At 37.5% G+C, this 144,179-nt stretch overlaps 1 protein-coding gene and 1 long non-coding RNA gene across 2 annotated transcripts; one reads left to right on the plus strand and one right to left on the minus strand.

Annotated features, from left to right (window-relative positions):
* Positions 1 to 13,003: 13,003 nt before the first annotated feature.
* Positions 13,004 to 104,745, plus strand: SLC15A5 (solute carrier family 15 member 5). Its single transcript, XM_061206181.1, is given in 10 exon segments — positions 13,004 to 13,361; positions 17,407 to 17,568; positions 17,571 to 17,628; positions 29,692 to 29,861; positions 38,510 to 38,730; positions 50,364 to 50,550; positions 67,445 to 67,630; positions 76,976 to 77,107; positions 98,853 to 98,961; positions 104,598 to 104,745. Coding segments are annotated over 10 exon segments (1,731 nt in total).
* LOC133101413 (uncharacterized) lies at positions 70,952 to 78,319 on the minus strand. Its single transcript, XR_009702634.1, has 3 exons — positions 78,255 to 78,319; positions 71,121 to 71,218; positions 70,952 to 70,984 (listed from the first exon to the last, which is right to left on the minus strand). It is a non-coding gene; the product is annotated as an uncharacterized LOC133101413 (long non-coding RNA).
* Positions 104,746 to 144,179: the final 39,434 nt, after the last annotated feature.

The following is a 144,179-nucleotide window of genomic DNA, read 5'->3' on the forward strand; positions in this document are numbered from 1 at the left end:
AATCTCCTGGGCAATCCCACCCCGGCTGCCACTCCCATTTCCTTCCTACATTCCCACATAAGCAACTATTTTTCTGACTTAAATATTGAAATCCTTCTACCTGCCTTGTTCTGCCTTTGTTTTACTCTCCCCACCCTCCTTGAATGACTTCAACCACTCTTATGGTTCCTTTTAGCCTCGGTAAATACATGACTCTTAATCTGTATCTCTGGTCCAGCTTTGTCTCCTCAGCTTCAGATATGAATATTCTGGACGTCTATTTCAGTATGTCCCTTAGGGTTCTCAAAAGCAATATATCAAAACTTAGTCCATTATCTTCTTCATCCCCCCATACTCTTCCCGCTACAAAACCCTTCCACTCATCTGTGTCTCAGCAAATAGCACTGTGAAATTTCTCCAGCCAGAAACCTGGGAGTCAAGATTGATTTTCCCTCCCCTAGCACAGATATTTAAATCCATCAGAAATTTTTGTAATGTTTTCCTCCTTCATGACTCACTAATCTGTACCCTGCCTTCTACCCTCATTAAAACACCCAAAAATAGGCTGTCATCATTTATCACCTGTATTATGCCTTTACTAGCCTCTATGGCCTCCTATCCATTCTTCCCATTGCTGCTGGAAAGATGTCCCTTGTGGCTCTTTAGAATATAGTTCTGACTCCATCAACCCACAGTTGGAAATTCCGATGGCTTTCTCCTGAGTTCAGCATAAAATCTAAGCTCTATATCATGACACAAGACCCTCCACAATTTTGCCCCATCTCACTCATCTCTCACCCCTCCTTCTCTTCACACTGTGCTCTCGTACTATCAAAATATCTGCGGTTCTCAGACTCTCAATTTGGTTTCACACTGGACTGCTGTGGCCCACTCCACCCTCTTCCCAGAATGTACTTCCCTTCCTTCTTGACCTGGATCACCCTTTGTACCTCGAGATTTCACTGAGGCATTACCTCTTCCAGAAAGAACAAATCTGTACAATCTCCTTCAGGTGCACTTCACCTGTTATCCCATGATGCCCTGTGCATATTTTTACTAAAATAACTGTCACTGTTTCCTAATTGTATTTTTATTTGGTGTCTATCATCAGACTATGAATTCCTTGAATGCCAAATCTCTGTCTTTTTCTCTGCCCGCCCCCTACTTATTACAGCTTTCTAGCACACAACAGATATAAAATAAATATTTTTTGAATGAAGGAAGTAATCTTATCATAGTTATATGTATATATATAAAGCATATCTAAAATACATAATATACTTACTGGAGGAAATTGAAAATTAAAGATGACTTTATTCACCTTTGACTCCCTAGCATCCTAGCAGAGTGCCTGACACACAACATGTGCCTAATAAGTGTTGAATTTTTATTGGTCCTAAATGGCCTAGATGGATTGATTTTGGTGCCTCAGTGCATTGGAAAATCATGCCAACTCTCTGCTCTCTTTTCCTATGTACACTACTGAGTAGGTTAGTTGTCAGTCTGTCATTTGAGGACGTATATTGGGCAAAGCACTGTGAAAAGCTTCAAAGGTTTGGTCTTTGTTCTCTTGAGATTTTTACAATCTAAATACATACATAGATGCATATATAAGCTTAATATCAGATTCTATCACATGGACAAGATAGACAGGATCTTACTAGCCCTATAAAATATTTCACCACAGCCCCTGTGCTCCATGGATTCAGAGATAACATCGTTCCCATTTGTATATGCTGCTTTGCAATTCAAAAACTTTCTAAACTCCAATATCAAGAGCTAGGAAAAAGAGTCAGAAAAAGACATCTCACTCTATGAGATAACTCGCTCTAATTTCCTCATTAGTGAAAACGACATCATCATAAAGAATATCTGCCAACAATCTGATATAAAAATGTACATGCATCATGAAAAATAATTGCTGTTCAATTACTACTGAATTATAAAGCCGTCATACAGGTGCAATAATGCAAGAGCTTTGAAAGTATGAACAACTGCTTAGCTTAGGTAATTACATGTGTTTGAATAAAGTCCCCAGAATAAAATTTGCAGAGTTTGAAGAAACAATGAAATCAGAATCAAAGTGCCATTTATAACTATATATTTTTAAATTTTCTGGTTTTTCTCCTGCATAAATTTTGAAAGGACAGGGATAATTTTTTAACTCTTGGGTCCAGGGAGTGAGAGAGAGATAAGTAGCTCTTCGTTTGCTTTTTACCTTCCCACCTCTCAAATTGGATCCACAGGGACAGTATTACCAAGATAGAAATCTAGCCATAACCATGGTAATTGCATCTTTTATAATAGTTAAATCTTACTTATGCCCTGTGCAGAGCTTACATATATGAAAAGTAAAATTTATAGAAAGGCAATTCTATTACTACTGTGAAAAGGATATATTTCTTGTAAATTTCCAGGGTCTTTAGCAAGGGAAATTAGAATCAGAAAACTAGAAAGCTCCTTAAATATCATGTAATCCAAAGCCGTTGGTCACCATATAAGAAAACTGAGGTCCTGAGAAGTTAAGTTCATTGTACAAATGTGTGTAGTTAATAGGAGAACTGGGTCTAAAAGCATTTCTACAATATTATGGACTTGATTAAGCATAAACTTAACAGGTCCAGGTCAATTTCTAATTTTCAAGATACTCAACCTTCAGAGCTCTACGACAGATTTTTTACCCAACTACAATGCTATAGAAATAAAGTTGGACTGGCAACAAAGGGGCATGAATTTTATTGCAGGACAGGCTGTTAATTAGTTAAGTTAGCTTAGGCAAATCACTTCACCTCTCAGACCTTCAGTTGTAAAACACTGTAAAACAAGGACCTTGGCCAAAATGCCCTCTTCCAGATTTAAAATTGTATAATTTTGACATTAGGTGCTAGTTGATCTAAAATGATGAATTTTAAAAATTAGAGGCCACCAGTCCTACCCCTGTACCCACATCTCCAATCCTCCTTCACCCTATGGTAAGATACCTTCCTTAAGCAAGCCATCATTCTTTCAAAACACATCTGTAAGTTTATGACCAAGCTCATATTCTAAGGGAATGCTTGGTTTAAAAGTGGGTGCTTTAACATTCATCAACATTTTAAGTTTTCAAGGCCAGTACTATAGAGGTTAATGATTTCCTTCTACGTATCTTCCCTAAAATTGGTGCAGGCAAAACCCAAAACTGAGGTGAATGACAAGAAATTCGTTTTACCTCACACTGATTAACATAGTATGTGATTCATCTGCTTACTTTTTTCTTTTAGTGAAGATATAATCTAGTGTTAAAAATAACAGCCAAATTGTTTAGTTTACTCCACGAAATAAAAAAAGAAGTGATTCAAAACATTAAAATTAAAATCAAAATACATGGATGGACCTAGAGACTGTCATACAGAGTGAAGTAAGTCAGAAAGAGAAAAACAAATATCGTATGTTAATGCATATATGTGGAATCTAAAAAAATGGTATAGATGATCTTATTTGCAAAGCAGGAATAGAGACACAGATGTAGAGAACAAATGTATGGATACCAAGGAGGAAAGCAGTGGGGTGGGATAAATTGGGAGATGAGGATTGACATATATACACTATTGATACTATGTATAAAATAGATAACTAATGAGAACTTACTGTAAAGCACAAGGAACTCTATTTAATGCTCTGTGGTGACCTAAATGGGAAGGAAATCCAAAAAAGAGGAGATATATGTATACGTATAGTTGATTCACATTTCTGTACAGTAGAAATTAATACAACATTGTAAAACAACTATACTCCAATAAAAATTTTAAAAAGTAAAATAAAATAAAAGGATATGGAGCGAGTGGAACAAATACAAAAATAAAATAACATAAAGGCCATTCAGCTATTTTAAAAAATCAAAATAGATTACTGTTCTGTGATTAATTTCAAAACAACTAAAACAAATCCATTTTGCTACCTTAATAAAAACTTTAAGCTTTTCTGAAGGTTATTGTTCTGGGGTATGTTTAGCAGAGACTATGGTCTCCTATAGTCTTCTCTAGGTGCTTTTCAAAGGTATTACATAGTGCCCCATAAATTCTCACAAAATCCACATGGTATTCAGTGGAGGCGATTAAATAGTAACATTCTAAGATGATTTTGCCTTGGAACGTTTAACATCGTTACAGAAGGTGTCATTGGGGTTATGTTTCACTTCCACTCAAAGCAGGAAGTAACTCTTCCCACGTACACTCAAAGGGTATTTGATTCACCTCTTTCATCACCGATTGGATATTCCACAGGTGCCTCAAATTCAATATGTCAAATGATAAAGATGACTTGACCCCAGCTCTGTTCCTTGGTGTTGAATAGCACCTCTATCCACTGCAATGTCTATTCTAGGTCCTATTCATCATCCTTGATACTCTTACTTCCTCATACCACACATCCAATTAGTCCTAAAGACTCTGCCTCCAATTTTCTAGCAAATCCTAGCATTTATTTTTCCCATTCATTCTTGCCTAGATTACTACACTAGTACTTTGGGTAGTGGTGGTAGTAAAAGAAGTAGCTAGGAATTATTGAGTCTTGTCAATACCTCTTAACTTGTGCCCATACTTCTGATCATGAGCGGGAAAAAAATGATTTGGTATGAAAGACTTTAGTCCTTTATACCCTGCTTTATTGTAGAAATTTGTTCTATTTGACAGGCCCAACATATAAAAGAGGAATGACTTCAGGACTCAGTTAAATTCCCATCTTATAAAGCCATTTATGATCTAGGTTTTTTCTTATCTCTTTAGCTTCCTCACTCTTTTCTCCCACACCACTGGAGCTCCCCAACCCAGGCCTCTTGAATCTGCTTCTGCCTTGAACCATTAAAAACAACTTCTTTTGGTCCTTAAAGAGTAAAGTGCTCTATATTATGGAGAGCATGTCCTCTGTTAGGAAGAAGCCTCACCTTATACATTTTCCCAAGGCTGAATTCTGTCCCTCTAAGGGATCCAAGCATGGGTATTGCTTCCATGGAAATCTTTCTGTAGACTTTTTGAGGTTGGGAAACAGGCACTGCTATAAGTTCTGCTGCACTTTCTTCTTCCTCCACCATAGCATGTAACTCACTGTACTGTAGTTCTTGCTTAAGTGTTGCTTAATTGTTGCTATTTCTCACTATGTGGTAAGCCCCATCCAGCCAAGGTTGCTATTTTGTCATCATGGGCTCCCCAGGGCCTGGCTGCTACTAGGTGCTCAATAAATACTGTTAGTAGCCAGATGATAGGGTCCACTTGGTGCATAACAATGCTGTTGTTTCCTTCACAATATTCCTGAGAACATCTAATCCTAAACTAATCTTTCATTTATTCACTCAAGAAGTCAATTAGTCATTTATTCATTCAAAATGTTTTCCTATATAGGCATCAAGTGGCTTCTACCCAAGTATTAGAGTCAAGATCCTGGTAGGAGATTAAAAAAAAAAAAAAAAACTAAATGAGCAACACTTCTTGTAGAACTCTGTGTGAGTGAATGTTATTTGCGTCTGGGTGTATCACAGTCACTCTCAGCCACTAGACACAAACTGAAATAACATTCCAGGCACTGTTCTAGGCAGTGGGGTATAAAGATAAACGTGAAACTGCCCCTACTCTCAACACATGGTCAGTGAAGAAATGCAAACTAATTGAAAACTACATATTAAGAGAGATGTACACAATGTCTTAAGAACACAGAGAAGACTATCTTTGAGAATCAAAAGAACTTTGAAAAATTTGTTTTTATTGAAGTACAGTTGATTCACAATGTTGTGTCAGTTTCTGGTATACAGCAAACTGATTCAGTTATACATACAAATATTCTTTTTCATATTCTTTTCCATTATGGTTTATTACAGGATATTGAATGTAGTTCCCTGTGCTATACAGTAGGACTTTGTTGTTTATCTATTTTATATATAGTAGTTTGTGTTTGTTAATCTCAAACTCCTAATTTATCCCTCCCCCTTTTCCCTTTGGTAACCATAAATTTGTTTTCTATGTCTATGCGTCTGTTTCTGTTTTGTAAATAAATTTATTTGTATCATATTTTAGATTCCACATATGAGTGATATCATATGGTATTTGTCTTTCTCTTTCTGACTTAACTTCACTTAGTATGATAATCTCTAGGTCCATCCGTGTTGCTGCAAATGGCATTATTACATTCCTTTTTATGGCTGAGTAGTATTCCATTGTATATATATACCACATCTTTATTCATTTGTCTGTCAATGGACATTTAGTTTACTTCCATATCTTGGCTACTGTAAACAGTGCTGCTATGAACATTGGGGTGCATGTATCTTTTCATATTAGAATTTTGTCTGGATACGTATTTTGTCTGCCCAGGAGTGGGATTGCTGGATCATATGGTAGTTCTATTTTTAGTTTTTTAAGAAACCTCCATACTGTTCTCCACAGTGGCTGCACTAATTTACATTCCCACCAGCAGTGTAGGAGGGTTCCCTTTTCTCCACACCCTCTCCAGAATTTGTTATTTGTAGACATTTTAATGATGGCCAGAGAATCAAAAGTACTTTTACTGAGAGTGTGATACTTATGCTGGGGTTTAAAAAAATGAAGAGGTTCCCTGAGTGAATGGAAAATGAAAGTATTCCAGGCAGAAGAAATAGCATGTGAAAAAGCATGAAGAGATAAAAGAGCACGCCATAGTTGTGCAACTGTGAGTATGTGATCCAGCTCTGTGGCAGAACTGCAAGGGGAGATTCTTGTTACAAGTCAGGAACTTGATCATAAAGGGCTCTATGTGCCAGCAAAGAATTTGTAATGTGATTCCATAGTCTAAAGGAGTTGTTCTCAAACCTTAAGCAGAAGATCAAATTGATCAAATTCAGATTAAAAAAAATCTCCGGGGCCTTTATGGAGATTTAAATACAGGAGTGTTTTCCAATATCTTGGAATTGGAAATGATTTTAGGTGATATGTGGATTGAGCATTAAATAACATGGAATCCTGTGAAAAGTGGTTGCTTATGCATTATCTTCCAATCTTTTTTATCACATAAAAGAAAAATCATCTTATGACTGTAGACTCTGGAGTCAGGTCACATAGGTTCAAGTCCCTGCTCTCCTATATATTAATTATCTTGAATAAGTTATTTACCTTCTGTACCTTAGTTTCCATTACTATAATAGAGGTTTCATAAAAATAGTATTTACCACCTAAGACAGTTTCAAAGATAAGTGAATGAATGCTTAGAACAGAGCATGACCCAAAAAGCACTTAATAAATGTTAACTGTTATTTTTAATTAGCATTATAATATTTATTTTTACCTTCTATTTATGGCAAGTGATTCCATTTATGGTAATCATTTTAAATTTCCTTGTTAAATAGGCTTACTTTATTTTTGAAAGTAAATCATTTTAAATGACTAGTAAGTAATTAGTATCAATATGGCAAAACTCAGGACAGTCAGAGGGGCAAGAGAGTACACAAATTGATGACAGTGATGCACAAATGACTGAGGTTTGACGTAGAAGAAGGCAATGTTGGAGCAGTGGTGCAAGGAGAAAGGTTAAGAGCTCAAGCTAAGATAAAGCAGAAATGGTGAAGGAAAAAGATGGATTTGTGAAATATTTAACAGGTTGGATTGACAGCACTCCCTGCGCCCAAAGTCGAGGATAGTTCCTGGCACATGGTAGGTACTCAATAAAAACTTTCTGGACAAAGGTAGATATAATAGATAAGGAAGAAATAAAGAGTCAAAGACATAGTCTAGTTTGAATATTTGAGTCATGAACTAGAAAATAGAGCAAGAGACGAAGGATCTGGAAAGAAGATAATGAGTTAAGCTTAGAATGTGATGAGTTTGTCTTTTCAGTAGAAATCTAAATGGAGAGGTCCACCCATTTACCAGGAACCCAAGAGAGATGTCTCAGTTAAACATACAGAAGTGAGAGCTATCAATTCCCTATTCTTAAGCTTGTCTTTCTCTTTCGTTCTTGATCAAAGCAGGAAGAAAAATAGGGGCACTATGGGTGGTGTCTGTAGAAGTCAGGATTCTCCAGAGAAACAGAACCAATAGGAAGTGCAAATATATAGTAAGAGTTTCATTTTAAGGAATTGGCTCACATGATTATGGAGATTTGTTGAGTCTAAAATCTGATCGAGGGGGCTGGCAGGCTGGAGACTCAGAAAAGATTTAGAGTTCGAGTTCATAGGTAGTCTGCTGGAAAATCTGGAAGAGCCAATGCTGCAGGTGAAGTTCAAAGGCAATCTGCTAGAGAATTCTTCTTCTTCTGGGGGAATTAGCCTTTTGCTCTACTCAGGTCTTCAGTTGATTGGATGAAGCAAGCTGCTTTACTCAAAGTTACTGATAGAAATGTATTAATAAATCGCATCTAAAAACATCTTCACACAAACATCCAGAATAATGTTTGACCAAATATCTGGGTATAGTGGCTCAGCCAAGTTGACACAGAAGATTAACTATTACAATGTACATGCGATAACTCATTCCCATCTTACTTACTTTATACAAATATACCTTCTATGTAAACTTCAATGCAACAGCAAGATTCATAATAATCATTGCACAGTAGAGGAAAAACCCCTTAGGAGTGCAATGGCCTTCACTCTTAGTTATCCTCAGAGAAAGGAGAATGATGGTACATGTTCTATGTTCTTGGGACTGTATGAGCTATGATCTGTGGGGGGGAGGGGGTGGAAGTAAATCTCCTTCACACTTGACAGAAGGATCGAGGTATAGATATTATACAACTGCTGGAGCCTCTTTATAATAGAGGAGTAGGGGTTAACACAGAGAATGTCTTTTTCCCAAAACGAATCCATAGCCCAATGTGTACATTTCCAGTTCCACTTTACAACCTGACGATGAAGCACAAATTGCCCTCCAACAAGTCTTTGATGCACAGTTTTTAATAGTTAAATTATAGTAAGACCAATCCCCATGTTCTTGACATTGTTTTCAAATAAGCTACGAAACCTCAGAGTCAATGGAATTAAATGGAATCGATAGGACTAAAAGAACAAATATCTTCCACTGACCTTTGTGCATACCATTTACGGAGAATTACTGAGCTAGAAAAATCTTCCCTTAAAAACACTTATTAAGGGACTTCCCTGGTGGCGCAGTGGTTAAGAATCCGCCTGCCAATGCAGGGACACGGGTTTGAGCCCTTGTCCAGGATCCCACATGCCGCAGAGCAACTAAGCCCATGTACCACAACTAATGAGCCTGCGCTCTAGAGCCCACGAGCCACAACTACTGAGCCTGCGAGCCACAACTGCTGAAGCCCGTGTCCCTAGAGCCCGTGCTCCGCCACAAGAGAAGCCACCGCAATGAGAAGCCCGCACACCGCAACGAAGAGTAGCCACCGGTCACTGCAACTAGAGAGAAAGCCCATGCACAGCAGCGAAGACCCAATGCAGCCAAAATAAATAAATTTATTTGAAAAAAATTGTCTAAAAAAAAAAAACACTTATTAAGTGTTTAGAGGACCTATGAAAAGTTATCGTGTAAGTACACATAAAACTTGAAAGTATTACAGCAACACGCTGTAAAATCATTTTGGAAGACACTACAGTTTTCTCAAAATTCATAATCAACTTGGAGATATTTTATAGAAACGCTTTTTCATCCTGCATTGTTAAAAATAGCCTCCTTAAAAGCAGGGCTTACATTTCTGGTATGTTCCCAATGCAACCCTTATGGGATCGGATGCATTCAGGTTCTGGGTGCTCAGTAAAAATCATGGGTAGCCATTAGGTCATCAAATAAGCTTCTGACTAATTTTTTCTAATAAATAAGATACATATTTCAATATCTACAAGTATGGTCAACATTATTACCCCACATGTTGACATGACTTTTGTCTTTGCAATGAAAAATTCTAGTGATAAGTATAGTTTTTACATTCCAAAAATAATACAGGTTTTTAATTTTAAAAAATGTCTGAAATTTGCATTGTAATTTGACATTATATATCAAGATGCCTAAAAACTTTCCCACACTTTAACCCAGTTATATTGTTTCTGAAAAACTAGCCTAAAGATATAATCTGGGAATGGGAAGCTTTAAGCACAAATATTCATTAAAGTATTGCTGATAAAGTTGTCTTTTCTTTTAAATGTGGTTTCATGGTCCAAAGTTAAAGAAAGACTGACTTATAACTGATCTGAGACAAATGTAACTAACCCAAAATGGAGGAATAGTTAAGTGAGCCATGTATCTATCTATAAACGCAACCATAAAAATTCATGTTTACAAAAAGTTCACAATGGCATGTTAAAGTGCTTATAACATTACTTACAAAAGGGGTAGAAAACATATTATACAGTAATTTTATACAATTATACAATTTAAATATTTAAAGCCTACTAATAAAAACTAGCCATGAGGGGACAACATCAAAAGAAATGCTTCAAAAACATTCACTGTTGGGCTTCCCTGGTGGCGCAGTGGTTGAGAATCTGCCTGCCAATGCAGGGGACACAGGTTCGAGCCCTGGTCTGGGAAGATCCCACATGCCGCGGAGCAACTGGGCCCGTGAGCCACAATTACTGAGCCTGCGCGTCTGGAGCCTGTGCTCCGCAACAAGAGAGGCCGCGATAGTGAGAGGCCCGCACACCGCGATGAAGAGTGGCCCCCACTTGCCGCAACTAGAGAAAGTCCTCGCACAGAAACGAAGACCCAACACAGCCATAAATAAATAAATAAATAAATAAATAAAGAGGATGCATTTCAAATTGTCCAAATGTAACCTAAAAAAAACACTGTTTGGTTTTTTTTTCTATTTTTAGACATTTTCCAAATTGTATCTAATGTGCATACCTGTTTCTATAATAGAGGGAAAATGTCACTTTATTAAGGGTGGCACGGAGGGGGAGGGGCAGAGAACAAGCCCGAGGGTGTTGGGGGTAGGATAGGGTTGCATAAAGCTAAAGTATGCCTAAGTTCCCACTTAAGGGCTCAAGTGTGTTGATAAAGATGGTATGCAGTATATCCTGCCAAGTGTTATTCTCAAGTGAAGCTGGAACTTGTCCTTTAAGCTCATTCTGAGCTTGGTATTGAGAAATACCAATAAGAAAGAGGTGCTTTGCTATTGTTTCAACACCACTCAGCAAATACTGCTGCTGTCCCTGAATAACCACCCTCACACGACAGGTCCCCACCACGTGTGTCATGTTCTTGGGCAAGGATGCACAGAGGAACCAAGAATTCAAACATAATCATCATCAGGCCCCAGGAAGAGGCAGTGCTACCCTGCTTGGGAAATCACACTGCAGGAGACCTTTGTCAGATACTGGCTAAATATATCAGCCAGTGTCTGGGGACCAACTTTCCCTTCCATTTGCAGCAAATAAAAACAAAGTATCACTGAGGACTCTTTGTAAGTCACAGAAACCTAATGGGGCTAAGTTAAACCAAAATTGATTGGAAATTGAGTCCTTTATAGAAGGAAAAACTAATCATGTCTCCTTAAAGGATAAGGACCGTGGTGGCACTGAGTTCTCCATCAGGGCCACGTGGGCAATCCCTTTTTGGTAAGGCCATCTGACTCAGCTTCTACTACCATGTCTAATCTTGTCATTCCACTTATGATTAAAATTCCTGTGGAAAAACAGCAAAAGTACTATCTTAGACCGTGTGCTGATCCCCTTTGCCAGTAGAAAGTCCCACCAGGATCTCAAGTATAGACGCATGTCATTCCCCAAAGGTAGGATGACTACAGGTTGGGGTTTGCCCTAGACAATCCCAGTGTGTATCTGTTTTTTAGGAATAACTGTAAGTAGCATCACTTTCACTCACAAACGTGTCCAAGTTTGGATAATAAATTGCATGATCACTCTATACAAAGGAAAAACAGGGCATTGTTACCAAAGGGGGGAGAAGTGATGCTGAGTGGATGAAAATAGCCGCCATTACAATGAGACTCTTAGAAGAGCTCAACACAAAGTGTTTTGCACCCAAGCTCTCAGGTTAAAGATAAGAATCAGAGTCAAAAGCTTTCATCAGTCTTTTGCTTTTGACTCCAACATGAAAATAACATTCCTGTACTCACCCCCTATGTTTTGAATTATTATGACTTTGACCCAATAATTCCATTCGCTTGTCCTCCTATGTCCTTGCTGCTAAACCCCTAACTGTTAAAATGTTCCCTTTTACGGCTGCTTTTTTAGCTTAATTTGTGCTCTTCTGCTTTCCGAAACAGAATGTTAACATCCATTCACCAGCTGAAGGGTCAGGGTGATACCAGATCCGATATTCCCCAAAGCATGTGTAGGATAGTTGCTGTACCCCTGTTGCTGACTAATAATGAGTCAAATAGTGCCTTTGGTTCTGATTTCCTCCGAGAGGCTGTTCTACAAGCCTGGGGTCAACTTAAAGGAAGACGGGTTTTGTTTAATATTTTCTCTTTTCATTAGCACACTTAAATTACTTTCTTGCAAACTCTGCTTGTTACCTAAATGTACTAGCACTTTCGTTACCTAATTAGCTTTCTTATCAGAATTCCAACCAAAAATAACAAGAAATGTAATAATGATAAGATATTCTGCCCCCTCAAAACAGATTTCCTTTCGCGCTTTATCTCTTGGTACTGTTCTGGCTTGTTTAATTAAAGTATCAGAAATTATTAGACTCAAATTATTTCTTGATCTAGTGCTCAAATTCTCCTGAAAAACTGCTTCTTCTGCCTCCGTATTTAAACTTTATCAGTGTGAGGCAGATGAGTTTCCACACGTATGCAACTGGATTCATGTAATTCAATATAATTTTGGAGAAAGAGCCTAATTTAGCCTCTAAGTAATTAGACGAACAAATCAGATTTGGCTACACTGAGCTACCATGGTTTAAATACTCATGTCTCTTCTCTTGTGCTCTTGGATCATCAAAATGAACATTAATGTGCAAAAAAACCATATGAAACTTAGCATGGAGTTGTGAAATTCAAAGCAAAGATCTTATTTATTTTTTCATTAGAGGAGTGGGAGCAAAAATCACCAAGTTCAAACCACTAGCATAAGTAGTCTTCAAGAAGGGTAGTCATGTCTGTTACAGGCTTTAAAAACACCGATGAGAAAGTACCCTTAAATCACAGCATTGAGGAGAAAACCATAAGACATATTGGTTATTTGTCTTCATCACACTCTGTGAAAAAAATTCAAGTTGGAATCTGTTTGCTTCTGGTGGAGCTGTGTGAGAGGTTCACTTTCTTTGAAGTCGTCTGCAATATGATCCCCTTTTGCATGGTCAAGCTTGGCTATCACAATTACCAGGCTGCCATTTTGAACTTGTGTTTTATTGGAACGTCGATCCTTACCCTGGTGTTTGCAGGATGGCTTGCTGATGTACGTCTAGGAAGAAACAAACTGGTACAGGTTTGCTTATTTCTTCATTTTCTAGGTGAGTGTCCACTTCTGACTGGATTGTTTTACAACTTATTTTAGTGGAGTTTTATTAGAATGTTTGACTTATGCTATACCCACTTTGTTTTTAGCATAAGATGTAATAAATGAGCTAAGAATGTTGTTTCAATTTAGTTTATTCTCTGTATTATTTGAGGGAGACTTCTAAGTGTGTGTGTGTGTGTGTGTGTGTGTGTGTTAGAGGATGTTTTGATACTTTTTTCATTGCACTGATTATATTTTATAATAATTATCTCTTTAAATGTCTGTTTTCTGTACTGTGCAGAATGCCCTCCTTTCCCCCCTTCCTACCACAAGCCAAAATTTGTGACAAATTCTATGTGAAATATGAAGTTCATTTGCTTCACAACTAAAGTGAAATGTGCTAAAAAGTTGTTCTGAAGTTCATGTAGAATAATTGAGAAACGTTTTCATCGAAAGGTGGTCTTTTAATTAGTCATATAATTAAGATTGCACTTGAAGACATGATTTCCGTATTATGAAGTATGGCTACATGCTAAAAAATGAATGAATTTAACGTTACACTGTGCTTCTTTACATAACAAAAAAGAAGTAGATCTACAAAAGTTTGGGAGTGACGTGATTGCAAGCAATGTTGGGGAAATATCAAATTTGTTTGATATGGCATAGAGATCAAGTTGATGAACAGTCTAGAAATTTAGGCTGGAAAGTTCAGGTTGCTCTTCTAGACAAGAAGGAGTTACTGAAGATATTATGAACACATTTGTGAAATGCTTCAATAAACAGGATTGACAATCACAGTGAAAGGTTAGAGAGAGAACAGAAAATCTCAGGATGTTGGTCTAGGTGATGGAGAAGTGTCAATCCAGGAACGTAAAACCATAAAAACTCGTCAACTATGTAAGGGCACAAATATGATGGAAGGACAGAAATTAACTCCAAGTTCTGAGCTGAGAAACTTAGGTAGGCAGTTCATCAAAACTGACCAGTGCAGCAGAAATGCAGTTTTGGGGGACAGGGGAGGTGAATGAGGAAGTGACGGGTATCAGGTACTCAACCTACGTACAATTCCAATCAGATGGTAAAGTACCACTCACTGAATCGATCAGAGCGTGATTCAAACTTGTAAACTTCTTCACTGTTTCAGTTCCATGAAATAAAAACTAAGTCACTGCATGGCAAATATTTGTTCACCATTCCATAAGTGTTTCTCATTGACTACTCTGTGCTAGACGTTGTTCCAGGATCTGGAACGCAACAGAGAAGAAAGCAGTCTCTTTTCTTATGAAGTTGACTTTCTGATGTGGGGAGAGAGAAAATCAAGTAATAAATAGCTATTATGTTGGGTGGTCATGTGTGATGATGAAAAAAAAGCTGGGGAAGGGGACAGAATGGACTCGAGAGTGACAAGGTGGCTCTTCTGTGTCAGGGAATGTTTTCTGATGAGGAGACATTTAAGCATGATTTACTCTTCTTCACTTGGTAACAGGCCATGCCAGTAGCATTAGGTAACTTCTTGTTTAACATGGTGATTCCCATCAGTCTAAATTCCTGTGTAAGTCATCAGACTAGGACTGAAGTCTCAACTTAGAATTTGGCAAACAAAAGGCAAGTCGATTCCACGACCATTCAGTTTCCTACTCAAAGTTGTTTCCTGGTGTCCCCCACTCATGGTTGTCATAAAATTCCAACCAGTCACTAAGTATCAGAGGTTCTATCAAAAATGTGTCTTCTGTCTGCATGGCTACAACCTTAGCTCAAAAATGCAGCCTTCATCTTCTTGACCATTACAATGGCCTGCTTACTGGCTGTCAGTCATCAGTGTGACCCCAATGCTGTTTCTACCAAAAAACACTGACTTCCTAAAAGAATAAATCTATACATTGGCTCTATTATCTAAAATGTAAAAGCCAATTTAGTTTATAAGAACCTTTAGAACCTGTCCCAAATTTACCTCTCCAGACTTCTGTCTCAGTACACGACCCCAATCAGGCGGAACTTCTCCTCGCGGGCTTCCCTACTTTTCTAATGTTACATCTGCTCTTTTCTCTGCCTGAAATTGTCATCTTCCTTTATCTTTCCATCCCATATCCGAGACATGAAAACTCCTGGCCCTTCCTTCAAGATTCATGTAGTGTTCGTTGCTAGCTCCTCCTTGCTCAGCCATCAATCACTCTGATCATACCCAAGTGATTGCATTTGCCCCATTATAATTGTCCACCAGCATGTGTGCCTTCTCCGATGGATGCATTAGCTCCTGATGGGAAGAACCAGCAGACCCCCACCACCTAGCAAGGGATATGACACATCATGGTGCTTTATACAGAGCTACCAAGTACGGGTGTGCGGACCGTGCACTGCACAATAGCACACATCAACAAGGAATCTTTTTATCTTATATGTCAATGACTTGTATTTTTATTACACCAATTTTACAGCAGATAGAAATAAAGTTTTGACCTATTGCAATCAGTGTATTATGACGTTTTTCAAAAGATGGAAGTAAAGTGCCTTTCAAATTTACACAAAGGTACCACTAAAAGAATTTGTCTTTAAATAGATGGCTGCTGCAAGAAGCAGTTCTTCTGTCCATCCTCTTTGGATAACCCTTAGCCTAGCCAGGCCTCACGTGACACTTCCAGAGATGAAGACTGAGTGGCAGAGAGAGAGAGGTTACCTGCACATCTGGCTCACCTTAACAGGAAACATTTCAAACTCAGTAAAGGGCCCACTCTCATGGTAAATCAATCTGTTACCAAACAACTATTAAGGGCATGCATTCTTCACATTGCAAAAGCCACTGTATGGGAGATGGAAACATTAGACCCAATTTTTGCCTTTAATACCCTTATAGTCTAATTGAGAAAACTAACCACATAAAATGACTATATAAAAATTTATACCAAAAAGTGTGAATGCCAAGTTAATAAAACGGAGGTGAAAACTAACATGGAGAAGCCATTTTTCCCTAATCGAATTGACCCCCCCAAAAAAATTGATGATTTGATCATGTGATAACAGGAATTTCAAGAAGAGGGAGATTACAACTGGGTTACTCCGTAACATTGGGTAAGTCACTTAGCCTCAACAAACATGTTTCTTTTTCTTTTTCTTTTTCTTTTTGAAATATCAGAATTAAAAAAAAAAATCTATCCTCTGACATCACAAAGTTTTTCCAAGGTCAACCAATGTAGTATGCAAAAATGTTTTGCAAACTATAAATAGCTTTGCAAAAGTATGGAATTGAGTGGTAATTATTAGACAAGGAAAGTCTTCAAGTTTGGTCCCTGCAAGATGGAAGTGAGAAGGCGGCTCAACCCTCTTTTTGTTGGTTTGTTTTTGTTTTTGATTGAAGTCTGGTTGATTTACAATGTCGTGTTAGTTTCAGGTGTACAGCAAAGTGATTTCAACCTTCGTCACCCTCTCCTCCCTCCTTCCCACTTGTACTGCATTACTCACCTCACACCCGTCTCCAGCCTTCTCACCTATGTGTGTGGCAAAGGAGGCTCCACGCCACTGCAGGAGAAATGAGAGAAATAAAAGGGATTTAAAAGGAAAAAACAAAGTAGAAAAGGAAAAGAGAGGCTATGTTCTCCTCTAACTACAATAACGTTCTTCTTAAAACGTTTTCTTTAACAGGCTTCCGAGATGTCTGAGATCATCGCGGTTTCTCTCACTCTGTTGATTAAGAACAAATAACCCTTGTGAACGGTGGTTTTTCTCTGGGGGTGGGGCTGCAAACACCTTTAGTGTCTCACATCAGGTATTTCTGAATTGTTTTAACTTTGTTAAAATGGACGCGATTTGCTTGTACGTTCTCTGAGAGATAGTTCAAGTCTGAGGGGAAAAAAACTAGGACTTTGGATTCATTAAAAAACATATATTGAGGGAAATATTTACATTTAGGAAAATCGTATTACCTCCAGAATTGCCATGATTAATATTTTAATAAGACAATTGCATAACGAGGCTACGTTCAGAGGAAAAACCTTATTTCTGATGTGGTTTGGTGAGTCAGTAGTCTATACATATTTATTCCTTTTTTTTTTCTCTATCTATAGGCTCTGCTTTGTTATCTGTGGCTGCTTTTCCCTTGGAGGGTTTCTACATAGGCACTCACCATATGATTAACAACATACCAAAAAAGGAACAGACCAGGCTGTTTCACGTAGCACTGGTGGCCATCTGCCTCGGCACAGGAGGAATAAGGGCCATCGTCTGTCCACTGGCACTTACAGCCTTCAGGAGTATGGATCCCAGAAACAAATGTCCTTTTTTAACTGGTAAGTAGCACTGGCTAGGAGAGAAAACAGGCATTCTCAGGAACAGACATTCCTCCCCCTTTGGGCATTTCTCATTGTTCGCTCTCTGGTCCCGTTTTGATGATGGTTGTTCAGCCTTTGTCATTGATTGGGCTGGGTGACAATGGGACAATACCTTTGACAATGATTCAGCTAGTAGTCTGGGAGCCTATGAGTCAGGTATAGACCAACACAGTTTACCAGCACCTTCTTGAAACACACTGATGACTTTATCCTCCAAGTAAACAAGTGTGAGATGGCATGTCATATTGAATAGAATGTGGCTTTGGAGCCAAACAGGCCTTGGTGGAAATCTCAATTCTACTTCACACAGTTGCCTGACCTTGGTCAAGTCATTTCTTCTTTATGAGTTTAACCATTTCTGAAGGGTTATAATAATACCTCTTCCTGGGTTTTATTAGAGGTAATAATATGTGTATTACTGGCAGAGAATGTGGCACATAGTGGTAATCAATAAGCAGTAGATATCATTAGTTATGTCTACATTGTAATAGACAAACACTGCCGAGATTATAAATTCAGAGAGAAGATGAAAAGGATGGAAGAAGTATTTTACAATTCGTTAAAACATCAACCAGCATCTCTATTTCACATCCACTTCACCCCCAGCACCTGAAAGAATTTGTATTCCATGGAAATCAAACTACATTTCTATACATCTTTGTCTCTCTTAGCAAGTTCTTATACAGTTTTATGTGTTTTCAAGGAACCAATTTTTATTATCGAATGCAAATTCAAGGAAAAATTGAGATTTTGATCTTAAGATAGAGTATTTCAGCATTTAGTAGAGAATTCTCTTGTTGTTATTGGCATTCACCAGTTGATGTCAAATATATTGGAGATATATTGTCTTTTGCTTCCTCTTCTCTGTGAAATGGGTTAGCATCATTTTTCTAAAATATTCTGCCATTCCATCAATGTTAGCAATGGATAAAAGCAATGCACAGACAGCATCAGACAAAATGTTTAAAGAAAATTCATATTAAAAGTATTAAATGAAAAAAAATTAGAATAAATATTATCTAGGTACATAGAGCTATCTAAGACAGTTCCTTTTTCTTTCCGTCTTTCTTTCTTTTCTTCTTTCTTTTTTTTCCTTCTTTCTTTCCTTCTTCCCCCCATCCCCCGATTATATTAATATTACAAAGCACTCAGGCCTATTTTGGATTAAGTCCAAACGTCAGAGAATAATGCAGTTTTACCAAAGGTGGAAGGGACTTTTTACTTCCTTACAGCAAATTCTGCCTCCTTGACCTGCCCAAAGGAGAAAGAAAAATCCTTCTTTTTTATTCTATTCGGAGGTTTTAATCCTTAATTAGCAACATCATTTTGATTAAATAAGACTCTGGAGGATTAAGACTAAAGAGCGATCAGTTGTTCTGAAAGATAGCTCTGGAGAATTTATTGTACTGTGGTCTTAGTCATTCAGAGTCGTGTTTAATCAAAGTGACATTTCTCAGTGTTGATTACAAAGGAGACATTATATGAATGAAATATTTCCTTGGGGAAACGGAGGGGACACCCAATGGGTTCGTGCTTTAGGACATTGGAAAGGCGGGGATGAGGAATGGGGTGAAAATGAATTTCTGTAGCCAGGCCAAATTTAGGATGAACACATTTCGATTTGCTTACTTATTATTTCCTGATTTCATTAAAATCTCTGATAAAGGAATCATGCAACATGTTTTAAAGTTAAGCACCGAGAAATGTGTATAAAGGACCAGGGTGTTATTCTTTAATGTGATAAGAGACTGTGGAAATAATAAGCTCCTTGAAGGCTGAATATGGCTGGTTTTTTTCTCAGTTCAAATACTAAACTTTTATGAACAGCTGCTTGTTGCACTTTATAGAAATGACTGTTCATTCTATTCTTGTACATACCGCAGGGGTTGGTGGCAAGATGGACAGAGCCCCTGCTGGGCAGCCAGATAGCGGGCAGGATCCTGGCTCTGTCACTTAGGAGTCTTACGGTTTTCGGCAAGTTCCTTCACCTCTCAAAGCACAGAATGGGGATACCTTGGAGGGCTGTTGTGGAGTTTTTACACAAAGTATCCTAGCACATTATAGGCATTCAAATCAGGGTAACTATGACTGTTATTATTAAATGACGAATAAGTCATCAGCTAAAATCATTGTCCAACTTCTGGGAAAGAGGAAGGCCATTTAGGAGAAGGCCATCTTTAAAATGAGCAGCCCATTGATTTATAATCTATTTCTCCAAGTCAAAAATGCCTCTAGAAATTACAAGCTTGGTTAATATAATGAATTTCATCAGTGTCTTTAAAAAAACAACACAGCACTTGAACCTATAACCACTTGAAGGCTGCATCCAGTTCTGTTTTCAGCACAGATGTCAGATGTTCATAGTTATGGGACCCGTAATGAGATGTGTCATTGCATCTCTACCACCTAAAGCTTCCCAATGATCATGTGAAATAGTATAGACTGGCAGTCTAAAGCACTGAAAGCACCACTTCCGAGTAGAGCTGCCAAATGTAGGTGAGAAAACCCCTCCCAGCCAACATCACCATCTGGTACTGGATCTTCCTCAACTATGTACCTAACTGAAAGAATAAAGCTAAGCTCCCTGAAATCAAGAGGCATAATAATCTGCCAACATCTCTTTGTGCCATCGTCCAGATCGGAACCTGGCTCTTTCAGCATTTTCCAAAATCTGATGTGTACAATAAGAGTTACCATACTGGAGATCATCTAGGTAAATACACCTGTGCAGAATCTTTTCCGGAAACAAAATGAATGGTGAATAATTAAGTCTGTTCATGACCATAATTTTAAATCCTACCACAATTAACCTTAAATCTTGCTTCCTCATGTTTCTACTTATTTCACCTGATAATTTGCATCCCATCTGCATATCATAGTCTGTCGCTAACCAGTTACCAGAGTGAATTATGCATGATTTAAAGGCTCAAATAGTAGATTGGTAAATTTCTTGAAAAAGTCTAGAGACTGACTTATTCCATCCCAGAAATTTTGAATATCTGGTACTCAGTTTGACTCTACATAATATCTTTCTCATACTAAAGTGTTCTGATTTTAAAATACTCAAATTTAATATCTTTTATCTTGGGAAAACACTAGAAGTAAAAAAATTATTATCCCACAGCCTTTTTTCCAAAGCTGTTTTAATATTTACTTGAGTGTTGTTTGAGAGCAGTGATTCTCAATCCTAGATGTCCAAGAAAGCCACCTGAGGACCCTTAAAAAATACTGATGCCTGGGCCCTACCACCAGAAGTTCTGATTATGTTGATTTGACGTAGGTACCAGAGACTAGGATTTTTTTTTAAGCTGCCTAAGTAGTCAGGTTTGAGAACCACTGCTCTCAAGCAGCATTGCATGATTTTAAGAATCACTTGAGGGCTTTGTTAAAAAACGTTTCCCATGCCCTACCCCCAACCCCCTAGATCAGAATTTCCTGGGAGCATAGCTGCGGAACAAACGTGCATTTTTAGCAAGTGCTTCAGAATTTTGAAAACAGTTCCAGAGACATAAGGAAAGTGGATTCCAAACGTGGTCTAGAAATATTCTTGGAAAGAAATGGAGCTAAACATTGAGGGAAGCACCTATTTTGTACCAGGATGCTTGAGAAAGTTTTGATGATTCCTCACAATTTTTTACCACACTTAGAAATCTACCTGTTGGAGAAATTCTACCTAATCCTTGAGAAGAGAAACAAAATATGAATTTACATAATTCTGCAATAGTAAAATCATAATTTCAGCTAACAAAATCAAAACAGTTCATGGAATAGTCTTATTAGTACTCATTAATACAGGCATATCTCGTTTTATTGCTTTGCTTTATTGTGCTTCACAGTGATAAAACTTTTTAATTTTATAAATTTTTATAAATTTTAAATTTTGTAAAATTTACAGAAAGTTTGTGGCAACTCCATGTCCAGCAAGTCTATCAGTGCCATTTTTCCAAAAGCATTTGCTCACTTCGTGTCTCTGTGAAGCATTTGGTAGTTCTCACACTATGCAAACATCATTATTATTATATTTATCATGGTGATCTGTGATCAGTGATCTTTGATGTTACTACCACCATGCGCTGAAGGCTCAGATGATGGTTAGCATTTTTTGCAATAAAGTATTTTTAATTAAGACATGCATGTTATCTTTTTAGACATAATGCTATTGCACATTTAGTACATTACAATAGAGTGTAAACATAACTTTTATATATACTGGGAAACCAAAAACTTTGTGCAACCTGTTATATCTCGGTGGTCTAGAACCGGACCCGTAGTATCTCTGAGGTATGCTTGCACTCAGAATATCCTCTAAGTTGCGTACTGAGGAAGAGCTTGTAAGTAGCTTTCTAAAAAATCACTAGACCTTCCAAAATTCTATTTTCATGGGCTCTAGCCCAGTTTAACAAATGCTACCCACTCACCCCAATGACAACAGGCACCTCCTTCATTATCTTGGCCAGAATTGTAAACTTTCAGAAAATACACTCAGAATACCTCTCCAACATATAACCATGTAAACTAAAAAGTATTGAGGAAAGAAAAAAAAAAAAGAAATTTCGTACATTTCTTACTGATGCTGCAGCCTGCTGCTTTTTTTTAAGCCCTGCTTCGTCGCTTTTAAGCTTGGTAGGTGCATCAGCAGGGACTTATTTTTATCAATAAACACGCAGTGCTTCAAAGATCTTAAACTCAGGAAATAAGAAAATGATACACATTGTTAAAAAAACAAAATTCAATGGCAGAAATTTGAAGACCTAATGGGCTTTGTTAGGCGATTCATGAATTGGACAGCATCCCATCCAACAAATACAAGGGTGATCTGAGTGGTTGTACAAAATGGAAGGTTTTTATAGGAAGAAGGGTAGGGCAAGGGAGCTATTCGCAAAAGAAAAGGAAGCATTATTTTTAGGCCAGGGTATCTTCTTTTTGGGGAGATGGGGTTGGGAGGGAATGGCAAGGGTTTTACCACGTAGATTGCCTCTTCTTCTGGGGGATGGAGAGGGCCCACATGATAGATGACCTCATTGATGCTGACCAGAAAATTCCAGACTGGTTGATTAAGATTACATTTCTGGAGAAGCTCGAAACTGCAATTAAGTCCTGTATCTAAGTCTAGGTTTGGTATCATGGGCTTTAGCACAAGTGATGCCATTTGGGGCCTGTGGTTTTCTCTTCAACAACATAAACAACTGTCAAAATTGGGATTTGGCAGAAGACAGGGGAACAAAGACAGAAAGGAAATGAGAGCAAGTTAAAAGAGTGAGAGAGGCAGGGAGGGCAGGAGAAAGACAGTGAAGCATTCCCCCCCAATTTCTTAATTAAAAGTAAACCTTTTACTTTAATCGTGCTGTCGATTCATCAAAATCAATGATCTTCCTTTATTAAGCCATCTTTTCTTTAATAGCATTGTTGAAAAATATTTATAGATAAAAAGTAGGAAAAAATGATATAAATGAACTGATTTACAAAACGGAAACAGACTCACAGATTTTGAAAACAAACTTATGGTTGCCAAAGGGGAAATGTGGAGGGAGGGATAAATTAGGAGCTTGGGATTAACATACACACACTACTATATATAAAATCATCAACAAGGGCCTACTGTATAGCACAGGGAACTCTACTCAATACTCTGTAATAACCTATATGGGAAAAGACTCTCAAAAGGAATGAGTATATGCATATGTATAACTGAATCACTATGCTGTGCACCTGAAACTAACGCAATCATTATACTCCAATAAAATTTTTTTTAAAAAGTAGGAAATGCAAAATTTCCTTCTGGTCCTTCTTTCTCCAAATTCATGTCAGCTAGAATATTCTTTGAAGTACTTCAGTGGGCCAGTGGTTATGCTAAAAGAAGCAATGATTGACAACAGCCATCCACCATGAAATCAGCGGCCCAGTGTTTTATTGACTCTTCTAAACAGTTCAATTTTAGCCCATTGAAGAACCACAAATCCCTTGGTGAATTATCTCAATATTGTTCAAGGCAGAATAAAATATTCTGTCTGAACTCTTAAAATTGTCCACTAAGGCTATGAAGACCCAGAAGTTTTTCTCCCCTCTTCAATACCTTCTCAAGTAGGTTAGAAAGCCCATTTCAAACTATTTCTCTTATAATCACTTAAAATAAGTCTGAAGCATGTCAAAATTGGTCAGTCTAAGAAGTGACAGAATATTTGAGTGACTTTAAAAACTATTACTAAATAAATTAAGGTGAATGTTTAAAATAAATAATCTCAAAAGGTTTTCTGAATTTTGCAGCAATAGGGGTTTTACCCCCTTATTTGTATTCAACACCATAGAATCATGAAGACCAAAAAAAAAAAAAATTACCACTTATATATACCCCCAATTATTTGCAGTTCCCAGTCCGTATTTAAAAGTAGACTAAAGAAACATATTTTTACTGCTGCTTTCAATTTTCCTTAATCACTGGTATTTGTTTTGCTTTAGTGCTTTGCTCTCTGACTTTCTGTGTGAGAGGTGCTTTATATATTCAATTTGCTGGTGAGCTATGAGATGAAAGGAGTCTTAATGGTGAGTTTGAAGACTGTGGATTTTTATTTCTTTTATTTTTTTACAGTTGATACATATACAGTTTCACCCTTAATTATCTATGGCTTGTCCTGTCCATGGATCAACAAAGATTATATAAAACATGATTGTACTAGGTAATTCTTTCAGAAAATTACGCAATCAAATAGGTTGGGTGGCATTTGTTAAAACACATTTAGTACTTTATGTGAAATCTCTCCCGATACAGAGATATTCAGCACTATAATTCTTTGGTTTATAACTATATTTCACAAGATGTAAGTCTTGGAAGAATTGTAATTTTCCTTGACCCTCTTTAGAGCAATTCCGTTTACATCCCCCTGTGGTGTACTGAAGAGTCACACAGTGTCCTCTTGGATTTTTTCTCAGCAATACTTAGCATTTGAAAAAAGGGTTTCTTAAAGATGGAAAGGACCGTAACATTGCTCTGCAGTTCCAGCCTCTCTTGGTTGTTACAGCCACAGTTCAAGTGTGCAGCTTGCAACTGCACGAAGGGATGACCTGAGGCAGAGCCTAGGGACTCTACCCCATTGTCCTAGAAAATTCTAACTTTGTACACCCCCTGCACTGTGATAAATAAATTGCTATCAGTGGATTACAGTCAATCAGCTTGCTCAGCATGGCCATGTTTGACATTTGATTACTTTTCTAGGTCAGTTATGGAGAGTGGATGTTCATGATTTTGAAAGGGGTGATCATTTATTGGGTGCATACATATTCAAAACTTAAATTGCACATTTTAAGCACATGCAGTCTATAGTATCTCACTTATATCTCAGTAAAATTGTTTTAAAAAACAACAGAAAAAGCAACAGTAATAAAGATAGTATGGTTTTGGCATAAGGATAGATTAGTAGAACAGAATTGAAATTCAGAAAAAAGAACCACGTTTATAAGGTCAACTGATTTTCAACAAAGGTGCCAAAAAATTCAATGGGGAAAGGATCATCTTTTCAATAAATTGTGCTAGAATAACTGGATATCAAATAGAAAAAGTTACTCATGACACCTGACTAAAAAATTAATTCAAAGCTGATCATTGACCTAACATAGAGATCTAAAGGCATAAAACTGCTTTTTAAAAAAGGAGAAAATACTTGTGACCTACATTTAGGAAGTATTCTTTACATAGGACACAAGAAGCATGAACCAATTAAAAACACTGATGAAGTTTATTAAAATTAAAAACAGTTGCTGTTATCAAAAGATTTAACTAAGAAAATGACGAGGCAAACCACAGATTGGGAGAAAACATTTGTAGAACATATATCTGACAAAAGACATGCAGCCTGAACATATAAAGAACTTTTACAAATCAATAATAGGAAGATAAACTACCCAGTTGAAAAATCATAGTGGGATTCCAGGACGGGCCATGACAGTAGCCCCATTCTTTCCAGGTCCTCCTTTTTTTACATCTAAAAAGCCCTGGACATAACACAACAAACAAACATAGGAAGATTCTGAAAGGTGGAAAGAAGACAGACTCTAGCTAGAGATCTTGGAACTTGAGAGAGGAGAGCAATGAGTTTTCTGGGTTTTCTTTTTGCCAACAGTGGAGAAGCCTGGAACTGTCCACAGGCATGGTGGGGAGAGGGCAGCTCCAAGAAAAGCCTGCTGCCCTCAGGTAAAGTACCAGGGAAAGGGTAGCCTAACATAAAATATCTTTTTGATAATACCTGCCCTACTTCAGGCAAACACTGTGGAAAAACTGCCCCACCCTCCTACCCTGGCTCCATAGTTTCAGCAGGAAAGAGGAATCTAATGTACGTACACACACACACACACACACACACACACACACACACACACACAAAGCAGGCAGGGACACTCTGATTCCCCAGCTTGGGTGGTATGTTGGTGGGACCAAGTAAGGAACTGGTCTTCAATCCTCTGCCCAGCAGAAGCAGGTAGTGCACCAATCCACCCTCCTGGGTAATGTCAGCTGAGCACAGCTGGGAGCCAAACCCCATCGTAAATCAGCAAGTGGAATTAGTAGAGTCAGGAGGCTGGTCTTCAATTAACAATCTAATTCCACATCCACAATTCCTCTCTCTCTTTCCCCACACTTTGCAGTACCTTCCTGAGGAATGAAGGAAGCAATCCTGGTTAAAATTCAACCCTTTACTTGTTCTATTACTGTACTCACAGAGCCAAACAGGTCTGGAGAAAAATGTAAAATCATGCTATGCTCGCACTAAATACATGGCCAACCTCAAGTGAACCCTTACCATCACCCTTCAGGTGTACAGTACGCAATCATTCTCTCTCCTGCTCCTTCATATGACTGTTTCTAACCTTTTCCTTTCTTCTCAAACCTTCAATATCCTCTTCTCATAGCCAGTCTTACCTGTTCACTCTGCTTCTTTTACTTAAAGGAAGAAAGAAAAAGAGAGAGAGAGAGAAAGAAAGAAAGAAAGAAAGAAAGAAAGAAAGAAAGAAAGAAAGAAAGAAAGAAAGAAAGAAAGAAAGAAAGAAAGAAAGAAAGGAGGGAGGGAGGGAGGGAGGGGGGAGGGAGGGAGGGAGGGAAGGAAGGAAGGAAGGAAGGAAGGGAGAGAGGGAGGGATGGAGGGAGACAGACGTATGGGAAATGCCATAGGATGACCCCCAGTGGGTCACACTCTTGGCAGATCCATGTCCCTGAGTATGGGAACAACCTGTGACCTGACTCTACCGAATAGAACATGGCAAAGATGATAGGATATATCACCCCCTCCTTATGTTATACGGCAAAGGTGAATGGATTTTGCAATGTAATTAAGTTCTCTAATCAGTTGCTTTTGAGTTAATCAGATGGGAGATTATCCTGGTATCCTGGGTGGGCCTGATCTAATTAGGTAAGCCCTTCATATTTTAGTGATAATATAAGTGTTCTAATGTAGATCTGTTAGTGTTTGCACAACTAAAATATTGACCAAAACTCATAAAACCATATCTTAAAAATTTTTATTTGTTTTTAATTTTTATTTTACATTGAAGCATAGTTGAGTAACAGTGTTGTGTTAGTTTCAGGTGTACAGCAAAGTGATTCAGTTATACATATATATGTATCTATTCTTTTTCAAATTCTTTTCCCATTTAGGTTATCACAGAATATTGAGCAGAATTCCCTGTGCTATGCAGGAGGTCCTTGTTGGTTATCTATTTTAAATATAGTAGTCCATAAAACCATATTTTTAAATGGGTAAATTTTATTATATTCAATATTACTTCAATAATTTTTTAAGCTAATGTTAATGAAATGGAGTAGGACCCTTTGGTCCTTGCCCCCCATGTCCTTAGCCTGCCCTTTGTCCGTGGAAAAACTTTAGCCAAAGAATGAATTTAATCAGAGAAGTAAGAAAATGCAGAAGCAAAGAAAATCAGTCAAACAGGACAAAACAATAATCGTTTAGTCACTAAGCAAAGTCAAGGACCTTTAGTTCCTTCTCAAGGGCTGTAGATAATATTCTGAGCCACATCCTGTGAGCTGTCTTGTAGATACTGAAACCCCGCACCAGGTGGAAGAAGTTAACTACATGATGACCAGACTGTAGTCGTGACATAAGCTGCCACAATTCCAAGAATTGGCCTCAAGGAAATGGGAACAAACTGACCCCGGAACTGAAGATTAACTGTACTTAACACAATCAGGATGATGCTCGTCAGACCACCATATGACTAATTTCAAGATGACTGTCAGAACTAACTGTACTGTTTCTACACGTAGTCCCCTCCCTCCGCCAATAAGAGCTCTTGCCCACTGGTTGTCAGTGGAGGGGAGTAAGCCTTTGGACGGGAGTCCGCCCTCCCCTGCCCCAGTTGCAGGCATCCAAAATAAAGCAAACTTTCCTTTCCACCAAACTTGCCTCTTTATTGGCTTTGGAGTGGTGAGCAGCCAGACCCCACTTTCAGTAGCTGTAAGACACCCCCTTTGCAATGGGATTCCAGCAGCAGAATTTAGACCCAATGAAAGGTTGAGAGGTAGAGATTATTTCCCCAGAACTTGCAAACCGTACTACTGGTACTTAGGTACTTAGGTACTACTTAGGTACTTATTTTTAATATTGTTTATTAGGAGGAGACACTGGAAGTTTTATTCAAATGACACTAATTTCTTTGGTTTTACCCATGCCATGGTCTAGGTATAACCTGAGTATTCCTGAGTTTTCGCATACTTTGAAAAGTGGAATAAATAAGTTTCAACTCTTTAACCGTGTAATCTTTTCCAGGTTCATTAGGCATAGTCAATGAGGTATTATTTATGGCTTCTCTAGAGTCACAACAGAGTTGACTTGTTGCTGTAGAGACCATATGATTTGCAAAGCCTAAAATATTTATTATCAGACGCTTTACAGAAAAGTTTGTCAACTTCTGCTTTAGAGAAAAGAGAACACATTCTTCCTACATCTATTCTAAATAGAAAGGAAACATAGATAATGAAACTGATAAGACATAGCTGATGTGTATGCGCTTATTACGAAAGCTAAAAACAGAAATGTAGATGGCCAACAGGCATATGAAAAGATGCTCAACATCGCTAATCATCAAGGAAATGCAAATCAAAACCACAATGAGATATCACCTCACACCTGTCAGAATGGCTATCATCAAACAGAACACAAATAAATGTTGGTGAGGGTGTGGAGAAAAGGGAACCCCTGTGCACTGCAGGTGGGAATGTAAATTGGTGCAGCCACTGTGGAAAACAGTATGGAGGTTTCTCAAAAAACTAAAAATAGAACTACCATATGACCCAGCAATCCCACTCCTGAGTATATATCTGAAAAAAAAAAAAAACCCACTAATTTGAAAAGATTCATGTACCCCAATATTCATAGCAGCATTATTTACAGTTGCCAAGATATGGAAACAACCTAAGTGTCCATCAACAGAGGAATGAATAAAGGAGATGTGAGAGATATATATATACACACACACATATACACAATGGACTACTACTCAGCCATAAAAAAGAAGGAAACTTTGCCATTTGCAGCAACATGGATGGACTTGGAGGGTATTTTGTCAAGTGAAATAAGTCAGATACAGGAACACAAATACTGTATGATATCACTTATATGTAGAATCTAAAAAATACAACAAACTAATGAATATGACAAAAAAGAAGCAGACTGACAGATATAGAGAACAAACTAGTGCTTGTGGGGTTGGGGGAATATAGGGGTAGGGGAGTGGGAGGTATAAACTACTGAGTGTAAGATAGGCTCAAGGATGTATTGTACAACATGGGGAACATAGCCAATATTTTGTAATAACTATAAATGGAGAGTAACCTTTAAAAATTGTATAAAAAATTTTTTAATGAAATTAAAAAAAAGAAAGCTGATAAACAACATTTGCAAAATCTAGTTCAGCTAACATGCTGCTAAGTTGTAGCTTATATTTATTAAAATCATTAAAATTAGCAATTGTTATACTAAGTAACTCAATGGTAATTTTATTTTTGTTTTGGTACCCCAGGCTTTATTGGATCATGAGCCTAATTGCAACTGTTGTCTTTCTGGGACTGTCTTATATCCAGCACTCAGTGGCCTGGGCCCTGGTCTTACTTACTCCTTTTATGTCTACACTTATGGCTCTGATAACCCTTCATATGATGCACTATAACCTGATTTATCAGCGAGAAAAATGTAAGCAAATCACACTTTACATTGATTTTTTTGGTTCTTATGGTTTTCTCAACACATCTTCTTCCTCTCGGATTCCCTATAACTTGTCTTTCAACTCAGAGAATTTGTAGAGTCTGTCAGTTATTATACTTGAGAGCAACAGATTCTTCAAGAATATCAATAATCTCTATCTTCTTTGATCAAATTGTTCCATGTTTGGGCAGTGATGTACTCTTCATGTTGGGCCTGAGTCCTTCAGACAAGCCTGTGTTGTCTTTGAATGCTTCCTTGCTTTCTGGTATGCCAAGATATTCTATGGTCATCATTCTCTTCCCTGAACTTTGAATCATCTCTTTCTTAAAGAACTGTTTCCTTTTCTTTTATATATAATGGTATTTAGAGACTACAGTCTTGGTGATGGAGATGCTCATCGCTACTTAGTCCATCACGGTTTCTAGGTCTTTTCAATGCACAGACCTAGAAAATGTCCTTTTTTTTTCTCTAAGATAACATACATTTTGGACTATACGAATATCCTAATCAAAACTGGAACTACAGGATTTTTACTTAACCTTATCAAACTCAAGTCTTTTTCTACTTCTTCCCATGCCAAAATCCCAGTTCACAATGATTATTGACAGTCTCAAAATTCTTCTTATAGTTTTTTTCTTTATGTTATAATCCCTGGGAATGTACACTAAGATGATTATGTTTTAAAGTCACTTGGTATAGTTCCTCTCTGTTTGGTTATGCCACTAACTTTAAATACAATCAAGCGCATTTGTTCCATTTGTGAGGTTAGTTTTTTTTTTAGTTGTTGATAGAGTGTAATATGATTCTTATTTTGTGTTAAGCACTTTACATCCTGTATCTCATTTAATACCATATCAACAATAGGAAATAGTGTTAAAATTCACTTTTTGCATGTAAAGATTTAGACAATAGTTACTAAAATCTGGACCCAGACCATTCCTAATAAATTGGGAAAAAAGCACAGAATCTTAGTAGCTCTGAACCCACAAGTCTCCTATCCAAAGTATTTCTATATTATATTATACTCAGTCTAGCCCACTCAAAGCTAAATGTGAAAACTGTTAAATAGCTCATATAACCCTGTCATAGGCACATATTGTTTAACATCCAGCACTGATCCCCCTTAAATCACAGTAACAATACTTCCTATATCTTTGAAGGACCCACAGGTCTTTGGAGACCTTATTGAGCTACACTGTGAAGACTTGCATGTTGGACTTTTCAATTACATATCTGCATAAATCAGGTTTTTCCTTCTTCCAGTTTTAGTGAGATATAATTGGCATACAGCACTATATAAATTTAAAGTGTACAACATAATGATTTGACTTCCATACGTTATGAAGTGATCACCACAATTTTAGGGATGATACATCATCTCGTATAGACACAAATTACAGAAAAAAATTAAAAAATGTTTTCCTTGTGATAAGAACTCTTAGGATTGACTCTCTTAACAACTTTCATCTATAACATACAGTTGTGTTCATTATATTACTCATGTTGTACATTACATCCCTTGTACTTAGTTATCTTATAACTGGAAGTTTATACCCTTTGACCACTTTTGTCACCATACAAAGATATTACATTGCTATTGACTACATTGTCCACACTGTATATTTCATCCCTGTGACTCATTTATTTTGTAACTGGAAGTTTATACCTCTTAATTTCCTTCATCTATTTCATTCATCCTTTAAAAATCCTGAGGTATTTTTAAAATTTGAAAATTTTAAATACCTGGAAGCATTTTAAAAATTTAATTTTGTTTTAAATCATAAATAATTTAATGGATCTAAAATTAATGCACAAACAAGGTCTACTTATATTCCTATATCCCCTCTATTCCTTTAGGTGTCCATTTACATATTTTTAAGGAATCATCCTTCCATTTTTTAAGTAAAGGAAAATACTAAAATTGTATATATGTGTATGTATCTCTATGTATATGTATGTATTTCCCCCCTTCTCCTATAAACAGTAGCATTTTATTCACACTTTTCTCACCTGCTTTTTTCATTTAATATAACCTAGGAATTGCTTCATAACTGTATATAACAATATTCCTCATTGTATAGAGGAAGTATAGACTTTTTTCTAGCTGGATAGTACTCCATTGTTTATTTTACCAGTCTTATATTGATGGATGTTTGGTTCGTTTCTTTACTTCTGCCACATTAAATAGGTTCTAAAGAATAGCTTGGTGCATACCTCTCTTAGCATTTTTTCCCCAGCAGATCTTGAGGATAGAGTCCTACAAATTGGATTACTAAATCAAAAAGTAAATCCACAGATAATTTTGCTATATATCACCAAATTCCCTTCTATAGTAGTTATACCATACTGTATTTCCACCAAAAATGTATGACAATGACTATTTCCCTACAGTCTCTCCAATTTTTTTCAATTTCTAGATTTCTATACACTGAAGATATTCTTTGTTTACAATAAAAGTTGCGAATATTATTCCCCATTTGTCATATATCTTTTAATTTTGCTTCTTGTGTTGTTATCCATGCACAACACTTATTGTTTGTTTATTTGTTTTGTCTTTTGTGTGGTTTTTGTTTGTAATCAAATTTATCAGTCTTCTCCCTTATTGCTTCTAGATTTTGATTCATGGTGAAAAAGTTTTCCTCATTCCCAGATTATAAAGGAATTCATTCATATTTTCTTTTGGTATATATATTTACCTTTACATCTGTGACCCATTTGGAAATTATATTAGAATAAGTTTTATGAGTGAACTCAATTTTATCTTTTTCCCATATGACTGTCACATTATCCAACCTCACTTATTAAAAAGTTTGTATTTTCCCCACTAATTTGAGATGCCACCTTCCTTGTATATTGCCACTTGCATTTCTAGAGTTTCTGTTCTGTTCCTTTGGTTAGTCAGTCTACCTGTATTCATATTCATCTATCTTGTTTAACTCTGACCTTTATTTCTAAATAACACATTTTACTTTTAGTAGTACTTTGACTGCTACCACTGTTTCTACCACTTACCTATACAACTACCACTAATAGCAATGCAATAAGTTATATTTTTAAATATTCACTGTTGTTACTTATTTCTCCACGTACCAGTGAGGTAGGCAAGAAGGGCCCCATATTTCCTTTTACAGACTAGACTCCATGTCCTATGCCTCTGCTCCTGTATCATCCTGAGCTATCTTTACCATTTCACCTACCATGTTGTGTTGAAATGATCTATTTCTGAATATAGTTAGAAATTCCTGTGTTGTGTACATACTTGGAATATGGTAAATGCTCAGTGTTTGTTATTGTTAAACTGAGTACAGAAAATGAGACATACTTGAATTAAATGACTTGCCCAACATGTCACAGGCAGTGGCTGAAGTGGAACCAGAACCCAGGCTTACCTTTTCTCAGGCTAGAGCTTGTTTTATTACACCACATACTGAAGCAGTGAAACAGGGAAAACATCATCCCCAGAAGCCTCTGCCTTGTTTCTCAGAGCTCTGTGTTCTGTGGATCACAGCTAGGCAGTACACAGCCTCCTGTACACAGCCTCCCGGTAGTCTGTGGAATGGGTTCATTATGCAAAAAGGGTCTGAGAGATCCTCTCTGTTTGCCCCAAAAAAGGCAAAAAAGAGGAAAATGTAAAGGAAGTATAAACTTTTATCAAAGTTTATCAAACTTTTATCAAAGTTTTGACGTATTCTAAAGTGTGTAATTATCAAATAATTCTGATTTTTTTGTGACTAATTATGTATACATAATTTTCATATTCAAATTTTCTGAATAACTATTTGGCATCCAACCATTTGCTTCCTAATCTCCTATTTGAAAATATATTCATCTGAATAAAGAATTACAATTCTTCAAGTAATACAAATCTATCTGATCACCTCTGTTTACTGCCAGCCTACTCTAGCCCATATGTTACATATTTTAACATGTGATAAGGTAATCTTCCTTTGGACATTTACAAGAAAGAAACTGTATTAGCTGCAAGTAAAATTATAATATAAAATGTTCATCAGTGGTTTACTTTACACAATACTATATCAAATGAATATTTTGGAGTTGTTTTGCTTTGTTTTGTTTTCTATTTCCAAGTTATACGATCACGCAATTATGATGAAGTAAAACTCTGTCTTGCCTCTAGAAAAGTATATAATCCTTAATTTTGGCTTCTTCCTCTCTGATGACTAAATTGGAAATTCCTCAAAGCTGTAATTCAAAGCCATAGGTGACCTTAAAGAAATGATTTTTTATATGTTACCTTTTATTTTAAGGTAACTTTTCCAATGTGGACCATGCATTCCATTATGTTTAGCTGTCAAGCATGGTCTTCATTTGCATTTCTTCCCACTGCTATAATTTTGAGAACTGGCAGGTGACCAAAGAAGAAAAAAATGTGCATCTACCATCTAGAGTGCAATGTAGGCTTTTTTTATTATAATTAGGTAGCATAGATATTCATGATTAGATCAAGGTCAGAGGAGCAGAACATCAGAGCTAGGAACTTAAAGCTACAAAGAATAGAAAAATTACTTTCTAAAGTTTTTTTTAAAAATAGTAATGGCTACAATCTTTAAGTTTTTCAATAAAGCATTTAAAATAGCTCATCTGTTTTATTTTAAAATGTGCATGCCTGGTGTGTTTGCCACGCATGTTTAAACTGGAGCTTGAAGTTTCGGTTGCATTTTCACTTCAGGTTTTTTTTCAACTTTCCGTTTCTGCTCCTGGTGCAGAAAACCAATTCGGGGATTATAATGACAATGGATTTTTCTTTTTAAGCCTGAGTCTACAAGACACACAAAATTATTTGTACAGAAGGCATGAGTTTTCTATTAAGTCTAATAGATTAATCCAGAAAGGTGGTGTGATGTTTAGATGCAGATGTTTTCACGGGGACATCCCTCCTAACTCTCGGGATAACTACCTTTGGATGGGACAATGGGCGCTCCCTTTGGGTAGACAGATTACCCTATAGCTCCTTTTCCTGACCGCTCTAACTTACTGGCTCCCTCTCAGTCCAGCTGATCAATTTAGGTTTATTACTTCCTCTTCTCTCTGACTTACAACCCATGTAGTTCATTGTCCACTCTTGGGTACCTTTTCTCCTCTCACAGTCTCCTAATGGGGAGCCCTCCGATTTATTCTAGGGACCCCACTCTTCTCACCCTCTTTCATTAAGTACCCTCTAGTCCCACAGCTTTTAATGCCAACTATACACCAAACGCTCAATTTCATTTGACCTCTCTCCTCACCTTGAAACTCATATATCCGACTTCCTATTCAACATTTTGATTTTGTTATCTAGCGGTCCTCTTAAATTTAACCTGACCAAAACTCAACTCTTGATTCACCCAACCGCAAACGGATTCCATTCTTGTCTTCTCCATCTTCATGTAAGTCACTGAAACCCAGTGGTTTAAGGGGAAGGAAAGTAGCATCCTCAAATCTTCTCATTTCTTCAACTTCTCCCCACACTGGAAGATCCTATTGATTCTCTAACAACACATCCCATTCTGTTCACTTCTCTTCTTGCTGTTTTATGTCCAAGTCACCACGACTTCTTACCTGTATTCCAGCTCCCTCTCTTGTTCCTTAAAATCCATTATGCACACAACTACCAGAGTTCCAGAGTAACTTTTTAAAAATATACATCATATGTCCACTCTGCGTAAAATTTCTTAATGGTTTCCCATAACATGGAGAATAAACTCCAAGCGCCTTACTTTTGGTCTGTAAAGTCTGACCCTGACCAAATCTTAGACCTCATCTCCTTCCAACATTCTACCTGAGCTACTGCCTCATTGGCCTTTCCTGTTCCTGAGCTTCTCCCTGCTCATTTCTACTTCATGACATGCCTGATATATGCTTCCTCCAGGTCTTTTTGCCTATTTCCAGTCTATTCAATCCTCAGTTCAAATTTCAACTCTTTAGGTGTCCTCTATACCCCACCCACAATCAGTCTCTATCTTATCACCTAATTTTGTTTTCATCATTGAACTCACCTAGTATTTCCCTGATTGTTTAGTGTCTTCTCAGGGATCTCTAGATCTTGTTCACTACTATATTGTTAAGGCCTAGAAAAGTCCCCGACACATAGTAAGTACATAATAAATATGTTAAATGAATGAATGATTGCATTCACATTTGTTTGGTATCAATTATGCACACTTGGAGGGCTAAAATTTTAGACCTCATTCATACCTAATCATTTCTTGTTCTTAACCATTTTGTTTTTGTTGCTTCATATCACCATATCAGATACAATTTTACTTGTTTAAATAAATTAATTTTTCAAAGTGTGTATTCAAGGCAGTGCTACTCAAATCTTGGTCCATGGGGTAGTGCTGTTTGTTACTGGTGTGCAACATAGAAAATAAAGACAGTGAGAGAAAACATGTAGAACTATTATGGGAAGTTACATCATATATCTGTTGAATCTAATAATCAAAAGATCAGGTTTTATATTTTGTATCTTTGTTTTTATTTTATTTTTTAGGTATTCCATTTTATCGTATTTCACAAATGTATTGACCATGATAGTTGAGAAATTTTTTCTAAAAACTTATCTTTTAACACAGCTAGTTTCAGAAGCGCTAATCCGAACTACCTTTCTTTAGAAATAATATGATAGTGGTATTTAACTACTTAATAAGACTGGAGGTATCAATTTATCATGCATAAAAGCAGATCCAAATTTATCTTGGGACAAATAGTGATTTGTTTATACGGAAAAGAACTAGTGAGTTTAAAACATATTACATTCAATAAAGTCCTGAATTTAAAACATAGGAAGGAAATTGGGGAGAATACCTCTTGAAATAACCCTTCATCCTGCAAATAGTTATCGTTTAATAATAAAGTCTATTTGAAAGCACAGAGTAAGTTGGATCAATGCCAGTAATGACCCTCCTGTCTACATGGTACTGTTTCACAAGAGTTGAGCAGAGAACAGGTTGATGAGCAACAGAGATAAGATGAGAAGGAAATGTCGGGAAGTTAAGCCTCCTAGCCCAGACCTGTTCAAATTCAGTCTCTAGACTGTTCATCAAGACATTCTCAGTTTTCATCTTACCAAAATCTTAAGTAAACTAATTGAAATAGCTAGGAATAGTCTCCTAATAGAGAAGTTCTTTCTCCAGTAGTAAAGAGATGTCCCAATTACTTCCTTATTAAGAGACACAGACCTTGGTCACTCACAGGTGCTTCTGTTCCCTTGGCCTTCTCAGTTCCGGGTCTGGCCACAGTGACTAAGAGGCAGTAGTGACTGTAGATATGAGCCTATCTTCTGCCAGCAATTATCCCGACATACTTCCACTTGACCTCAACACACTTCACAGAGGCCTCTGCTGTAATCACTCTTGGTCACTACCAATTTGGGCTGGATTGGATTCAGTGACTTAGAGGTGAAAGGCTCCATATTCAATTACCAGACTCCCAGCTTCCTCAATTAATCAAAGACTGACATAATAGGTCTATTACAACTCTTAAAGAAAAGACCAGATCAAATCACTATCATCACTCTATAACCATAAAAAGAAATATTAATAAATATCCTTTATTTAAATATAAAAACCAATACTCTGTGGCGTTTAAATGAACTTGGTTAGAAGGCATTTCACCTAGCATTTTACTATAGGAAACTTGAACATAATTAAAATGATGATCAAACTATTATCTGAGTTTCTACAGCAGCTTTCTTTGGAGAAACTCAAACATTTTTATATTTATTTTATCGTTTATCCTGCAACCATGGTTTGGTGTCTTGGTAATTTGTGAAAGGGTTTATCTGGTCAAAAGGAGTGCTATGAAAAGTTGTATCATGGTGGCACAGCTGAACTGCTAACCAAGCCGGGATCTCTTATCTGTCATTGTATCAGGAAGTCCTAATGGAGTCAAAGAAAAGGTGAAATCTGAAACATCATAAAAGAAGCAACAATGAGATTGCAAATCACTAGCAGTAAGTGACTGCAAACGTCTAAAGCAATAAAATACTTCTGATGCTAAAGCAACAGCCATATAAACCCAGAGGAAACTACTGGAAAAGTCAAAAGCCAACTAATCTAATCTGAACTTTTAGTGACACTATCAACATACATAAAGTCATTTGAAGAGTTCAAAGTTTAACCTTATGTCTGAAATTCAAGGATAAAGTCAAAGCAGAGAAAATATTTCCTTTCATCTACATGTCAAAATAAGAAACCGCCTTCTACCTAACAAGGAAAGTGAGGATTTATATGGCAATTTATATTAAAAAATATACCAGTTCTTTGTGTTAAGGCTGTAAATGAAACTTCAGGTTGTCTTATTCATTAATGTGTTCAAGTTAGAGGCTTCTGAGAGATTCTGAAATCTTTTACTTTGGTGCTTTATTTTGTCACCTTTCTTCCCTTTTTAATATGCTTCCACTGATCTTAGCTTTTTCATTTTTTATATCACCTGTCAGGCACCACCTTGGGCTGGTCACCAGGATGCCAGAACCCTTGTCAGAAGCTTACGCCTTTGAATTCAACCCCTTGGGTGCTAAAATCTTCTCAATCACTTTACTGCCTTTCATCCTTACAATTGTCATCTTTCTGATTGACATTTTGGAAACTTGAAGAACAGTTCCTTCAGTAATATGTAATATTTCCAATTGCTTGCAGGTTGCTCCCTCCTGACAACCTTTGGGGTGTTTGTTAATGCACTAAAAACATGCTGTCTGCAGTACTGCCACCTTGGCGGAGGTGTGACAAGCTGGTTAGACCATGCCAAGGAAAAAAATGGCGGCCGCTACAGTGCGCTCCATGTGGAAGACACAAAATTTTTCTTCACCCTTCTCCCTCTCTTCATTTTTCAGCTCCTCTACAGAATGTGCATTATGCAGGTGAGGAAAGGTAATTAATACTACCCCTACCAACAACCAAATGATTGCATGTTAACATAACAAGTAAACGTTTCTTTTCACCCCAACAAGTGCTTCCCATATACTTCATAGGCTGTTATCATATAAATACATTACAGGCTCTAATTTTAAGAGCTAAGTGGGGTCAGACAGAGGCATACCTGAGGAGGACCTGGGTGTAATGTTTCCCCTATAGAACTATGAATGTCTGTCAGTAGGTGCAGACAATACTTCAGAGAATTTGTCATAAGGCCTAAGAGTAATGCACAAAAATATGAGATCTATGGATAATTACCCAACTACTCCCTTCCAAAGGTTTTGCCTTCCTCCTTGACCAAGCCTTTAAAAACTGGTACTAACAAGTAGCTAAACTGGCTGATTTGAGTACCACCCCCCCACTGTACTCTTAAGTATAAATACTAATCAGCAAACGATTCTTTCCCTACCAATTCTTAGTTCCCTTGGCGAATCAGTCCCTATGCTATGAGGAAATCAGGGGGAAAATACTAAGTCCAAAGTACTGTTTATAAATATATGTGATTTTAATACAATTTTAATGTAGTAATGGTCAAAGATTCACTTACTTATGAAGAAATATAAATGATTATAAGAAATTGAAGAAATTTGGGACTCTTCATTACTAACCTCTACCTTGGAATTAGATGGCTAATGAGTGAGTTATATTCTTAAATCATAGAATAATAGAGCTGGGAAAAACTTAGAGATTAACTTATTCAACTACTTCATTTGTTGAAGAGGAAACTGAGACTCAGAAAAATTAAGTGATTTTGAAGGGGATAAGGAGGTCATACAGTGAATAATAGTGAAGGAAAAGCAGAATCTACCTTCTTATTCTTAGTACAATGCTTGCTTCTCTAAACCAGGGGTCAGCAAATTATTACCGGCAGGCCAAATCAGCCCACTGCCTTTTTCATATGTCCTGCAAGGTAAGAAGATTTTTACATTTTTCTATGGTTTAAAAAACTCAAAAGAAGAAAAATGTTTTGTAGCAAAAGACAATTACATGAAATTCAAAATTCAGTGTCCGTACCCACAGACATAGAAAACAAATTTATGATTACCAAAGGGGAAGGGGGGGTGGGGAGGATAAATTAGGAGTTTGGGATTAACATATACACACTACTATGTATAAAATAGGTAACCAACAAGGACCTACTGTATAGCACAAGGAACTATACTCAATATTTTGTAATAGCTTTAAGGGAAAAGAATCTGAAAAAGAATATATATATATACGAATATATGAATCACTTTGCGGCACACCTGAAACTAACACAACAATGTAAATCAACTATACTTCAATTAAAAAAAAGAAAGTAGCCCGTGCACAGCAACAAAGACCCAGTGCAGCCAAAAACAAATAAAATTAAATTCAAGAAAAAAAGGAAGAAAGTACAATTGTTAGAAAAGGATAAGTATAGAACTTCTGTTTAGTTAGAAGGATCCTGTCCTTCTAACCAAACAGAATAAAAACTTCTTCTTTAAAAGAAAAAAAATTCAGTATCCATAAATAAAGTTTTATTGGAACACAACCACTCCTGTTTGTTTGTCATAGTATGTCTGCTTATGCATGAAAACAGCAGAGCTGAGTAGTTGCAACAGAATCCACACGTGGAAATATTGTCTATCTGGCCTTTTACACAAAAGTTTGCTGACCCTTGTTCTAAACAATGCATGAAAGCTAGGCTGATTTAGCAGATTCAACCTCTCTCTTGACTCCACAATAGTAGATGGAACAAAAACACAAAATTACTACCTGTATATATGTCATTAATAGCATGAAAACACACTCCCTCTTGCGAGGGCACCAGAATCACAACTAACTGCTGAATAATCATCAACAGGAAGACACTGGGACTCACCAAAAAAGATACCCCACATCCAAAGACAAAGGAGAAGTCTCAGTGAGATGGTAGGAGGGGCGCAATCACAATAAAATCAAATCCCATAACCACTGGGTGGGTGACTCACAAACTGGAGAACACTGATACCACAGAAGTCCACCCACTGGAGTGAAGGTTCTGAGCCCCACCTCAGGCTTCCCAACCTGGGGGTCTGGCAACAGGAGGAAGAATTCCCAGAGAATCAGACTTTGAAGGCTAGTGGGATTTGATTGCAGGACTTCCACAGGACTAGGGGAAACAGAGGTTCCACTCTTGGATGGCACACACAAAATAGTGTGTACATCAGGACCCAGGGGGAAGGAGCAGTGACCCCATAGGAGACTGAACCAGACCTACCTGCTAGTGTTGGAGGGTCTCCTGAAGAGGTGGGGGGTGACTGTGACTCACTGAGGGGACAGGGACACTGGCAGCAGAAGTTCTGGGAAGTACTCCTTGGCGTGAGCCCTCCCAGAGTCTGCCATTAGCCCCACCAAAGAAACTGTAGGCCCGAGTGCTGGGTTGCCTCAGGCCAAACAACCAACATGGAGGGAACTCAGCCCCACCCATCAGCAGAGAAGTGGATTAAAGTTTTACTGAGCTCTGCCCACCAGAGCAACAGCCAGCTCTACCCACCACGAGTCCCTCCAATCACGAAGCTTGCACAAGCCTCTTAGATAGCCTCATCCACCAGAGGGCAGACAGCAGAAGCAAGAAAAACTACAATCCTGCAACCTGTGGAACAAAAACCACATTCACAGAAAGATAGACAAAATGAAAAGGCAGAGGACTATGTACAAGATGAAGGAACACAATAAAACCTCAGAAAAATAACTAAATGAAGTGGAGACAGGCAAACTTTCAGAAAAAGAATTCAGAATAATTACAGTGAAGATGATCCAGGACTTCGGAAAAAGAATGGAGGCAAAGATCGAGAAGATGCAAGAAATGTTTAACAAAGACCTAGAAGAATTCAAGAACAAACATCTAGAAGAATTCAAGAACAAACAAACAGAAATGAACAATACAATAACTGAATTGAAAAATACACTAGAAGGAATCAATAGCAGAATAACTGAGGCAGAAGAACAGATAGGTGACTTGGAAGACAGAATGGTAGAATTCACTGCTGCAGAACAGAATAAAGAAAAAAGAATGAAAAGAAATGAAGACAGCCTAAGAGACCTCTGGGACAACATTAAACGCACCAACATTTGCATTATAGGGGTCCCAGAAGGAGAAGGGCAAGAGAAAAAACCCAAGAAAATATTTGAAGAGATTATAGTCAAAAATTTCCCTAACATGGGAAAGGAAATAGCCACCCAAGTCCAGGAAGTGCAGAGAGTCCCAGGCAGGATAAACCCAAGGAGAAACACGCCGAAACACATACTAATCAAATTGACAAAAATTAAAGACAAAGAAAAATTATTAAAAGAAACAAGGGAAAAACGACAAATACAAGGGAACTCCCATAAGGTTAAGAGCTGATTCCTCAGCAGAAACTCTACAAGCCAGAAGGGAGTCACACGATATACTTAAAGTGATGAAAGGGAAGAACCTACAACCAAGATTACTCTACCCTGCAAGGATCTCATTCAGATTCCACTGAGAAATCAAAAACTTTACAGACAAGCAAAAGCTAAGAAAATTCAGCACCACCAAACCCGCTCTACAACAAATGCTAAAGGAATGTCTCTAAATGGGAAACACAAGAGAAGAAAAGGACCTACAAAAACAAACCCAAAACAATTAAGAAAATGGTAATAAGAACATAAATATCAATAATTACCTTAAATGTGAATGGATTAAGTGCTCCAACCAAAAGACACAGGCTCGCTGAATGGATACAAAAACAAGACCCATATGTATGCTGTCTACAAGAGATGAACTTTAGACCTAGGGACACATACAGACTGAAAGTGAGGGGATGGAAAAAGATATTCCATGCAAATGGAAATCAAAAGCTAGAGTAGCAATACTCATATCAGATAAAATAGACTTTAAAATAAAGAATGTTACAAGAGGAAGCAAGGACACTACATAATGATCAAGGGATCAATCCAAGAAGAAGATATACCAATTATAAATATATATGCACCCAATGTAGGAGCACCTCAATACATAAGGCAAATGCTAACAGCTCTAAAAGAGGAAATCAACAGTAACACAATAATAGTGGGGGACTTTAACACCTCACTTACACCAATGGACAGATCATCCAAACAGAAAATTAATAAGGAAACACAAGCGTTAACTGACACAATAGACCAGATAGATTTAATTGATATTTATAGGACATTCCATCCAAAAACAGCAGATTACACTTTCTTCTCAAGTGCCCGTGGAAGATTCTCCAGGATAGATCACATCTTGGGTTACAAATCAAGCCTCAGTAAATTTAAGAAAACTGAAATCATATCAAGCATCTTTTCTGACCACAAGGCTATGAGATTAGAAAGCAATTACAGGGGAAAAAACGTAAAAAATACAAAAACATGTAGGCTAAACAATGTGTTACTAAATAACCAAGATATCACTGAAGAAATCAAAGAAGAAATCAGAAAATACCTAGAGACAAATGACAATGAAAACATGATGATCCAAAACCTATGGGATGCAGCAAAAGCAGTTCTAAGAGGGAAGTTTACAGCAATACAATCCTACCTCGAGAAACAAGAAAAATCTCAAATAAACAATCTAACCTTACACCTAAAGGAACTAGAGAAAGAAAAACAAAGAAAACCCAAAGTCAGTAGAAGGTAAGAAATCATAAAGATCAGAGCAGAAATAAATGAAATAGAAATGAAGAAAACAATAGCAAAGATCAATAAAACTAAAAGTTTGTTCTTTGAGAAGATAAACAAAATTGATAAACCTTTAGCCAGACTCCTCAAGAAAAAGAGGAAGAGGACTCAAATCAATAAAATTAGAAATGAAAAAGAAGTTACAATGGACACCGCAGAAATATAAAGCATCATGAGAGACTACTATAAGCAACTCTGTGCTAATAAAATGGACAACCTGGAATGGACACAGTCTTAGAAAGGTATAATCTTCCAAGACTGAACCAAGAAGAAACAGAAAATATAACAGACCAATCACAAGTAATGAATTTGAAACTGTGATTAAAAATCTTCCAACAAACAAAAGTCCAGGACCTGATGGCTTCACAGGTGAATTCTATCAAACATTTAGAGAAGAGCTAGCACCCATCCTTCTCAAACTCTTCTAAAAAATTGCAGAGGAAGGAACACTCCCAAACTCATTCTAGGAGGCCGCCACCACCCTGATAACAAAATCAGACAAAGATACTACAAAAAAAGAAAATTACAGACCTATATCACTGATGAATATAGATGCAAAAATCCTCAACAAAATACTAGCAAACAGAATCCAACAACACATTAAAAGGATCACACACCATGATCAAGTGTGATCTATCCCAGGGATGCAAGGATTCTTCAATATACGCAAATCAATCAATGTGATACACCATATTAACAAACTGAAGAATAAAAACCATATGCTCATCTCAATAGATGCAGAAAAAGCTTCTGACAAAATTCAACACCCATTTATGATAAAGACTCTCCAGAAAGTGGGCATAGAGGGAACCTACCTCAACATAATAAACATATATGACAAACCATAAAAGACAAACCCACAGCAAACATCATTCTCAATGGTGAAAAACTGAAAGCATTCCCTCTAAGATCAAGAACAAGACAAGGATGTCCACTATTGCCACTATTATTCAACACAGTTTTGGAAGTCCTAGCCATGGCAATCAGAGAAGAAAAGGAAATAAAAGGAATACAAATTGGAAAAGAAGTAAAACTGTCACTGTTTGCAGATGACATGATACTATACATAGATAAGCCTAAAGATGCCAGCAGAAAATTACTAGAGGTAATCAATGAATTTGGTAAAGTTGCAGGATACAAAATTAATGCACAGAAATCTCTTGCATTCCTATCCACTAACAATGAAAGATCAGAAAGAGAAATTAAGGAAACAATCCCATTCACCATTGCAACAAAAAGAATAAAATACCTAGGAATAAACATACCTTAGGAGGTAAAATACCTGTACTCAGAAAAACTGTAAGACACTGATGAAAGAAATCAAAGATGACACAAACAGATGGAGAGATATACCATGTTCTTGGATTGGAAGAATCAATATTGTGAAAATGACTATACTACCCAAAACAATCTACAGATTCAGTGCAATCCCTAGCAAATTACCAGTGACATTTTTTACAGAACTAGAACAAACAATCTTAAAATTTGTATGGAGACACAAAAGACCCCAAATAGCCAAAGCAATCTTGAGGGAAAAAATGGAGCTGGAGGAATCAGACTCCCTGACTTCAGATTATACTATAAAGCTACAGTAATCAAGACAATATGGTACTGGCACAAAAACCGAAATATAAATCAATGGAACAGGATAGAAAGCCCAGAGATTAACCCACGCACCTATGGTCAACTAGTCTATGACAAAGGAGGCAAGGATATACAGTGGAGAAAAGACAGTCTCTTCAATAAGTGGTGCTGGGAAAACTGGACAGCTACATGTAAAAGAATGAAATTAGAACACTCCCTAACACCATACACAAAAATAAACTCAAAATGGATTAAAGACCTAAATGTAAGACTGGACACTATAAAATTCTTCGAGGAAAACATAGGAAGAACACTCTTTGACATAAATCACAGCAAGATCTTTTTTGACCCACCTCCTAGAGTAATGGAAATAAAAACAAAAATAAACAAATGGGCCTAATGAAACTTAAAAGTTTTTGCACAGCAAAGGCAACTGTATACAAGATGAAAAGACAACCCTCAGTATAGGAGAAAATATTTGCAAAGGAATGAATGGACAAAGGATTAATCTCCAAATCTATAAACAGCTCATGCAGCTCAATATTAAAACAAACAACCCAATCAAAAAATGGGCAGAAGACCTAAATAGACATTTCTCCAAAGAAGACATACAAATGGCCAAGAGGCACATGAAAAGCTGCTCAACATCACTTATTATTAGAGAAATACAAATCAAAACTACAATGAGGTATCACCTCACACCAGTTAGAATGTGCATCATCAGAAAATCTACAAACAACAAATGCTGGAGAGGGTGTGGAGAAAAGGGAACCCTCTTGTACTGTTGGTGGGAATTGATACAGCCACTATGGAGAACAGTATGGAAGTTCCTTAAAAAACTAAAAATAGAATTACCATAGGACCCAGCAATCCTACTACTAGGCATATACCCAGAGAAAACCATAATTCAAAAAGACACATGTACCCCAATGTTCATTGCAGCACTATTTACAATAGCCAGGTCATGGAAGCAACCTAAATGCCCATCGACAGACAAATGGATAAAGAAGAAGTGGTACATATATACAATGGAATATTACTCGGCCGTAAAAAGGAACAAAATTGGGTCATTTGTAGAGACGTGGATGGATCTAGAGACTGTCATACAGAGTGAGGTAAGTCAGAAAGAGAAAAACAAATATTGTATATTAATGCATATATGTGGAATCTAGAAAAATGGTACAGATGAACCAGTTTGCAAGGTAGAAATAGAGACACAGATGTAGAGAACAAACGTATGGACACCAAGGGGGGAAGCGGCGGGGGGGTGGGGGTGGTGGTGTGATAAATTGGGAGATTGGGATTGACATGTAGACACTGATGTGTATAAAATTGATGACTAATAAGAACCTGCTGTATAAAAAAAAATAAAAATCTAGAGGGGCTACTACATCCAAGATTCTGAAAGAAGCTGGGGATGTGCTCCTCTGACTTCTTCCAAGTAAGCAGTCTGACTCACGTGCTGGAGACTGGTTTGTTACCCATGCTAGAAACCAACATCCATCCTCTACTACTAAGTGGGTTTTCAGATTCTTAAAGAAAAAGGCTGCAGAAAATATTACATTATATTCACACAGAAAATATAAGTAAAGCCAAGCCGAATGAATCAGCTTTTTCTAAAACCTCAACTCCAAAAACTCTTTCTTCACAGGAGTTAATATTTCACTTCATGTTGCCAAACAAAACAAACTTTCAGCAATGGTATCAGAGAAACTTGGTGTTGGGAAATACTTTCACTGAGGCTGAAGTCTGATCTGGTAGCCTCTATTCTCATGTTAACTTCCCCCTTCCATTCCAAGAAACTCATTTAAACATATTTATCACTACAGGGTAGAAACAGTTTGTAAATCCAGGTTAGCTGTTTCTAACATATGCCAGGAGTATTCAAACACAGCGATTTCAGATGATAGAGTAACTGCTTGGAAATTATTTGGATTATTTTAACATAACTGAACTAAGAGAATCCACATTAAACTTTGGGTGTTTGTTCCTGCAATAAGTAAATGTAACAACTGCTATTTATTAGCTGCTACATAATGCTGGAGTTGTGATGGGCTTCCCTAACTTTTAATCATAAGAGCCCTCAACCAGCTAAGGTCTTTTGCTAACTGTTGATGGTTAGACTTCAAGCTTTGGTAGTGGGTGTATTCTTTTAACCTCAGAAGGGGAGGAGAAAGATGGTAGTTTTGTAAGCTTGGATAGACACTCTAAGCCACAGCTTTGACACACAAGTAAAAGCATGATGCCTATTTAGTTCTAGGGTAGTGTAGGTGAGCAGATAAGGTGTGCATATCTACAGGTGAACTTTTAAAACATATCACCATTTGCATCCCACACACTTTAATCACTGTCTCCCATATTGTTCTAGAACTGTACTGTTCAATATGGTAGCCACTTGTTGCTCTTGAGCATTTGGAATGTGCCTTGTCCAAAATGAAACATACTATACGTGTAAAATACCAGATTTTGAAGACTCGATATGAAAAAAAATGTAAATATCTGATTAATAATTTTTATATTGATCATGCTAAAATATTTTTACTTTATTGGGTAAATAAATGTATTAAAATTTTTTAAAATATCATGAAAACATCTTAGAATGGAGAAATTAATCATGAGTACAAAATTACTAATGGTTCCATGGGACGCCTCAAACCTTCTGTGCAAATAGCACAAATTACTGATTCTTACCTTCATAATGTAGTGACACCTGATTTTTTTTTTTACTAAGTTCGAGTCTTCTCTGCAAACTGTTACATATTTTTTAATTTAACATAAATTAGAATAAATTTTGATAAGCTAATTTTTAAGCATATCACCAAATCTAGATGCCTAGTTTATTGCAAAGAACAAATACTAATACTTATTGACCACCTATATGTGTCAGAGCCTCTAAAAGATGACTTCACAGTGTCTAATTTAACCCCCAAAGCAAGCCTAGAGGGCAGATTTTATTATTCTAAATTTGAGTCTCAGAGACATTAAGTGACTTGCAATTTGTTCTTGGTTACCCTACTAGCATATGGCAGAGTGGCTATCCCTACCCCAGGCTGGTATCAATGCCCACACTTTGCTGTTACCCACTATGCCTCTCTTGCAGCTGGGTTAAAAATCCCTGGTACAGACTATACAGGCTCCAAAATCATATACAGTAATGTTATACCAGAAACTTCAAAGAAAATGGTTAGAATGTACTTCTCAAGGGAGGCAGAGGAAACTTCCATTGGGATAGGCTGGAATAAGATTTTTGCCTCCAGATGAAATAATCACCAGTATAAAGGCGATCAAAATACCAAGAATAAATCATCATCGAATTCCATATTTTAAATTCAGTAGCCATTATTGACCTTCAGTTCCAAGACACACATTTAAAATATGTTGATATTAAGGCCAATGATGTTGCCATTTGACATTACTGGCCATTCAAAGGTGAAAATGAATCTTTATTGACAGGAGTTATTCCTGAATTCTCAGAGGCTTGTATGAAATTAAAGTATTTAAAATTTTAAAAGGAGATGATTTCAGAACTTGAGGCAGAAGCAGAAATGATTTCAAGCTTTCAAGACATCAGGGCCTTTTTTTAGATTATGCAATATATTAATATTGCTTCACTAAAGATTAATAGTACATTTGCCACATTATTAAGTTAACAGGTTTCTGTGTCTGTGATTCATGCCGATAATAACTTTATTCCTGTTAACAATAATTCTCGCTTGAAATCAGTAACAGAAACTTCCAAGTTGTGCTGAGATCCTTTCAGTCTTACAGTAGTTCTGCTGCCAGCACTATTTTAAAAACCATCCTTCATTTTCCTCTGACTGGGGATACATGCTTAATATTTTGATTGAACTAGGGCAGAACTAGCTAATACTCCCTTCCCTCTTGCCATCTGTACCCAGCCAAAACAATCCTGTTTACAATCCCAAGGGTCAAATGAAAGATCGGAAGATAAATTATCACCAGGACCTATTTTATACAGATAGAAAGAATCTCAGTGAAAATGTGGTCCTTTCCTGGGTTTAGGCAGTTAACATAGCAATAGGCTCATTTTACAACTGGCGGGCTGGTTAGCAGCTGTACTGACTTATGACTCTGCTTCTCCTTATACCTTCTCGAATTGCACAATTGATAATAGAGAAGGAGTTAGTGAAGGTTTCAAAGAAGAAGCTGACATCTGGATGTTTGAGCCGGGTTGCTCTCCCAGGATGGAGGTAAGGCAGGAATCCTAATGTAGTTCACACACTGTAAGAAAAAAATGGAGAATCCATTCCTCAAGGACAAGACTTGGGTTGACTTTCTCGCCAAGCCACTCAGTAGCTTTGTGTGCCCCTGGGAATTAAAGAAATACTCTGTGCTACTAATGATAATGACAAAGATGTGATTATTGCAACACAGCTCAGGAACTAGAAAAGTGAGGAGATGCCCCTTTTCCTGTGACACTGTGCTTTAGTTCTGACGTCGTGACCTAATGAGAGGTTAGGAATACTTGAAGAGACTCCAAGTTAATGTTAGAGTTTTAGTTAGTATTAGGGTTTTTTTAAAAATGAAGAAATTCTAACACTACCTTGAGGGTTTCCAGTGAGGTAGAGGTGTTGTTGGTGTTTTGTTTTTGGTTTTTTTTTTTTCATTTCTGCTACTTTATTGTGCAACTTTTTTCATGGAGTTCCCTTTTTGGTCCTCTAGTGCCACACAATTAGTTTAAAAGGAGAGTATAGACACAAGTATGTTTTCTCTCCCTTTTCTCGTTTTACTTGGCTTATGTTAAAAACAAGGCCAATCCAGGGAGCCTATAAAGACAGCCTACAACAAGTAATGTGTTTCCTCACTGGGTCCCCTCGTCTTAGGGAAAAATCATTCTTACCTATTTTGCCATCAAACTCGATGCTATTTAAAGGATCTAGTCTAGCCCCAAACTATTTTTTAATCCAGGTGAAAATAAAAGTCTTAATACTTTCTACTGGCTTTTGCTTTATTGTTGGGAAAAACAAAAAGCTTATTTGCTTATATGCAAAATTTGTTACTTGCTTTCTTATGTGTCATCCCAAGCACAAAATTAGGGTCACTTGTACTTTTCCAAGGAAAATTAAGAAGATAGACTAGATGACAAAATATTCGTCCATAAAGAATCAGTAGAATTGTCAATATACTAAACACAGTTCCTACTCTCCTTTGTCAGTTCATAATCATGACCTTGAAGACCCGGGGAACATCCAGCTCATCTGTCACAGAGTACTGGCAAGGGACAAGGCATCTGCCACAGGACACTTCCTCCAAAGTTACTTTAACCACTGTCTTACTGAATGGCTCTTTCCCCCTTCAAATACAGATTCCTTCAGGATATTATCTGCAGACCATGAATTCCAACCTGAATTTGGGTGGATTTCTTCTGCCAGTTGCAGTAATGAATGTCGTCAGCATCCTACCACTACTAATTCTAGCTCCTTTCATGGAGTATTTCAGCACCTGCCTATTTCCCTCTAAGAGAGATGGCCCATTTCTGTTGGCATGCATTAGTAAGTACAACTTACCATTTCAAGTGAATGGTTTACAACTTTGAAAATAAAAAAACACTGTACTAGGATCTAAGCTAGCTATATGCTCTGGAGTAGAGTCTGATTTTGACAAATTGGGAAGAAGGTGAATTTGAGAGTGATTATGTCCAGCTTCTCAAATCTCTACCTAGACATCAGTGTCCCATTTTCTTCTCATCCTTTTATGCTTCCTCAGAAGACACACATAAAGACTTGGTGCAACTTCCAGTGCCACCAAATGGCCTCTTCTTCCTCAAGTAAAGCAGTCTCTACTCCTAAGTCGATGCTGAGAATGTTCTTAAAAATTAACACAGGTAATGGACCTAAAAAATAATGCTGGGCTATACTTGGGAGGCTTTAACTTCTGAACCAGCAGAAAAATTTATTAAAAGTTACTTGTATTCACAGCTTTAATATAGTACTTCTTCCAATAGTAAAGTGTATACCAATAATTTTCAAACATTTTTTCCAGCTTTATTGAGATATAATTGACACACTGTATAAGTTTAAGGTGCACAGTGTCATGAATTGATGCAAGTCTATATTGCAAAATATTTATCACAATAAGGTTAGTTAACACATCCTTTACCTCACATAATTACAGCTTTGTTGTTATGGTCTACTCCTATTTTTTTAAATTAATTTATTTTATTTTATTTATTTTTGGCTGCATTGGGTCTTCATTGCTGCTTGTGGGCTTTCTCTAGTTGCAGCGAGCGGGGGCTACTCTTCGTTGCAGTGCGCGGGCTTCTCATTGCGGTGGCCTCTCTCGTTGTGGAGCACGGGCTCTAGAAGCGCGGGCTTCAATAGTTGTGGCACGTGGGATCTAGAGCGCAGGCTCAGTAGTTGTGGCACATGGGCTTAGTTGCTCCGCAGCACGCAGGATCTTCCTGGACCAGGGATCAAACCTGTGTCGCCTGCATTGGCAGGCGGATTCTTTGGTCTACTCCCATTTTTTAAAGTGAAAAAAAAATGTAGGACTTCTTACTCAGAACACAATCAATAGACTGTAAAATAAAATTTCTGCCAGTGAAATGGGAGAGGAGGAGCATTCTGGTCACACTCTCTTCTGCCTTGCTGTGGTCCCTCGGGTGCTGCCGTGGAACAAGAGGACAAACGATGGTACAGGAAAACCAGGCTCAATCTAACGCACAGAGCTGGGGGGTCTCAGCCCCTGCTCTGCTACTGAGCTGCTCCTGGGTGAATTGGAAAAGCCACTTAACCTTTCTTGTCTTCTAGTTCACTTATTTTTTTTATTGAGGGGAATGCCCAAGATAAATTTTGGGTTCCTTTGTTCTGTAAGACTTTTGAAATAATTCAGGGTGACATCAGTACCTGGAGCCCAGTTGGGACACAGAGTGGAAGCTCTATAAATGTTAACTAATATTGAGTCATCATTTGCAAGGGGGAGTTCTCATTGTTTGGTGAGTATAAACACAAAACAAAGGGAGTTTGAAACGCTTAAGAAATAGCACGCAATGGCAACTTTATGTCTTATCGTCTACTTGAGAAATAATTTCATTGAAATAGCCAAGGTCAAGCAACTGAAAGATTCTTTTCTCTTGTAGAGATCTCTCTCTTTGTAGAGATCTGTGAAGACCAAGCAGTCTTCTAGTAACCCATTATTATATATTTTGCTGTTTCTCTGTTTATAAGTTACATTTTCGGGTATGTGCTTCCTATTTACCAAAGCCATCAACAAGATCACTCCGGATCACATCACAAAGTAGATTTGTTTTTGGAAAGAACTCAAAGTGACTAAACTCTCCCTAGTTTATTTTGTTATCTTCAACTGTAGAGGTCTTTAGTGCATATTCTGTTTTGATTTATTCCATAAGCCAGTAACCCTGACATTCTTTATTTTCATAGGTTTAGGCAAACTGTAAATCTTAATAGGTTTTGACAGTCCTTAAATCTTAAAAAATGATTTTTTTGTCTGCCGGTGAAATCCAAAACAGTATTAGTGAATGCTGGCACTATTTGAGGATACAAAAGAAAAGTAAGACGTCGTACCTACCCACAGCAAGTGTACTATTAATATATTGAATGCAGAAAAAAATGGGGGTAAATTTACATTGCAAAATACCAGAAACTTTGGCAGTCCTGTCCAGAATCATGAAAATTCAGTCTAAGCTTCCAAATTATGCTTTAGTACTAAAAAATTTTTTTAATTGGGCTACTTTAGAGAAATATGGTATACAACATGGCTGAAAGAACTACTTTAAAAATCCTTCCTGGGAATTACCTGGCAGTTCAGTGGTTAGGACTCCACACTTTCACTGTTGACCAGGTGAGGGCTCAGGTTCAATCCCTGGTTGGAGAACTAAGATCCCGAAAGCCATGCTGTGCAGCCAAAAAAAAAAAAAAAAAAATCCTGAGAATAAGAAATCTTAAATTCACTTGAAATATGAGCAACTTTCTCTTGGACAGTTCTCCACTCTTGCATATTTGAAATCGTGTCTATTCTTAAAGAAGTGTGTGTGCTTTTCTGGATAGAGGAAAGTTAGACAGAGTTATCTAACATACTGTTTGATGTTAGTGAACTAAATATTCCCTATGAAGATTGGTAACAGACTTATTGGGCAGGAAAAAGAAAAAATCTAGATTCATCTAAAAAAACTGAGCTATATTCTTCTGCATACAGAATACTGAATTCAGTTGTTTCTAAGCCAGACTCCATTCATTTGTTCATTTACATACTTGTTCACTTATTTGCATAATATTTTGCTATGGGAATATAAAGAGGTGTGCATCTTTTTAACTAAATGTTTGCTTAAGTTTTCCATATTCTGCTTGTGATTACAGAAGATTAATAAGTTTTATCAGGACATATAAACATAAACCTAGGGTACTTTTTGATAGTAATTTACAGAACTGAATTAATCTAACATTAAAATTTACTTTCACTTTGAACCCAAGTGCCTTGAAAATGTGAGTGAAGTATATAAGTATATAAATTATGAACATACAAATATTTATGAATTCCTAATTGGAACCTAGGCACCTTCATATACATACCCCACTTAACTTCATGATAATTCATCATTTACTAGGTCAAGGGTCTCAAAGATAATGTCTTATTTGAATTCAGACCTTCTAATTCTAAGCCCATTGCATCATCATCATAATCATTATCATTATTCCACTTACCAGCCATGCATAGTTCTTAGATTATAGAAGTTATCAGTGTTAATTTGGAATCCTGACTGCTATTTCCAATTAAGGCTATGAAGTGAATGAAAAATTCTTTTGTCATCACAATGAGTAGTTGCTCCTGGAGTCCCCCACTCCCTTTCACATTCAGTCGTTCCCCATAATGTTTAAGGAGGCAGATGGTATAGACAATGATGATGCCTAGTGTTTGACATGGATAATCACAGCCCAGGCCAAGAGTGAGGGATAGAGAAATCTCATTCAGTTGGTCAAACTAGAAATTTAATAAAGGGAAAAAAATGAGCTCACTTTCCTTCATCTAGCTCATAAACAATGCAACGAAAGAGGAGTTTCTTATTCAAGATAGGACATTCTTGAGTTTATCAGCTAAAGAAATCAACAAGTGTACCAAAGTACCAACAATAAAAAATCTCCAAACCTTCCAGAACTGTGAAAGGCAAAGGTTTGATACGCTCAGAGTGTTTCATCAAGACTGTATTTTCCTAATGTTACATGTGACAGATTTGTCTGTTTAAAAGTCAACCTTAATATACTAAAAATCTAGAATCAGTGATATTGTGATTTATCCTCTGTCATCATTGGATATCCTTTGTTTTAGCCTTTTTCAGTTCAAAAATGTTTACACCATGAGTATTTCCTTTCCTTGTCATTAATTAAAGTCCTGGAGTATGTGGCATTTAGTAGCTAGTGCTGACACACAAGTATTAATCTGACTAAAATTAGCCTAATTAAGATTGTTATTAAGCCTTATACAAAGCAGAAGTGTACAACACAGTAGGTAGCAATTATCTTGGCTTTTAAGTAGCACTGATATTGAAATGCAGATGAAGTATATTCAAATATCTGCCAGAACTTCCTCTTTAAAATAAAACTTGAAAATTCAAATTCTAACTTAAAGTCTTTTATGATATAGGTACAGCCAAGGTGTTGGTTCCTTTTTATATAACCATTAACTTCTACTAGTTCTAATAATTGGCAGTGATATAAAATTTCTTTTTGGTTGGAATCAAAATGCTTGATAAATTAAAAACCAAGTCAGAGATCCAGTCACCTTCATTGAAAGTAGGATTATTTCATCAAAACTACTTTTTCTCTATTATAGTTTTTAGAACTGTGACATTTTCCCAAGAAACATCAGTGTATACCCATCGCAAAATACCTGGCAAGAGGAAGTGTATAAACACTAAAAGAAGTAACATGCAAATATCTAGCCTGAATAACTCGTTCATTTGGTTGTTCACTTGTTTAATAAAAGCACGTTAATGTTCTCAGGTTCTTACTTTTAAAGTTGACATGAACACTGGAATTAAATTTGAGGTGAAGTAGACCATCTAGTAAGCCATCTGAAGCAATAATTTATGCCTTACAGATACATTTGTATAACTGATCTCCATGTACATGAGTTACCTGTTCCAGATTCAGAAGTTAAAACATAAACTGAAGCTGAATCTCCTGAAATGAGTTCCCAGTGGTCTAAAGAGAAACGAAAGACAGAATATGGATAGCTCAATTCAAATACAGGAACATACCACTAGTAGGAGAAACAATAAAGCAAAAAACATATGCCATTCTAATAGTGGGTGAGAAAGATCTTCCACAAAGGCAGCAGATACGTATGATGATAAAATCACAGCTGTCTCTATAAGAGTGTTTTATGGACACCAGTATATTCTTACATTAGCTAATTTCATATTCTCAGAATTTTCCAAAATCATGGATCCAAGGGCAATTTCTCAAGGACTCAATAGAATTCCATACTTACTGTTGTGTTACATATCAGAGACTCATACATCAAACTGCACATAAAAAACCCATAGTTTTCTCAGTGAGGTAAATTTAGCCAATAATGGAAGAATCTTAACATATCTATATTGTAGTATTAGGTTCTGCTTCAATAGGAAATGGCAAGTACAACCGAAATGTTTGAATAAATTCTGACTTTTAAAAATTTCATTGTGGTCTAGTTTGGAAAATTATTACATGGTGGGATAATAGAATAAACTATAAGAGCTTTAAGACTTTTATAGACCTGTCTACAATCACACAGCCAATATTAAAACATACATTATTTATCTGAATATAATATCTCCTTTGGAACCATGTGCTTTATCTTGTAAATAGAGATCTGCTAGAGGTGTAAAATGTGTACATTCTGATAAACTGCACTCTGCTTTGGACGAGTTATGATCTAATAGAAGTTAGGAATAAATATGGAGCAGATTAAATTTAGGTTGGAATCCAACTTTGTTATGAATTTTTAAAAAGCCATTTTTCACTTGCACCAGAGTGCAGTAGCAAATAAAAAGCAAATGTAGTTACCTAGATGCTTCAGGTGAAATACACTTTGCCCTAAAATATCTAGGTAAATGAGTTAAATATTTGTGCTTTGCTTGAAATTGTCTGGAGAACTATCTTTCATTGGATTTTCCTAGACCAGGTCTCATAGTGCTCTATGCTAGAGAAGTTTAATGTGTGTAGAAATCTTCTTGGATCTTGTTGAATGCAGATCTGATTCAGTCCTTCTAGGATGAAGCTTGAGATTCTGTATGTCTAGCAAGCTCCCAGGTGATCCCTAAGCTGTTGATCAGGGACTGTACTTTGAGTTTCAAGGACAGAGCAAGAGGGCAAGAGACTTCTCTCTCACATTCCATGCCTATGTACAGGAAACAGAGGGCCAGGTAAAAATGCCACAATTCCCCATCGTCAGAGCTAAAATTCATCAGTAGGCAATAAAAACTGATGATTAAACCAAGGTTTGGCCAACCACTACACTCATGGGCCAAATCTGGCCCACGATTTGCTTTTGCACTGTTTGCAAACTACGAATTGTTTTCACAGATGAACATTTGCAATTGATTTGATAAGAAATGATAACTTTGAATACCAATGAAGTGAAATTGCATCCCCCCCAAAAAGAATTATTTTGAATTTCATCAATAAAAAAATTTGTAGAAATTTATTCTATCTCTTGTAACATAAGTACCTACATATCTTCAAAATGTTGCCTTTTGTCCCACAAAAACTAAAATATTTATTACTGGCCTTTTATAAAATGTGCTTATCTCTTGTCTAAACTATTGTCTCTAATGCTATAAACATTCCTGGATAAAATATCACTATAAGCCTTTTTACATAGGACAGGTGATGACCAAAAAAAAAGGGGGGGGGGTGGACATGATATTTTTTATCTAGATTTACACTAAATTAGTTAGAATGAGAGGTATCATAGAAGATACTCATAGAATTCAAATTCTGAAACAAGAAAGCCAAGAAATTTTGAAAACTTATTTCTATCTACCTTAACACCTTCTTTATAGTTCATGGGACTATCCTACAATTTAATTGCACAATTTGAACAATTTAATTTGTATGTAATATCTGAACATATCTGTGATCAGTTTGCTAGTGCTATCAGAACAAGATACCATAAACTAGGTGGCTTTCACAACAGAAATTTATTTCTTACAGTTCTGGAGGCTAGAAGTCCAAGATTAAGGTGTTGGCAGGTTTAATTTCTCCTGAGGCCTCTCTCCTTGGCTTGCAGATGGCCTGCCTTCTTGCCGTGTTGTCAGCCTTCCTTTCCTCTGTGTATGCACAGACTTGGTATCTTTTCCTCTGCTTACAAAGATACCAGTCATATTGGCTTAGGGCCCCACCCTTATGACCTCATTTAACCTTAATTACCTCTTTAAAGGCTCTGTCTCCAAATAATCACTTTGGGGGTTAGGGCTTCAACATATGAATTTTGAAGGAACACAATTCAATCAATTGTGTGTGTGTGTGTGTGTGTGTGTGTGTATGAAATTGGGTTGCATATTATGCTAGATTGGCAGCATTTTTTCCTTTTTCAGTGGTACATAAGAACGTTTACTCATATGGTTAAATTAATCTGAGATTCAGGGAAGTGTGGTAGGTCAGAAAACAAATAGTACTGAAAGTTTTTTAACAATAAGTTAAAAGTGTCTGGCCCCTGCTTTCTCTACATCCAGTCATAATTTCCAGAGGTAAATCATTTTTAAATTTTAGGTGTTATTTGTCTAAGTTAATATTGCTAAAGAATATGATTATAAAATATTTTTAAACAATAATCATATATATATCATTACAAAACCAAAGAAAGAATTTATTTTTCTGCACTTAATAAGTAGGTGATTTTCCCCAATTTTTTTTTTTTTTTGACCTCACCACACAGCTTGTGAGATCTTAGTTCCCTGACCAGGGATTGAACCTGGGCCCTTGGCAGTGAGAGCATGAAGTCCTAACCATTGAACTGCCAGGAAATTCCCACCAGTTATTTAATTTAAAAGTTTCCTTAAATTTGCAAACTGCTCTACCAGTTACCACTAGCTTTTTCCCAGTACTAACACATACAGGGTAATGTACTAATGGCCCCTTTTCTTCCGGAAATCTTGCAGACTTCCACGTCTTTGTTCTCTATCTCGACTCTAGATCTGCCGCGCGGTGCTTGCCTCTGTTAGGTCTCTTGCTTACCTCTCTTCCACTTTCTTGGTTTACTCCCTCTTTTATTACCCTTTATCTCTAAGCAGCTTTCTAAGAAAGGGTATGTGGAGGTAAAATTTCCAAGTACTTATGTGACTACAAAGTCTCCTTTACCCTCCCTCATACTTGATTAATTGGTTGTACATAGAATTCTAAGTTGAAATCACTTTTCTTCAGAATTTTAAAACCATCGCTCTATCGTCATCAGGGACTTGAATGACTATTGAGAAGCCCAGTGCCCTTCTGATGTTCATTCCTATGTTTATGACCTCTTTTCCTAACTGGAACACTCTTCTCCCTACCTATGATATTCCAAAATGTCATATTATTGTGCCCTGGTGAAGGTCTTTTCAACCACTGTACTGTTCACCAGGTGGACTCTTTCATTCAGAGAAATGTTCTGTTATTTTTAAAAAATAATTTCCTCTCCTTCATTTTCTCTGTATTTCATTTGTCAATTCCTATTGATCAGCTGTTGAACCCTCCTAAAATAATCCAATAAGTCTCTTTAAAAAACAACAACAATAAACCTTTATCGAGGTATGATTGACCTACAAATAGTTTATAATTTTTTGTGTGTGATAAGAACACAACATAGGGCTTCCCTGGTGGTGCAGGGGTTAAGAATCTGCCTGCCAGTGCAGGGGACATGGGTTCAAGCCTTGGCCCAGGAAGATCCCACATGCTGTGGAGCAACTAAGCCCGTGCACCACAACTACTGAGCCTGTGCTCTAGAGCCCGCAAACCACAACTACTGAACCTGTGTGCTGCAACTACTGAAGTCTGCATGCCTAGAGCCCGTGCTCTGCAACAAGAGAAGCCACCGCAGTGAGAAGCCCGCGCACTGCAATGAAAGAGTATCCCCCGCTCACTGCAACTAGAGAAAGTCCGTGTGCAAGCAACAAAGACCCAACGCAGCCAAAAATAAATAAATTTATTTTAAAAAAAGAACACAACATAAGATCTACCCACTCAGCAAATTTTTTAAGTATATAATAGAATATTATTAACTATAGGTACTGTGTTGTACGGTAGATCTCTAGGACTTATTCATCTAGTATAACGGAAACTTTGTATACTTTGATGAATACCTCCTCATTTCTCCCTCCTCCTGCCCCTGGCAACTACCATTCTACTCTCTGTTTCAATGAGCTTGATTATTTTATATTCCATATAAAAGTGATATCATGTAGTATTTGTCCTTCCATGTCTGGCTTACTCCACTTAGCAAAATGTTCTCCAAGTTCATCCATGTTGTCACAAATCGCTTGATTTCTTTCTGTTTTAAGGCTGAATAATACTCCATTGTGTGTATACACCACATTTTTCTTTATCTATTTATCCATTGATGGACATTATGTTGTTTGCATGTCTTGGCTATTGTAACTAATGCTACAATGAACATGTAAATGGAGATATTTCTTCAAAATTCTGATTTCAGTTCCTTTAGATACATACCCAGATTGCTGGATCATATAATAGTTCTATTTTTAATTTTTTGAGGGAACTTCCATACTGTTTTCCATAATGGCTCACCATTTTATATTCCCACCAGGAGTGTATAAGAGTTCTTCACTCCACATCCTTACCACCTTATTATCTCTTGTCTTTTTGATAATAGCCATTCTGACAGGAGTGAGGTGATATCTCATTGTGGTTTTGATTAGCATTTCCGTGATTATTATTGAGTTTTTAAAAATTTTTATTTATTTTTGGCTCCGTTGGGTCTTCGTTGCTGCACGCGGGCTTTCTCTAGTTGCGGCAAGTGGGGGCTACTCTTCGTTGCAGTGTGCGGGCTTCTCATTGCAGTGGCTTCTCTTGTTGTGGAGCACGGGCTTTAGGTGTGAGGGCTTCAGTAGTTGCAGCACGTGGGCTCAGTAATTGCAGCATGTGGGCCCTAGAGCATGCAGGCTTCAGTAGTTGCGTGTGTGCTCTAGAGCGCAGGCTCAGTAGTTGTGGTGCATGGACTTAGTTGCTTCATGGCATGTGGGATCTTCCCGGACCAGGGGTCGAACCTGTGTCCCCTGCCTTGTCTGGTGGATTCTTAACCACTGCACCACTAGGGAAGTCCATGATTAGTGATGTTGAACACCTTTTCACATACCTGTTGACCATCTGTATGTCTTCTTTGGAGAAGTGTCTATTTAGTTCCTTTGCTCATTTTTAATCAGATTATTTTGTTTGTTTGTTTTGGCTACTGAGTTGTAGGAGTTCTCTTTATCAGATATATGGCCTGCAAACATTTGCACCTATTCTGTGGGTTTCCTTTACATTTTATTGATTATTTCCTTTGTGTGCAGAAGCTTTTTAGTTTGATGTCACACTTGTCTATTTTTGCTTTTGTTGCTTCTGCTTTTGCTGTCATATCCAAGAAAGCATTGCCAAGACCAAAGCTTTTACCCTATGTTTTCTTCTAGGAGTTTTGCAGTTGCAGGTCTTAACAATTGAATCTTTGATCCATTTTTGGTTAATTTTTGTGAATGGCATGAGATAGTGATCTAATTTCATTCTCTTGCATAAGGATAGCCAATTTACCCAACATTACTTTTTGAAGATATTATCCTTCCCCATTGTATTTTTGACACCTTTGTCAAAGATCAGTTGATAATAAACGTGTGAGTTTATTTCTGGGCTCTCTATTCTGTTTCATTGGTCTTTATGTCTGCCTTTATGCAGTATCATACTGTTTTAATTACTGTACCTTTGTAATATATTTTGAAATTAGGAAGTATGATGCCTTCAGCTCTGTTCTTCTTGCTCAAAATTGTTTTGGCTCTCAGGGTCTTCCATGACTCTATGTGAATTTTACGATTATTTTTTTCTGTCTGTAAAAAGTGCCATTGGGGGTTTAATAGAGATTGCATTGAATCTATACACCACTTTAAATAATATGGACATTTTAACAATATTAGTTTTTCCAATCCATGAGTATGTCATGTCTATTTATTTATATATGCTTTAATTTCTTCAATCAGTGTTTTAGAACTTTCAGTGTACAAGTCTTTCACCATCTTGGTCCACTTCATTCCTAAGTATTTATTCTTTTTGTTGCTATTGTAAATGGGATTATATTCTTAATTTCTTTTTCAGATAGTATAGCGTTAGTGAATAGAAACACAGTGATTTTTGTATGTTAGTTTTGAATCCTGAAACCTTTCTGAATTCATTTATTAGTTCTAATAAATTTTTGGGGTGAATTCTTTAGGATTTTCTACATATATGGTCATGTCATCTGCATGATTTTACTTCTCTCCTTCCACTTTGGATGTCTTTTATTTCTTCTTCTTGAATAATTGTTCTGGCTAGGGCTTCCAGCAATATGTTGAATATAAGTGGCCAGAGTGGGTATCCTTGCTTTGTTCCAAATCTTAGAAAAAAAGCTTTCAGTTTTTCACCATTGAGTATTATGTTAGCAGTGGGCTTTTCTTATATGGTCTTTATCATATTGAGGTAAAATCCTTCCATACCTATTTTGTTGATAGTTTTTATCGTAAAAGGCGTGGAATTTTGTCAAATGCCTTTTCTGCATCTTTCGAGATGATCATGTGATTTTTATTTTTCTGTTAATGTGGTGTATCACATTTATTTATTTATGGATGTTGAACTATCCTTGCATCCCAGGGATAAATTCTATTTAATCACAATGTATGATCCTTTTAATGTGCTATTGAATTTGGTTTGTTAACGTTTTGTTGAGGGGTTTTTCATCCATATTCATCAGGGATATTGGCCTGCAGTTTTTCTTGTAGTGTCTTCATCTGGCTTTGGTACTGTGGTGATACTAGACTCATAAAATGAGTTTGGGAGTAACCCTCCCTCTTCTATTTTTTGTAAGAGTTTAAGAAGGATTTAAATGTTTGGTAGCATTTACCAGTGAAATCATCTGGTCCTGGGCTTCTCTTTGTTGGGAGGTTTCTTATTACCTTACTCCTTACTAATATTGGTCTATTCAGGCCTTCTATTTCTTCTTTATTTTTAATCTATAGTTTTCTAATTTATTTATAATAAAGTATTGCATTTTATTAAAAAACAAGTTTTGCTTTTAAAAATGATGACAATTTAAATGTGATGAAGAAGATAAATATACACTCTCCGACAGTATTGACAGGATATCAAAATGGTATAATCCTTCCTAGAGCAATTTAGCAATATGCATCAAAAGAATTAATAAGCCTGGATGTCTATTTAGAAGTAGGGGCAAAGAACGCTTTTTTTTTTTTTTTTTGAATTTTATTTTATTTTTTTTATACAGCAGGTTCTTATTAGTCATCTATTTTATACGTTAGTGTATATATGTCAATCCCAATCTCCCAATTCATCGCACCACCCCCGCTTTCCCCCCTTGGTGTCCATACGTTTGTTCTCTACATCTGTGTCTCTATTTCTGCCTTGCAAACTGGTTCATCTGTAAGGCCTTCTATTTCTTCTTGAGTCAGTCTTGGTAAGTTGTTATTATCTAGAAATGTATTCATTTCGTCTAGGTTGTCCACTTTGTTGGAGTATAATTGTTCATAATAGTGCCTTATGATCATTTATATTTCTGTGATATCAGTTGTAACATCTCCTCTTTCATATCTGATTTGATTTAATTGAGTCTTTTCTCTTATTTTCTTGGTTGGTCTAGCTAAGGGTTTTTCAATTTTGTTTATCTTTTCAAAAGAAAAAAACAACTCAGTTTTATCAATCTGTTCTATTGAATATTCTATTCTCCATTTTATTTATTTCTGCTGTAATCTTTATTATTTCTCTCTTCTGCTAACTTTAGGCTTAGTTTACTCTTCTTTTTCTAGCTCCTTGAGAGGTAAAATTTAAGAAGGTTGAAATCATTCTAAGTATCTTTTTTACCACAATGGAATAAAACTAGAAAGAATAACACAAGGAAAATGGGAAAACTCACAAATATATGAAAATTAACACACTCTTGGAAAACCAGTGGGTCAAAGAAGAAATCAAAGGGGAATTTTAAGTGTCTCAAGACAAATGAAAAGGAAAACACAACATGCTAAAACTTGTGGGGCACAGTAAAAGCAGTAGCAAGAGGGAAGTTTATAGTGATAAACACCTACATTAAAAAGAAAAAAGATCAAATAACCTAAGCTTACATCTCAAAAAAGGCTCACTAATATAAGCTGCAAATCACAACCACCAACTTTAATTTTAAGGCCATAGACATTCCATCTTCAGCTAAATCCATCAACAGTGGTTGTTGAAAACATTTCCCCTCTATTCCCTCAACTTCATCCTCATCCACTTACTCTTAGCAAGTGATTGGCCCCTCTAAGTTGCAATCTTAAGGTCATATGGTACATATATATCCTTGAATTCACCTTTCTAGTTCTTAACATTCTGTGTATTCTAAATATTCTATACATTTTCTCTTTTCTTTTAAAGGATGATTCTTTTTTCTCCTTGCTATGAAACTTTTTGGTCCCATGATCCTTTTTTCCTCTCTCATTTACTTCAGGACATTTTTATATTATTTATTTCTTGCTTTTATAGCTTTAATTTTTCCCACCCCCAGTGGCTCCTTCCCTCTGCATACAAACATGGTCAAGCCTTCCATGTCTTATGAAACAGCTCCCTGTGATCCTGCTAACTTCTCCAGCAACTTATTTAGCTTTCTCCTTTCTTGCACACCAAACTTCCTAAAAGAATGGATGACACCATTTACACATATTTACTACCCATTGATTCTTCAAGTCCTTGCTTTCTGATTCCATCATAGGAGTTCTGTTGAATTAAAAGATAACCAATAATCCATTTAGAAATACAGTTGACTTGCCACATGTTTTATTATCCTCTATATCTCAACATATTTAACAGTATGGTCATTTATTTATTCACATGTGCATCCGTATGTATCTGTGTGTGAATGTATATATGTATGTTACTTACTGTGAATCAGGGCACTTTTCTTGGTAGCAAGAAATTGGTAAGAAAAACAAACTTGGTTCTTAGTTTCATGAAGCTTCCAGTAAAGTCACTGAAAAAATCATGGTACAAATGGACACACCAAAATTATTTAAATTCAGATTGTGGTAAGTGTGGTGAATTAAATGGGTATTATAGAGAGATTAACAGGCAGGGTCTAATTTAGATTATGAAATGCACACCTGAAGGATAAATAGGCAGGTGAAGAGTAGGGGAAAATGTTTCAGAGAGAAGAACAAAGCAAGGGCTCTAAGTTGAGAAAGTTTAAGGTGGTCAAGAAAAACAAAGAAGATGGATGTGGTTGAAATGTGATCAGAGATGAGAAAGCAGCAAGCAGTTAAAGTGCAGGGATGAGCACAGGCAAGAACATACAAGCCATGTTAAGGATTTTGGATTTCATCCTAAGGGCATGGAAATCTATAGAAGGAAATCAAGCAGAAGAGTAACATTGAATTTGCATTTATCTAAGATCACCGACTGTTAGGTGCTTAGTAGGTTACAGATGGGCAAAAGTGGGAACAGAAAGACCAGCTAATATGGTATTGCATACAGTCTGGTTAAAAAGGTTAATAACCTAGGTTAGAATGATAGCAGTGGCTATGGAGAGAAGCAGGTTGATTCACAATATATTCTGGAAATAATTTTCGGAGAACTTAATTATATATTTAGAGGCTGGGGGAAAGAGAAGGGACCCCAGATTTCTGCTCTGAGTACATGAAGGTACTGGAGGAGTTGAAGAAGAATGAAGGAGAGGAATTAGGGGAAAAAATAAAAAGGTCAGTTTTGAGTATCCTCTTTGAAACCTTCCCTTAGATGTGAACTATCTTTCTTTTTTTGTGATTAAAAAAAATTTTTTTTTTCATTGAAGTATAGTTGATTTACAATGTTGTGTTTGTTTCAAAGTGTAGTGACCTATCTTTCTGACTTTTCTTTCAGTGGTTTTACTTCTCTTTCTTGCCCCCAAATGCAAATATGAAGACATTGCTTAGATGTTCTCTTCTTTCTCTCCCCAATTATCTTTCAGTTTCACTTGACCCTAAATTCCAACTCTGTGTAGATGGTTTCATAAATCTTCCTCTCTTGACTCAACCAATGTGACCTATAACTCACATTTTTGGTTGTTTTCTGACCACTTCTCTTTAGATTATCTCTTTGCACCTCTCTCTCAACCCAAAATCAAATTTATTTTCTCCATATCTACTGTGAGTCTTATATTTATTATTGTTACTAGCATCTCTCCAGTCCCCTAGACTCAGAGTCAACATTGACATCTGCTTCCTCCTTGATCCCTGCTTCAGTTGCTATGGTTTTTATCAGTGGAATCTATTGCATCTTATGTTTCTGCCATCTATATTTCCTAGAAGTGGGACCCCTGATTGTAACTCAAAACTCCTTTATACTTTATTAGGATTACTTTTTAATTCCTTATCTTCCTACCTTCAATATCACTCCCATTCTGTCAACCAGCACACACGGTCTTTAGCGTAATCACCCTAAATTCCAATTCTAATCATTTCACTTGTGTCTAATATCTTCCATGGTTCCATTATCTTCAGAGTAATTTCCAAATTCCTAAAAAATATATTAAATGCCTCTTATGATCTGACCCCAATCTATCTTCTCCCCTGATTCCCAAATAACTTGAGTTTCTCACCATTCTGAAAATTTTTCTGACACCCTCACAACTCTGTGCTTTTGCTCAGGCCATTTGTACTACCTTCACCTCCTATTGAAACCTTTCTTTCTTTCAAGCATGAAATGATTTATCTCCCTTCTCCAGCTAGAAGTAAATTCTTCTTATAGAATTGAATATGAGTCTGCAATGACTGAGAACAAATATTTTTTATCTTACACCCCCCAACTGCCCTAGCAAACTCCTTTACATATAGCAGTAACAGAGTAAATATTAAATTGAATTGACATTTTAGGTCTCTTTCTGGTGAGTCTTAATGTGCCAAGTAATCTAGATAAATCCTGTGATGAATTTTATCTTAAAGGTAGATAATATTAAAATTCCTTTTTTAAATATGAACTGTGAACAGAACCAAAATCTCTACTTCATTATGAATGGGCCTTCATGGAACCTAATTTAAAGTAATAATAAATTTTTAAATTCCTCAAATTTTCTGTTATTCAGATTTCCTCCTTTTTTACACCTTCTATTTCTGGAGGTCTCAGTAAAGAGCAGATTTTATGGATACATTTAAATGCTGAGATACAATCAAAAAATTTACCTACCAGTTTCTCTATCAACCAAAACAAACACTAAGCTATTTAAACATCAGATTGATTTTTCTGAATTGAAAGCTTTGCCTTATCTGAAATTTTATGCAAGTTAGCAAAAGGTGACTATCTCTAAATTTCAAGTAAATTCCATCAAGCTAAAGTTTGCCTCTGCTCTAACAATGGGATTAAGTCCAGTAATATGAATGATAAATTGAGAAATGGAATGGTTGCAGTAGATATAAACTGTAACAAAATTGTAACAAAATCTCTACTCATTTTCAACAAAAATTTCCCAGATAATTCCTTCAAAGTAAAAGAGAAAAGTTGAACCACTATCTGAATAATTGCTTCCATTTATATTTGTTTCCTAGTTAATTCACCTTTAATATTTTTTTCCTAAGCAAAAGTTTCTAGTCTTTAATTCTGTAATAGCTGCTTTACTTTTTCTGAGAAGATTAGAGAAATGTCAGAAAACTGAGGACTGATAATGCTTACAGGTTATTTCAAAACTGTTTCAATAATAATTAAAATCTTATAAAGAGATCATTTTATTTAAAATTTTCCCAAATCATTTTTGATTCAGATATATCTAAAAAAGTTATCAGAATAATATAACTTATCTGAGGATAAAAGTTCAAAACCATTGCTTTAGCTTCAATAATAATTGCTACTAATTGCTACCAGGAACCATTACAATAATAACTGTACATTGTCTTTAAATCTCATAGCCATCCTACAAAGTAAGTGTCTTTAACCCCATCTTAGAGCTGAGGAAAGAGATAATGAGGTTAAATAACTGAGGCCATGTAACCAGTAAGTCAGGAAATAGGGAACTAATGTAGCCATTTCTGAGAGACCAGAGCCGGAGCACAGGAAAATCACACAACACAGTTAGCTGGCATCTGGATATCCCCAGAACAACAGCAAAAACAACAGATGTTGAGGATACATCCTCTACTGTCCATGTGTAAGAAATGCTATAGCGTATTACACTGATTTGGGGGCTCTTTTAAATTTTTTTTTCTTTTTCATTCTTTGTCTTTAGTTGCTGGCAATCTTTCTGCTGCATTGTCTGTGATGGTGGCTGGCTTCTTTGAAATACACAGAAAGCACTTCCATCCAGTCGAGCAGCCTCTTTCAGGCAAAGTTGTCACCGTTTCCTCCATGCCCTGTTTCCACCTGGTTCAATACGTTTTACTTGGAGTGGGTGAAACTCTGGTCAACCCAGCCTGTGAGTAACAATTTTTTCACCACCTGTTAGAACATGCTGAGTCTTCACACAGAACACATCACCTCAAGCAGCTGGAGATCTAGTCCCACCCTGGAGATTTCCCGCAATGCTTCAGAACAAGTCTATGCATCACCCTCATTTTTAAAAAATGTATAATTACTCTTCCTTCCTTTACTACATATAGACTATGATTAATTCTACCTGAATATAGATAGAATGGAACAGAAGATTTACTAACCTGGTTAAAGGCAGTAATCATTTGGTCAGATACGCGACAGGAGGAAAAAACTTTGCTAAAATCTAGAAGACACAGCTGATATATGCAGATGCAAACTCTCCTCTTCTCCCTTCCCTCTTCCCACCCCGCTCCCTCTCATTCATAGATAAACTCACATATATACTCCTTCCAAAAATGACATTTCTAATGTACTTTGAGGATATATAAGCATGCAAATGCAATGAAAATTTGAGTCAATTTTCCGGACAACTCAATGTCTTTAAATTAAATTACACTAAATTAAGTGGGACCACTAGTGTTTCATAAGACAGGTTCAAAGTAACTTTATTAAAATCAAGCATTTTCTGGCATATCTAGATGGCTGATATTAATTAAACTAGGCACTTTAAAATTCATCAAAATATTTCTGTGACTTCTTGCACAGAAATATGTGTGTGTGTGTATTTATCAGTGTGATCTATTGCATCCTATATTTCTATCTTCCTTATAGTTCCCTGTATGGGGAATCCTGATTGTAACTCAAGCACCAATTATACTTTACCAAGATTATTTTTATAACTTCCTAACTCTTCCTACCTTTAACATCTCTCCCGTTCTAGCTACTCAATTCACAACCTTTTGAGTAATTATCCTAAATGACAATTCTAACCATTTCACTTGTTTAAAATCTTCAATGATTCTATTATCTTCAGTTATTCTTAAATTCCTTAAAGAAATATATATTTTATATATATACATGCACACATACACATACATATATATGATACTGAGGCAGTTCTTTGAAAAAAGTCAAAACAAAATTGTGTCATTACAGTCATATATATGTTAGACTTCTTTTTTATACTTTTAAATCATTTCATTCCACATGAAATAAAAGGTTTTATGAGATTCTAAAATGTGGCTATCACTGTTTAACACTACAAGGAATAAAAAAGAAGTATAAAAGAATGCCACCACACAAATATTTGTGACTTTCCTGATGTTTCCAGAAAATTGTTGGAAGTAGTCAGCCAGAATTTTATAGGCTAGATGTGAAGAAAGGTAATGTATGAAGGTCATGAGTGAATACAGTCAGGAAATCCCCAACCAGCTAAGCAACTGTGGTTCAACACACAAAAGCCAGAGAGGCACTTACAACCATAGACTTAAAAAGGCAGATCATATAGTATAAATCATTTAGTCCACCCATCCCTGATTTACCCATCTGGAAACTGAGGTCAAACTAAGTCAACTGACTTATCCTCTATAGAGCTCATGGGGTAGGGACCAGAAGACTTTGTTTTGATTTACAGCTTTGTCACTTACTACATATGTGACCTTAAAAATTCATTTAACCACTAAGCTTCACCTTTTAGATCTTTAAAATGGAAATAATTATAATTCTTCCTTATATCACAGCATCAGTGTAACAGTCAATGGGAATGAAGCCTACTTCTTGAGAATTAAATGACATAAAATGTGAAAGGGTGTTTTGAACTGTAAAATCAAGAATCACTCTTCTGGAAGGCAGTACAGCATAAGTGTTAATATCTACGGTCTTAAAGTCAGGCAGATCTGAATTCAAACCCACTTCAGCCACTGACTGGTTGTGTGACCTTGACAAAATTATTCTGCATTTCTGAGCCTTTCTCATCATCTATAAAATGGGGAAGGGATATTGTAAGGACCAAGTGAAATATTTCACGTAGAGGAAAAAAGCAGAGTGTCGAATATATAGACAGCACTCAGTATTAGCAGCAGTAACGTGTACTGTTATTATTGTTACTACCTTTCACATAAATTAATAGTCCAAGACTCAGGGCTCGAGCACAGATGTCTGGCTCATAACTCTTTCTACCACACCTTCCACAATGTGAGCACCAGGAGACCTGGGAAAGTGAGCAGAATCGTGTCTTTCTCACCAGTCATCCTAGGTCCCTTTCTTCTCCTTACTTCTCACCTCCAATCCAACAGCAAGTCTTTGTCTTTACTCTGAAATATAATCTAAATCTGGCCCTGTCTCCAAATGAATTGATCTATGAAACACAAACAGACTCAGAGACCTAGAGAACAGATTTGTGGTTGCCGGGGGGAGGGGGTGGGGGAGGGACGGACTGGAAGTTTGGGGTTAGCAGATGCAAATTATTACATACAGGATGGATAATCAACAAGGTCCTACTGTATAGCACAGGCAACTATATTCAATATCCTGAGATAAACCATAATGGGAAAAAAACCATTAAAAAATGTCTTTATATGTATAACTGAATAAACTTTGCTGTACGGCAGAAATTAATACAACATTGTAAATCAACTGTACTTCACTAAAAATAAAATTTTAAAAAATGAAAAAATGACAAATAAATCTGGCTCTGTCTCACTATCTCCTTTGCTATCCACCTGGTCTCTAATCCCAATTCCTTTTTTTTTGGCCACGCTACGAGGCATGCAAGTTCTTCCCCAACCAGGGATTGAACCCTTCCCCCCTGCATTGGGAGCATGGAGTCTTAACCACTGGACCGCCAGGGAAGTCCTCTAATCCCAATTCTTTCTGAGCCTCCTAACTTGTCTCCCTGCTTCCTCTCCTGCCCGAGCCCATTCTCTTAACAGCTATCCTGCTCTTTCTAAAACATCAGTCCTATCGTTCCCCTGCTTAAAATTCCACAATAGGAATTTGGAGATAAATTCCTTAAATGGTGAGTAAGACTCCACATGATTCAGCCTCCGTGTACTGCTCCAACCACATTCTATAACATTCTTTCCCCTGACCGCTTCACTAGAAATTTAATGATCTTCATTCTGTGTTTCTAAGGTGTCAAACTTACTTTTGCCCCAAGGCCTTTGAACTTCTTCTCTCTGTCTAGAATCTCTTTTCTTTCCTCTTCAAGCAGCTGGCTTCTCCTCATTATTGAGTTTTCTCAAAGATCATCTCGTCAGAGAGGATTCCCTGGTCATCCCATCATTTTCCAGTCCATTACCCTGTTCCATTTTTTAAAAATAACACTTGTGAGAATCAAAAATTTTCTTATTTATAAGTGTATGTTTATTGCCTGCCTCTCACCATGAGAATGTACAGTCTTGAAGTACATTTTCTGATCTTTCTTGTTCATCTATGTATTCTTCTGTGTTCTTCCCTCCTGAAAAGTACACATACATGGTAGGTGATAAATAAGTATATATTGATTGAATAAACTAATGAATGAATGAACTCTATAGCCATTTCTATTTGAGTATAATAAAAATATATTATTCAAATTACTGACAGTGCCTTACATTGTTAGCACTGAGAAAGCAAGCACAGTGGATCACTTCCCAAATTTCAGTGGACATTTTTTACCCCGCTAAAAGTCATGTTGAACATTGAAGATGATCTGCAAGAAAAAAAAAAATAGAAAACACTTCAAATTATGTCTTAATCATGGCAGTGTATACCCCAGCTATCTCATAACTTGTTTTTGTTTATTCAAATAATACTGTGTGGGTGTCTACAATATGCCCGACACTGCTCTAGGAACTTAAGACACATCAGCTTAAAAAAAAGAAAGAAAGAAAATATTTCTGCCATTGTAGAACTTATATTCTACCAAGGGGAGAAAGGTAATACACAATAAATGTAATAAATAAATCATAGAGCATGTTAGAAGTTGATGAGTGCTAAAGAAGAAAAGATAGAAAAGGAAAAGGGGGATCAGAAATGCCAAGTAGGGAGGGAGCAGGTTGCAGCATTAAGAGATTGGTCAGGATAGACCCCAGTGAGAAGTGACATTTGAGCAGAGACTTGAAAGAGTTGAGGGAGTCATCCACATGGATATATGTAAAGAACATCATTGCTGGAAAAGCAGTCAGTAAATGCAAAGATGGGAGGTGTGTCTGGCAAGAAAGTGCAAGGGGTCTCATGCAATCGGAGGAGTGAGGAAGAGAGAAACTGGTCAGAGATGAGTCAAAGTGGCCATTGTAAAGACTACAACTTGGGCTCTGAGTGACAGGGGAAAAGGAGTGACATGATATTACTCACACTTACTTAAAAAAAAAAAAACCCCTCTCTCTGCTGTAGAGAATATACTATAGTGAGGGAAAGGATAGATGCATGGAGGTAATAATCTAAGGAAGACAAATGAGTGTCTCAGAACAGGAAGAAGTAGTATAGGTAGTGAGAAATAGTCAAAGTTCAGTCATATTTGAAGACAGACCACTAGAGTGAGAGAGAAAGAGGGGAGTCAGCGATGACATCAAAGTTGTTGACCCGAGCAATTGGAAGGATGGAGTTGACATCTATAGAGAGATAACAGGCTACCGGTGGAGTGAGCTTTGAGGAGAAGATCACGAGTTTCATGTTGGACATGTTGAGGATGAGCTTTCAAACAGAGATATCAAATAGGGCATTGGATATCCAAGCCTACGATTTGGTACTGAAGTAGGGGACAGATGCAATTTGACAGTCATAAGCATTTCAGTGGTATTTAAAGTAATGGGACTAGTTGAGATCACCAAGGGAGTCAGGGTACATAGGAAGTCAGTGTAGACAGAGAAGAGGATTCAAGAACTGAGAGCCCTGAGGCACTCCATTATGAAGACATTCAGGAGAAGATGAGAAATTTGCAAAGGAGATAGAAAAGAACCTGAGAAAAGAAGAAAACCAAGAATGCAACATCTTAGAAGTCAAGTGAAGAAAAGGTATCCAGGAGGAGGGAATGATCAACTGTGTCAAATGCTGCTGATGGATGAAACAAGCTGAGGACTGAGAATTGACTATTGGATTAAACAATCTGTGGGTTATGGGTGATTTTGGCAAGAGCTTTTTGTATGCCCAGAATGGGAACGTTCAAAAGCCTGACCAGAATAAGTTTAAGGGATAACGGGACAAGAGGAATTGGAGACGATTCATTTGAAAAACTTTGCTACAAAGGGAAACAGAGAAATGAAATAGTAGCTGACAAAGGAATAGGGTTAAGAAAGGGTTTTTTATTTGTATTGCTTTTAAGGAAGAAAAATGATGGCATCACAGATTATTCTGGTGGGAATGATTCAACAGAGAGGGAAAGTTGATGGTGTCAGGAAAATACAAGTTGAGAATTTGGCTTAGATAGTAGCAAGCATAGTTCATCAATGGGGACAGATTGGAAGGCCGAGCGTGTAGATGCAGAAACTCACAGGTATGTAAATATGGTGTGGAGATTCTACGGGAATTCTCTTCCAGCTGATTCGATATCTTTAGTGAAGTAGGATGCCAAGCCATGAGCTGAGGATGAAGGAGGACATCTTGGGGGTTGGAAGAGAGGGGAAAGGCATGTAGTCGTTGTCTAGAACAATGGGGAGTGAAGGAACCAGGGAGATAATATAGAAGTTACCACGGAGCATAAGGAGGCCATTTGAGGTTTGTGGGCAGGAATTTAAAATGGGTTGGTCAATGGGGTTATAAGGTTTTCTCCAGCCACATTAGACTGCATGGATATAGGAGCAGAGGTAGCAGATAAAGAATTGTTTTGCCAGTCAATTTCCAGAAAGCAAGAGACAGGTAAAGAAATGAGGGAATGTGGAAGAATATGACTCTGACAGTTGAACTTAACTCATCCAGTGGAACTTAACTTGACTAAAAAGAGTAGTGAGAACATGAAGGGCATGAAAGAGGTGAAAATAATAAAAGGACTAATGGAGTGGAGGCCCTGAAGGAGGACAAGCGTTCTGGTGGTTGAGTAGTCAAGAGTAAGCTGGGAAGATGGAAGGTGGTAGTCAGAGGGGAAGGCACAAAGTTGAGATTATGGAGTGGTGACAAGTATTACTCTGGGGCATGGGTTGGCAAACTTTTTCTTAAAAGTGTCAGATAGTAAATGGTTAGGTTTTACACTCTACTCTCTGTTACAACTACTCAACTCTGTCATTGTGGTGTATAAGCAATCGGAGACAATATACAGTGAATGGGTGCGGCTATGTTCCAATAAAACTTTATTTATAAATAGGTGGCAGGCTGGACCTTACCTGACTGTAGTTCAGCAACCCTGGTCTGGGGTGCAAGATTCAGGGTGTGACCATGGGTGTGAGTGGCTGATCTCAAGTGGAGGACAAGGACATTGGAAAGGAGGTTAAGGAACTGGGAAACCAAGAGATGGCAGGATGGAAGGTTGGGAGGATGATCTATATGTATGTGCGTGTTAAAATTGCCGAGAATTAAGGCAGAAGTGGAACTGGAGAGCGTGACCATTAGAGGGGAGCTGATGACTTTGAAGAATAGAGGAAAACGTCTTAGAGATTGGTGGCTGACAGCACAGAAGAGAAATATTAGGTGATGTAACTGGGTAACATGAGATTCAAAGCTGAAGCTTTTTAGGGATGAGGAAGGAAAAATGACCTGAAAATGGAAATAGTATAAAGTTCCATTTTCTAGTTCTGTGGTGCTTCTCCACATGTTCAAAATAACCCCTCACCAAATGCAATAAACACATTTTAACTGTTTAAGAACAACTGGAGTAAAAGAAATTTCCAGCAACGAGTCCCTAGTACCAGGTGCCTCAGGAAGGCAGTTCTGGCCCTAGAGTTTGTAGATTCCACGTATGCTGTGATGGGGCATCTTTGCAAAACACTAATCACCCTCCACCTGGAGACACATTTCAGCTCTCTTTGGCAAGAAGACCAGCTTTCCCGTACACTGAATATTTTTTACAGTGTCTTCACAGTAAAATGAGAATTTTAGAATAGTGGCAGACTTGTTGATCATATCTATACTACAACATGCCAAAAGAAGTATCATGGAGCCTAAAAAATCAAGCTGATGACCACCAAAGTCGAAAAAGATCAGAACATGCAAGTAGACGCCTGGAATTGGAGATCGGAGGACTTGAAGTGCTAAGTCCTATAAAAGGGAACCGGAGGCTTTCAAAACGATGAAAATGACACCAAAGAGAGATTCACCAGCAGGCAGAGAGCTGGCAAAGTGTGTTCATGAATTATATACCGCACCAGAAGTTCTAGCAAGAGAAAAGCACAGGATTAATAATTAACTAGCAAAGTAATAATGGGCTTGTAGAGTTTCTGCTTTTTCTCAGTGAAAGAAATCAGCCTACTTCGTCTTTCTGCCCATTGTTTGTCTCCTCATATTTATAAAGAGGAAAGTTCATAAGCCACATCCTTTTTATAACCATGAATCATTTCTTCCCAAAGCCTCTTCAGCATTTCCCTCGTACTCTGGATCTTCCTGAACAAACCTTGAGAGCTTGGCCTCGGGCTCCTGCTGGTGGTTTGCACTGCACAAGAGAGCTCTGGTACCCACGGCCTCCTGGTGCTGATCTTTGAAGCCCTTCTTCACAATATTTTATTTCTCACTATCATTACCTTCATCTCCAGTAACTATTTGTGGTATTAAGTGCCCAGTTAGCACCGCCCTTAGTATTGTGCATATCTCTGCTTTCTGCCCTCCCAGAGCTTAAAATCCAGGAAAGATGTACTGATGCTTTTTCCCACCCTCAGCCCCAGCACTCAGCACATCTGGAGCACAGAGCCTCCTTTAAATGTTTATCAAATGATAAATAAAAACACATGAAGAACACACAGAAAGCAAAACAGAAATGTTAAATGAATACAGGAAGGAACATGAATACATTGACATTAGGTGTTAGTAAGTTCATTTAAAAGTGCTGGACAAATGCAGAGTTTTACTGGGGTAAAAGTACAGAGAAACCAGGGGTGAAGTCTTCCTGAGAGGGAAGGGAGAAGGTAATAAAATCTCATTCTTCTTAGAGAGAGGGAAACTAAAAGTTTAGTGTTTACGGTATATCGGTTTTCTATCACCACATTTCTTTTTTAAAAGAGCTTTAGTGTTTATTTACTAGCTCTCATGGTAGAAAAATTTGCAAAGTTCAAAAGAGTAAAAATCCAATAATTCAGCCAGTCAAAGCTAAAACTGTTCATGTTATTTAATGTGTTTACTTACAATATTTTGCCACTCATACACAAAAGAGAGAGATGAGTACAATAAACTCCCATGTATTCATGTTCCAGCTTCAATAATCTTCCACACATGGCCAAACTTGTCTCATTTGTACCTTCATTCACATACTTTCTTCCTCTTTGTGGTATAATTATGAAGCAAATCGCAGATATCATATCATAATAAATACTATAAATATTTTAGCTTATCCCTTAGATTGCCATGCATATTTTAACATAGTTATGTTGATATGGAATGTACAAAATTATATATACTTATTTCATTTATTTCTGATATTGAAAAAATTATTTTTAAGCGAAAATTTAAAAAAACTTTGCTCCGTGATTTTCGTTCAACCTCTTACCACCATCATTACTATTACTCCAACGATGACTTGGGGGGAAAAAGATAACCATTTTGGAGACCCGATGCTTAAGCTATTGTCTCTCCTTAAATGGGATAATTTAAGTGCATATAAAGGGCTTTGCACAGTGCCTTACACAAGTAGTTAGGGGCTATTTGATTTGGTAAAATTAATACTGTTAAAAATAGCTAACCTTATTCGGCATTGTAATAAGCACTTTACATATATTATAGCAAGTAACAGTCACAGCACCCCAGCAAGTGAGTAATGGTCTTACTCTCATTTTATAGAGCAGAACACTGAGGCTTGGGAAGTTTAAGTAACATACCTAAAATCACAGAGGTAGTAAACAGTTGACCCGGGATTTTAGTATAAGCTTATCTAACTCCAGAGCCCATGCTGTTAACCTCCATGCTAGTTTTCTATGATAAATTCAAGATTTCTATAGGGAACCTAATGATGTATATAGAAGTACAGAATCATAGACCTTATTGATAGATTGTCATGATACTATCCAGTACAAGCCTTAGCTCAATCCAAAATTCATAAGAAATATTCAAATTGAGGTGAAATTTGGGTGAATATATTGGGACACTCAACCACCAGTAATCAAATTTTCCTTGTACCATTACAGCAATATATTTTGCCATTTTTTATTCCTTGTAGACATCTGTAAATTGTAACATCATAATATAGCTTACTATAGTAACTTTAACAAAGTCCAACAGAAATTTTGCCTGTTTTGGTAAACTTTCTTTGAGGTATGATCACTACTAATTTGAAGAATATCTATGAAAGTATTTTAAAGAGAATGTTCTAAATTCTGACCTTTTTCCTTCTCAGTCTCTATAATATCACACAGATTTGTTCCAAGTACCATCAGAGGAAACTTTATGAATTGTTTGACACTGTTCAATGGATTTGGTTGTTTCATGGGGGCACTGATGGTGGAGCTGGTCTACCTCATCTCAGAAGGTAAAAACAGTTTCATGGTATGCTTATATATATATTGATTTGATGACTAGAGAACTGAGAGACAAAACCTTAAGAGAGGGGCTTTGCTAGTGTAGTCTTTTTTTTAATTGATCCACTTTTGCAATTAAGATAGAATTAAGATAGGAAATAGACTCTTGCTGTATTCATTAATTTCTAGGAATTGTTTTTCTTTTGATAGGGGGAGGTAATTACAGAATGTCACTTCTCATGAGACCCTGTCTGCTGTCTTTCTTTCGTGTATTTTAAAACAAACTGGTCCTTATATTCTTACTAGGTCTTTCAACAGGGCTGTATTCCATAATGTGTCATAGCTGGCATAGGTAACCCTCAGAAAAGGTAAAAGTCCTGTGTAAATATAAGAGGACAGGGTATCTGGATGATCCTTTATCCAGAAATAGTGTCTGTGCAACCAAAGAGAAATTGTGAGTTGAATGACAACTGATCTTGGAAAATTTTCCCTATAGATATTTTGGTAAGGAGAAACAATCAATCTGAAAAATTCACATGCAACATAAAAAGTACTACTCTTATATGGGCTGGTAGAAGAATCAAACAGGATAACATTAAAGATTAGCTGTCACAGTGAAATGTCTTTGGCTGTTTTTTAAATCTACAGACTTTTTCTTTTATTTGTTCTGAGAGGTTAATACAGCTTAAAATTTATTAAATTTGCTTGTGTTTATTTTATGGGAAATACTGCATGCCTATTCTCTGCTTTCAAAAATACTTATTGTTATACTTTTAAAATAATGTAAAGAAATATTCATTTGTATTCTCTACAAATAAATTTTACTTACCTACGTTCACACTATGGAAAACATAAATTCTATGAATGAGAAACTCCTTGTAACACTAGGGTATCCATTCAAAAAATATTTATGGAGGATCCACTCTGTTCCAATTACCATATTGGGCACTAGAAATACCATGGCAAGCAAAATAAACTTCCAAACCATCACAAAACTTCCAGGGGTGTAGGGAAGCAATAAAATTGAGTGATGAATTAAATGATAGGTATAGTAGAGTTCTAGGGAACAAATCTACAATCCTTGATTGTTAAGATCAAACCCTGTTCTTTTCTTAGTTGACTGAGAAAGTTAAGCCAAAGTATATATTGAATACTTACCATGTGCCAGGCCCTGTGCTACATGGAATTATGTGAGATATGGTTCCAGTTTTCAAAGGGCTCAAATCCAAACTGTCACAATTAAGTGTGAACTACAGGAGTTGTTGACATCTCTGATGATTAGATTCTTTAAATGCAAACAAAGAACAAAGCACTGGTATTAGGATTTTATAAGATAACTTGGAAAATTCTTACCTATATCTCTACCTCAACATCTTAGTTGTTGAACATGTTTATTTTCTTCAACATTACTCAATGAAGATGTTTCTGAAAATTTGCTTAAAAAAAAGGTCTATAATCAAATTACATTTGACATATTCTAGAAAGACTGCAAAGTCAAACATTACTATCAGTTTACCTTTTATATAAGTCTAAATTTTTCATATACGTGCTTAAGCAAATGACCCAGAGTCTGTCCAAACTTCAAGTTAAGTTCTCCACAAGGCAGTTCTCACTTTAGTCATCAGCCACAAGTTTGGAGGTCCCCAGGGCTGCCATCACTTCTGATAAGCTGGCTATAAATATGGAGATTCCCCACAGACTCCCCCTCACTGTGCTAGAAAGCACAATACTTATTGTGCTAGAAAGCACAATACTTAGGATTACAGCTTTATTATAGCAAAAGAATACAAATGGGAATGTGATAAATGGAGAGAGGCATAAAACAAGGTCTGGGAGGGTTCCCAAAGTGAAGCTTCTTTCACCCTCAGAGATGTGGTACCCAACTGGCACATCAGTGTGTGACAATACGCAGAGTATTATCACCCAGGTAAGCTTACCTGAGCTTTGGTGTGCAGACTTTTTATTGAGGCTTTATTAGGTAGGCAGATTGACTGAAACATTGGCCATTGTAGTTGAACTCAATCTCCAGCCTCTTTTCTCTCTGAAGAGATCGGGCTGATATACTGTGGCTCAAAACCCCAACCCTCTAATCATATGGTTGGTCTTCCTGGCTGGCCAGCTCCCATTCTGAGTCATGCCATTAACATAAACCATCAGGTGGGGCTTAAGAGGCCAACCATGAATAGCAAACATACTTCAATCACTTAGGAAATTCAATGGTTTTAGAGTTTATCTCCCAGGAACCAGGAAGAAAGACCAGGCAATTTCTTTATCACGCACAACTATTCTTGCAAATACATTTCACTGAAAACCTAAATTTTTATTGAGAATCTGCATAGTGTGGTAGGACCTGTTATATACATTACTGGGTTTATTACAGCAATCTTATAAAGTTGATATTACTATCCTCATTTTTGAAATTTAATAATTAAGACAGAAATAAGAAAATGAAGTGCTCCAGTCACCACCACTAGTATCTGACAGAGCTCTGACCCTCCCAGCATTCTGAAACCAGTGCCAATGTTTTTCTTCAATATTTATCTACTTATTTAATTTTATTTTGGCTATGCCGGGTCTCAGTTGTGACACATGGGATCTTTGTTGCAGCATGTAGGATCTTTATTTGCAGCCAATGTTGATTTTAATACATCAAACAGCTACTAAGAGTCACACAGTGTAAGGGCTTTTTACTTCTGCAATACAATCTCCTTGGATGGAGGTCTGCATATAGGATATTATTGATAATATTCTAGACATAGTAAGAGATAGATTTTTTAAAGTTTATATAATTTTGGCAGAGTTTGGTGCCCATGAAAGGAGATTTACCAAGAACACATGGTGAGGACATCTTAGCAACATGGGATGTGCAGGGGAGATTCTCTAAACTTATGTTCAAAAGAACACCATTTAAATTACTGATGATTGATTTGATTTACTTCTGAAAATTTTTTTTTCTGTTCATAGTAATACCGTGTTACATCAAATCACATCCCAATAAATTAGAATCTTACAGTTGGATGTCACCTTAGAGGTAATCTAGTCTAACATTGTACCAAAAACTAGAAGATGTACCATCATCTTCCAGTGCCCAGAAAAATTCTCTACTTTGAGAAGTAACCTGAGTCTACCCATCTGTTGATAACTGTATTCCATAGGATAAGCTTAGCTTTCTATCCACATAGCAACTCTTCAAACATTTGATAAATATTTGGAGAAGTAATGTGGTACAATGTTTAAAAGAGTAGGTCCTGTAGTCAAACTATATTAATTCCAATCCAGGTAGTCTAGCTGTGTGTCCTCAGTTTTCATGCCAGAAACAACAACAATAAATAATTCATCATGTTGCTGAGAGGATTAAGTAATTAATATGCACAATAAGTGCTCAATAAAGACAGCTATTATGATCCCCTTCTATTTTATAGACAAACCACTCCAGTTTTTTTCATGTTACATGATTCCCTGATTTTTCACTATCAAAACCCCTCCATCCGTTAAACAAATAACAACTTGTCAGTATCTTTCTTAAAATATGGTTTCCAGAATCAATCGCAATACTCAAAATGGGTACATCAAGATAGATGTTACTTTTATCAACCTTCTCTCTCTCTTTCTTTCTCTCTCTTTCTTAATGCCAACAGAGACTGTGGTGACTTTTTCAGTAGTTGCATCACACCTATGGTAAATTAAAACCCGAGGCTTTTTTTTTATTTTTGGCAGTTTCTCTCAATTCAGTTCCAGTCATCTTATCACAGTTTCTTTTCCTAATTAAATGGGGGACTTTATCTCTATCCTTAATAAATGTCAACCCATCATTCTAAATAACAGACATTTTAAAAACTTGATTCTGTCATCCAGTGAATTACTAATCTTTACTTCTTTACCAGCTTTGTGCCATCTGCAAATTTAGTAAGCAAGTTCCTAGACTTCTTCCAGGTAATTGATAAAATTGTTGAGCTGGACAGGACCAAAACCAAAGCCTTGTGGAAAATTCCTAGAGATCTCACTGCAAGTTAATGACAATCAACTAATCCTCCCCTTTTGGATATAATCATCTCCCACTTCACCTAATTACTATCGTTCAGCCCACACACTTCTCCATCATTCCCAGAATGACATCACAGGAGACTTTTGTCACATGTTTTTCTAGGAATAGGATATATCTGAGTTTGTGACAGTCCCTTTAACCATCAGATTAGCATTCGTCAAGAAAGGAAATGAAGTTCATTTAGATGATTTGGTTTTAGTGACCCTAAACTGGCGTATGGTGACTAATTAGGGCCCCTAAGAGAGGGTGATCCTTTGACTTTTTGCATGACTTTGGGTAGGTCATCATCACTCTAAGACTGTTTCCTCTTACGTAAAAAAAGAGAATGCTGCACTTCAGTTTTCTCAGAGATGATGGGAGGATAAAATTAAGTAATGTATTTAAAATTTTAATGCCAGAGATTATTTTAAATATAAAATAAAGCCATAGTGGCACATTTGGTTAGAAATAAGGTGGGTCTATTTAATCAAACAACCAGACCAATTTCTTTGACAGAACCGACCATAGTGAAAAGAACATTATAGCTCTATGCTTAAGCATCCCACAAGCCTCCACATTCCATTTAGCATATAGGATATTTTAAACCTTTAAGGATTCATGTCAGCAGAGCATGTGTGTATGTGAGTGCGTGTGTGAGTGTTAGCGTATGATTGGAAAAGATGATCAGCTATCACAGTCTCCAAGCTGCATTAGTCATTTTTAGCACCATGATGGAGAATGGTGTGAATGCGGTAAATTCAAAAGATTTCTCAAAACTTGACTGTGCAGACAGATAACTGTTAGAATGACATTTTCAGTACAAGTGAGAAAACTGATCCTTCTGGGATCTCTAACTCTGAGTGCTTTAAAGAAGATACAAGACTAAACCCATCCTCCTACACTAATCATTTCAGGAATAGTTTATCTAAAAGTAGCAATGCTAATAAAAGGGAGTGAAGAAGTCAGTCAAACTGCTTATTTCGACTCTATGCCATTAGCAACCAGATCAATTTTCTCACACACATGAGCGCGAGCTTACCTTTTGACGGAAATAACAAAATAGAATTCAGTGAAAAGTGACATCTTAGTTATGGATGTGTAGGTGATTGAAAGATCCAAAGCAAAATGTCTCAGAGAAACTGGATAATTGGGCAGAATCGAGAGGTCAAGGTATACATCTTCTTGCCCCTGTTAGTCCTTCCTCTTCAGAGTTCAGGAAAGAAGCAGAGAATTTAGCTGTTTAATTCCCACCAAGAGCATTTTAAATTAGAATAGTGATCTTTTAAAATTCTCATTTAAATATCTATGATTATTGAGACCACTGACAGCCATCTCAGCATGAATCAAGGAGTCGTTCTTGAAACAGGAATTTGCAGTTGCAGTAAACTTGAAAGAAGAAAGTATTTATGCATCTGGAAGGCTATTCACAGGTCCGTGCCTATTTTCTTAGAGATGTGTTTCTTCAAATTCACATCAATGCCTCAGGTCTAACTACAAATGGGTTTCGAGATGACAGATTTTTAGACCCAGAAGGGAAAAGAAGTGGCCTGCTACCCCGTAATTCACCTTTAGCCAGGCCATATTCTACTTGACCGTCAACTGGTTTCGTGCCACTCTTCCCGTGGCTAACATGGCATGCCCCCAGTGCTCCACGGGCAAAGCTGCTCTTGATCCTCTGTCAGAATCAGGTGCAGAGTCCCCCTTGTCCAATGTTCTTTCTACCAGAAATTCTTCACTCTTATGCTCACCAAGCCAAATACCACTCATCTTTCTAGTGTCAACTTCAACACCGTTTGCAGGCACTCTTAGCACGAACATGGATGTGAATCTAACTCTATCTAGACATGTAAGATATATTCCAGAAACAACTCATTCTACACCCTCAACCTTTGGCTCCAGAGAGACCCTCAGAGCTGCTCGGAGGCCTTAGGGTTCATACCAGTATCAGGGCAAGCCCAAAATACTTTTCAGATGTGGACAGGAGCATCCATTGCTGTTGGCTCATGAGAGGTAGAAATGGAGGAACTTGGAGTCAGACCAACCTGAGTTCAAACTCAACTCAGCCCTTGATAAACTGTGAGGTCTTGAGCACTAGGGGTTCAGAACAGCCCTCCCCAAGATGTGCCAGTTTGGCCTATTATTTATTTGAGCTAAAGTTTGCATTATTTTGAGCTAAAGTCAGTGGAGACTTTACTGCCCCTCCCTTAACTTCCTAGAAAAATTTAAACTGGGAATTTTTCCCGGAAAAAGAGTTTTCACCAGAGATAAATTTTACCGAAGTGGCCCCATCTCTATGGCAGGGCAAACATCTAATTACCAAACATCTGCTCTTTTTCTTATTATCCTGTGAATTACCCTCTTTCTTTGGAAGCTCCAGGCCCCTATCCCATTTCTTACATCAGGATGGCATATATACCTCATTTTATCTTTCTTTTTTTGAACCTCTCATGTATGTGGGGTTCCCCGTAAGTACAAAATTAAATTTGATTTTCTCCTGTCAATCTGTCTCATGTCAATTTCATTCTTAGACCAGCCAGAAGAACCTAGAAGGACAGAAGAAAGTTTTTTTCACCCCTGACTGCACATTACTTAACCTGTCTGAGTCTCAGTTTCTCCTTCTCTAAAATGGTATCACTAACAATTTCCAAGATATCTGTGAGGACCAGAGGAAATAGATATAAAGCACCAGATCAGTAAAGGTGCACAAAAATAATGATTTATATTGTTATTGTAATTTGAGTGGGATCTCAACATTTTCCAAGTGGGCTAGGATTATCATGGGCATGATGTTCTGGTTTGGCATTTTTATAATTCTTCAGAAAAGAACGTGTCCCATAAATGCAGAGCTCAGGTGTCCTATCAGCTTCAATTCCAGGACCATATTGGGATGAGATGAAATAAAGCCACGTTCTGAGATTCTTCTTGGCCTCATGGACCCATGCCATTAGTGGTGCTCCCTTTGCATGGCAAACTTACATGTCTAGATGGAGTTAGATTCACATCCATGTTCATGTTAAGAATGCCTGCAAACGGTGTTGAAGTTGACACTAGAAAGATGAGTGGTATTTGGCTTGGTGAGCATAAGAGTGAAGAATTTCTGGTAGAAAGAACATATACCAAAGCCTGGAAGTAAGGAATCACCTGGTGCATCAGAGGAACTCAGAGAAGATCAGTAACCTGAAAATATTCAGGGAGTATCACATGAAGTCAGGTTGAGAAAGTAGAAGTAAAATCATGCAGGACCTTTGGCTTACAGGGATTTTTTTTTTTTAAACCTGTATGCAATAAGAAATTATAAAGGCATCAAGCAAGTGACATGAGCTATTTGTGTTTTAAGATCACTGTGGATGCAATGTAATTTGAAAAGGAAAGAAGAATGGCTTGGGAGAATCAGGAAGGGTTCAAATGAAGTAACTCAGGCAAGTCTAGTGGTGATGAACAAGTGAGGAAGTAGGCAGATGGAGAGAAATGGATAGATATAAGCTTGATTTCAGAGGTAGAATCAATAGTGCTTAGTGATGGTTTTGATAAAGTCAGGAGGTGGTAGGATGCAGAAGAGAGGAGTGGTATCAAGGAAGCATCCCAGATTCTGCCAAAAGCAACTGGGTGGGCAAAGATTCTATTTACTAAATGGAGAACATTAGAAGACAAAGAGGTTGAAAAACTTTTCAGCCATTCATTTTTTAACACATTAAGTTTGACCTGCCTGTGAGACATCCGAATGGAAATAGCTGGATCTCAGAAAAAGGATCTGGGTTAGATATGTAAATATGAGAATCTTTGGCACAAAAATAGCATTTGAGCCCATGGAAGTGAATAAAATTATCTAGTGTGAATATTAAGAACGAGGAGAAAAAGGACCCCAGGAACTAGACCTGAAAAGCCTCAATAATAGAGGTTAAATGGAGGAGAAATGGCCAGCCGGAGAAGGAAAAGGCCAGCCAGAGGGTGGAGGGAAATATATACATACATACATGTGTGTGCGTGTGGGGGTGTGTGTGTGTGTGTGTGTGTACTGAAGATAAGAGAGAGGACTGATTCAAACAGGAGATGATAAATTGTGTAAAATGCTACTGTGAGATCAAGTAGAGTGAGGAATGGAAAGCATCCATAGATTTAGCAAGAGATCATCACTGGTAACTTTAGCAAGAGTCATTTCAGCAGTGAGAAGGGAAAGAAAACCAGATTGGAGTAGGGTCAAAAATATCTAGTAAGTGAGGAAATAAAGGCATCACATCTAAACAACTCTTTTGAAGGACTTTCTCTGAAGATTTAAGAAATAAAGTGGTGGTTTGGAGGAAGCTGTGGGTAGATTCACCAGATTTAGCACTTAAAAATATAAGAAACCCAATTATGTTTGAATTTCAGGTAAACTAAATTTTTTTAGAATAAGTATGTCTCCCATGCAATATTATGGATGTACTTTGCATAAATTATACTTTACAAAATTATGTGTGTGATATTTAGGACATGCTTATTCTAAAAAATAATTCATGGTTGTTCTGAAACTCAAATTTAACTGTGAGTCCTGTGTTTTACCTGGGAAACTGAGATGTGGGTTCGAGATACATTTTTTTTAATTTTGAGAGATACTTGATCATGTTTAACTGATGAAATTATCTGGCACAAATGGAGAAGTTAAAAATGCAAGAGACAAAGGGAGGTTGACTTCTTATCAGAGGGTGGATACTTCTTTCCTGCACTGAAACAGAAGAAAGGAGAGCGTGGGTGCAGGTGCAAGCAGATGTGTAGTTCTGGTGTCAGAAATATCCTGGAGCCTTCCTTTCAAGGCTCCCAACTTTCTTTATAAAGTAGGCAGCAAACCATTCATGAAAGCAAAAGTGGCTCAGGATGAGAATAAAGAGTAGGAAAGACAGGGGGATAGGAATTTGTTATTTCGAGAGCTAGAAAAGATGATTTAGAAGAGAAATGTTAAGAAGGGTGGCAGTGTTGAGGACCCAGTTGACACTGGTGATCATGAAGGGTGATTTCAAACCACCTAAAGCATGATTTTGCCCAGTGCTATTCAGGTGCTCAAGGCAGGCATGAAACTGTCTGGTAGATTTTTAAATGGTCTAAAGACCATAAGACACAAGAAGAAAGGCACAAACTCTATTCTTGATTTTAAGTAATTTAGGGTAAATCTTATAGGCTATTTCCCTATAAATATGCAAAAAATGAGAAAAGCTTTCTTCTCAAATTTTGATATTAATAAGTCTACACCATTAGCTAATTGGAGGTGCAAATGAAAGGACAGACTGTACAAGCAAGCAGATTTGGGGCAAAAATCAGTTCCTGCTATATCCATGATGTTATTTAAATTCAATATTTCACTCTTTGAAATAGCTCCACTTAGAGCTTGACTTATTAATTCAGTCCACAAAAACACATTAGGTTCCTACTATGTGCAAGAACTGGCTAGATACTGAATTAATAATACCATGGCTGATGTTTAATTAACAAGAAGAACCTTATAGAAATATTTGACACTCAAATTAATATCAGATATATTCATTTGACTAATGCTATTACAATTACAGTTCAGAGCTAATGGCATTATCGGGCTATTATCACAAAGCATTGCCTCTCTTCTAAAACTCATTTCCATGATAATTCATTGAAATCATCATGAGAACACACTATCTTGATGGGTTTTTACCTCCCAATGCTCTTCAAGAGAATGAAATCACCCTTATAAGAAAGCTTGTTATCCCAAATATCACCCAGGCCCATTGTCCTGCAGTTCAGGTGAACAATGCATAGAGATTTCTCAACAATTTTGAAAGACACTGTGTCCCTTCCTGGAAACAGCAAGTTGATTTCATTTTTATCCACAATTCCCAAGAAGTAGAAATGCAAATTTTAGTCTCGATGCAGACATTGTTATGAGAACAAAGTATTGAACATGTGCAGATCCGGGGCCCAATCTCCAATCACCCATTCATTCAACAAATATTTATTCTGTCTCCTTTACATGACTTTAGGCAAACAGTTCAGCCTCTCTGTGCCTCTGTTTCCTTGTCTGTAATTTGAGGGTAATAATAATTTGAGTAGTTATTAGATAAATATGAAAAAGTGGTAGAAAAGCCAAAGTTAGAATATAGTTGTTAGGCATTTTTTCCTTCAGGTATCATGAAAATTAATGTGTTTTAAAAATTAACTCAGGTAGGAGAGCTATGAATCTCAAATGAAGCATTTAAATCAGGTTACTGAAAGGAAGAAGGAAAGAAATTAACATTTATTAAGTGTCAGTTATATGCAGACCTTGCTGTATGCATTTCACAAAGATATTATTTCATTAAATCTTCACAACAATTCTTTGGGGGTAGATATTTGTAGCCCCACCATGAATAAGAAGAAAATGAGCTCAGAAAACTATACAAGTTGCCCAAATCATATAGCCAAGGTGGATCCCTGATTCCAAAGCTCTTTTCACTGCACAGAGTTTATTTCCCTGGACACAGAAGCACGTCCACCCTGGAAAATGATGGTTACATCTTTTTAATTGCATACTTCTTGGTTCCCAAGCAAAAAGCACATAGTGAAGTGATAGATGTGCCTAAAATAAAGTAAGGTGTAAAACCCATTTCAGTTTTGTCTCAACAATTTTGGATGTTTGCTAGATGACCCCCATTATAAAATAACTTTTAAAAATGTCTAACAAAGTTTGAGGTAAATAATTGCTCCCTGTGTCCAACTATCATTTGAAAAATTTCTAAAGGCACATTTTAAGATTTTCAAAGTTTCAATAAAAACAAAAATAAACAAATTGTACCTAATCAAACTTAGCTTTTGCACAGCAAAGGAAACCATAAACAAAACGAAAAGACAACCTGCAGAATGGGAGAAAATATTTGCAAATGATGTGACTGACCAGCGCTTAATTTCCAAAATATACAAAGCTCATACAACTCAACAACAAAAAAACAAACAACCCAATTGAAAAATAGGCAGAAGACCTAAACAGACATTTCTCCAAAGAAGACATACAGATGGCCAATAGGCACATGAAAAGTTGATCAACATTGCTAATCATTAGAGAAATGCAAATCAAGACTACGATGAGGTACCACTTCACACCGGTCAGAATGGCCATCATTAAAAAGTCTACAAATAATAAATGCTGGAGGGGGTGTAGAGAAAAGGGAACCCTCCTACACTGTTGGTGGGAATGTAAGTTGGTGCAGCCACTGTGAAAAACAGTGTGGAGGTTCCTCAGAAAACTAAAAATAGAATTACCATATGATCCAGCAGTCCCACTCCTGGGCATGTATCCGGACAAAACTATAATTCAAAAAGATACATGCACCTCTATGTTCATAGCAGCACTATTCACAATAGCCAAGACATGGAAACAACCTAAATGTCCATCAACAGATGAATGGATAAAGAAGATGTGATACATATATACAATGGAATACTACTCAGCCATAAAAAAGAATGAAATAATGCCATTTGCAGCAACATGGATGCAACTAGAGATTATCATACTAAGTGAAGTAAGTCAGAAGGAGAAAGACAAATACCATATAACTTACATGTGGAAGCTAAAATATGACACACATGAACCTATCTATGAAACAGAAACAGAATCATGGACATTGAGAACAGACTTGTGGTTGCCAAGGGGGAGGGATGGAGTGGGAGGCTGGGGTTAGCAGATGTAGGCTTTTATATATAGAATGGATAAGCAGCAAGGTCCTACTGTAGAGCACAAGGAACTATGTTCACTATCTTATGATAAACCATAATGGAAAAGAATATAAAAAAAGAATGTATACATATGTATAACTGAATCACTTTGCTGCACAGCAGTCATTAACACAACACTGTAAATCAATTATACTTCAATAAAAAAATTTAAAAATAAAAAAATAAAGATTTCTCACAGTTCCATTACCTTCAGAATAAAACAGTAGTTAGTAAAAAGGGGAAATACTGCCTCTTCCTCCAAAAAGAGATAGCCAAAGTCTGCCTTGAATCAAAAACAATATGCTTTAGCACTTAAAATGATGCCATGTATACTTGAGGTACTGGGTAAATCTAGGATTTCAATAGAGAATACAGTGAAATGTCACTGAAGGGTTCAGAATCGACCAGTTTTTGTCACTTGGGGTATTATAATTTCCAAAATAAAATCTTAGGACAGGTTCGTAAATAGCACGTAACTTGCAGGTTACAATATTGAGGCTGTTATCCTGTACTTTGACTGCTGAAGAAGAGTTGGTTGTGATTGAAAACCAGCCAGTTCTGATCTTTTATAATAAATCAGAAATGATTTTTAGAAGTCAAATTTTTTCAAAAGTATGTTTGATGAAGTGGTTTTAAAATATTATTTTTCTGCCATAAAGGTAATATATGATGAAATAAATCCAAAGTATAAAAGAAGGGAGAAAAAAAGACTTTGAAAAGATAATAGCAATTATTATTTGGGTAAATTTTCTTCCAAATTTTTTTTTGTGTGTGTAGGTATTAAATTTATATGGGTATATATTTTAAGCAAAATTAGTGTCTGAATTAATCCTGCTGAAAGCTCAATAAATAAATTTGTATCAAGTACCCACCTTTTGTTCTTTCCTTAAAAATATTGAGAGCATATTTCCATGTCTCTACAAAAGAATAAAAGCTCACTTTTAACAATTACTTGATATATTTCATTGCCTGGATGAATATATATCTTAATTTAATTTGCCTTTCCCTTCTTGAGGAATGTTTAGGTTGTTTCCCATTTTCTAATGCTACAAATATTACTAAGGTGAGCATTTTTTATATAATATTAAAGTAGATCAACTTATTGTCTCCGTGGAATAGAATCCTGGAAATGTGATTGCTTTCAATGAAGTTAAATATTTTAAAGACTCCTGAGAAGTAAAGCCAAATTGTTTTCTAAAAGGCTACATCAATTATGCTGCCAGTGTGGTAGGATAATACTTGTCTCAATGTATTAATTTCAGCCCTGAGAATATTACTATTTTAATCTTTGTTAATCTGATTAGCAAAAATTATATTCCATTGTTACTTTAATTTGTGTTTTTAAAAACAGGAAATTGAAATTTTTAATGTTATGAACATTGCTATCTTTTTTTCATTCATAAAATGACATATCATATTCTTTGCCCATTCTTCTTTTGGTCTATTTGTGTTTTTTCTTATTGCTTTCTATGTCCTTGAAACTTTAGAGATATTATCATCGTCATTTATTGCTAATATTTTCCCAGTTTTAACTAAACATTTAATTTTATAGATGAGTTTTTTTACATGTGTTTTGCTGATATATGTAATCAAGTCTATCAACCTTTATCACTGTGATTAATTTCATTGCATTTAGCTATAGTTATGGAATTTTAGTAGATTAATAGTTTGAATAGAATTTTCTCATTCATGTGGACTTAATTTTCGTGTTAAGTAAAGATAACACTTATTTGATTCAAATAAAAAAGTTGCACAACATAGTTTGATATATGTTGAGAAAGGTTAGTTAAACCAAAAATATTCCACAACCATAGGATAAATGAAATGAATCTGATTAGTCAATGATGTGTACTTTATTTTTATGTTTTTTTTTTTTAGATATTTTTTGATGTGGACCATTATTAAAGTCTTTATTGAATTTTTGTTACAATATTGTTTGTGTTTTATGTTTTGGTTTTTTGGCCACGAGGCATGTGGGATCTTAGCTCCCCAACCAGGGATCAAAGCCACACCCCCTACATTGGAAGGCGAAGTCTTAACCACTGGACTGCCAGGGAAGTCCCGTGATGTGTACTTTAATACAGCCTTAGCGCTCAGGTGATCTTAGGACTGTTTCAGGGCTATCTTTGCGTCTTGTTCCTTTTAGCTGCCTCTTGATTTTAGCTTAGTATCACCCTCTTTTCAATTATTACAGTTTTATGATATATAATACATATTAGGTATTACTAATCATACTTCTTATGGTCATTCTTCATTTATAAAAATATAATAAATATAAGAATCATATTCCCTATAGTTTATACCTCCATATGAATTTTAAAATCATTCTTTTAGTTTTCCCCAATTCCTGTTTTTATTTAATAAAATAAGTAGAAGTTGTTAGCTAATTTTAGGGAAAAAATAAAAGCTTTTACAATAGTGTTCTGTCTAAGTGTATAACATTTTTAATTTATTCAGTGTTTAAAAATTTAGTTCAGTAAGATTCTTTTCTTCATATATATCCTTAACATTTCTTGTTAGAGTTATTGTAGGCATTTTATGCTCTTTATCTTTTTGCTATTATGAACTGAATCATTTTCCCTCATTACAGCTCACTGAGATAATCACTATTATATAGGGAGATTATTAATGTTTGTCTTCATCTTGCATCCAACTTCTTAAACTTTCTTAGTAAATTTATGAGAATATTTTAGTTGATCCTTTTAAGTTTACAGCAGTATTCTCTAATCTTAAGATAAATATAATTTTTATCCTTATTTTCAACATTAACTCCTATGCTTTGCATCCTCATCAGGACACTGAACTTCCAGGGCAATGTTAATACCAGAAGACAGTCACATTTTATCTTGCTCATGATCTTAATATGAATTTTTCTCAGTTTTCTATTAAGCATATTTGTAGGTTTATAAAGATAATCTTAAATGATGTTCTTTATCATAAGAAAATTTCTATTTCTTGTTCTCTAAGATTTAAATAAATCAGGTTAAATTTTATTGAATGCTTGTTAAACAGCTCTTGAGATCACCTTTTGATTTTTCTTACTGCTCCTGACATTATGGTATATTTAATTAATAGATTTTTCAATATGAAGTCATCTTAACATACATGGGATAAACAATCCTCAGTAGCATCAATACTTGATGATCTTTTGCTCTGGAAGATCCAGGGGAAAGATTCACTTCTTCCATGAAAATTAAAAGGTGCATTCAGGACCTAATATCTCTTTTGAGAATCATTCTTTGTAATGTTTTCCTGCTATTTGCCGCCATTAAGATTTTTCATCTCTTCTTAGTTCTATTTTGGCAATTAATGTTTTCCTAGATAACCATCTTCCTTGCATAAGATTTTTTGACACTAACATAGCATACTCATAACTAAACATTGTTATCTCTTTTGATTCTTTTGTTGTGTATTTTGATTGGATTTGTCAGGGTTTTTGTTGTTACTGTTGTTACATTTTCCTGCAATGAATCAGCTCTTAGAACTATTTAATATACTTTAAGATATTGACTTTCTGTTCTATTTCCTTCCTCTTACTTTCCGTAGATTTTTAAAAATTTATTTTCTGATTTTTTTTTGCGTTGAATGTTTAATTCATGTATGCTCATTCTTACTCTAAAAATGAAAACAGTGTGCCTTTAAATCTGTCTCTTAACAGGATTTAAATCTGTATGCCTAAATTTGTAAATGCAATTTTCTCATTTTCTTTATTTTCTAAATACATTGTGATTGTGGTTTTCATTTCCTCTTTGACCAGCTAGTTATTTAGGAGCAGAATCTTCAATTTATAGGAATTTGGTTTGTCGTTGATGTTACCTAAACTTCTATAAGTTCTATAACTTTTTTCTTTCTACTAAACAATGTGGTGGTCTTAATTAAATTCTTACCGATTGTATTATTCTTTTTTTATTGAAGTATAGTTGATTTACAATATTGTGTTAGTTTTGGGTCTACAGCAAAGTGCCAATCACATTATTCTAATTCTCTACATTATTTTCCTTTTTGCCTATTGTATCAAAAATTGATCAAAGTGTGATGTATGTAATCATTCACAAGAATTATCTACCTGTTATTTATTTCTGTGTTTCCAACAGATTTTGTTATGTTTCATTACCTAAGGGATATTCATTGACATATCTTCAATTTGAATTGTGCTTTTTACCAATATAAAAAGATCCTTGATGTCCCTTTGACATAGTTTTTCCTTTGAATTCAACTTTTCCTGAAATCAGTATTTTCTGCTATTTTATTTTCATCTTTGTCTTATGAGTTTCTCATTTTTATTATTATTATTATTTTAACCTTTGTCATTTTGTGTTGGGGTGTTTTGTAAGCAACAGTAATAATATAGATTATCATTACATTTCCTCCCTCATATGGATTTTTTTTTTTTCTACTGACTCATCTTCAAGGTAGAGATTTACTGAGAGGCAGTATCTACTAACTGAGAATGTATATGGATTTCCTTACCTCTGGTCACATTCCATATTTTTGCCAAAATCTTCTGTTAAGGTGCCCCATTAAAACCCAAGTTACTGCAACAAGTAGACAGCTGAGCTGAAGTGAGAACGTTATCTATACCATTTTCTGGTTCTCCAGCACTCTGATCAGACAGTGTGATTATAATTTGCAGTCTCAAGCATACTTGACTCTTGCTCACGTTCATCTGTAATGCTTTCCTTCTAAGAACTACAGTGCCGTGCTCCCATTACTTCTTGTCTCAGGGTTTATGGAAGTTCCACTCCCCGATGTATCAATAGTTTAGCAGCAGAGATACTTGGCGCTGGGTACTGGTTAGAGGCATGTAGGGGAGGACTTCTCCTCCCCAAAACAGTACTTATGCATTGGATCAACAGCAAATTCTATAATTCTGTCTAGAATTGACCTTGATTTCTGTGGTCGGGGCACTTCCTGATCACCTCCTATTCACCCCATTGGGGAGGGAAGAATCCTCCCCCTAAATAGCATAAGAAGGCTGAATACGTGGGCAGATGAGACTGACAGCAGTTTATTCATCACCTGTGCTCACAGCCCAGGGGACCAGAGCATGCCATGCCTGGCCCTGTGGGGTTGCACTGAGGAAGAGAGGGAACAAGCAGGGTCTGTAGCAACAAAGCAGTGAGGTGATCTCTGGTTCCTACAGGAGGATGTGATTGCTGGTCTGAATAATGTTGAAAGCTGGTAAGGAAGTGAAATCTGTTACGTTGAGGACCGGGCGGAGTGCAGCTGGTCTGGCTAATAGGGAACTAGCCAGGAGGGGACAGTATCCCCCTGTGGGGAACATATCTGACAAAGGAAGCAGGGAAATGTGTGGTCAGGCCTTTGGGGCCCTGTGACACTCAAGATATAAAGGCAGCGCACGAAATGTTAGGCCTTATAATACAGGGCATAAGATGGGACAGGAATAAAGTACGTTCCTCTTTTACGTCAGCAGCTTTGTGCTGTTTATAGCCTCATAGCATGTGTGGGTCACCGTATGTATTTCTCAATCCCGTTCCAAAAGCCTTAAATTTAGTGTAAATTATCCCAAGAGTCTCATGATAGGTTGAGTCTCACGATAGGTCAATCCCAGGATTTAGGTGGAAATGTCATCTTAGGAATTTTAAACGGTATTTGGGGTAAGCTATGTCAAAGACTACTGTCCAGACGTTTTTAAACTGTTGAGATGCTAAGGAAAGTCCTAAAATTAGTAGCTCTGTTAGCGCCAGTAGGGGGCTGTATTCGTGCAGTGGTGAGGGTAAGAAATGAGGGTTCTGCTGAGTGATGATTCCCTTTACCGCTCTGTGCCTTCACCCTTTAGTCAATAACATACAAGAACTAGCTTAGATACGTCTATAGTCTGTTTATCTCTAAAATGACCGTGATCATTTAAGATAAATAGAAACATTTTATTTAGTATCTATAAAGTCTAATGCTTGAGAGTAATTACAGGCATACCTCGGAGACACTGCAGGTTCGTAAAGCAAATAAAGCAATAACAAGTCATGTTTTTTTGGTTTCGAGTGCATATAAAAGTTATGTTTACACTGTACATTCCTTGTACTGTAGTCTATTAAGTGCGCAATAGCATTATGTCTAAAAAAACGATGTACATACGGTAATTAAAAAATAATTCCGTTGGGAAAGTGGCACTGATAGGCTTGCTTGACAAGAGTGGCCACAAACCTTCAGTTTGTAAAACATGAAGTATCTGTGAAGTGCAATAAAACGAGGTGTGCGTGTCTCCCTTACTAATCCATGAGCTCCTTTTCTTAAGCAACTTGGAATGCCCATTTCCTGGCACATAAAAATTTCTTAACAAATGATTTTCAAATGAACAAATAAATCTAGCTGAGCAAGAGATAGTTGAGGAAACTGTGAACAATGCCAAATATTTTGTGAGTGTTCTATTACCTCAACAGCCTAACACTCATTACTAACTAGCTGGTTATACAATTAAAGTATGTAACTAGGGCTCACTGTCAGCATTAACAAATAGCACTTTGTCTTTCCTTGGACTCTTTACGTGGCTATTTTCTTCTCATGTTGTTCACCTTTCTGTCCACCCCAGCTAAGATCTAGAGAAGTCTAGTTAGTGCCATTCGAGACCTAAAGTCTTCACTTTGTCTCCTTTTGCAAGGATACTCCTGATTTCAATCAGGTATTAGAAATGTCAGATGAAAGATGGCACAAATGTGAATTATGACAATAAAAGTTTATAAGCTCCTAAAATAAAGTTATAGTACCTAAGAGCTGAGTCAACTGACAATGTTAAATGGAACATTTTACAACCAGTCCTGGGATAATGATTAAAAAAAAAAAAAAAAAAAAGGCACACAGAACATGAAGAAATATCTAACAGGAAATGGGCCCAAGATCAAGCTCAGGCTACGTGATTTTGTACGAGCATCTCTAAAGAGGGGAGAGGTGATAGCCTAATGCTTATGGGTGCCTCCTTTGTGCCTAACCCTTGACTTCTATTATCTCTTTTACTTCTCATAACAGCTCAGTGAGAGAGGTACTGCTGTCATTTTAGAGAGGAGAAACCAAGGTTGAAGGGGTCCAGTTGAGCAAATGCCCAACAACAAAACTATTAAATAACAGAGACTTCAAAAGTCTCTCTGATTCCAAAGCCCATACTATTTCCATTGGGTATATCTTTTTATACCCAATGCTATCTCTTTACATAGACACAATCTCTCTATATATATAAAACAAATTTAAGCTTCATGAAGAATCTCTCTCTCCAACTTGATGCTAGTGTTTGTTCCATGTTATCAATTTAGGTGGCGGTTCTCTTTACCACAAAGCTCACCATGTAAATTAGCTATGCAGTCAATATTAAATTATAGCTAAAGAAGGCCAAAATATGGGGCTGGAATGAGCTCAGCATTAGGAAGAAAGCGGAACACAAAAATGGTATTTAAGAAAGAATACTACTATATATAAAATAGATAACTAATAAGGATCTACTGTATAGCACAGGGAACTCTACTTGATACTCTGTAATGGCCTATATGGGAAAAGAATCTAAAAAAGAGTGGCTATATGTATATGTATAACATTCACTTTGCTGTACACCTGAAACTAATGCAACATTGTAAATCAACTATACCCCAATAAAAATTTTTAAAAAGGAAATAAAGAAAAAATAGAGGAGTATTATCAGGAGTCTGACCAGGTGGTATGGCACTCTTTCATTTTATTTTTAAAATAATTCCGCTCACAAAATATCTTGTTACTCATAAATTTCCACTGCCTTTAACTTTTCTAGTACGACATCCTCCTGTCACCCCACATGCACATAATGCCAAGTCACAGTGCTTCTCATGTGTGCCCACCCCAGCATCCCCAGTGACAGAGACACAAGCACACCGGCATGCCCGGGGGATCTAGCACCATCTCCTGACAGGCTGGTATTCGCTGTAATTGCACAATTTCTTGGAAATATTATGTTTTACCTTTAAAGATCTTACAAAATTGATATTCTTCTCCCTCAGCTGACTTTGTTATAGAATAAAGATAGTCTTTCCAATTACTTGTTATGGACCAAAATGCATGCTCTGGGAAGAATTAATGCCATGTTAATTCTGAGGCTTTGCATACTCTGCAAACTCCTCTTACTCTAGCCAGAGAAACACGGTGATAAAATGGTATAATCGCATGACATGCAAAGTGCTTATGTGAAATGAAAAGGACAAAAATATGAGTGGGATATTAATTCAAGAGAAATAAGGAAACAGGACTGTTTGAATAGGCTTAGCAGGATGGCTTAGTTCTTCCTGAAAATAAGTGTGATGCTATCTCACCTTACCTTGACCTCTCTACCCTGACTCCCCCATTCAAGTACAATCAAATGTGTAGTTTCTGTACACACACACACACATTAAGAGGGTTACACAATACCTGACAGACAGACATAGAGGGAAACATTCAGGGAAATTTCTCCTAAATATCAGATAAAGGCAGCATGTCAATATAGCAATAAAACCATAAATTTCTATTGTAATGGAACACAAATTAATAAAATGGGGAAGTAGAACTCACAAAATAGCTTTAAACTCAATACCAGATTTCATTATAGGTCCCAGACTATAATGGACACAAGCTAATTTTCATGGTTGTCCATAATAATAGTCATTGGGAAGTTAAATGACAGAAGAGAAGCAGCTTTAAATGGGAAATGGCACAATTATTCACAGCTGTCATGCTTATGCACTTGCTGACTATCAACCCTGAACAGAGCATTTAATTCAAACCCCATTTAAAAGTATACACTGTCAAGGGAGAGGCCAAGAACCATATTCTAGTTCAGGAAGCAACCCATAACCCACGTGAGAAAGATGACACTGAAGATCAAGTCTATTGGAATGTAGACGGATTGCTCACAACCCAATGTAGGAGCTGCTCCTGTAAAAAAGCAAGGAAATGCCAAGAACCTTGGCATCTGACTGCTCACAGATGATCCATTCCTGCTCTCATAATGCATAACATTTTGAGGGGAAATATTCTGCCCATTCAGAACAGCAATTGAATTTAAGTTCTCTCTCTGAAGATAGATTTTACCTTTTAATCAATCTTTTAAACTTCTGTAATGCTATATATGTGTGATATATTTGTTAATATTAAGATTCCATTGCTGTTTCTAAAGTATTGTGTAAAAATAAGTGCTGCATGTATAATATATATGATATAATACATCATATTTCATATAATGTATTTAATAATATCTCAAAACCAACTGAAGAAAAATTGAATGTGTGTGTAACACATAGAGATAATATGGATATAGATACATAGGTGTAGATATGAAAAGAGAGTTCTAGCAAAGATCAAAGCAAAAGCCACAACTTAGGAGTAAAGTAAAAGAAATTACCTGAATCCTAATTAGTTTCATATATACTCAGTTGGACATCAAAAGGAAGTGAGGATTCCTTACTTAGGGGTATTAAACTGAAGGGATTACTCATCAGGTTAAAAGAAAATCTTCACATCAACCAGAGACTGCAAGTATTTGACCGATAGGGTCTGTGGTATTATAATAAGGTAACACTGGATTATCTTATCTAAGTTATCAAAATAAAGTAATATCTGACATCTACATATATTATTATCTCACTAGCCTTACAATTAGCACATGCAACCAGCTATCTGGTGATGGTAAATATTTTTCATACATTGAATGTATATTTACCAAACAATCCCTATGGGGGTGCCAAGCACTGTTCTAGATATTAGACATATAAGGATGAAAAAGACAAATGTGGTTCCTGCAAATTAATAGCATAATCAGGGTTACTTTTATAACCCAGTTCTTCTGACACCTATGTTGTGTTATGCAAATCAAGTTTTTTTGACCTTCAAAACATTTGGCCTGCCTTGCTTATTATTTTACTGTTAATTACAGAATTAAATGAATTTTAACTATGAGTTTCAGATGTGCTTTTTTGCTTTGTAGATATTATTCAAGCGAATAAAGCTCTATGAATTGTGGCATGATAAAATATTCACAGAAACTTATAACTCCACACTTGAATAACAATTACATTTGTTCCAAACAGGCAATTGGTTTCCAAACACATTAAACAAAGGCAATTTAGAAAGCTTCTTCTTCTTCTTGGCATCATTAACGTTGTTGAACGTCCTGGGATTCTGGAGTGTTTCACAAAGGTAAGTAAGTGTATTTGTACATTTGGTAGTGTATATATGTCCATGCCACTCTCTCACTTCGTCCCAGCTTACCCTTCCCCCTCCCCATGTCCTCAAGTCCATTCTCTACGCCTGCATCATTATTCCTGTCCTGTCCCTAGGTTCTTCAGAACCTTGTTTTTTTTTTTTAATTCCATATATATGTGTTAGCATATGGTATTTGTTTTTCTCTTTTTTAATTTATTTTTATTTATTTATTTTTGGCTGTGTTGGGTCTTCGTTTCTGTGCAAGGGCTTTCTCCAGCTCTGGCGAGCGGGGGCCACTCTTCATCGCGGTGCGCGGGCCTCTCACCATCGCAGCCTCTCTCGTTGCGGAGCACAGGCTCCAGACGTGCAGGCTCAGTAGTTGTGGCTCATGGGCTTAGTTGCTCTACGACATGTGGGATCTTCCCAGACCAGGGCTCAAACCCCTGCACTGGCAGGCAGATTCTTAGCCACTGTGCCACCAGGGAAGCCCTTGTTTTTCTCTTTCTGACTTACTTCACTCTGTATGACAGACTCTAGGTCCATCCACCTCACTACAAATAACTCAATTTTGTTTCTTTTTATGGCTGAGTAATAGTCCATTGTATATATGTGCCACATCTTCTTTATCCATTCATCTGTCGATGGACACTTAGGTTGCTTCCATGTCCTGGGTATGGCAAATAGAGCTGAAATGAACATTGCGGTACATGACTCTTTTTGAATTATGGTTTTCTCAGGGTATATGCCCAGTAGTGAGATTGCTGGGTTGTATGGTAGTTCTATTTTTAGTTTTTTAAGGAACCTCCATACTGTTCTCCATAGTGGCTGTATCAATTTACATTCCCACCAACAGTGCAAGAGTGTTCCCTTTTCTCCACACCCTCTCCAGCATTTATTGTTTGTAGATTTTTTGAGGATGGCCATTCTGACTGGTATGAGGTGATACCTCATTGTAGTTTTGATTTGCATTTCTCTAATGATTAGTGATGTTGAGCATTCTTTCATGTGTTTGTTGGCAATCTGTATATCTTCTTTGGAGAAATGTCTATTTAGGTCTTCTGCCCATTTTTGGATTGGGTTGTTCGTTTTTTGATATTGAGCTGCATGAGCTGCTTGTAAATTTTGGAGATTAATCCTTTGTCAGTTGCTTCATTTGAAAATATTTTCTCCCATTCTGAGGGTTGTCATTTCGTCTTGTTTATGGTTTCCTTTGCTGTGCAAAAGCTTTTAAGTTTCATTAGGTCCCATTTGTTTATTTTTGCTTTTATTTCCATTTCTCTAGGAGGTGGGTCAAAAAGGATCTTCCTGTCATTTATGTCATAGAGTGTTCTGCCTGTTTTCCTCTAAGAGTTTTATAGTGTCTGGCCTTACACTTAGGTCTTTAATCCATTTTGAGTTTATTTTTGTGTACGGTGTTAGGGAGTGTTGTAATTTCATTCTTTTACATGTAGCTGTCCAGTTTTCCCAGCACCACTTATTGAAGAGGCTGTCTTTTCTCCATTGTATATTCTTGCCACCTTTATCAAAAATAAGGTGACCATATGTGCATGGGTTTACCTCTGGGCTTTCTATCCTGTTCCATTGATCTATATTTCTGTTTTTGTGCCAGTATAGACTTCACTTTTTCCATTGGTCCTTATAATAAAATTGTTCTTTGCTCAATTCTAAAACAAGATTTTTTTCTCCACCATATAGTACCATTTTAGAATTAGAAATAACCATATCGATAATAAGAACGAATGAGTCATTATCATTAAAAGCAAATATCATTAAACAAATAGCTAGAAATCTAATGATGCTTAAGATTTGGATTCCATTCAGGCCTTTAAATCAGCAGTGACCATTTCAAGGTCAATAACAAACTGTGCAAAATCATTTAGCCAGTCAGTCACCTGAGACCATTCAGTGGCTTATTATGTATTATCTACCATCCATCCATTGCCAGCCTGTCTCCCTCTCACTGACGTATTCTTGGATGGCTGTGTTCTTTTGAGCAAATTCTCTAACCTCTCTGAGCCTCTGTTTTCACACATGTAAAATAAGGACAGTAATTCCAACCTTCTGTGGGCTTTGTAGGGAGATGAATTTTGATAAAGGACCAAGTGCGATGTCTGCCACATAGCAGGAACTAAACAGATTTTTATTTTCCTCACTTCTTTTCATTCATTTATCTATTTAGTATCTCATCTATTGCCACTTATTCCTTGCCTGAATCATCCTTTTGTTCATCTAATAAATCTCTTTTGGAACATCAGTCATGTGATAGGCACTGTAATAAGTTAGAAGGACATAAAGTCAGTATCAGTAAATGTTTAGTGTCACCTATGTCCCTGCTTTCATGGAGCTTATGGTCCAGTGTAAGAGAGGCACTTAAACCTCATGCAAGACAGAATTAATGACAAAATCAAAAGTCTTAATGGCTCCCTGAATTTTAAAATTTCTTACCTTCCAAAGTGTATATTATTGAAGTGACCCTCCAGGATGCATAATTTCCCTAAAATGCCTGTCTCATTCTTAGATTGAAAACCAAATTAGAAAGTCAATTCTTGCAGAAGGATTCAACAGAAATGTCCGCAGCTTTGCAGCAAAAAGTGTTGGCAACAAAAACTGAAATTGAAGGCAAGACCTTTCTCCCCTCTGTCCATCGCCTCCAAACACGAGTGGTGCCCATCCACTAATTCTCACAAACCTGCCTTGTTTCTCAATTTCAGTTACGCTCCCACTGTAAGAGTTGACCCTGTCTTTCATGAAGTAGTTTAAAAGGCAGTCTCTAGAGGCAGCCCAGTTGAATCCAGTCCCACAACTTAGCTGCACAAACTTTAAGCTGTTTAACCTTGCTAAGCCTCAATTTCTACTTTGTAAAAAGGAAATAATAAGAATGGTAACTGTGTCATAAGGTTGCTGTGAGGATGAGTAAATGGCCAAAGTGTTAGCAGTAATAATAATGGCCTCATATGTTGCCTTATGCTCCCTTCTTTTTATTCTTTACCTAGACTCATGCTGAGATATGGCTAAGATGACCACGACTGTGGGCTGAATTCAGGTAGAATTAGTGCTGGAACCAAAAACCTACTAGCTCAGGGACTGATTCATTTATTCATTTATCCATTCATTTAACCAACATGTTAAGCATTGTTCCAAGCACTAGAAAAATAAAACCAAAGAAAACAAAGTACTGGTCTACGTGGAGCTGGCATCTAGTACTCAAAATATTTAAGTATGGTTCTTCTGTGATTGTCGAGCAAGTGAGTTACTGTAAAGTGAGAGATGGTGGAGTTGGGGTTCAGAGAAGGAGGCAAGAATAAAAAATACAAAGAACCAGAGATTGGAGGAACCAAAGATGAAAGGAACTAAGGGATAATGTAGGGTTTATTCAGAAAGAAATTGGATTCTTACCAAATCTTCTCCATCTCCTGTATACTTTCTTTTCTCCTGCCTACTTTTTGAGGGAAGGTAAAAAAGAGAGGGTGAAACAAGGCAGGAAGGAAAGAAATTAATTTTCCATGTGTTGAGCATTTCTGTCTTAAGCAGCAGGTTTGTCCCCCTCCCTGTTATGGAGATCATACCATTCCACTTTATAAGTAAGAAAACTAAAGTGAAAATCTAAGTAAATTGACTAAGTTCACACAAGTAGGATTCAAATCCTAGTTTGTTTGTCTCCAAAGCCCATACACTTTCTCCTAGACTATGCTGCTTCTACTCAAGCTTATTTCTATACTGATTGTTTCTGTCAAACACTAACGAACAATAAGGATGCAAAGAAACAGGAGAAAACACAGACGTCCCAGGGACAGCATTATTGAAACATATTATTTATGAGGCAGATGGTGTTTGATCTTAATATAATTCCAATCACAATCCAATTTTTACCAAACCCAAAGATGTATTTGTTCATAGCCAGATACTGGTGACAAATCTATCAAGAATAGGACAGTCCCAAGTTATTCCTGTCCCCAAGATCTTGAGACCAGTGGATTAATGATGAAGCAGCAGCCTCCCTAACATACAGGTGGAATTAGGTTTGTGTTAGCACCTGAGGGCACCCTACCATTAAGTTTATATTAGTGTGCGACAATCCTGGTGTAAGAAAGACCTAGAACCAAACTAATCTTGTAGGGGTCAGTAAGATATCACTTAACTGAGTATAATTAGGAATATTCCATGAATGTCAGTCCAGATGTACCTTCCATTACTACAAAAACAAAAAAAGGCAAACAATCCCCTGCCTCTGCCTCTGTCTGTATTAGAGTCCTCCTCAATCAAATCTGAAATAGGGCAATGGTGACATGACACACCTGAGGTTGTCCAGGTTGGGGGTGAAGGAAGTAGGTGGATGAAATGTCTTTCCTTGCTGAAAAGTATTATACAAACACCTCTACAGTCCTTACTATAACTATGCATCCTACATCAAATGCTAAAATAAAGGATATTACAGATGTTTATGGGGGGAGAGAGCAGAAGCGTATTTGTCATTACAACTTGACACCACTGTCCCTCCAATGTTGTAAAACACATCTTATAAAGTTGATATCATTGTGCTTATTTTGTTAATGATACCAGTAATCTTTTGTGCATAACCTGCAATGATTATTGAAAGAGACATAAATCAGAGAAAAATGACCAGTCATTCAAGCATATCCTTTTCTTACAGTTATCTCTAGCAATATATTAAGAAGGAAAAGAAGGCAAAACTCTCTAGCATTGGAAACTTTCACAAATCAAAAAAAAGAAAAAATGTCTGACCTCAGAGACTTAGGTGCATTTGATAAAATTGAACTTATGGCCCTTGACCATTTGTTCGTTCAACCAATATTTATTGTACATCTGCTATGTACCAAGCACTGGTCAAGGTACTAGGAATACAGCAGTGAATAAAGCAGTCTGAAATTCCTCTCTTCCTGGAACTTCTTCAAAAATGTTTAAGAAATAAGTTGCCTTCAGAGGCAGCATGCCATAGAGGGAAAAGGCCAGGACTCTGAATAAGAGAGTTCTGGTTTCAAACCCAGGCTCTGCCAACTATTACTCATATAAACCTTAAGCAACTTATTTAACCTCCTAGAAGTTCAGTATTTCTGTCTGTGAAATGGGGATGGTTCCACCCTTCCAGGGTTATAGTGAGAATTCGGTAAGTTAGGGTCAGCACTGGGCCCTAGCATGCTGCCTGGCACTTAGAAGATGGGAAATCCAGATTTTTCTTGAGTCAAGGATAGAGGGCACACATTTTAGAAATATGTTCATGGATTTTTTCTTTGACAGTGGTGTTTTCCACACAGTCTCAGCACCGAATTTACAAACCCTTAGTGCATCTGATAAATCTTTCGAGTCCTGCAGCCATGAAATCTACAAGGTTGATAATTTCAGACTTTCCAGTTCTCTCACTGTCAGACTCACTGCAGGTTGTAAAAGAGCGCCATCTAAAGGTCCTCATGAGACACCTTAATAAGTCCTAAAACTCCTTTTGTCATTTTATAAAGACTGTTCTGGTGAGCAGTGCTCTTAAATAATCATCACTGTTGTGCCAGTATCTATGGGCCTATAATAAAAGGAAGACAAGCACAGGGGGAAGGCAAATGATTTATCAAGTCATCTACATCTGGTCCTAAAAAAAGCTTTCTTTCTTTCTTTTTTAGATATTGTAATCTAAATCATTTTAATGTCCAGAACATCAGTGGAAGTAATCTTGAAGAAACACTTCCCCTCCATGAAAAGTCTCTGAAATTTTATGGCAGTACACAGGAATTTTCTTCGAGTATTGATCTTTGGGAAACAGCCCTATGAAACTCTGTTTGACTCAACCTGTCTTATGAGCAGAGTATTCACTGTTTTCTTCGGCTAGACACTATGCATTTTAGTTTTAGAGCTAATATGTATGAGAGTGGCCTTATGAATATTATCTGTGTACTTTACAAAGACTAATTATGACTCTTCTAGTCATAATTATGACTATTACACTTTTGCATTAACATGTTGTGCCTTTGAATTAATGAAGTAATTTCAAAGTCTAAGTAATTACTCTATGACAACAAAAAGTTAATATTTCCTATACATTACAATATTTTATAACTTTTTACAATGGTTCGGCCGTTAAAAGCAACCTATATGACATTTTTTAGTTTTCACGTGTCCTTAGAATCAAAATAACAGGATGTTAACATTCTTTCTTTCAATGCATTTATTGAGTACTTACTGCATGCCAGGCATAGTGATCATATACTGTCTATGTCAGAGTAAATAATAAACCTATACATAATTTCACTATATTTCATCTTGCTATTACACTATCAAGTTATGAATTAAGGAAATTTTCTCTGAATCAAACAGCAGCATTACTTAAATAGAGGTCCTTAACAAAAAGAGAATATTCACATACTGAAGAAACTGTAAAATAAATGTAAATGATGGAGTTATTGCGATTGAAGGAAAGAAGAAAATTAAGGAAGGTTAAATGAGTGTTGGGGGAAGGGCAAGTGATCAAATCAATCAGGGATGCTTAAAGAGATTCCCTAGTCCAAAGGACGTCTTTTAGTCTCCACTGTTACCAGTTCAGACGTTCTCAGAAAATTATCTTCCAAAAGAGATTTTTCCCGTATAAGCAAAGAAATGTGAAAAAACTCATTTAAACCAAAAAAAAAAAAGGCAAATACAACTAGTGTCCCAAATCTTTGTAGCAGTGCTTGTCAAAGTTTTGTTAAGGACCCCCTGCTTCAGGCAACTCTTTCTGGCCCCTAACACAGACTGCTTTAACCCAAACCTTTTTCCAGGGATCGGCAGTTCTAACAAACCTTCCCAAGTCTTCTTACTCTCCCTGAAATCTGAGCACCGCTGCTTTCCGGGACAGTTCAAGCTGGATAGGAGAGGGGGGTTTATCAGTTGACTGCAAATGATTCTGCAGTTAAGCATCTCCCTTGTGACCTAAAATATTTTAGATCTGTAGAATAAAAGATTTACACATCTTGATTAGGTGTGATATGCATTTTTAATTGCAAAAGAACAGCTGTAAAGCACCAGGTGTTTCTCTTACTCAAACTATTTTTTGTTTGTTTGTTCTGAGGACAAATGAAAAGACAAACTCTTATAGACAAAAATTCTTGCCCTGTAACTTTTTCGAATCCTTCTTTTTTCAGCATTTGTTCTCTGACGAAACAGTGAGGCCAATCCTTGATCTGCCTTAGAATCCTTCTTTGCTGCAAAACGTTAAATGCCAAGTTTGCGATTTGGGTTTAATGAACACCCCAAAGATCAAGAAACCTTTAAACATCTCGTCTCAGTACAAGTCAGAAGCTCTAACAGTCCCTCTCACCATTAGAAAAAGGGTTTGCCTTATTTTGTTGTCTCCCCCCTGCCCCAAATTTGCCTTCCTCTCCTTAATTTCTACATCATAATAGAAAAAGGTGCTCATTACGCTTTCACTCGTCCTTAGAGATGAAAAGAGAGCTACAGAATTATAAAGATGACCCTAAGCGAACACCAAAAGAGCTTAGAATTCTCACATTGGGGCTGACGCTCATGATTAGCTAAATTGCAGGAACTACACGCGCTTCCATTGGAAACAGGATGCATTCATGCACTAGTTTCTTGTCTAGTGCTTAGCAACATTATCACTGAGCACCTGGAATAGTTTAGGCATTAAGTGTAATTGGTTTTGCTTTACATAAATCTGTAGCTTTGTAAATAAGCGGAGCATTTCAGCTTCTCTGTAACACCAATTAACTTAAAGGGATGCGTTGTTTGCCGGAGACTGCTGGGTTCTGTACTGTATTTCTCCAGTAATGTGCTCACTGGCTGGCAAAGTTCTGTGTCCCTGCAGTGTTCCATTGACTCCCAGTCACTTGGTGTCAAGGGTCTGTACCCAGCCACTCATTTGCTCCATTTTTCAGTTGTAAAAGATTGGGAAAATGAAGTCTTCCCTAAGAAGCATCTTCTGTGCTCTATTTCTGTCCACGATGGAGACCTGAAAGGCAAGGCACTTGAAAATGTTTTCTGTGACCTGCAGAGCACAGATCTGACCCCAGCTGATTCTGCCCATAATTGATGTCCACATCTCTTTCCTCTTTCTTTTTTTCTTGTAACGCTTCAATCCAATGCAGCCAAAAGTCACTGCATTGAGCCTGTATACAAAATTAAGAAAACCATATTCTTTTTTTTTTAAATTAATTTATTTATTTATTTTTGGCTGTGTTGGGTCTTCGTTTCTGTGCGAGGGCTTTCTCTAGTTGCGGCGAGTGGGGGCCACTCTTCATCGCGGTGCGTGGGCCTCTCACTATCGCGGCCTCTCTTGTTGCGGAGCACAGGCTCCAGACGCGCAGGCTCAGTAGTTGTGGCTCATGGGCCCAGTTGCTCTGCGGCATGTGGGATCTTCCCAGACCAGGGCTCGAACCCGTGTCCCCTGCATTGGCAGGCGGATTCTCAACCACTGCACCACCAGGGAAGCCCCAAGAAAACCATATTCTTATTATGTAAATTTGCTAGTGAAAATGTTTCCATCAGAGGGACTTTTTTTAATAACACTCAGAAATCTGCTCCTGGGAGTTGGTAAATTTTTTCAAGCTTCTGGGATATTACCCCTCATCTCTTTACTCGGCTTAATCCCTTCTCTCTCATATCCCCTTTAGGTAATCTTGATATATAGCATTCATTCCATAGCATTCATTCCACTCTGGCCAACCTCTAATTCTCTTGGTTTCTGAAAGTGTTTTGTCGACTATCAGAGTAACAGTATCACCAAAATACAGCTCATGATTCCAAAAAGTCTCCTACTAATATTATGTGATTTACAAATTGAAGGAGGGAGAATCACCCTTTCTGAAAACTGTCAGGGTCCCTTGTTGGATGAGCAAAGAGCTTCAGCATTAGGACCGTGAACCAGTCCAGCGGTGGGCATAGCCCATCGCCACTGCTAGAGAAGCTGACATACAATTACCGGTCACAGGCTTATGGGTAAGGTTCTTAAGTGAAATCAACAGCCAAGTGATGACAGCACACAGGTGCTGCTAACATTCAGGTCTGCTTGTAGAGAACAGGGAAATGAAAGGACCCACTCATAATAACAACCCATTACAGTTTACAAGTTGCTTTCACATGTATCGTCATATTTGGTTGGCACCACTCCTGGGAAGTAGACACATTTTGTACATGAGACATTGCAGCTCTGAGACATTGAGTTATCAAGAGTCACAGAGATACTGGATGTCACAGGACTAGAAGCTTGGTCCCTCTGTCTCTAAAGAGCCAGCCCCTTCTACAAATGACACTCATAACGTCACCAACACTGGATCATCCCCAGCCACTTAGGTGAAACACTCTCTAAATAATCCAAAAGGGGACAAGAATGAAAAGAAAGACCACGTTGGGGTCAGAGACTCTGACAAAATGGTTACCCAAAACAGCATGTTTCTAACATCTCTTCCCCTGCCCTCAGCTTCCTCTGTGTTGCCAGACACCAACCTCATGTGGACCTTAGGCTGTCAGAAGCACCCCATGAAAAGACCTGCCCAGACTGACCACACTGGGGTCGGGAAGGAGGGTCCTGGGCTCAAAAGCATCCTTTCCTTCCCCTTCCAACAAAATGCCCTCGGATGTGCTATAGTCAATTCCAAACTGCTTAGGAAAGAACGGGTTAAGAAAAACAAATTCACCCCCCAAAATGTGACTAATATTTGTGAAGACTCCTGTAGTACTTGCTGAGTACAAGACACTGTTCTAAGTGTTTTTATTTAATATTAACTCATTAATCATCACAGGAACTCTATAAGTACAATTGTAGATCCCATTTTATAGATACGAAACATGAAGCACAAAGGACTTAATAACTTTCCAGGGACTTCCCTGGTGGTCCAGTGGTTGAGACTCTGTGCTTCCAGGGCCGGGGGCACGGGTTCGATCCCTGGTCGGGGAACTAAGATCCCACATGCCGTGCGGTGTGGCCAAAAAATAAAAAAATAAATAATAAATAATTTTCCAAAGGTTATACATGCAGCATGGACAGAGTAAAAATTTGGACCTAGGGATCCTGATTACAAATACCAGGGGCTAGCCTTCTCTATATAACTGCCTCTCAGTAAAGCTGTTGTCTACAATAGATTTGTATGTATTCTCAGGGCAATTCCATGGAAGACAATGCCTTAGCCCAAGGGATTTCAGTCTCTTTCCGTCCCGACACAATAGAACGTGACTTCTTCCATCAGTCGTTGCTGGATGGAAACAACAGGTACTTTTAACACCCCTAGGTAGTGTCCCCTCCCTCCTTTTTTGTGAATAATTATTGTTCTCCTGCTTAAACCCAAAGACATGACTCTAAGGGCAGAATTTCAGACTCTATGGTAGTGAGTGGGTACTTCTATCTCAAAACTGTTGTAGGGATTCTTGTAGGGTGTTCCTTAAATCACAACGTAAGCTGTCTGTTCCTCAAATGACAGTCATCATTAGATCAAGATGGAGCCTTAGGTCAACTAGTCTCTCCACTTCCTTAGCCTCTCCACAGACATTCCTGGGATTCCTCCAGCCCTGTTCTCCAGTGAGTTTAGTGGAAGTGTCAAAGATAATCGAGGATCGTGATGACAAGACCAGCCTCTCTGTCTCTCTCTGTCTATCTCTGTCTCTCTGTCTCATTCTCTTTTTCTCTCGCGCTCTCTCTCTCTCTGGCTCTGTGTTCCACTGAGGTTGTCTACAGTAGAATGGATGCTATTTGACAGCCAAGATCTTTTCCCCAAGTGATACATTGTCACTAGTCTACTCAGAGACTTTACTAATTATTAAATAATAATAGCACCCAAACCTTAATCTATCACCCATCTTAGACAGGTTTGAATCCATTTACTGGCTGGGAATCAGGTTGTTGCTTAAGCTTGCTAAACCACAAGTGACCAAGTCTCATATAAATACAGTAATGAGTCAAGAGCCTATGACAAGTGTCTATTACCACGGTAGCAGCAAGTCAGGAGCACATTTAATGACATTTACGCAAAGAGCAAGGTAACACTGCTACCAGGGATAAAAGAAGGAGAAAAATGGAATCAACGGGAGGCAGAAATTTGGCAAAAATCAGGGGGAAGTCACCATAACATTGAAGAAACTACCAAGAAAGCACACATGTCGTCATCATGTCAGTTTTCATTTTCCCAAAGCAATCTCTGGAAGCAAAACGAGAAGGCAAGTCGAGAGAATATGCTAAATTTTAAAATAAGAGAAAGAGCTCTCTGTCAGAAATGCCAGAGAGGAAGTGTGAGCTTCAGAAGCCAGAGCAGTGAGAGGCCATCTGGAAACACTGATTTCCCATTTTGGTGTGATACACTGCACAGCGTAGGTGCCTGGATTCCCAGGAATTGATTAGGACCCCCCTAGAGCAGACCCTATGCTTCTTACCACATTCCCACGCCTCTCCTACACGAGTGAAACCTTCCTGACCAGTTTCTACGGTATCTCCAGAAATGCAGACTTCTGTCTTCATGCAGCTTGTACAGTTCTGCCTTACTTCTTTGCAGCCAACCACGCCTCAAAGACAGGAACAAACAAGACGGACAAGTGTGGCAGTGAATGAACCGTTTTACTGCAATTGGAAGTTCACGGAGAATAAATTATCCTCTAGTTCAAGCTGTCCAGTAGTAATTCTCATTAATAATAACACTTCGACAACAGTCTGCCTCTCACAATGACAGTGAGTGCTGGAAACTTTATCGTTAACTCTCGAAGCAGGAGTCACATCCCAGACGGCCGGCCCAGATCACCATATGCAGCTCACAAGAGAAGGCTTAAATTACCAGGAAGCTTGACTGCATAACTGTCCCCGAAGTTCACTGGCTAGATGAGCAGGTGGAAAAATTCCAAGGGCTTCTCTCCTTCCAGCTTTCTCTGCTGATTCACGTTACATCGTAAATGATTTTTCACATTAATGAGTTAGTCTAGCTACAAGGATACTTTCCTCTCTTCTTGCTTCACTGAAGGTATCTCTTTTACTACAGGATCTTTATTTCCTACATGTGGCCACAAGGTAATAGAGAATATGTGGTCCATGAAGACAGAGATTTTTGTGGAGATCTACATCTCCACATATGTACTTACATACACATATACATATACTTACATGTACAGAAGGAGAGTCAGTAGCTGATGCTACTGTGCTTCTCCATAAACACTTCTTCATGTTGTCTCTCTGTATGGGCTACTCTGGGCTTCTTTGAAGCTTGATGGCTGGTACCCAGGGCAAGTATCCCCCAAAAGAAATAAAGCCAGGCAGAAACAATATTGTCTTTTGTGACCTAGCCAGTGGCTATGCAGCATCACTTCTCCTGCATTCTATCTGTTGAGGCAGTCAGAGAGTCCTGTTTAGATTTAAAGACGGGAAACTGGCTCCATCTCTTCGTGAGAAATAGCAAGATTCTAGAGATTCACTTGAGACCCCAAATGTTGCTGTGGACATTTTTAGTCTAAAGAGGAACAGATGTCTGTTAGACAAACAAAGGGCAGAGGCAGGAGCATTTCAGGTAACGTTAGGAAGGAGCATAGGCAACATGGCAAAGTGTGAAACAGAACAGCTTATTCTGCAAACTGCAAGTTGTTTGGACTTTTGACAGGAGCAGTTGTTTGACTGGAGCACAAGATTCAAGGGCAGAATAATATGACAGATTTGTGTTTCAAAAAGAACACTCAGTCAAAAAATGTAGAGGATACATTGGTAGGGGCTAGACAGACGTTAGCTCAGGATGGCGACTGTGTGTAAGTGAATATTGGTAAGAGATAATGAGGTCTGAGGTTAGGATAGCAGGATGGGGATGGGAAGGGGAAGAACATAGGAGATTCAAAGGCAGAATAATAGGAAGAAACCATTTATTGGATTTCCACTGGGCATTTAATTATCTCAGGTAGCTCTCACAGTAACTCTATGATCTGGGAATTATTATTGTCTTTATTTTGTACGTTAGGAAACTGAAACAGACAGAAGCCAAGGTACTTACCCATTTTCCCCACAATTAGAACTAGGATTCATAGAGTCCAACGTGGAAGCCCACACATTTAATCACTAAGCTGTACTGATTGGATGTGGTGGTGACAAAAGAAAAAGTGCCCAAGATCATCACCAGGTTTCTGAGTCAAGCGACAAAGTGACTGTTAATGCCACTCGACTAAAGAAAGAAATACAGGAGGATGGGGGACTGGGATGGTGGAAAAGCTGTAAACATGTTTGTACATAATGAATTTGAGGTGTGTGTAGGGAGTTGAGTGGAGATTTCTAACACCCTGTTGGTGATCTACACAAGGCATGATGGGTTTTATTCATATAGAAATGAATCCAATGTTTAAGAATCTAGTTGGAGACATTAGATGTGAACAAGTAAAATTAAACAAATATTTTAATAGCAACTCAACACAATAATATGAAAGATGTCATAGGTCAGCACACAATTAATTTCCACCTTAACTGAAAGTAAAATAAGGATCCAGAAGAGGAAGAAATCTTGATAGGTTGGGGTGATAGGACAATGTTTTACTGAGGAGGTATAACCTGGATTTTCAAAATGGATGAGGATTTGGATAAAGAAAAGAGAAGACGGAATAATACAAAGGTTTTGGAAGAAGCCAAAGAAAAACTCATAGCCCACAGTGCAAGTGTTTTACAAGGGAAAGCTTCAAAGGCAATATAGGAAATCGACACCAGAATGCAAGAGTTCTAATCTGCGGGGCAAGATATGCTGCCTTACTGAGTCTCAGTGACCCCGACTGTAAAATGGGTATTTCAGTTACGACCTCAAGGTTTTTATGAGGATTAAGTAAGATAATATATGTAAGGCAACAAGAACATAGTAAGCACCCAGTAAATGTTTATTACTGTTTTATTTTTTAAAAAAAGAAATGAATCTAAGTCATCAAACATTTATACTTAAAAGGACCTTAAGGAACATCTAACCAACTTTTTATTTTATAAATGAGGAAATCTAGGCCCAGAGAGGTGATGCAATTTGCCCACAGAGAAACACCTATTTAGCTGGTAAAGCTTCCAGGAGTTCTGACACTCAGTCTGGCTCAGTGGAGTATAGATTCGCCAAAGAATTATTAGGGAAGAAGCCTCCGTAGTCAAATGCTGGATTTAACAAACAATTTAGTTCCATGTCTTCAGGACTTCTCAGAAGCTTTATTATATATATTGGGAATTGCTAAGAAATGGATTTGCTATTCAATGTTTTCTAAATTCATGTGGCCACTCAGTCCTTTGCTCAGAGAATACTTCTCAGCACTGGTATTCTTTGCTATACATTGGAGATGCTGGTAGGGTAGAAAATACGTAGGCTTTGAGATCAAACAAAATTGGATTTGAACTAAGTATCCATCAGGTAGTAGCTGGGCAGCCTTTGACATACTATTTAATCTCCTTGAGGCTTAGTTTCTACATCTGCAAAATAGAGTAAGAACATATACTTCACAGGACTTTGTACATCAACATATATAATGCATGTGGCAAAAACCCTGAGACATGATGATAGTCAATATAAATTAGTCACCTGCTATTTTTTCCTCCTCTTCAATCAGCAAACACTCATTGGCTATCTTCTATATTCCCCAAACTACTCTCAAATATATATTATTTAATATTCTATTTCTCACTCTTAGAAAAATAAAAAGTATTTAGTCTTTCCTATTTGTTTTACTCTAAATAAAATGTTTATGCATTAATACCAATCACCTTGATGTCAGACCCTAAATTCTTCCAATTTGGGGACTAGAAGAGGTGGAGAAGTAGAAATCTCATTTATGAGAACAAAAAGTCCCTTGATTCATCGTAACAAGTCTTCATGGAATTTGGAATTTCTCCAGATACACAGTTAACAAGTTTCCTCTTCCTTGGTACTCATAATTGAATTATAAATGAGTTAGAGCTTCATACAGATAAACACTGCATAAGATGGAAAGAAACTGTGATGCTTAATTTTATATGTCAACTTGACTGGGCCATGGGGTGCCCAGATTAAACATTATTTCTATGGATGTCTATGAGGATGTTTCCAGATGAGATTAGTATTTGAATCAGTAGACTCCGTAGATTGTCCCCCCACGATGGGGGTGGACATCATTCAATCTACTGAGGGCCTGAATAGAACAAAAAAAAAGTAGAAGAAGGGATGATTCATTCCCTCCCTACCTGCCTACTGATCTGGGACATTGGTCTCCTGCCCTTGGACTGAGACTTTACATCATTGCTCCCCTGGTTATCGGGCCTTCAGACTTGGACTGGAATTATACCACTGGCTTTCCTGGGTCTCCAACTTGCAAACAGTAGGTCATGGGACTTCTCAGCCTTCATAATTGTGTGAGCCAATTCTTCATAATAAATCTTCACATGTATATCTTAATGGTTCTTTTTCTCTGGAGAACCCTGACTAATACAGGTTTTGGTACTGAGTGTGGTTCTAGAAGAAAAGAATATTAAGAATGAGTTTTCTGAATTGGTTCCAGAGTTTATGGAATTGGCTCTCTAATGTGATTAGATTTAAAGTTGCTAATGACTCTTTCTGGTAGTAAAGAGAGGGCTGACAATCCACGGCATGATCTGGCAATAGACATATGCAAAACATCTTCATTGGGCACTCCTAATCAACCACTTATAAGAATCAAGAAGCTAGGTAACTCTGTGTACTACATACGATACTTTCATTTTTTAAAAACGAATGAATATAATGACATTGACTGGTTGCTTCTAATGTTGCTGGACAAAGTAGTGTAAGAAAAGGATGAATGACTGGTTGCTTCTAACGTTGCTGGAAAAAGTAGTGTAAGAAAAGGATGAACTCAGGGGTCTGAATTCCCAGTTCAAGCACCACATAAATAACCTAAGAGTTTCTTTGTGTGTCCTGAAGGAGACTCTTGTTTCCTGTAGCTGCAGGGCTGAAAATTTGAAAATCAATGCAGAACCATCCTGTGAATGAATTACAATGCAAGTTGAACTCCTAGCCTCTCACGGTATCTACTGTTAACATCCGGGCATTGATTCTGGAAGCTGGGATGGGGTCATGTGGGAAGACCCTGAGGGAGCTGGAGACATGGAGCCTCTAAATTCTGATGAATCTTTGTCAGTGGAAGAGGTCTCCCCACACCCCCAGTGGAACTAGCCTCTCCAGATCTTTCCATCTCGGTCTGAGGGGATTCACCCTGCATTGCCTGAGGAAACTGTTAAGGCCTTTCCCTGAGGCAGCTGCCAAGCAAGACAATGCTGAGTATCCTCAGGACCCACCCCTACATCCCTCTTCGCCTCTAGACCTGTAACTGGACTCAAGTCCTAGTAGACTCCTAAAGGGGAGGTGATGGACTACACTCTAGAAGAACGACATGAGTTTTCTTAATTTATACAGTCAGGAAAACAGGGAACATGGGTGGGTATGAATATTAGGAATATGAGATAAAGGTAGAAGAAATACAAAGTTGGATCAGGCAGAACTTATTAATATGGTTTCACTAAACCAAGATTATACATTAAATATTACAGCGTAGGGAGTTAGAAAGGGTTCTAACAGTTTGTTCAGTTGGTTGGCTGAAACACGGACCAAAGAGTGGCCCACAGTGAGCAAGCTGGAAAATCCCAACCTGCCTTGGTTTAAAGTATAGGAAGGGATTCAAAGGCTTAGAGAGGTTGGAATGTTAGTGTGGATTTGTCATTTAAGACCTACTCACCCACACTAGAAGGGCCCGGAAGACATACCTTTCACCAATACTATGAGAAATAAGTTAGTGATGGAGCCCCAGCATCCTTGAAGAACTCTGTGATCACTCTTCTGTGTAGGCCAGACCTTACACTGGGAACTGCAGTCACTGAATTGGGAAACCTAAATGCAATGGGAGTGATTGGATCCCAGGGTGACAGAGGCCAAGCAACAGCACTCAACCACCAAAGGCAGGGTGAGCCTTCTTACCATAATGGACAGCAGAGTCAAAGTAGCAATCAGAATTGCCTGACTCATGCAGACCTATGGCACTGGCTAGTTGATCATGGTGTTCCCAGACATAAGATGTTAAATTCTTACTTAATGTGTATCGGCAGAAAAGTTCTAGGTCAAGTGGACACAAGTTTAATCTGAATCATAAAAACAGAGAGTCACACCCATCTGAACAATTTTCAGGCTTGAGCCACCTTACAGACCCAGAACCACTTGGAAGAAGTGCGTGCAGGGCAGGTCCCCTTGAGAAAGGACCCCATTACACTACAGAAATATACTGTTAATTTTCCTCCTAGGTCCCCCCAAAAGGTACCTACTGTCTTTTACCAGAGTACTTGTACACTGGGGATAAGGAAATGATCAAACCTTTTGGGAACTACTGGATACTGGCTCTGAACTGACACTGATTCCAGGAGACCCAAAATATCACTATGGCCCACAAGTCAGAGTAGGGACTTATGAAGGCCAGGTGATCAATGGAGTTTTAGCTCAAGTCTAATTCACAGTGGGTCCAGTGTGTTCCCAAACCCACCCTGTGGTTATTTACCCAGTTCCAGAATGCATAATTGGAATAGACATACTTAGCAGCTGGCACAATTTCCACATTGGCTTGCTCTCCTGTAGATTGAGGATTATTATCATTGGAAAGGCCAGTGGAACACATTAGAACTGCCTCCACATAGGAAAACAGTAAACCAAAAGAAATACTACATTTCTGGAGAGATTGCAGAAGTTAGTGCCACCATCAAGGGCTTGAAAAATGCAGATATGATGATTCCCACCAAACCCCATTTAACTCTCCTATCTGAACTGTGCAAAAGACAGATATCAACACACACACACACACACAAAAATCAGTAAAACACAAAGGAAGATGCCAAGGAAAGAAAGGCAGGACAAAAGACCTATAAGACTAACAGGAAACAGATAAAATGGCAATAATAAATTCCTCCCAAGCAGTAATTACTTTAAGTGTAAATGGCTTAAATTCCCCAATCAAAAGACATACAGTAGCTGAATGTATAAAAAAAAAAAAAGCAACTATATGCTATCTGTAAGAAACTTACTTTAGGTTTGACACACATATGCTGAAAGTGAGGGGATGAAAAAAGATATTCCATGCAAATGATAACCAAAACAGAGCAAATGTGGCTATACTTACATCAGACAAAACAGACTTTAAGTCCAAAACTGTCACAAAAGGCAAAGAAGGACATTACATAATGATAAAATGGCCAATTCAACAGGAGGACATAATAATTATATATATATATATATATATATATATATATATATATATATATATATATATATATATATGTATATGTATACACACACACACACCCCCAACGTCAGAACACCTAAATATATGAAGCAAACATTGACAGAACTGAGGGAGAAATAGACAAGAATACAATAACAGTAGAATACTTCAAAAATCTACTTCCAGTAATGGATAGAACATCCCAGTCAGAAGATCAATAAGGAAACAAAGGATTTGAATAATACTATAGACCAAATGGACCTATACCAAACATTGCACCCAACAGTAACAAAATACACATTTTTCTCAAGCACACATGGATTTTTTTCCCCAAGATAGATCTTTTTCCATGTTAGGTCACAAAACAAGTCTTAACAAATTTAAGAAGATTGAAATTATGCCATATATCTTTTCTGACCACAGTGGAATTAAACTAGATACCAATGGTTGAAGGAAAAGTGGAAAATTCACAAATGTGTAAAAATTAAACAACACAGTCTTGAACAACTATTGTGTCAAAGAAAAATTTAAAAATAAAATTAGAAAATACCTCAAGACAAATAAAAGTGAAAACACAACATACCAAAACTTATGGGATGCAGCAAAAGCAGTACTTACAGGGAATTCATAGCAATAAATGCCTACATTAAAAAAGAAGAAAAATCTCAAATAAATGATCTAAATTTACATCTCAGGGAATTAGAAAAATAAGAACAAACTAAGCTTAAAATAAGCAGAAGGAAGGAAATAACAAAGATAAAAGCAGAAGCAAATGAAATAGAAAATAGAAAACAATAGAAAAAAATCAATGAAAGTAAGAGTTCATTTCTTGAAAAGGTAAAAGAAAAAATTGACAAAACCTTAGTTAGACTAACTAAGAAAAAAAAGAGAAGACTCAAACAGAATCAGAAATGAAGAGGCAATACAAGTGATGCCACAAAAATAAAAAGGATCATAAGAGACAACTATGTACAATTACACACCAACAAACTGGATAACCTAGAGGAAATGGATAAATTTCTAGAAACATACAACCTACTAAGACTAATTCATGCAGAAATAGAAAGTCTGAAGAGAGCTATAACTAGTAAGGAGGTTGAATTAGTAATTTAAAAAAAATTTTTTTTAAATAAATAAATAAAATTTAAAAGTTTTAAGTTAAAAATTTTTTTAAATGATAAAAATTAAAAAAAACTCCTAACAAAGAAAAGCTTAGGACCAGATAGCTTCACTGGTGAATTCCACCAAAAATGCAAAGAAAAATTAACACCAATGCTCCTCAAACTCTTCCAAATACATGAAGAGGAGAGAACACTTCAAACTCATTTCAGGAGGCTGAAATTACTTTGCCAGCAAAGCCAGTCAAAGACACAACAAGAAAAGAAAATTATAGGCCAATATTCTTGATAAATATAGTTGCAAAATCCTCAACAAAATACTAGCAGAACAAATCCAACAGCACATTAAAAGGATTACCATAACCAAATGGGATTTATCCCTGGGATGCAAGGATCATTCAACATATGAAAATGAATTAATTTGATACAACACATCAACAAAATAAATGATAAAATCACATGATTATCTCAATAGATGCAGAAAAAGTATTTGACAAAATTCAATACCACTTCATGATAAAAATTCTCAACAAACTAGGAATAGAAAGAAATTACCTCAACACAAATAAGACCATATATGAAAAGCTCACAGCTAACATCAACTCAGTGGTGAAGAACTGAAAGCTTTTCCTCTATGATCAGGAACAAAGCAAGGATGCCCAGTCTCACCACTGCTATTCAACACAGTATTGGATGTCCTAGCCAGAACAAATAGGTAAGAAAAAGAAATAACTGGATGTCCTAGCCAGAACAAATAGGTTTAAAAAAGAAATAAAAGTCATCCCAATCAGAAAGAAGTAAAATTGTCCTTCTTTGCAGATGGCATGATCTTATATATGGAAAACCCCAAAGACTCTATAAAAAGAAAAACAACAACAACAACAAAAAAAAACTGTTAGAACTAATAAACAAGTTCATTAAATTTTCAGAATATACCATCAACATATAAAAATCAGCTGCATTTCTATACACTAAGAATGAATTATCCAAAATTAAGAAAACCCATTTACTATAGCATAGAAAAGAATAAAACACTTAGGAATAAACTTAACCAAAGAGGTGAAAAAGTTGTACACTTAAAACTACAAATCATTGATGAAAGAAATTTTTTAAAAGACACAAATACATTTATTTGTAAAAAACAAATAAAAGACATCCCATGTTCATAGATGGGGAAACTTAATATTTTTAAAATGTCCATACTTCCTAAAGTGATGTGCAGATTCAATGTAATCCATATCAAAATCCCAATGGCAACTTTTACAGAAATTTTAAAAAATCTAAAAGTCATTGGAACTGCAAAAGACCATGAATACCCAATCAATCTTGAGAAAGAACAAAGCTGGAGGAATCACACTTCCTGATTTCAAAATATATTACAAAGATACAGTAACCAAACAGTATGGTTTTGACATAAAGACAGACACATAGACCAATGAAATGGAATAGAGAACCCAGAAATAAATCCACACATATTGGGTTAGCTGATCCTCAACAAAGGTGCCAAGAACACACAATGGATAAAAGATAGTCTCTTCAACAAATGGTGTTGGAAAAACTGGATATCCACATAGAAAGGAATGAAGCTGGACCCTTGTCTTACCCCATATGCAAAAATCAACTCAAAATGGATTAAACACTTAAACATAAGGCCTGGATCTGTAAAATTCCTAGGATAAAACATAGGGAAAATGCTTCACGACATTGGTCTTGGCAATAATTTCATGGATATGACATCAAAAGCACAAGCAACAAAAACAAAAATAAAGTAAGACCTCATAAAACTAAAAAGCGACAAAATGAAAAGGCAACCTATCTGAAATTTCAGATTTCAAAACTATAGTTAAATAATCTGCCCCAAATCTAAGATAAAGGACTAACATCTTCTAATTCCCACCTTCTTATTGGTTGTGCTGCCTCCTTGTGATGAACCCAAGTTAATAAAGATCAAATATCACACACATATGCTAAATTTTTGTCTTGACTTTGAGAATATATAATAGCTCTCTGTCTTTGGTATCTGATACAAGGAAGGCATATGTCCAGAGAAAATCCCAGACAACTAGTATCTTCCTTGGACTTTATTCTTCATCCCTAAAAAAATTTAGCTCCTAGGTACAGCTGAATTGGATATGGATGAGGTTTAAACAAGTGGAAATAAGCACTCTTCTCACCCTCACATGTGCCGATCATAGGTAGAATTACTTCTGTGCAAAACTAGTTTACTAAAGACATGGTAGCTAGAAATGTAATAAGAAAAATAAAAAGAAATGAAGAAGGAAGGAAGGAAGGCAGGAAGGAAAGAAGGAAGGGAGGAAGGAAGGAGGGAGGGAGGTGGGAAGGGAGGAAGAAAGGAAAGAAAGAAGGAAGGAAGGAAGGAAGGGAGGGAAGGAGGGAGGGAGGAAGGAAGGAAGGAAGGGAGGAAGGAAGGAGGGAGGAGGGAAGGAAGGAAGAAATGAAAGAAGGAGAAAAGGGAGGAGGAGGAGGAGGGAGGAAGAAAGGAAGAGAAAAGTTGACCCTTCTCAGCAGAATACAGAACATTTCAATTTAGTTAGTTTGGTATTCTCATAAACCCATGAAGAGTGGAGCCAATTGTCCATTAAAGATTTACCAGCCATTCCTAATCTTCAATGTGCAAAGTGTCCTTTGGAGATTTCCCTGTTACTAGTTGATGAGGATTACTCTTCCTTTCAAAGTGATTTATGGTCACTGAAGAATCGGAACAGTAAGAAATGGACTGTTGGTCATATAACCAAAATTTTACATGTGATTACTGACTTTGTCAGATCTCAAGTTGTCCCAGAGCACGCTAATAGGACCTTAAATGTCTGCAGAAAAAATTTTTTAACCATCTATCTGAAAAGTTGGATAAATGGAATCTTAAAACCCAATTATCTCCTTAAATTGGGGGCTGTATAAGGGATGTTTACTTAGGAATAGTAACCTTTCCTTCTTAACCCACTATCTCCAGATTTGCAAAGATGCAGCCAGAGCTAAGACAATACTTCTATTCTTCTGAGATAACTGAACTAGCAAAATCTAGAAAACACCAGCAACCCTCTGAAATGTCAAAATAGCCAGGTTCAAATAGTTCAACTATTCATGTTCACATTAATTATTTCAAAGATATGTATTGACTGCTGATGTGCCCAGTATAGTACCTAAAATTACAAAGGTGAGGAAGACAGAGAAGATCCCTCATGGAGCATACAGTCTAGGGAAGAATCAAGGGGTAGGTCTCATCTAAACCCTGAAAGATGAGGATAATATAACCAAACAATGGGGGACACTTGGCAGCCTCCTCAAGTGATTGTGTAGATACAGGAAGTCCTTGGAGATCTAGAATTATTTTTAAGAGGTCTCATAGAAGGGGCCTCATGCTCTTCTCTCCACTCTTATCCCAGGATTAGTTTCAAAGAGAGTGGAGAACAGAATAGAATTCTGGGATGATTTGGGGAATCCAAAAGAACTCTGAGTTCTTCTGGAAGTCTGGGAGACAGCATCTGCATACATTCAGTCAGCCAATCAACAAACATTCAGAGTGATCCTCGTTGTGTGCCAGGCGTATCTGTACAGGGCTTTTTGTTATTGTTTATAGCACTAAAGCAAGGCAGCAGCAGAGATGAATGGCTTCATGGGATGTCTGGGGCAGAGGGCCCAAGATATCTGCAAGTCTCCAGCACCCCCTCTTCCCCAACTTTCAGGATACAGAAGTTATAGCTCTGAAAGAAAGGAGAGAGCAAACAAGTGTCCCCAAGTGTGCTTTGCGGTTATGATGAGGGGGTCACAGAAGCACAAAGCAGTGTGGAGGACCAAATGGGAGAATTGTCTATCTCAGGAGAGACAAGTGCAGGACAGGTGAAGACCAAGGAGTAGGTACTGTCTCATGACTATTGCTATGAAACTGTGCTATGAGCTTAGATTAGTCCCATGAAAAAGGAGAAACTATGACTTAATGGAGTTTAAACCAGAAATAGGGAAAACTCAGAACTGACTTAGATTGTGTTGTTTATAACCAGAAAGTAATAGTGTCTTTGAATGCATATTTAGTTGAATTATATAAAATAAAGTTTTATTTTCTACACAACCAAGACACTTGAAAACACTGCCACCTGTACACAAGCTGTGTGTGTGTGTGAGTGTGTGTTTACAAACATAGCCAAATGTACTTGAACGTTGGACCCTTCAGAATAGCCACCTTGGGAGGTTCTATTTATGGTGTTGTCATTGTTCAACTCTTTCTTAAGCCTTCAGCATCATTTTATAAACCATACAAGAGAATCAATTCCATTAGTTTATATTTACTCTCCATGTTTGATTATCAATTGTAAAAGAAAGAAAGAGAAAAAAATGATCCACTTAAATCAAGGTTTTATTTACCAAACATGGCACTTGCAGGTTTCTGGCAGTTTCCAAAATTCAACAGACATATGTTTATTAGCTCTGAATATACGCAAAACTAAGCAATGGCAAAGATGCTTTAAGCAATGGCTACGGTATTGTAATACATGTACTATCAGGTGACTATTTTGAATGAAAACATTCATTTGAATGTATTAGTATATTTGTGGAAAACAAGAACCAACCCAAAAAAGCAGCCACGTTATTTTATTATTATTATTATTTGAAGTCTTCATTGAATTTGTTACAATTTTGCTTGTTTTATGTTTTGGTTTTTTGGCCGCAAGGCATGTGGGATCTTAGCTTCCTGACCAGGGATAGAACCTGCACCCCCTGCATTGGAAGGCGAAATCTTAACCACTGGACCTCCAGAGAAGTCCCACAGCCACATTATTTTAAAGTCCTAAGTATTTAGGGCAGTGACGAAAATCTCAACTTTGACTGAACGGTCATTTCTCCTGAAATTGCATGTTCTCTGTCACTGTCTCAAGCTCCACATGCCATATATTTCTCCACACTTTAGAAAGGGCTTTCTCAAGAGGGCCATGGCATCAGTGCTGTCACACAAGAAGAGAGGGGAGCTTGAGAGAGTCTGGGTCACACTTCCTCCGCTGCCTCTCACACAGGTATCTTTGCATTTTTACAAGCAATACTCATAATCTCATTTTTCATTCCCATCTTGCAACTTTATGCCTTTCTTTTTTCTTATTTTATTTTTATTTTTATTTTTTTTTAATTTTTGAATTTTATTTTACTTATTTTTTTATGAAGCAGGCTCTTATTAGTCATGCATTTTATACATATCAGTGTATACATGTCAATCCCAATCTCCCAATTCATCACACCACCACCACCCACCCCCCGCCGCTTTCCCCCCTTGGTGTCCATACGTTTGTCCTCTACATCTGTTTCTCTATTTCTGCCCTGCAAACCGGTTCATCTGTACCATTTTTCTAGGTTCCACATATATGCATTAATATATGATATTTGTTTTTCTCTTTCTGACTTACTTCACTCTGTATGACAGTCTCTAGATCCATCCACGTCTCAACAAATGACCCAATTTCGTTCCTTTTTATGGCTGAGTAATATTCCATTGTATATATGTACCACTTCTCCTTTATCCATTCGTCTGGCAATGGGCATTTAGGTTGCTTCCATGACCTGGCTATTGTAAATAGTGCTGCAGTGAACATTGGGGTGCATGTGTCTTTTTGAATTATGGTTTTCTCTGGGTATATGCCCAGTAGTGGGACTGCTGGATTATATGGTAATTCTATTTTTAGTTTTTTAAGGAACCTCTATAATGTTCTCCATAGTGGCTGTATCAATTTACATTCCCACCAACACCAACAGTGCAAGAGGGTTCCCTTTTCTCCACACCCTCTCCAGCATTTGTTGTTTGTAGATTTTCTGATGATGCCCATTCTAACTGGTGTGGGGTGATACCTCATTGTAGTTTTGATTTGCATTTCTCTAATAATTAGTGATGTTGAGCAGCTTTCCATGTGCTTCTTAGACATCTGTATGTCTTCTTTGGAGAAATGTCTATTTAGGTCTTCTGCCCATTTTTGGATTGGGTTGTTTGTTTTTTTAATATTGAGCTGCATGAGCTGTTTATATATTTTGGATATTAATCCTTTGTCTGTTGCTTCATTTGCAAATATTTTCTCCCATTCTGAGGGTTGTCTTTTCGTCTTGTTTATGGTTTCCTTTACTGTGCAAAAGCTTTGAAGTTTCATTAGGTCCCATTTGTTTGTTTTTGTTTTTATTTCCATTATTCTAGGAGGTGGATCAAAAAAGATCTTGCTGTGATTTATGTCATAGAATGTTCTGCCTATGTTTTCCTCTAACAGTTTTATAGTGTCTGGTCTTACATTTAGGTCTCTAATCCATTTTGAGTTTATTTTTGTGTATGGTGTTAGGGAGTGTTCTAATTTCATTCTTTTACATGTAGCTGTCCAGTTTTCCCAGCACCACTTATTGAAGAGACTGTCTTTTCTCCATTGTATATCCTTGCCTCCTTTGTCATAGATTAGTTGACCATAGGTGCGTGGGTTTATCCCTGGGCTTTCTATCTTGTTCCATTGATCTATGTTTCTGTTTTTGTGCCAGTACAATATTGTCTTGATTACTGTAGTTTTGCAGTATAGTCTGAAGTCAGGGAGTTTGATTCCTCCAGCTCCATTTTTTTCCCTCTAGATTGCTTTGGCTATTCGGGGTCTTTTGTGTCTCCATACAAATTTTAAGATTTTTTGTTCTAGTTCTGTAAAAAAATGCCATTGGTAATTTGATGAGGATTGCATTGAATCTGTAGATTGCTTTGGGTAGTATAGTCATTTTCACAACATTGATTCTTCCAATCCAAGAACATGGTATATTTCTCCATCTGTTTGTATCATCTTTAATTTCCTTCATCAGTGTCTTATAGTTTTCTGCATACAGGTCTTTTGTCTCCTTAGGTAGGTTTATTCCTAGGTATTTTATTCTTTTTGTTGCTATGGTAAATGGGAGTGTTTCCTTAATTTCTCTTCCAGATTTTTCATCATTAGTGTATAGGAATGCAAGAGATTTCTGTGCATTAATTTTGTATCCTGAAACTTTACCAAATTCATTGATTAGCTCTAGTAGTTTTCTGGTGGCATCTTTAGGATTCTCTATGTATAGTATCATGTCACCTGCAAACAATGACAGTTTTACTTCTTCTTTTCCAATTTGTATTCCTTTTATTTCTTTTTCTTCTCTGATTGCCATGGCTAGGACTTCCAAAACTATGTTGAATAATACTGGTGAGAGTGGACATCCTTGCCTTGTTCCTGATCTTAGATAAAATGATTTCAGTTTTTCACCATTGAGAATGATGTTTGCTGTGGGTTTGTCGTATATGGCCTTTATTATGTTGAGGTAGGTTCCCTCTATGCCCACTTTCTGGAGAGTTTTTATCATAAATGGGTGCTCAATTTTGTCCAAAGCTTCTTCTGCATCTACTGAGGTGATCATATGGTTTCTATTCTTCAATTTGGTAATGTGGTGTATCACATTGACTGATTTGCGTATACTGAAAAATCCTTGCATCCCTGGGATAAATCCCATTTGATCATGATGTATGATCCTTCTAATGTGTTGTTGGATTCTGTTTGCTAGCATTTTGTTGAGGATTTTTGCATCTATATTCATCAGTGATATTGGTCTGTAATTTTCTTTTTTTGTAGTATCTTTGTCTGGTTTTGGTATCAGGGTGATGGTGGCCTCATAGAATGAGTTTGGGAGTGTTCCTTCCTCTGCAGTTTTTTGGAAGAGTTTGAGAAGGATGGGTGTTAGCTCTTCTCGAAATATTTGATAGAATTCACCTGTGAAGCCATCTGGTCCTGGACTTTCGTTTGTTGGAAGATTTTTAATCACAGTTTCCATTTCATTACTTGTGATTGGTGTGTTCATATTTTCTATTTCTTCCTGGTTCAGTCTTGGAAAGTTATACCTTTCTAAGAATTTGCCCATTTCTTCCAGGTTGCCCATTTTATTGGCATAGAGTGGCTTGTAGTAGTCTCTTAGGATGCTTTGTATTTCTGTGGTGTCTGTTGTAACTTCACCTTTTTCATTTCTAATTTTATTGATTTGAGTCCTCTCCCTTTTTTTCTTGATGAGATTGGCTAATGGTTTATTAATTTTGTTTATCTTCTCAAAGATCCAGCTTTTAGTTTTATTGATCTTTGCTATTGCTTTCTTTGTTTCTATTTCATTTATTTCTTCTCTGATCTTTATGATTTCTTTCCTTCTGCTAACTTTGGGTTTTGTTTGTTCTTCTTTCTCTAGTTCCTTTAGGTGTAAGGTTAGATTGTTTATTTGAGATTTTTCTTGTTTCTTGAGGTAGGCTTGTATAGCTATAAACTTCCCTCTTAGAACTGCTTTTGCTGCATCCCATAGGTGTTGGATCGTCGTGTTTTCATTGTCATTTGTCTCTAGGAATTTTTTGATTCCCTCTTTGATTTCTTCAGTGATCTCTTGATTATTTAGTAACGTATGGTTTAGCCTCCATGTTTTTGTGATTTTTACCTTTTTTTCCCTGTAATTCATTTCTAATCTCATAGCATTGCGGTCAGAAAAGATGCTTGATATGATTTCAATTTTCTTAAATTTACTGAAGCTTGATTTGTGACCCAAGATGTGATCTATCCTGGAGAATGTTCCATGCGCACTTGAGAAGAAAGTGTAATCTGCTGGCTTTGGATGGATTGTCCTATAAATATCAATTAAATGTATCTAGTCTGTTGTGTCATTTAAAGCTTCTGTTTCCTTATTTATTTTCATTTTGGATGATCTGTCCATTGGTGTAAGTGAGGTGTTAAAGTCCCCCACTATTATTGTGTTACTGTCAATTTCCTCTTTTATAGCTGTTAGCAGTTGCCTTATGTATTGAGGTGCTCCTATGTTGGGTGCATATATATTTATAATTGTTATATCTTCTTCTTGGATTGATCCCTTGATCATTATGTAGTGTCCTTCTTTGTCTCTTGTAACATTCTTTATTTTAAAGTCTATTTTATCTGATATGAGTATTGCTTCTCCAGCTTTCTTTTGATTTCCATTTGCATGGAATATCTTTTTCCATCCTCTCACTTTCAGTCTGTATGTGTCCCTAGGTCTGAAGTGGCTCTCTTGTAGACAGCCTATATATGCGTCTTGTTTTTGTATACATTTAGCAAGCCTGTGTCTTTTGGTTGGAGCATTTAATCCATTCACGTTTAAGGTAATTATCGATATGTATGTTCTTATTACCATTTTCTTAATTGTTTTGGGTTTGTTTTTGTAGGTCCTTTTCTTCTCTTGTGTTTCCCACTTAGAGAAGTTCCTTTAGCATTTGTTGTAGAGCTGGTTTGGTGGTGCTGAATTCTCTTAGCTTTTGCTTGTCTGTAAAGCTTTTGATTTCTCCATCGAATTTGAATGAGATCCTTGCTGGGTAGAGTAATCTTGGTTGTAGGTTCTTCCTTTTCATCACTTTAAGTATATCATGCCACTCCCTTCCGGCTTGTAGAGTTTCTGCTGAGAAATCAGCTGTTAACCTTATGGGAGTTCCCTTGTATGTTATTTGTCATTTTTCCCTTGCTGCTTTCAATAATTTTTCTTTGTCTTTAATTTTTGCCAATTTGATTACTATGTGTCTAGGCGTGTTTCTCCTTGGGTTTATCCTGTATGGGACTCTCTGCGCTTCCTGGACTTGGGTGGCTATTTCCTTTCCCATGTTAGGGAAGTTTTCAACTATAATCTCTTCCAATATTTTCTCTGGTCCTCTCTCTCTCTCTTCTCCTTCTGGGACCCCTATAAAGCAAATGTTGTTGCGTTTAATGTTGTCCCAGAGATCTCTTAGTCTGTCTTCATTTCTTTTCATTCTTTTTTCTTTATTCTGTTCTGCAGCAGTGAATTCCACCATTCCGTCTTCCAGGTCACTTATCCGTTCTTCTGCCTCAGTTATTCTGCTATTGATTCCTTCTAGTGTAGTTTTCATTTCAGTTATTGTATTGTTCATCTCTGTTTGTTTGCTCTTTAATTCTTCTAGGTCTTTGTTAAACATTTCTTGCATCTTCTCGATCTTTGCCTCCATTCTTTTTCCGAGGTCCTGGATCATCTTCACTATCATTATTCTGAATTCTTTTTCTGGAAGGTTGCCTATCTCCACTTCATTTAGTTGTTTTTCTGGGGTTTTATCTTGTTCCTTCATCTGGTACATAGCCCTCTGCCTTTTCATCTTGTCTATCTTTCTGTGAATGTGGTTTTTGTTCCACAGGAACAGGATTGTAGTTCTTCTTGCTTCTGCTCTCTGCCCTCTGGTGGATGAGGCTGTCTCTTTATGCCTTTCTATTGATCTTAGTTCTGCTGCTCAGAGACACCAATGAGAAATGCTGAGTACATTCAATAAATAAAAAATATCCATCCACCCTGTACGTGATTCCTCTTTAGAAAATTGTGCAAATAAAATAGTGTTTTTCTGCTCCCTGTTCATTCTTGAGACCAAAGACTATTCCCTGAATGTGTAATTGACTCCAGGGATAGGTAGAGGGTGTTCTAAATTTCAAATCTCAGTCCTGGTTCTGAAGCCCAATATTGCCTTAGAGAAGTTTCCTTCTATAATTATTGATTACCTCTCACATACTGAAAATGAAGTCACATCTACAAAGATCCCAGTTTAGACTGTAGCATCTGTGAATTTTTCCTGAATGAAAAGTGCATTTATTTGCATTATTTCTATAAAAGAATTTGTTTACAAATGAGAAAACAGTCTTTTATCACATATATTTTGCCAGTTTGAATTTAGTCAGGGATCTTGGTATATTGATGCATATTTCATTCAAACAATACTTTGCTTTAAAAAATTTGCAGCTGGGGCTTCCCTGGTGGTGCAGTGGTTAAGCATCCACCTGCCAAAGCAGGGGACACAGGTTCAACCCCTGGTCTGGGAAGATCCCACATGCTGCGGAGGAACTAAGTCCGCGAGCCACAACTACTGAGCCCATGTGCCACAACTACTGAAGCCTGCACACCTAGAGCCCGTGCTCTGCAACAAGAGAAGCCACCACAAAGAGAAGCCTGTGCACCACAACGAAGAGTAGCCCCCACTCGCCACAACTAGAGAAAGCCCGTGGACAGCAACAAAGACCCAACGCAGCCAAAAAAAGAAAAAAAAAATTTGTAGTCAAAGATCACCTAGGAGGTGAATTTTTTATGACACAGGTGAGTTAATTCAGGGATCAAAATTATGCCCTTTATCTCTGTACTATGGATAATTGAAGTAAATACCATGGAGAAGGATGGAAAGAATTCTGATCTAGGCATAGGAGATGTGGGTCCTAGTATTTGCTCCCAAGCTCTGTGGATTTAATTGGACTTCCTCAAGTTCCCTTTCTATTTTCTGTGAAAATGAAAGGGCTGATACCTGATCTCCACTGCCACTAATATTTTCAGGCTTCATGGACATAGTGTGAAGGTATATTTTCATAAGCATCTAGTTGTACTTCATGACAACTTTGTCTCTCTTCCCTCATTTCCAAGTTTCTTAAGAGCATTAAAAATATTTTGTCCATGGAGAGCAGAATATTGAGGGGCGGGACCTGAGAGGTTGCAGAGGGAAGCCGTCTCAGACTCAAATCCTAAGTGACAAAAATAAAGCCAACCTAAATTATATAAAGCAACCAGAAGTTATGGGCTTATGCCATTGAAAAGTCTAGTTAGGGACTGAATTGTATTACCTCAAAATTCATAGGTTGAGCCCATAACTGCCAGTATCTCAGAATGTGACTGTTTGGGAAATTGGGTCTTTAAAGAGGTAAGTAAGGTTAAATGAAGTCACATGGGTGGGCCCTAATCCAATCTGACTGGTCTTATAAGAAGAGGAAATTTGGACACACAAGAAAACACCCAGGGTACACATGCAAGGGGGGAGGACCGAATGAAGAGGCAGCAGGAGGGTGGCCGTCTGCAAGCCAGGGAGAGAGGCCTCAGAGGAAGCCGACCTTGACAGCACCTTCATCTTGGGTCTGTAGCCTCCAGAACTATAAGAAAATACATTTCTATAGTTTGAGCCACCCAGTCTGGTGTTTTATTATAGTAGCCCTTGCAGGGGCCTGGCGAAAAATGAAAATGTGGTACCCTGGTCTAAAAAGCAGGAAAAAAGTGCCACTAAAGATATTAAAACATTAGGCTTTTTCCCCTTCTTCCTTCTTCTTTCTTTGACTTCTGGTGATTTGTTGTTTGGGGGTTTTGGGTTTTGATTGTTTGTTTGTTTTTGCTATTTTAGGTGATTCCGAGCAAAGGAAAATTAAAATGTTAAATTATTAGCATGAATTTTACCATTTATCTCTCTATTGTACAATGGCAGTTTCAAACGCAAATATAAGAGCACTTAATTCACATGCAGAATCACCCAAATTGCACAATTCATCTTTCATACCCCTTAGATGCATATGTAGACCATTGTTATCAGAAGAGTAGAAATGCTGCAGACACTAACTCAACTGTTTTTACTTTACTTCTTGATACACACACATTCTACCGACACTCTCTTTCCTCTATGTATTTAGTGATGAGTGTGGAAGGACAGAAAGGAAAAGGAACTGAAGGTTGTCCTTTCTTTCCTTTTCCTTCTATGTCACCATTTTCAGAATAAATGGTTGACTCATACACAGAAGTAGCACTCAAAAAAGAGAGGATCTGCCAGGGCTCTTTGTTCGTTTGTGTTTCTTGCAAGGCAGTTGCCTTCTTTCTGCATTTGAAGCAAGTTCTGATTCAAAGGGAAAGCATGGCTTCTCAGGAGTGTCAGCATCCCGCTTACCCTGTCAGAGACCTGACAGGCTCACCCTGTACTCACTTGGAGTCTCAATGAACCTCCACACATGGCGGGGTTCATTGGAATTCTGTGTTTCTGGGTCATTGTGAATGCTCTGTGCAAACGGGGTAGCAGGGAGTGGCAGACACACATGTTACTTGTACTACTCTGCTCACCTGCATGACCCATTGTCCCATTAGACTTCCTTTACAAAACGCAAGTTCAAAAATAAAATGTTAAGATGTTTGAGAACAGCAACAGCTGAGCATTAATCGCAGCACAGGGCCCTTCTGAACACGAGACCCTGTGCAACCACATAGGACATACACCCATGAAACCAGTCCTGGTCCCTGGATATGATGTTATGGAAAGCTCATGATAGCATCCGAACTCAGTGTCTCTTTTTCTGTTATCTGTCTTTACTCGCCTCCATGTCAGCTTTATTCTCAGCCAGGGTCTTATTTCATGGTTATCTGATGGCTGCAGAAAACAAGCTAGATAGAGTTCTTTCTCAAAAGTCCTAGCTATTGTCTCAGGACATCTCATAGATTCCAAAGGAGCAGGTGCCCATTTTTGAACCAATCACTGTGACCAGAGCAATATCCTTCTCCGGCTACCCAGGGCTCTATCCCATTGCCCATCTCTGAAGCTGGAGATGGAGATGACTTCCTAGGAATGAAGCACATGGATAGAACATCAGGAATAGAGTAGTCTTCAGAGGAAAACTGGGGTACAGTCTCCAAAAGTAGGGTAAATGGATGTCAGGAAGCAAAACTAAAATAAAAGTCAGAGACCATTTCCACGATCTAGGATGTCAGAGTAGGAAGCTTAGTGCAATTAAGCAATGATTTTGGAGCTGGAAAGGTCACAGAACCTAGGTTGATTATTTTTCTATTCCAAGCTAGGACCAGCAGGTAAGGTTGTACAGCACATCTTATGCTGTAGCTGTTTTCCAAGGAGTTATGGTACGTGTACAAGTTCTGTTCCAGGAGAGTCTGTTTGGATAATTCTTTTAGCATTTTCCCTGCATTTTCCCATTACCATCCCAAATTTACCATCAAGGTATCCTGGACCCCCCAAAATCATTTGTATTCCTAACTTTTATATAAGAACTGCTTCCAAACACTGCAGCAGTACCCAGCACTGCAGCTGTTTTAGTAGCTCTGTTCTATTCAGACCTTCTCATGATATTTCACTTCTGACTGAGTGGGTTTTAAGACACCAGTTGTGTGGAGGGGGTGGTCAGAGGGAGGAGATTGGGGGCTGAGGGTGCTGTTAGAGGTAGAGGATGAAGAGTGAAAACAGGGTCACGCTTATACACAGTTGTATAGTTACACACTATGTTTGTGTGATTCCCCCTTGGACCTGTGATTGTTGGAGCTTCTGCCCTACTCAAAATCTCACCCCGGGGGGCCTCACAAGTTCTCATGGAAGAGTCTTCTCCACCCCATATGGAGTAAGTACCCACTGCTGTGTCACACCTCTCCCCACACACATACTCCCTGAAGAGTCACTCAGGAGGATCTCACTGGCACAGCTGCAGCGTGCCCGCACAGTGAGGCCACGAACCATCAGGGTTCTGCTTCCCGGTACTTCCAAGACCCCCCAGGTGCCAACACTGCCAGATACCCTTGTCAGAGCCCCTAGGTATCTTGACAGCTCCTGACATTGTAACTCTGATAGAGGCTTTGGGATTCTATATGCTGAAGCCCTCAGTTTGCTGAAGCCACATTTTTTCCCCTGCCAAAGGGTTTGCCCATTTTGTGCTCCACTCTGCCACACAAATACCAAAGCAGACTAGCCAGGCACTTTTAGGTCTTGTGGAGGTATTAGTGGAAACAGCAAAACAGAAATAATGGACACCATTATGTATTCAAATTCAAAACCTTTCAAGGGTTTTGTTTCAGCAAGCTTGGGTACCTGGAACTCTCTTCTCCAAGAATTTCTTTCCTGGACAGAGAATACATAATGCTGACAGGTCCCTTGTGCAAATAGGCTCCTGGCGGGTGACCTCACTGTCTTGGTTTTGTCAAAAGGAGTGAATGTGTCCAGCTGTCTGGGGTGACAGCAGCTTAAACTCAAGCTTGGAACTCACTAGCAGTAAATTAATTCTGATGATGAATTTGGTCAGGATAAGGTCCGAGCTTGAGATCTTGTTCAGAATCAGGGAGTTCTGGAGGTAAAGCTTACAGAAATATTATTGTTTCTCATAGAAACTTCTGTGATAGAGAGTTGTTTGAAATTGAATGCAGTGTTCTTGACACATCACAGACAGGTTTTACAGGAACTTTACAGGAACTTAGCTATGAATGGGAATTTTGATGTCATCTAGTACAGTTCCTTCTTTTTGGCATTTGAGGAAACTTTTTTTTCAGCTAGTGATGACAAAGCTGGAACTAGAATCCAGATAATTCTTTGTTTTATTTCCTCATGGAAAAAAATCACAAGAACAACAGGGAAAAGATTACTGACACCTTTAAAGCTTTGGCATCTGCCACATTTGTCCTGGATTATGGAAAATGTGCCTTCATATAATCCAGACCACTTCTTATTCTGTACTTTCATGAGAAAGATTAGAGAGAAACTGTCAAAGTCCTGTGAACTTTGATTGGCATCTATTCCTGAGGTCTATATGACAAAGCCAAAGTCTTACATCTTATTTTCCATCTTATTTTCCATCTTATTTTCCATAGCAGGTACCCTGGCTCTTCCAGTTTTACAATGATTTTTTTTCTCATCTGTGACCCATTTAAAAGGAATGCTCTTGCCTAAATGATCTTCTCTCTCACACACCCACTCTATTTCCCCAGAAAATTAGGACATAACTCTAGAAAGCTAATGAACTCACATCTCTTTAAATTTCACAGCTCTGATGTTGGCCTCACCTCCAAATGTAGTTCTCCAAAGGTACAGAAGAGTTTTCACAGAACAGAAAACAATAAAGGTTCAGGTAATCTTAATGATGGAGAAACTGAAGAAAAGTTAAGAGTCACACAGAGACACTCTAGGGACACAACTGGGACACAGGTGATCTTGTCCCCAGGCCACTAGACAGAACCTATGTATTATTCAAAGAATAATTTTACTAACTCTCTGATCTCTGTCCATAATTACGTAGAGATCAGATTCTCCTTGAAAGAAGTGTGTGTGAGTGCTTGTGTGTGTGTGTATTTGGGTCACAGCATTTAGCCCAAAGAGTTTGCTGATTGTTTACGCTGAATATGGTTCCTGAAAACTAACTTAATAATCTCACTCAGTTCTGCCTCCCTCTTTTTCATTCATGTGAGTGAACGAGGCCCTGCAAGACCAGTCCCCTAGGTCATCACCATGAGTGATTTCGTTGTCAGCCTTTCTAGTAAAGCTGCCTACCTGGATCTCAATTAATGCTAATTATCATAGGGACTCCATCACCCAAGTGAGGAAATGTCTCCCCTGATAAAGGCTATGCAATGGAAAAAGAAATTCAAATTTGCCTGCTTCTCAATCAAATATCCAAATTCTAAGTGAGCCTAACCCCTGACCTATGAGTAGGATAAGTACTAAGATTCGACGTGGCGGAAGTGTACCCCAAAGTACCAAGCCTTGAAGACCCAAGAAGAGTGTTGGTAGGAATATCTCTGGACATAAACAAAGATTAGTTGCCACTGGCATCTGGCTTAACACTGAAAGGAAGCCCATGCTATTGCTAAAGGAACAGCGCAGAAGGAAAGGAGTGGTGCCCTGCCCACAGCTCTGCCGCATCTCACTAAGCGCCCGGCCTCACCAGATGTGCCGTCAGTCTCAGCCGGTTTCTGCTGAAGTTACCCCTAGAGCAGGGTTTCTCAACCTCAACACTACTGACATTTTAGGCTAGACGATCCTTTGTTTTAAGTGGCTACCCCAAGCACTGTAGGATATCTTGCAGCATCCCTGGCCTATGCCCACTGGATGCCAGTAGAACCCAGTAGTTGTGACAACCAAATATATCTCAAGACATTGCCAAATGCCCCCAGAGAAGGGGGCAAAACTGCCCTTGATTGAAATCCACTCATCTAGGGGCATAGAAAGTGGGGTCAGGAAGAGGCCACAGGTAAGCTGGCTCTCAGAGGATGATTGTTAACCTTTTTGGTGTCTCAGTACTCTCACAGAATTCAGTGTGAGAATTCAATTCTCACAGAATTTTTACCTTATATCCATAAATACACTTAAGTACATATGGTCAAATTGTTACTTCAAAAACTCCCTCAAGTTGAAAAATTCATGCTCTAGGGCATTCATTCCTTTACATCAACACTGGAATTTTTCATACAGGACTTTCCTAAGAAGCCAAGCAAAATGAAAATAAAAAGAAAATACTGAAAATGTAGAAGTTCAAAGACAGACAAGTTTTACAAGATAGAGATATCTTATCTTAAAATAACTAAAGTCTAGTCACAAAAGGCTTGGAACAATGTAAGGCCTCACAAGCTCTACATTTTTCCTTCTATTCTGAGTGACCTCATCCTATTGCTTTATTTTCCAACTTCACTTGTATCCCCTTTCTTTCCCAGACAAGCATGGAATTAGAAGTAAGAGTAGTTGTAGCTAACTTTTGCCAATAACTTACTAAGGGCCAGGCATTTTCGGAGTACTTTTACTTGTATTTGCTCATGTCATCCTCACAACAACTCTATGGCATAAGTAGAATTATTATTTCCATTTTAGCGATGAGGAAACAGAGGCACTTAGAGATTAAGTAACTTTCTCAAAGTCACACAGCTAATAACTGGCAGAACCAAAAGTCAACCTTAGGCTGGTCCCAGAGTCCATGCTCTTGGGCCCACTACCCTCCAAATTATGTGTGGTCCACAGTCCTAAGTGGACAATGGGTAGTAGTTATCTAATGGTGAGAAAAGGTCTTCATACATTTCCCAGGATGTACGGCTGTGGCAGTCAATACTACAGACACCTGGCCAACTTCATTTCCTCTTTGTCCCCTTTTCCCCTTCAGTTTCTCTGCCTCTTATCACCTCTCTTCCCCAAAAAAGAAAGTAAAGCTTTGCTTCCTCACAGCATCCTGACTAGTCTCCAGTGAATTCAAATGATTCAGGTATCATTTACCATTGGTTCTCAAAGTCTGGCCCAAGAACCATCTGAGGATGAATCACCAATAGTACTTATTAAAATGGCAGATTCTTGGGTCCTACCATAGATCCACTGAATTGAAATCTCAATTAACATGAAAATTGTGTTAGAGCACAAGACTGTGCTCTAAGCAAGCTCCTTAGAGGATTCTGATACACACAAAGGCTGAGCTCCATTTAGACTCCTGTGATTGGTTAGCTCAGCTAGTTAGAGCTAATTACACTGCAGTTCAATTCTCAGAAGAGCCAACTTTGCTTGGCAGTTTTACTCCTACCCTTTCCTTATTTATTTAGTGTTCTTCCAAAGTACAAACAGCTAGACAACATGGGCACGTGGGGAAACAGTCTGGATAGATAAAGTCAAGCTTATTATCAAAACTGGAAAACTAATTTCAAGGGCATTATTTTGATTCAAATTGAGCATTTTTTTTTTCAATTGGCATTTCTGGAATAAGTAAAAATACCTAACTTATAATGAAGACACAGTATTAGTTTCCATAAAAGGAAAACATCAGTGATACCCCAATTCTTGCTTAACTCATATCTGCATCTTAGGTCCAGAGATCTTAAAGATAACACAACCTGTAAGTTGCTGCGTGCAGCATCTTGCATGGTCACAATGTGGGGGAATTTATTTTTACAAAATATGGCTTTCAGTGGGCTAGCTGAGGCCAATTGACAAGAGTTGTGCCTTGGCCATGGACCCTGATTAGATGACTTCTTCATCGACACAACTCCTGAACCATCAAAACTCTCAGCAGTTTAGAATCACTCTCAACCAAGACAAAGCTCATAAAAGCCTTTGAATCTTAGTCATTCACACCAGTGTCTCTGAACTAACTCCAATGACAGAAATACTACCTGATTTTTTTCTAAACTACAAAGGGGAAAGGTTGGGGAGGGGAGGGATAAATTAGGAGTTTGGGATTAACATATACACACTGCTATATATAAAATAGATAATCAACAAGGACCTACTTACTGTATAGCACAGGGAACTCTACTCAATATTTTGTAATAACCTATTTGTGAAAAGACTCTGAAAAAGAATAGATACATGTATATGTATAACTGAATCACTTTGCTGTACACCTGAAACTAACACAACATTGTAAACCAACTATACCCCAATATAAAATAAAAATTAAATTTACAAAATAAAATAAAAATAACTTCTTTACATATTAAAAAAATAAAATGATAATACTAAAAATAAAATAAAATAAACTACATAGAAACATTGGTGCTATTGTAGAGAATACATAACCAAAAAAAGGGGTCGGCTTCCTCCTTTGAAAAACACTACTTGCCTGGTATCAGTGCTTGGAAGTGAGCATGCGCCCTCTCCCAGTAGCTAAGCACCAGTATCGTTTTCCCAGCAGGAACGGTGTGCTGGGACTGCTCTTTAGTTACATGCAAGTTTTATTGTTTTCCCTAAGCGAAAATAAAATAGTCTTGTGGTAGAATGGAATTAGAGAAACGAGACTTCATTTGGGAGTTTGATGGAACCTGTTCAGAGAGGAGAATTCTCAGTTTTTCATATTCTCTGAATGTTTCAGACAGAGGTTCTAGAACCAAAGACGTAACTCCTATGGCACTTTGTCCTCCATTTGATTTCTACACAGCCATGGGGCTGATGGTGCAAAGTCACTTTTCCTCAACTTTGTACAGCATTCTGTGCTTCAGCTTCTCATGAGTAAAGAAACCCATTTCATTCGCACTCCCCTTCCCTCTATAAAATCCTAAGAATTAATTAAGTATCTGTGGCACTTTTCTTTTAAGAGGGCTCCACTTTCCAAGGCTTTTTTTTTTAGGTGAAGCTTTCAGGAGCTGTGCCTGTTTCTCCGTCCCTGACAATTGCAAAGGGAGAGCTGATGTGGTTAAATAAATTTTCATGAACTCTGAGTAGACAATAAAATATATTGTAAGTAACACTAAATCCTTCTATTTTCCATTTTAACTAGACCAAAGATCTCTAGAAGATTTAAAATCTTTTTTAACTTTTAATTGCCTTCCAAATTCCTAATATATTTGACATGTATTCTCTAACCACTGTGTCCTCAGCTCTTTCATATATATAAAATATCACTTAAGCTTCTCAACAAATCTGAGGACAGGACTATTACACCCATCTTACAAACAAGAGCCTGAGGTTTAGAAAAACAAACCATATGTGTCCAATGTCACAGAGAAAGTAAGTAATATGATTCAAATTCTGGTCTCCTAACTCTCAGTCCAGTGTCAGGCCAGTTGTCCTACAGCTATTACCTGGTTTGGTACAACTGCTGAGAGTAAATGAGTGATCAAAATTCAGAGCTTCTACCTTGTTAAAGAATCCCATATACTTTATATTCTTCACTCCATTGAGGAAGGTCTTGACGTGTTTTGCAAGGTTGGCACGCTCCTATATTCTCACCCTTCCCAACACATACTTGTTTCGCCTGCAGGAATTATAATAGCCGTATCCTCAGACTTATTTCCTTTTTGGAGCTTTATAGAAAAACTAGTCATTGGAGAGTATTACAGAAGTAAATATGCAATGACACAGAGTGACATGACCCCAAGAATTCCTTCCACTGACCTCAGTCTCTAAGTCACCCATTTCTAGTCCATCATGTTGTTGCCAGGGGCAAGTGATACTGTTAAGCACACCAGAACTCTTGCAGAATCTTTCTAAAGGTTCTCTGCAAAATGCATTGTTTTTATAACTGCCAGTTAAGTGATGTCTCAGCTGCATTTGAGGAAGAGCGGGGACATCCAGTGGCCACGCTGGTTGTTAACAACTGAATTATCACTACAATGATATCTTATGATTTGATATAAACTCGTTAACTGCAAAAGCTCTTAAAAGATTTCTGTTTTCAACAATTTTAAATTACTGCAAAAGGGATATTTGGTAGCCTGCAAACTTGTATTTAGAGTTCAACTGGCAAGTGCATCTCCCCAAATAATCTTATTTTCAGATACCTGGGTCATAGTTTACTGCTCAGAATTATCTACCACATCAAACCAAAGTACATGATGACATTAACTCTTCCCCAAAATATCTGAACATAATAGACATTTTGACTTGGTCCGTTTACATGGATGACTCCGTCTGACCTCAGGGTGTGCATAGTACATGAACATTGAACAGAGTCTTCCTTCCAGTACAAAGGAAATGAAAAAGTTTGAGGGATCAAGAGGTCTCATCGACCAGTTAGTGCAATTTTGAAATTGAAATCTTTCAGTGAGGAAAGAACATAGGTGTCTTTTAACCTCCCTAGAATAATATTATTGAAAGTTGTTGGTGTTGTTCTGGTGTGAGATGAAAGTTTGGACAATAAAAAAAAAACATATGATATTGTTCTCCTAGAATGCAGTTTAATTACTATGCTTTTTTTTTTTCTTCCCATCACACGTCAAATTTTAAAACCATTTAAAACTCAACATTCAGGGACTTCCCTGGTAGCACAGTGGTTAAGAATCTGCCTGCCAATGCAGGGGACACGGGTTCGAGCCCTGGTCCGGGAAGATCCCACATGCCGCAGAGCAACTAAGCCCTAGCGCCACAACTACTGAGCCTGCGCTCTAGAGCCCGCGAGCCACAACTACTGAAGCCCACGTGCCTAGAGTCCGTGCTCCGCAACAAGAGAAGCCACCGCAATGAGAAGCTCGCACACCACAACGAAGAGTAGCCCCTGCTCGCCGCAACTAGAGAAAGCTCGTGCACAGCAAGGAAGACCCAACGCAGTCAAAATTTTTTAAAAAATATTTTTTTAAACATCTGTTCTCCTTAAAAAAAAAAAAAGAACTAAACATTCATATTCTTATCTGAATAGGACAGCTAAAGGTAGAGGACAAGATAAGCAGATCAAGGACAAGGGAATTCCTAGCATGGAATATTTGGAACATACATTGTTCTATTTGCTCTGCGAATTGCTCCACTCAGGAGCAGCCAGACTCAAACAAGTTGTGAGTAGATGCATCTAGCTTTGAGGCTTTATCAGACTAGGTCCATTCTCTTGCTTTCCACAACACTCATTGCAGGTCTCGACACACTTGCCCTGTAGACCATTCGCCAACCTTCCTTACTTAACCTTTCCATCAACCATCAAAACTTAACCATGGAGAGGAGCTTCAAGATGGCGGAAGAGGAAGAAGTGGAGATCACCTTCCTCCCCACAAATACATCATAAATACATCTACATGTGGAACAACTCCTACAGAACACCTACTGAACGCTGGCAGAAAAACTCAGACCTCCCAAAGGGAAAGAAACTCCCCCACGTACCTGGGTAGGGCAAAACAAAAAAGAAAAAACAGAGACAAAAGAATAGGGATGGGACCTGCACCAGTGGGCGGGAGCTGTGAAGGAGGAAAGGTTTCCACACACTAGAAGCCCCTTTGCGGGCGGAGATTGCGGGTGGCGGAGGGGGGAAGCTTCGGAGCCACGGAGGAGAGCGCAGCAACGGGGGTGCGGAGGGCAAAGCAGAGAGATTCCCGCACAGAGGATCGGTGCCGACCAGCACTCACCAGCCCGAGAGGCTTGTCTGCTCACCCGCTGGGGCGGGCAGGGGCTGGGAGCTGAGGCTCCGGCTTCGGAGGTTGGATCGCAGGGAGAGGACTGGGGTTGGCAGCGTGAACACAGCCTGAAGGGGTTAGTGCACCACAGCTAGCCAGGAGGGAGTCCGGGGAAAAGTCTGGAGCTGCCAAAGAGGCAAGAGACCATTGTTTTGGGGTGCGCGAGGAGAGGGGATTCAGAGCACCGCCTAAACGAGCTCGAGACGGGCATGAGATGCTAAGGCCGCTGCTGCAGCCACCAAGAAGCCTGTGTGCAAGCACAGGTCACTCTCCACACCGCCCCTCCCGGGAGCCTGTGCAGCCCGCCACTGCCAGGGTCCCGTGATCCAGGGAAAACTTCCCCGGGAGAACACACGGTGCGCCTCAGGCTGGTGCAATGTCATGCTGGCCTCTGCCCGCAACCATACCCCTCCCTTCCCCCGGCCTTCCCCCGAATCAGCTGCTCCTTTAACCCCGTCCTGTCTGAGCGAAGAACAGACGCCCTCAGGCGACCTACACGCAGAGGCGGGGCCAAATCCAAAGCTGAATCCCAGGAGCTGTGCGAACAAAGAAGAGAAAGGGAAATCTCTCCCAGCAGCCTCAGGAGCAGCGGATTAAATCTCCACAATCAACTTGATGTACGCTGCATCTGTGGAATACCTGAATAGACAACGAATCATCCCAAATTGAGGCAGTGGACTTTGGGAGCAACGATATATATATTTTTTTCCTTTTTCTCTTTTTGTGAGTGTGTATGTGTACGCTTCTGTGTATGATTTTATCTGTACAGCTTTGCTTTTACCATTTGTCCTAGGGTTCTGTCTGTGTTTTTTGTTTTTTTTTTAGTATAGTTTTTAGCACTTGTTATCATTGGTGGATTTGTTTTTTGGTTTGGTTGCGCTCTTCTTTCTTTCTTTTTATTACTTTTAAAATTTTTTTAAATTTTTAATAATTATTTTTTATTTTAATAACTTTATTTTATTTTTTCTTTCTTTCTTTTTTTCTCCCTTTTATTCAGACCTGTGTGGATGACAGGGTCTTGGTACTCCAGCCGAGTGTCAGGCCTGTGCCTCTGAGGTGGGAGAGCCGAGTTTAGGACATTGGTCCACCAGAGACCTCCCACCTCCACGTAATATCAAACAGCAAAAATCACCCAGAGATCTCCATCTCAACGCCAAGACCAAGCTCCACTCAATGACCAGCAAGCCACAGTGCTGGACACCCTATGCCAAACAACTAGCAAGACAGGAACACAACCCCACCCATTAGCACACAGGCTACCTAAAATCATAATAAGGTCACAGACACCCCCAAACATACCACCGGATGCAGACCTGCCCACCAGAAAGACAAGATCCAGCCTCATCCACCAGAACACAGGCACTAGCCTCCTCCACCAGGAAGCCTACACAACCCACTGAACCAACCTTAGCCACTGGGGGCAGACACCAAAATCAACGGAAACTATGAACCTGCAGCCTGCGAAAAGAAGACCCCATACACAGTAAGTTAAGCAAAATGAGAAGACAGAGAAACACACAGCAGATGAAGGAGCAAGGCAAAAACCCACCAGACCAAACAAATGAAGAGGAAATAGGCAGTCTACCTGAAAAAGAATTCAGAATAATGATAGTAAAGATGATCCAAAATCTTGGAAATACAATGGAGAAAATACAAGAAACGTTTAACAAGGACCTAGAAGAACTAAAGAGCAAACAAACAATGATGAACAATGCAGTCAATGAAATTAAAAATTCTCTAGAAGGAATCAATAGCAGAATAACTGAGACAGAAGAACGGATAAGTGACCTGGAAGATAAAATAGTGGAAATAACTACCGCAGAGCAGAATAAAGAAAAAAGAATGAAAAGAATTGAGGACAGTCTCAGAGACTTCTGGGACAACATTAAACGCACCAACATTTGAATTATAGGGGTCCCAGAAGAAGAAGAGAAAAAGAAAGGGACTAAGAAAATATGTGAAGAGATCATAGTTAAAAACTTCCCTAATATGGGAAAGGAAATAGTTAATCAAGTCGAGGAAGTGCAGAGAGTCCCATACAGGATAAATCCAAGGAGAAACACGCCAAGACACATATTAATCAAACTATCAAAAATTAAATGCAAAGAAAAAATATTAAAAGCAGCAAGGGAAAACAACAAATAACATACAAGGGAATCCCCATACGGTTAACAGCTGATCTTTCAGCAGAAACTCTGCAATCCAGAAGGGAGTGGCAGGACATATTTAAAGTGATGAAAGGGAAAAACCTACAACCAAGATTACTCTACCCAGCAAGGATCTCATTCAGATTCAAAGGAGAAATTAAAATCTTTACAGAGAAGCCAAAGCTAAGAGAATTCAGCACCACCAAACCAGCTTTACAACAAATGCTAAAGGAACTTCTCTAGGCAGGAAACACAAGAGAAGGAAAAGACCTACAATAACAAACCCCAAAAAATTAAGAAAATGGTAATAGGAACATACATATCAATAATTATCTTAAATGTAAATGGATTAAATGCTCTAACCAAAAGACATAGACTGGCTGAATGGATACAAAAACAAGACCCATATATATGCTGTCTACAAGAGACCCACCTCAGACCTAGGGACACATACAGACTGAAAGTGAGGGGATGGAAAAAGATATTCCATGCAAATGGAAATCAAAAGAAAGCTGGAGTAGCAATTCTCACATCAGACAAAATAGACTTTAAAACAAAGACTATTACAAGAGACAAAGAAGGACACTACATAATGATCAAGGGATCAATCCAAAAGAAGGTGTAACAATTGTAAATATTTATGCACCCAACACAGGAGCACCTCAATGCATAAGGCAAATGGTAACAGCCATAAAAGGGGAAATCGACAGTAACACAGCCATAGCAGGGGACTTTAATACCCCACTTTCACCAATGGACAGATCATCCAAAATGAAAATAAATAAGGAAACGATAGCAAAGATAGGTAAAGCTAAAAGCTGGTTCTTTGAGAAGATAAACAAATTGATAAACCATTAGCCAGACTCATCAAGAAAAAAAGGGAGAAGACTCAAATCGACAGAATTAGAAATGAAAAAGGGGAAGTAACAACTGACACTGCAGAAATACAAAGGATCATGAGAGATTACTACAAGAAAGTATATGCCAATAAAATGGACAACCTGGAAGAAATGGACAAATTCTTAGAAAAGCACAACCTTCCGAGACTGAACCAGGAAAAAATAGAAAATATAAACAGACCAATCACAAGCACTGAAATTGAGACCTTGATTTAAAATCTTCCAACAAACCGAAGCCCAGGACCAGATGGCTTCACAGGGGAATTCTATCAAACATTTAGAGAAGAGCTAACACCTATCCTTCTCAAGCTCTTCCAAAATATAGCAGAGGGAGGAACACTCCCAAACTCATTCTACGAGGCCACCATCACCCTGATACCAAAACCAGACAAAGATGTCACAAAGAAAGAAAACTATGGGCCAATATCACTGATGAACATAGATGCAAAAATCCTCAACAAAATACTAGCAAACAGAATCCA

This window comes from Eubalaena glacialis, chromosome 11 (assembly GCF_028564815.1).
Source record: "Eubalaena glacialis isolate mEubGla1 chromosome 11, mEubGla1.1.hap2.+ XY, whole genome shotgun sequence".
Classification (NCBI taxonomy): domain Eukaryota; kingdom Metazoa; phylum Chordata; class Mammalia; order Artiodactyla; family Balaenidae; genus Eubalaena; species Eubalaena glacialis.